This window comes from Eublepharis macularius, chromosome 7, assembly GCF_028583425.1.
Source record: "Eublepharis macularius isolate TG4126 chromosome 7, MPM_Emac_v1.0, whole genome shotgun sequence".
In the NCBI taxonomy this organism is placed as follows: Eukaryota; Metazoa; Chordata; class Lepidosauria; order Squamata; family Eublepharidae; genus Eublepharis; species Eublepharis macularius.
This window is the reverse complement of record NC_072796.1, coordinates 34,397,433-34,541,611: the sequence shown is the minus strand read 5'-3', so window position 1 is coordinate 34,541,611 and position 144,179 is coordinate 34,397,433. Positions and strand designations below refer to the sequence as shown.

At 41.6% G+C, this 144,179-nt stretch overlaps 3 protein-coding genes across 3 annotated transcripts; all 3 read left to right on the top strand.

Annotated features, from left to right (window-relative positions):
• Positions 1 to 23,356: 23,356 nt before the first annotated feature.
• On the top strand, positions 23,357 to 52,153 carry VPS4B (vacuolar protein sorting 4 homolog B). Its single transcript, XM_054984880.1, has 11 exons — positions 23,357 to 23,587; positions 30,150 to 30,261; positions 31,147 to 31,297; positions 32,170 to 32,237; positions 33,870 to 33,989; positions 38,791 to 38,947; positions 40,586 to 40,734; positions 40,925 to 41,006; positions 41,756 to 41,975; positions 44,898 to 45,035; positions 49,989 to 52,153. The coding sequence occupies exons 1-11, from the start codon at positions 23,564 to 23,566 to the stop codon at positions 50,088 to 50,090; spliced, it is 1,323 nt and encodes a 440-aa protein (XP_054840855.1). The 5' UTR covers positions 23,357 to 23,563; the 3' UTR covers positions 50,091 to 52,153.
• A 7,600-nt stretch (positions 52,154 to 59,753) lies between these two features.
• Positions 59,754 to 102,787, top strand: KDSR (3-ketodihydrosphingosine reductase). The gene is made up of 10 exons (XM_054985962.1): positions 59,754 to 59,983; positions 80,766 to 80,855; positions 84,168 to 84,224; positions 85,437 to 85,502; positions 85,708 to 85,803; positions 88,918 to 89,109; positions 92,563 to 92,646; positions 96,732 to 96,818; positions 98,960 to 99,061; positions 100,076 to 102,787. The coding sequence occupies exons 1-10, from the start codon at positions 59,855 to 59,857 to the stop codon at positions 100,184 to 100,186; spliced, it is 1,014 nt and encodes a 337-aa protein (XP_054841937.1). The 5' UTR covers positions 59,754 to 59,854; the 3' UTR covers positions 100,187 to 102,787.
• A 29,897-nt stretch (positions 102,788 to 132,684) lies between these two features.
• BCL2 (BCL2 apoptosis regulator) lies at positions 132,685 to 134,113 on the top strand. Its single transcript, XM_054985842.1, has 2 exons — positions 132,685 to 132,894; positions 133,162 to 134,113. The coding sequence occupies exon 2, from the start codon at positions 133,511 to 133,513 to the stop codon at positions 134,111 to 134,113; it is 603 nt and encodes a 200-aa protein (XP_054841817.1). The 5' UTR covers positions 132,685 to 132,894; positions 133,162 to 133,510.
• The last annotated feature ends 10,066 nt before the right edge of the window (positions 134,114 to 144,179 follow it).

Sequence of the window (144,179 nt, the reverse complement as noted above, 5' to 3'; positions counted from 1 at the left end):
TGATGTTGAGGTCACTGTGTCCTACATAGGTAAAGTAAAACTGTTACCACTGTAGTGATTTCAGGCAGTGGTCCCAAATTTCTAGGGAGGAGATGGTTGGCTGATTTGAGTTTAAAGTCTGATTAACAGTTTCAGGTTTTCAACCTGAAGAAAGGATTTTTCTTGGAAGGAGCTTTATCTATGGACCAAGAGGTTTTCCAGGAAGAATTAGGGACTATAATAGTTATGGTGGTAAGAATATATATAAAACCAAACAATACACCTCGTTATTTGAAACCTAGATCTGTTCCTTTTGCAATGAGACAAAAAGTAGAAATGGAATTGGAAAGATTATTAACTGCAGATATTACAAAGCCGGTAAAATTTTCAGAATGGGCAGCTCCAGTTGTACCTGTTTTAAAACCAGATGGCTCAGTGTGCATATGTGGAGATTAGAAATTGACTGTTAACAGGGTAGCACAGCTGGAACAATACCCTATCCCCCAAACAGATCTTTTTACAGCATTAACAAAAGGTTGGTTGTTTACAAAATTAGACATGAGCCATGCCTATCAACGTGTTCTAGATGAAAACTAGAAAGAATGTGATACAATCAATATGCACAAAGGTATTTTCAGGTATCATTGCTTACCTTTTGGAGTCTCTTCTGCACCAATGATCTTTCAAAGGACCATGGAAGGATTACTTCAAAGGATTCCTTATGTAGTCAATTACTTGGATGACATATTAATCATGAGGACCACAACATGTGAACATTTACAAAATTTAGGGTAAGTTTTAAACAGACTGAAGGGGACAAAATTACTCCTTAAGAGAAACACGTGTTCCTTTTTAAAGCCGGAAATTATCTTTTTAGGATATAAAGTGGAGGCTCAGGGGCTACACCCTGTGATGGACAAAATCCAAGCAATTCAGAATGCACCCAAACTGAAGAATGTTTCTAAGCTAAAAACTTACTTAGGATTGCTTAATTATTATAGTCACATTTTGCATAACTTGTCAACACTTCTCTGGCCTCTTTACACATTGCTTAAGAAAAGGGTCACATGGCACTGGGGAGTGTCTTAAGAACAGGTGTTTGGCAAATCAAAACCCCTCTTGCAAACTTCAGATGTACTGGTCTATTATCAACCGGATACTTAGTTTTGACATGTGATGCTTCACCCAGGGCCGGATTGAGGGGGGCAGGGGGGTAGCCTGCCCCCAGTGCCACCAAAGAGGGGGAGCCAGGCGCGGCTGCCAGCCACCCAGGAGGCTGAGCAGAGGGTTGGGAGACCCTCGCCAGCCCCGCCGATGGGGTGGCTGGCTTGCTGCATGCGCAGGACCTCCCAGCCCTGCGCTCAGCCACCAGCATGGCAAGCGAGCTGCCCAAGCGCATGCCCTCACCGCTGCCAGCTCCGTGGCTCACCATGTGCTGGGGCAGCCGGCTTGCTGCGTGGGCGGCACAGAGCAGTGGGGCATGCAAACTGCATGGAGGACCTCCTAGCCCTGCACTCAGCTGGCTGCGCGGCAAGCTGGCCACCCCAGCACCTGGTGAGCCGTGGAACTGGCGGCAGCGAGGGCGTGTGCTGGGGTGGCTGAGCGCAGGGCTGAGAGGTCCTGCGCGCGTGGCAAGCCAGCCAGCCGCCCCAGCGCATGCCCACACTGCTGCCAGTTCCACAGCTCACCGGAAGCTGGAGCAGCCAGCTTGCCGCGCAGGCGGGCATGCCTCCCGCCCCTGTGTGATGTCATGAAAGTGACATCATCACACAGTGCCAGGAGCGTACGCACACTGTGCACGCGCACGGAGCACCCAGGCAAGGTTTGCCCCGGGCACCCGCATGCCTAGATCCGGTGCTGGCTTCACCTTATGGAATTGGGGCAGTTCTGGCTCATCAGATGGAGGATGGGTCTGAGAAACACACAGGATTTGTGTCACAAACTTTGTCCCTGGCTGAGCACAATTATTCACTGCTAGATCTGGAAGGATTAGCTGTTACGTTTGGAGTTCAAAAATTCCATAAATATATTTATGGACGAAATTTTACAATTTGCACGAATAACAAACCTTTGATTTCCTTATTTAATGAGATGAAGGCAGTACTACAGATGGCTTCGTCATCCAGACATGGACTGTTACTTTGAGAACCTATGAGTATAATATTGTACATAGAGCTCGAAAAGAACTGGGCCATGCAGATGCTTTAGGCTGCCTACCATTACCTGAACTGCCTGAAACTGTAAACGATGATGATCGTTTCTTACTCATAGACTGCTTTGCCTCTTCGCCAGCGACAGCTAGACAGATAAAGGGCATGGACTGATACAGATCATGTATTAGCCAGGGAATCTGATTTGAGGAGATGGCCACATACTTTGGAAGACAAACTTGTATTATTCTCCCAACATTGATGTGAATCAAGTGTCTATGAGAGATGTATATTGTGGGGTGCCCATGTGGTAATTCCAAAACAGGGACAGGAGACCATATTACGAGATTGTGCCAGGCTCACCCTGGAATCACAAAGATGAAATGTTCAGTTAGATGTTACTTGTGGTGGCCAGGAACAGATCGAGAAATTGAGCATATAATACAGGTGTGTGAATTATGCCAAGAATGCTGTAAAATGCCTACAGTGGCTTTCCTCCATCCTTGGGAGTGGCCAGATCAACCTTGGAGGCAATTACATACAGACTATGCTGGTCCCATTCATGTTAAGAAGTTCCTTGTATTAGTGGATGCTCATTCTAAACAGGTGGAGATTTATCCTATGTCTACATCAACTAGCAAAGCTACCATTGAGCAATTAATCATGTGTTTCAGTATATATGGACTGCTTGAAACACTTGTGATGGATAATGCAAGTTCCTTTACTAGTCAACAATTCAAATGAGATTTATGGAACAAAACGACATTCAGCATGTTACACCTGCACCATATCACCCAGCATCAAATGGACTAGAGGAACATGCAATGCAGTCCTTTAAGGAAGGCATTTCCAGAATATCGTGTGAAAGTTTCAATACAACGCTTGCGTGTTATTTGTTCAGTTACAGAATTATGCCGCATTCTACCACAAACCTTATCTCCACCTGAAATGTTGATGGGATACACCCATACCAAACAGGATGTATGCATCATAAACAACAACAACAGAAATGGCAACGTAACAGGCAAGCGAAGGGACATTTTTTCCTGATAGGAGATGCAGTTTACACTAAAATTTTTGGCTCAGATCCATTGTGGATACTGCTACAGTACAGACAGTGACAGACACGGTGTCCTATTCTGTCAGCTTACAGGATGGGTGGATGGAGTGAAGACATGTGGATGAGTTGAGGCAAGTTGTGTTGACCTCAACTGTCCCTAACATTGCATCCAAGCAGCAAGCCATGAGCCCAAACTATCCAGTCTCTCTTTTGGACTTAGGAGGTCCAACTATACATCTCTCTGGGATCCTGGTAACTAACACTGAAAAGTTGGACAAAACTGGGTCTCTTGTTGTGCAGAACGAGGAGGACTCTGATCATTCTGTGTCTCCCACTATTGCAAACCCACTGGGGACACCATCACCTGGTCAGAGGCTAATGCAATGTTCTACATGTCAGAGAGTTCTTAGTATGGTTGTTAAGGTATTCTGGTTTGGAGGTTCAGTAAAAACTTATGGGGAGGAATGCTGTAATGTATACAAGCAGCCTCTAGGGGACAGCTTTCTGCTTTGCATGTCCTTCAGTCTTGGCCTTGCAGGGCTCTGGTAGCAAATTGGTGGCTGCTGGCAGGGAACTGAGAGGCTTACTGAAATGCAGGCTGAGACAGAGTACTAAATAAATATTTATTTTATACAAAGTTGACACGTCCTGGTGTTCAAGACAGAGCATGTGCGACTGGCCAAGGTCACCCAGCAAGCTTCTATAACAGAGTGGGGATTTGAACCTCGATCTCCCAAATCCTGCCCTCACCTGGATAGCTCACACAAGCCCTAGCTTGTCAGATCTCAGAAGCTAAGCAGGGTCAGCCTCCATTAGTAATTGGATAGGAGCAGGGCTTTTTTTCAGCAGGAATGCAGTGGAACGGAGTTCTGACACCTCTTGAAAATGGTCACATGGCTGGTGGCCCCGCCCCCTGATCTCCGGACAGAGGGGAGTTTAGATTACCCTCAGTTAAATTAAATAGTCCACCCTTTGAGGCTGCCATTTTCTCCAGGGGAACTCATCTCTAAAGTCTAGAGGGCTCCAGGCTTCATCTGGAGATTGGTATCCCTAGCAAATACCTGCACTTGGGCCTTCTCAGTCTCCCCTCCTCCATATTTGTTTAACAGCTTCCTAGAAGAAGTAAGGAGAGCTTCTAGCCTGCTGATTTGTTGACTGTTTCAAAGAACTTGCGGAGAATTTGAAATCCTGGCAAAATAAATGTGGTCTGGCTGTTAAATAGGATGTTCCTATATTGCTATTCTATTTTAACATTGTTTTATTGTTGTTGATATTGGTTGTTACTCATCTTGGGTCCTGATGTGAGCCTTATAAATATTTTAAATACGTAAATCATTCCACTACAATCCTTCTTGACTCCTTTAACTGAGCAGGATGTGGACTGATAGGAATCCCGTTTTTGTACAGTTGTGCTCTAGAAAAGGAGAGGGACAACCAGGCCCTTGCAGAGGTCCAGAGAGGTCTGGACAACTTCCAGCTTCTAAGGCCCCTAGCCAGAATAAAAACAAGATGACACATGAAAATAAAATAAGGCACCCCCAAAAGCATGAGGCATAATTTGGATACTTTTGGTCCTGGGCACAAATGATGCATCCCTGTCAGAGGGTTATGACTGGATTGCCTGCGTTCAGCCTTTTACCTCAGAAAACTCTCATGGATTTCTCATCCTATGTGCTGTCCTAAACTGAGGAAGCCAGGACCATTAAACATACATTATTTGAATCATGACAGTTGTTACCTAAAACAGCTGTGTTGAAATGGCCCTCTAGACCTTTAATCTGCGTATCAAGGCAGCTCATCGTATATTTTTATAACTTACTTAGAAGTAAGGGGGAAATGAAATAGGTAGGAATTTAGAGACAGGAGTCTTCTACAGAAGGCCATAATAGTTGAGGCAAGTCCTGCTTGTCAAGTATCAAGTGAGGAGTACAAGAGGAAGCAAGATGACACCATTATATCCGCACTGAGGTGATAGTCATACAAAATGAAATGTTGCAAGGATCAGTGATTTAATCCAGGTTTCTAGTTACGAGAAAGAAAGAAGTGCATGGGATGTTAACCAAGGAAGGAAGATGTTATGGCAAGCCTTTTCTTCCAACTGTGGGACTCCACAGCCTCCTGTAATTTGGGGGAACTAGCTTTGTTTTAAAATGGGAACCTTCCCCTCAGTTACCAGACGTTCTTATGGTAGTGTCAGGATGTCAGCCAGAGCAACGCCATGTTAACTCTTGTTATAATCAGTAGTTTTCCAGTTTTCCTCCCTCTAGGCCCAGATGTCGTCCAGGCTGTTCATACTTATGGGAGCGAAGAGCCCAGGATAAGAAAACATGTCTCCTGATATGTGGCTTCCTGCCCTACCTGAATAATGGCAAGACCGAGAAGGGGGAAACCCCCGGGACTATTGCAGCCACTGGAAACCCCCTCCCGACCCTGGGATGTCATTTCGATGGACTTTATTACCGATCTACCTCCCTCTAAAGGTTGTACATGTATTCTAGTGGTGGTAGACTTGTTCTCCAAACAAGCCCATTTCATCCCCTGTACAACCGTGCCTATGGCAAAGAAACTCGCCAGTCTGTTTATGAAACACATTGTAAGAATGCACTCTTTTCCTTCCAAGGAGATATCGGATCGGGGAGTACAATTTGTTGCCAACTTCTGGCGGGAGCTCCTACAAGTAGCGGGAATTGAACAAGGAATAAGCTCCGCCTATCACCCCGAGAGCGACGGACAATCGGAAGGAACTAATCAAATATTAGAACAATTTCTCAGATGTTATATTAATTTCCAACAGGACAATTGGATGCAATTTCTTTATTTTGCCGAATACGCTTATAACAACTCGGTCCACAGCTTTCAAAATTGTGCATGGTTACGAGGGTTTAGCCTTCCCCTTTGAAACCAGCCCAGAGTCCAAGAAATCCGGGGATCTAGGAGAGTGGTGGACCTCTCTCACTGAACAATGGACGGTAATCCAAAAAACTTTACACAAAGCCAAAGCGGACTATAAAAAGTATGCCGATCGCCATCGTGTGGAGAAATGGGAATTGCACCCAGGAGACAAAGTATATGTTTCCACCAAGGGACTTCCTGTTTGGGATCCATGGAGGTCTAACACAGCTCTGGGAGCAGAGCTGACCGGGCTGCCGTTTTTAGTGACCAGCGGGGGCAAACAAGCCCGTGGTCCCCTGTTCTCAGGTGGAGAACAGGCTTTGAATGCTCAAGTACCTCAGGGCGCGTCGATCTTGGGCGAGAGGGGGTTCTGCGCAACGGATTCTCCCCCGTCCCTTGAGGTCCCACCCTAAGACAGGTCGGCCTATATCTCTGCGGCAGTTCTGGGGCCAGTGACGGCTGGCATAAGATCTACATGCCCAAGCATCAACAGGAGGAAAGAAGGTGAAAGAGAACCTGAGTTTGAAGCAGTGATTACAACCCAGAAAGACGTTTGAAAAGGTAAAGATCACTATCTCTTGAAACGGGATGAATTACTTAAAGTAAAGAAGCATTAAAGGGGACTTTTAAACTGCAACAGTTTGATTAAAAGTAGAGGAAGACTCGGCAAGAAACAGATTAGTAAAAGGACTAAGCTAAAAGAAGTAATTAGAGAAATTGGAGGATTGTTGTTCATACCTGTGGTTGTGAGGAGATAATAGACTGTGAGAAAGCTTCTACCATCGCGAGAGCTGCTGTGAGGAGACGGGAAACAGGAAGTACGTAATTGTGATAGAGCTGCTGGAGAGAGACGGCCCTAAGGCAGACAGGAAGAGGGCAATCGCCATCTTTGAAGAGGGAAGGGCACTGGCTTCAGCAGAAGAGGAAGTATGCCATATTGGATTACAAAAATATAGAAAAACCATAGAGAAAAGACGCCCGGCATTTTGGATTTTGTAAGTGCTTTTTTTTTCGTTTTGAAACTGGGACATTTGAATTAAATTAAATTAAAGGGACACTTAGCCAAGCGCCACGGAGTTAAGGAAACGAGCAGATTCGTGGGAGCGAGGCAAGTCAAGCCCCACGATGTCGAAAAAAGAGTGGCAGACGGCTATGGAAAATTTAGACAAAAGATTTTCGGAAATGTTAAAGGTCCAGCAGGAGCTGGTGAAAGAGATCAAAGAAGTTAAAGAGACAGTTAAAAGTGAATTGGCAGAAATGAAAAAGGGAATGGAAGCAACACAGCAAAAAGTTAACGTGGTGGAGAAGGCGATGGAGAATCTCTCAGACACGCAACAGACAGGTATGAGGACGATGAGGGGCAGAATGGCTATTGCGGAGAGCAAGTATATGGAAAAGCAGCTAAGGTTTCGCGGTTTGCCGGAGATGGAGGGAAAGACAGCTCAAGAGCAAGTTGCTGAAGTGTTAGCTGGATACCTGGGGAAGGAAGAAGAAGAAATCGTGGCTATCTTATTTTTTTTTTTGTAAAAATTTTTATTGGATTAGAAATATATCGTATCATATCATTTACACTCACATTCCTTTAAATTTCCAATTCTAACCCCCTCCCATTCCCCCCCTTTTGTTGACTTCCAACAGTTTTCCAACCCCCCATCTATTTTCCCTTTACTCATATGAATTTTACTATATTTATTATAATATACTTTCAAATTCTTCTAAGCTTATCTATCATATTTGTGCTATTTCTGATTCCTTTCAATAATATTCATTCTGATCACCTATACTCTATTTTACTCTTTCTACTCTCTTCAATATGGGACAAGCAATTTGCCCCACCTTATACATATTTTCTAGTGCTTCTATAAACTTTGCAGATATTCATAATAAATCAATCAATTTGACTTATATTCTATATATGTTGCTTCTTACTTCCTTTTACATATCATATCCAATATAATTATCTAATTTCTCCATTATAGAGCTATTTAACTAGAGTAATCCATTCATATATTCGTTTAACATAAGTCAATCTATTATTTCCACATTTCACCTGCTGATATGTATCCATTCACCCTTTTGCAACTATTATTTACGTCAGAAAGATATTTAGTTTAGCTTTTATCCTTACATTTCTTATAATAATAGCACTACTAATACTCTATATAATAATCCAATATGGTATTTGCTTAGAATTATTCAGTCAACTCTCCCCCCCTCGGTATAGTCACTTCCCACTTCTTCCATTGTATTTCAGTAATTTTCAAACTGCCACAGTTCTCCACCCACCTCCCATTTTTTCACCAGATATTGTTTCAGCTTCTCCCAGTCCTTGTTAAACTGCCCTGGGTCAAGGTCTCTCAATTTTCTTGTCATTTTATCCATCACCGCCATGTACAGCAATTTGTAGATCCAATCCTCAATGGTTGTACTTTCCACTTCTGCGCGTACAAAAGTCTAGCTGCTGCTGTCATATAGAATAACAATGTCCTGTATTGTGCTGGCATGTCTTGCATTCCCAAGTTCAGTAGCAGGAGTTCTGGGTTCTTATTCACTTGAAATTGTAAAATCTCACTCATTACTTTTATTATTTCCCCCCAGTACTGCCTAGCTACCTCACAAGTCCACCACATATGATACAAAGAACCCTCATGTTTTCTACATTTCCAACATTTGTTAGACATGTTCAAATTCCCTAGCGCTATCTTCTTTGGTGTCAGATACCAACGATACATCATTTTATAAACATTCTCTTTAATATTAGTGCATGTCGTAATCTTCAACGTATTTTTCCACAAGTATTCCCACGCCTCCATTGTTATTTCTTTATTAAAGTTTATAGCCCACTTCACCATTTGCACTTTAACTACCTCATCCTCAGTATACCATTTTAACAACACTTTGTAGACCTTTGAAATTTCTTTTTTATCTCCTTGTAGAATTGCTTTCTCTAATTCTGAATTCTCCATTCTTATTCCTCCCTTCGCACAGTCCGAATAATAAAGATCTCTGATTTGTCTATATTGAAACCAATCATAGTTTGGGGACAACTCTTGTTGTGTCTTTATTCTAGCTTTAGAAAGTTCTGTTTGAGTTATCTCCTTATACGTTAAACACTGTTGCTTATTATCGACCGTTCTTGGATCAATTACTTCATATGGAACCACCCAGGAGGGAGTTCCTTCCTGTAGGTAATCTTTATATTTCTTCCAAACTGTGAAGAGGCTTCTCCGAATATAATGGTGTAGAAACATAGAATCTGCTTTCACTTTGTCATACCATAAATATGCATGCCATCCAAACAGTTTTTTATATCCCTCTAAGGCCAGCAATTTGCGATTTTCCAGTGTCATCCAATCTTTCAGCCATACCAGACAGATTGCATCATAGTAAAGTCTCAGGTTGGGCAGTTGCATTCCACCCCTTTCTTTTGCATCCTGCAACACTTTCATTTTCACCCTAGGTTTCCTGCCTGCCCACACAAAGTCCGATATTTTCCTTTGCCATTTTTCAAATTGTTTAGAGTCCCGAATAATTGGTATTGTCTGTAACAAAAACGTCACTCTTGGCAAAACATTCATCTTAACTGCTGCAATTCTTCCCAACCATGACAACTTCAATCTATTCCACTTAATCAAGTCCTGCTCTATTTGAGTCCATAATTTCTCATAATTATTCTTAAATAGATCTATGTTTTTTGCAGTCAGTTCGATTCCCAAATATTTTACCTTACTTGTTACTTCACAGTCTGTTATTTCCATAAGTTGCTGTTGTTTTTGTTTAGTCATATTTTTACACAATATCTTTGACTTCTTTTTGTTTACAAAAAAACCTGCCAAGTCTCCAAACTCTTTGATTTTATCTATTACCTTAGGCATGTTTTCAATTGGATCTTCCACAATTAACATTATGTCATCTTCAAATGCTCTGACCTTATAGGAAAAGTCCTTTATCTTTATTCCACGGATTGCATCATCTTCTCGGATCTGTGTCATCAGTATTTCCAATACCAAAATAAACAACAGTGGAGACAACGGACAACCTTGTCTTGTACCTTTCCCTATAGTCAGTTTCTTAGTCACCTCATCATTCACCACAATTGCTGCACTTTGGTCTCTGTAGATTTCTTTGACTGCTCTTATGAATCTTTCTCCCATTTGTAGCTGTTCCATAGTTGCAAACATAAAGTCCCAGTTCAAATTGTCAAACGCTTTTTCAGCATCTACAAAGAAGAACCCAACCTCTTAATCACAACGCCTGTCATAGTATTCAATAGCATTTATAACTGCCTTAAATTGTCTCTAATTTGTCTGTTTGGAAGAAAACCTGCTTGTTCTTCCCCAATAGCCTCAGCTAGCCATCCCTTTAGCCTCTCTGCCAAGATCTTCGCAAAGATCTTGTAATCATTATTAAGTAAAGAAATAGGTCTGTAATTTTTAACATTTGTCAAGTCCTGTCCCTCTTTAGGGATCAATGATATATTAGCTTCACTCCAAGTATCTGGAGTTTTTTGGTCTCTCAAAACCCCATTGATCACCTCTTTTAGAAATGGCGCCAGCTCATTGGCCATTACCTTATAAAATTTTGCTGTAAGTCCATCAGGCCCTGGAGCTTTCCCCAAGTTTGTTGACTGTATTGCTTTCTTTATTTCTTCCTCTGTTATTTCACTATTTAATTTAACTCTCCAATCTTCCGAGATTATTGGGAGTTTTACTTTTCCCAAATATGTCGCTATTGAGTCTTTTTTCACTTCTTTTTTCCCATACAATTTGGCGTAAAATTTGTAAAAGGCTCTACTAATGGCAGTCTGTTCCAGATGCACTTTATTGTCCTCACATATTTTATTTATTATCTTTTTTTCTTTTCTCTTCTTCAGTTGCCATGCCAAATATTTCCCAGGTTTATTTGCACCTTCAAACGACTTTTGATTCATTCTTTTCAAATTCCATTCCAATTCTCTATTGTTCATTGCCGTCAACTGCTCTTGTAAGATTTTAATATCCTGATAAATTTTCTTCTTACCTGGTCTTTTCTTTAGTTGTATTTCTTTGGCTTTTATTTTCTCCATAATCTCCTGTCTCTTCTCCTCTCGTTTCTTTCGTGCTCTTCCATTTAAATCCATTAGTATGCCTCTAATCACTGCTTTATATGCATCCCAAACCTTATTGGTTGGTACTTCTCGATTCATATTATGTTGTATGAAGAACTTAGTTTCCCTTCTCAGCATCTCCATATTTTCTCCCTCCTGTAGCAAATCCTCATTTATTCTCCATCCTTTCCTCTTATTTCTTTTCCCGAACTTCCACATAATTGGATTATGATCTGAGCCTACCATGGGCATTATTTCAACATCCTTAGTCCAAAGCACTAAATCCTTTGAGGCCCAGATCATATCAATACGTGATAGAGTAGAGTGTCTTGCGGAGAAAAATGTATACTGTCTACTTGTGGGATTCCGCGTTCTCCATACATCTTCCAAAGTTTCCTGCTGCACTAATGCAAAGAACGTCTTTGGCAAAAGTCCTCTTTTCTTTTGTGCAGTTACTGATTTTTTGTCCTGTTCCAAATTTGTAATTCCATTGAAGTCTCCTGCAAGGATTATCTGATCGTATGTAAGTTCATCTAGTTGCTTCCTTAAATCCTCAAAGAAGCTTTCTTTGGCACCGTTTGGTGCATAAATTCCGATAACCAACACTTTTTTAAAATTCCATGTACATTCCACTGCTATAAATCTGGCTTCCACATCTCTTATCATTAATTTTGGCTGTAGCTCCTCTTTAATATATAGTACCACTCCCTTTTTTTTCTTTTTTGAGGCCGCTACAAAATCAATGCCCAACTTACTCACTTTAAGATATTTTACATCCTGATTTCTGATATGGGTCTCTTGCAAACATACAATGTCACATTTTTGTTTTACTAGCCAGTGGAAAGTACTTTTTCTCTTTTTGGGTGAATTAAGTCCATTTACATTCCAAGATAAAACTTTACACTCCATATTCATAGCCTTGTTGTTGGTAAGTCCTTTTCATTGTCCCTCATAAACTTTTCCATCTCAAATTCAGATCTGATGCGCTTTTTCATTCCTCCAAATTCAAAAGATATCCCTTCCGGTAATTCCCATCTATATCTTATTTTCATATCCTTCAGATTCTGCACAAGCACTTTATATTTTTTCCAATCAAGCAACACTGATCTGGGTAGCTCCTTCATGATGATAATCGTCTTGCCATCGACTACCAATGGATCTTGAAACTGTTTACTCACTATCATTTCTCTTATATTCCTTGTCGTGAATTGCACAATCACGTCCCTTGGTAATTTCCTCTGGGCCGCGAATTTGGAGTTTATTCGGTACACAACATCCAGGATAGCCACAACTTCCTCCTCCTCCTTTCCCAGGTATTCAGCTAACACTTCAGTCACCTGTTCTTGTGCTGTCTTTGTCTCTATTTCCGGCAGACCTCGAAACCTCAGCTGTTTCTCCATATATTTACTCTCCGCAACCGCCATTCTCCCCCTTATCACTCTCATATCTGTTCGTTGCGTCTCTGTAAGATTCTCCATCGCTTTTCCCACAACATTAACTTTCTGCTGCGCTGCCTGTAAATCGGTTTGTATTGTTTCCATTCCCTTCTTCACCTCTGCCAATTCGTTTTTTACTGTCTCTTTAACATCTTTAACTTCTCTCACCAACTCCTGTTTTGTCTCCTTCAGTTCCTTTAACATTTCCAGGAATTTTTTGTCCAAATTCTCAATAGCTGTTTGCCATTCTTTCTTTGACATCGTGAGGCTTGATTTACCTCGCTCCCACGAGTCTGCACGTTTCCTTAGCTCCGTGGCGTCTAAATTAATGTCCCTTTGAAATAATTTAAATGTCCCGATTCTTAAAATAAACAAGAGACACTTACAAAATCCAAAATGTCGGGCGTCATTTCTCTATGGTTTTTCTATAGTCTTTTTATAATCCAAGATGTCCTACTTCCGCTCCTGTTGAAGTCAATGCCCTTCCCTTTTCAAAAATGGCAATTCCCTTCTTCCTGTTCTTCAATGGGGACCTTCTCTCACAGGCACCTCTATCGCTGTTACGCACTTCCTGTTTGCCGACTCTCCACTGCAGCTCTCGCGATGGTAGAAGTTTTCTCACAGCTTGCTATCACTTTATAACCACAGGTATGGTAAACAATTATCTATTTTCTTCAATAACTTTCTTTAACTTAGTCCTTTTTCTAATCAGATTCTTGCCGGATCTTTTTCTCAATATAGTCCAACTGTTGCAGTTTAAAACTTCACTTTAAAGCCTCATTACTTTAAACAGTCTGTCCCGGTTTGAGAGATAGTGATCTTTACCTTTTCACACGTCTTTCTGGGTTGTAATCACTGCTTTGATTCCAAATTTTCTTCCGAAATTAATTTCCCCTGCTGAAGCTTGGGCATGAAGATCTTATGCCAGTCGCACTGGCCCCGGATCTGCCGCAGAGATTTATGCCGACCTGTCTTAGGGTGGGACCTCAAGGGATGAGAGAGAATCCTTAGCGGAGAACCCCCCCTCGCCCGAGATCGACGCGCCCTGAGGTACTTGAGCGTTCTTTGCCTGTTCCCCGCCTGGGAGCAGGTGGCCGCGGGAAGAATTTGCCCCACTGGCCGCTGGAAACGGCAGCCCGGTCAGCTCCACTATTGGAGCTGCGTTAGACCTCCATGGATCCCAAACCGGAAGTCGAAATCGTGGCTATCTTAGATGTGGTGTATCGTATAAACTCAAGACTTGTGACCCAGAGGAAGTTACCAAGAGACGTGATTGTGCAATTTACAACCAGAAATATGAAAGAAATGATTGTGAGCAAGCAATTCCAAGACCCACTGGAGGTTGATGGCAAGACGGTGATTATTATGAAGGAGTTACCTAGATCGGTGTTGCTTGATCGGAAAAAATATAAAGCCTTAGTCCAAATTTTGAAGGACATGAAAATAAGGTATAGATGGGAATTACCGGAAGGACTGGCATTTGAGTTTGAGGGGGGGGAAAAAGCGCATCAGATCTGAATCTGAAATGGAAAAGTTTATGAGGGACAATGAAAAGGACTTACCAGCAACAAGGCTATGAATATGGAATGTAAGGTTATATCTTGGAATGTAAATGGACTTAATTCACCCAATAAGAGAAAAAGTACTTTTCACTGGCTATTAAAACAGAAATGTGACATTGTTTGTTTACAAGAGACTCATATTAGAAAACAGGATGTAAAATATCTAAAACTGAGCAAATTGGGCACTCATTTTGCAGCGGCCACAAAAAAGAAAAAAAGGGGAGTGGTCTTGTATATTAGAGAGGAGCTGCAGCCAAAGTTAGTGGTTAAGGATCCAGAAGCCAGATTTTTAGCGGTGGAATGTACATGGAATTTAAAGAAAGTGCTGGTGATTGGAATCTATGCACCTAATGGAGCAAAAGAAAGCTTCTTTGAGGATTTGAGGAAGCAATTAGATGAACTTTCTTACGACCAGATAATTCTTGCAGGAGACTTCAATGGAGTTACAAATTTGGAGCAGGACAAGAAATCAGCAACGGCACAAAAGAAAAGAGGACTACTACCAAAAACTTTTTTTGCATTAATGCAGCAGGAAACTTTGGAAGATGTATGAAGAATACAGAATCCCAAGGGCAGACAATTCACATTTTTCTCCGCAAGACACTCTACTTTATCACGAATCGACATGATCTGGGCCTCAAAGGACTTAGTGTTATGGACTAAAGAGGTGGAAATGATGCCTATGGTAGGCTCAGATCACAATCCAATTATGTGGAAGTTTGGGAAAAGAACTAAGAGGAAAGGATGGAGAATAAATGAGGACTTGTTGCAAGAGGGAGAAAACTTGGAGATGTTGAGAAGGGAAACTAAGTTCTTCATACAATACAACATGAATCGAGAAGTACCAACCAACAAGGTATGGGATACCTATAAGGCAGTAATTAGAGGCATACTAATGGACTTAAACGGAAGAGCCAGGAAAAAACAAGAGGAGAAGAGACAGGAGATTACAGAGAAAATAAAAGCCAAAGAAATACTACTAAAGAAAAGACCAGGGAAGAAGAAAGTTTACCAAGACATTAAAATTTTACAAGAACAGTTGACAGCAATGAATAATAAAGAACTGGAATGGAATCTGAAGAGAATGAATCAAAAGTCGTTTGAAGGAGCAAATAAACCTGGGAAATATTTGGCATGGCAATTGAAGAAGAGAAAGGAGAAGACAATAAATAAAATATGTGAGGATAATAAAGTATATCTGGAACAGACTGCCATTAATAGAGCCTTCTACAAATTTTACGCTAAATTGTATAATAAAAAAGAGGTGAATAAAGATTCAATAGCGACATATCTGGGGAAAATGAGGCTCCCAGTGATCTCGGAAGATTGGAGAAATAAATTGAATAGTGAAGTGACAGAGGAAGAGATAAGGAAGGCAATACAGTCAACAAATCTGGGTAAGGCGCCAGGGCCTGATGGACTCACAGCTAAATTTTATAAGGTAATGGTCAATGAACTGGTGTCATTCCTAAAAGAAGTGATCAATGGTGTTATGAGAGACCAAAGAATTCCAGATACTTGGAGTGAAGCTAATATATCATTGATCCCTAAAGAAGGACAGGACTTGACTAACGTCAAAAATTACAGACCTATTTCCTTACTTAACAATGACTATAAGATCTTTGCGAAGATCTTAGCGGAAAGAGTAAAGGGATGGCTATCCGAAGTTATTGGGGAAGAACAAGCTGGTTTTTTACCGAATAGACAAATGAGAGACAATTTAAGGACAGTTATAAATGCTATTGAATATTATGATAGGCGTTGTGATAAGGAGGTTGGGTTCTTCTTTGTGGACGCTGAAAAAACATTTGACAATTTGAACTGGGATTTTATGTTCGCCACTACGGAACAGCTACAGTTGGGAGAAAGATTTATCAGAGCAGTAAAAGAAATCTACAGAGACCAGAGTGCAGCAATTGTGGTGAATGACGAGGTGACTAAGAAACTGACTATAGGCAAAGGTACAAGACAAGGTTGCCCGTTGTCTCCACTGTTGTTTATAATGGTTTTGGAAATTTTGATGATACAGATCCGAGAAGATAATGCAATCCGTGGAATAAAGATAAAAGACTTTTCCTATAAGGTCAGAGCATTTGCAGACGATATAATGCTAATTGTGGAAGATCCAATTGAAAACATGCCAAGGGTAATAGAAAAAATCACAGAATTTGGAGATTTGGCAGGTTTTTTTGTAAACAAAAAGAAGTCAAAGATACTGTGTAAAAATACGACTAAACAAAAACAACAGCAACTTATGGAAATAACAGACTGTGAAGTAACAAATAAGGTGAAATATTTGGGAATTGAACTGACTGCAAAGAATATAGATCTATTCAAGAACAATTATGAGAAATTGTGGACTCAAATAGAGCGAGACTTGATTAAATGGAATAGATTGAATTTGTCATGGTTGGGAAGAATTGCAGCAGTCAAGATGAATGTGCTGCCAAGAGTGATGTTTTTGTTACAGACAATACCAGTTATTCGGGATCCCAAGCAGTTTGAGAAATGGCAGAGGAAGATATCGGACTTTGTTTGGGCAGGCAAAAAGCCTCGAGTGAAAATGAAAGTGTTACAGGACGCGAAAGAGAGAGGCGGAATGCAACTGCCCAACCTAAGACTTTACTATGAGGCAATCTGCTTGGTTTGGCTGAAGGACTGGATGATGCTTAAAAATCGCAAATTGCTGGCCTTAGAGGGATACAAAAAAATATTTGGATGGCATGCATACTTATGGTATGATAAAGTAAAAGCGGACTCTATGTTTTTACACCATTACATTCGGAGAAGCCTCTTCACAATATGGAAAAAGTACAGAGATTACCTACAAGAAGGAATTCCCTCCTGGGTGGTTCCTTATGAAGCGATAGATCCGAGAACTGTTGATAATGAACAACAGTGTTTAACGTATAAGGAGATAACACGAATAGAATTTTCTAAATTAAGAATAAAGACGCAAGAAGAGTTGTCTCCAAACTATGACTGGTTTCAATATAGACAGCTCAGAGACCTTTATAAATCGGATTGTGCCAAGGGAGGGATAAGAATGGAGAACTCGGACTTGGAGGAAGTAATTTTACAAGAAGACAAAAAGGAAATTTCAAAGGTCTATAAAGTGTTGTTAAAATGGTATACTGAAGAAGAGGTAGTTAAGGTGCAAATGGTGAAGTAGGCTATACATTTTAATAAAGAAATAACAATGGAGGCGTGGGAATATTTGTGAAAAATACTTTGAAGATTACGACATGCACTAACATTAAAGAGAATGTCTATAAAATGATGTATCGTTGGTACCTGACACCAAAGAAAATTGCGCTAGGGAATGTGAACACGTCTAATAAATGCTGGAAATGTAAAAAGCATGAAGGATCTTTGTACCATATGTGGTGGACTTGTGAGGTAGTCAGGCAGTACTGGGGGGAAATAATAAGAGTAATAAGTGAGATTTTACAGTTTCAAGTTAATAAGAACCCAGAACTCCTGCTACTGAACTTGGGAATGGAAGATATTCCAGCACAACATAGGACATTGCTTTTTTACATGACAGCAGCGGCTAGACTTTTGTATGCGCAAAAGTGGAAAGTACAAGAAGTGCCAACTATCGAGGACTGGATTCACAAATTGCTGTACATGGCGGAGATGGATAAACTGACAAGAAAACTAAGAGACCTTGATCCAGGACAGTTTAACACAGATTGGGAGAAGCTGAAACAATATTTGGTGAAAAAATGGGGAGGTGGGAGGAGAACTGTGGCAGTTTGAAAACTATTGAAGAAAAACAAAAGAAGAGAGAAGTGACTATACCGGGGGGAGGAGAGTTAAAGAAGAATTACTAAGCAATTATTCTATTTGATTATTCTATACAGTATTAAGTAATAGTTATTATGTGATATATAAGAATAGAAATTAATTAATTAATTATGTTGCTGGCAGATAGGGGTGTAATTGAGAATTAACAGAATTAAAATTCATGAATACAAGAAGGGGGGGAATGAGAAGTAGCATATAGAATATAGGTTAAATTGATTGACTTATGCTGAAGGTATTTTTGGTTATAGCGATATTTAGAAATGTGCAGAACATGGGTCAAATTGATTGACTTATGTCGAACGTATATTGTGTTTATAGGTATATTTAGAAATGTGTAGAATATGAGTCAAATTGATTGACTTTATGTTATAAAGATAAGAGATATAAGAGATATAAGAGGAAGTAAAGAGTAACATATAGAGTATAAGTTAAATTGGTTGACTTATAAATGTATTCATCACTTATGAGTACTCAAGTTATGTATAGGGAGGGATAAATTGTTTGTCCCATATTGATGACATTAGAATGAATAAGTTAGAGTACAGGATATTGAGAATATTACCAGTATTATTACTATTGAATAACATGCCAGGAATGTATTAGTTAGTTGATAAGTGAAGGGAAATTGAATTAGTACTGTGTTATAATAGACTAGCTTAGAAGAGTGTGAAAGTATATGTTTAATTGACAAAATAAGTTGAAATGAGTAGGGGAAGAATAGACAAAGGGTTGGAAAACTGTTGGAAGTCAACAAACGGGGGGGGGAAGGGAGGGGGTTAGAACTGGAATATTAAAGTAATTTGATTGTTATAAATGACAAAATATTTCTAATTCCAATAAAAAATTAATAATATATATATATATATGTTTCCACCAAGAACTTCAAAACAGAACAACACAGTAAAAAATTAGGACTGAAGTATCTGGGACCCTTTCCAAAAAAAAGAGTAATCAATGACATGACTGTGGAATTAGAATTGCCCAAAAACCTTCGTCAGGTCCATTCCACCTTTCATGTCAGTCTCCTCAAGAAGGCACCCCCCCACCAGATGACTGGCATCCTGAAAAAGCGGTGCCCCACCCTACCCTCGTGGATGGCCAAATACATTATGAAATAGAAGAGATTTTGGACTCAAAGCGGAAGCACAAGAAGATCTTTTACCTAGTCAGGTGGAAAGACTTTGAGGAGGGGTTCAGAGAGTGGGTAGAAGCCTCCAATGTGAACGCCCCAAAACTGATTGCTAAGTTTCACAGAAAGTGCCCTGAGAAACCAGGGCTTACAGGGTGAGGGTCTTGGGGGGCAGAATGTCAGGATGTCAGTTCTCTAGCCAGAGCAACGCCATGTTAACTCTTGTTATAACCAGTAGTTTTCCAGTTTTCCTCCCTCTAGGCCCAGATGTCGTCCAGGCCGTTCATACTCATGGAAGCGAAGAGTCTTATCTGTCCAGCCCAGCCAACGACCTTGATGTCCTCGTCTTCTCAGGCCTTTGCAGACAGGACTAGGGGGGAGGCTAGGAATGGGTGTTTGAAGTGTTGTAGCTTTCATTTTACATGCCATTCTCAACAAAGCTTTCGTTCAGCCAGGGGCCTCTCCAGCCCTTGGATTATGGACACCTGTATCCTGAGCATAGTCTTTCAATAAACCTTTTGAACCAAGAGACCTTGTGTTTCTTGAAGAAGGGGTGGGAGACGAACTCGAGATAACTGGGATTCCATAGTCTGACAGGTAGCAAGTGTAAAGGTGTTGGGTTTGCTGTTGTGAGGTAATTTTTATATTGTGCCTGAAGAGTACAGAGATCACTGAACCCAAACTGAGTTTGAAGTAACTGAGATATCCCTGAGCACATTACTGAAGAACTGAAACCCAAACTGAGTTTGAAGTAACTGAGATATCCCTGAGCACATTACTGAAGAACTGAAACCCAAACTGAGTTTGAAATAACTGACAGTGCAATCCTAAGCAGAGATACAGCAGTCTAAAACCCATTGATTTCAATGGGCTTAGACTAGTGTAACTCTACTTAGGATTGCACTTGAGATACCCTTAAAGATTCCTTCTGGCCTCTAATTTTAAAAACACGACCAATGGAACAATTTATATTTGTCCAACATATATTTATTGGACTGCGTGTTTTACTTGGTTATAATCTGACATGTGCTCTCTGAGTCATTTCCTTCTATATTCTTGACAACAGAAACATAGTATTAGTTGGAATGGCTTTTAAACACGGAAGCAGGGTGACTGCTTATGTGGGAGGTACACCAAAAGCCTTTCTATTGCATTGTGATTCAAAGGGAGGGGCTGTAGTTCACAAGGAGGGGAGGGCAATGTCCATGCCTACAGGTTATCCCTACTAAGAAAAGTATTGAGGTTCAGAGAAGAGTTTGGGTGCAGAGTGGGGAGCGGGATGGTGATAGAAACACCACCTTTTGGTTTCCAGTTTGATTTGGGAAAACACTCAATTTCTGCTTGAACTGCCTTCTTTGTGGAGCTGGTGTTTAAAAGGAGTGGGGTGACACAATGTGGGGTTCGCTATGATCGGTGGTGTACCCTGTAAACTTGATAGTTCAAGGATAGCGCTGTTCATGTTGAAGCTACACTTATGTGTTTAGAAGTTTATAAATGGTATGCACTGGGGACAGTTGCCTTTTGGCTGTAACTTTCCAAAGCCCAGGCATCAATATAATTCAGAGGTGATACAAGATTTTTTACATTTTAAGTCAGATACAAAGGATTAGATTCTGCCAGCTTTCCCACTCATTCTCATCCAATCTCCCTCCTTGCTATAACACCATCCCACGTGGCTTTTGTACACACAGATACAGTTATCTCTAGGATAGCCTTTTTTTGATGGTCAAAGTGGAGATTTCCTTCCTTTTCCTCCAGAAGAAAAACTGGTTGGATCCAACCCAAATTTACTGGAAGATAAAATATGAGGCTGTTTAGAAAAAGGTCTATATATTTATTAATCTTCTAAAAACATTGCAAACTCACTTTGAATATCAAAAAGAGTCCAGTAGCACCTTTAAGACTAACCAATTTTATTTTAGCATAAGCTTTCGAGAATCAAGTTCTCTTCTTCAGATGCCTGATACAGAGACTCTGTATCAGGCATCTGAAGAAGAGAACTTGATTCTCGAAAGCTTATGCTAAAATAAAATTGGTTAGTCTTAAAGGTGCTACTGGACTCTTTTTGATTTTGCTACCACAGACTAACACGGCTAACTTCTCTGCATCTATCACTTTGAATAGTGCTTTTTTAGTTGGGAGGGGGGACCCCAGCAAATCCAAAGTTAGTCTTGTGTTAGGAACCCAAAAGCTTGCAGGCAGGTCCAGAATGGAGGCTGCCCCTAGAAACTTCAGAGGTAAGCATTTTCTAGTTGGATTCAGGTTTTGAGTCTATTGATGAGGTAAATACAAAGTGCCAGGTGCAGAAGTAAACATCACAAGTTTCCTATTTATGTAACCAAGTGCCTGTGCCTGAAGCTGACAATAATACTGTCTAACAAGTAATCATAAACGTACAAGGACAATCAAGTTATTGACGGTGTGGATAAATCCAATAATTTAAATCTTCTGTATAATAATCCAATGTGTCAATTATGAGTGATGATGACTTTGAATAATAACTGCGACAGGAAGCCAGCAAATAGACCCGTTTCAAATCTTCATCCTGGCAGTTATTATAATAAGTGACATGCTTAAAATGGAGGACGGCTGCTGATGGCATTTGAGAGAAATGAAATGCTTGATTGTACTTGTATCTGATCAATCCTTATTATAATAACTGCCAGGATGAAGATTTGAAACGGGTCTATTTGCTGGCTTCCCGTCACAGTTATTATTCAGAATTATCATCACCGTCAATAACTTGATTCTTCTTGTACGTTCATGGTTACTTGTTAGACAGTATTATTGTCAGCTTCAGGCACAGGCACTTTGTTACATAAATAAGAAAATTGTGATGTTTACTTCTGCACCTGGCACTTTGTATTTGCCATTGTCAAAGTAACTTTGAATGTTTATAAGATGCTTTGCCTTCTTTTTGTAACCATATTCTAATAAATGCACCATATCTGAGACCCTTGAAAAAACGTTATATCAACCTTTAACTGATACACAAAAAATATTTTTCTAGTAAGTTTATCACAGCTTAGTTTTCTTTGTTGGATATATTTCAGTCACAATGTGACAATGTCGTTCTCTTGCTACTATTTCATTTGCAGTTCTCATTCAGCTCCTGCTAGAGTTTCTATTGTTATTATGATTCATTCTGTTTTATAGTAATTTAGATTTTAGAGGTTTGGTTTCGAAAGTCTGTTTAGTCAAAAGGTAACATAAAATTTTAAAAAACAGATTGGCAGGGATGTGATTGTTAAAACAAATAACTGAAATGTCTTCTTTCTAAAAAGGGAAGAAATTGTTAGATGATGATGATAATACTGCCTACTCAGATAATTCTGTCTACTCAGAATCCTACCTCAGGTCTCTTCTGTGAGGCGTACCCCGGGAAAGTGTTCCTAGGATTCTCCCCTATTGAACTATGAAGTTTGGTGCAAAGGTTAAATTTTAACAATCATTGTATCTCTGTCAATCTAATTTTCACGCTATTTATTCTTTTAACTAAACACTTACAAAACCAAAACCCTACAATCCAAATCACCATAAAATCCAACAAATAATAACTACCAAAACCGTAGCAATTAAAATAATGCTTAATAAAAGCACCAGTAGAATTTATGTTGGAAAAAGACAATCTACCGGCTAATGATAAAAATAAACCAATAACAATAGTGGTAAAATTATTTAACATATTAATAATACAACATAACAATAATTGTAAAATCATTTACTGATAAAAAATAAAATAACACTAGTCAGTAATTGATTACAGTTATTTTATAATGTTATTATATATGATAATATAATTATATAATAATTAGCTAACTTGCAGTGCCATCCTAGCAGGTCTACTTGGAAGTAAGTCTCCTTTTGTTCAACGGGGCTTACTCCCAGGAAAGTGTTTTTAGGATTGCAGCCATAATCTCTTCCCCAGTTACAAGTGAAACAGTAATACTGATCAAACCTGCACCGCCTTTATTTTGTTACGTCAGATAAGCAAGGAAGGAACTCCCAAGCTTTCCGCCTATCACACGGCGCGTGGGCACTAGCTGGTAAACATCCCTCTTCCGCCATCACCGCGCCCACAGACTTCTGTGACCAAAGCACGATGGGATGAGTGCGCGTGGTAGAATTAACAGGGCAGATGTTACGCATGCGCACAGGTCGAGCGAACAACATCCGTTTCCTTCTTCCTGGTTTCTCGCCCAGCGCTTTGCGTCACGGCGTATGACGCCATCAGGGCCTGGCGGAAGCGGAAGAAAGCGTCGGTATCGTTCCCACCGGCAGTTGGAATTCTCTTGCGGAAGTCGCTCCGGGTCTGGTCCTTTCCCCCCTTCCCTTGAACCCTTCCTGGCCCACTCGTACCACGGAGGGGTTTTTTTAAAAAAAAAATTGCACGTGACCGGGGAGTCGAGCCAGAGGCGGCTCTTTCCAGTTGCCCTGTCCCACGTCAGCCCCGCCCATCATGGCGGCCTCGTCGAACCTGCAGGTAGGTACCTTGGCCTGGTTGGAGGGATACAGACTAGAGGGAGGGGGGAATAGGGGAAGGGTGGTTGGTGCAGACGCCTGAGAGGTGTGGAAAACGACGGGAAGGGGTGGGTGGGTGGTGCTAGGAGGGAGAGGCTCTGTCAGAAGGTCAAAGCAAGCCTTCGGCCTACTCAGCCGGTAATTAGCTGTGGAATTCGTTGCCACGGGATGTGGGACTTAAGTAGTTTTAAGAAAGGGGAGGGGGGAAGCTAGGCAACTCCAGCGTAGGCCTATCAGTAGTCAGGGTAGCTAAATAGAACCTCCACATTAAGACGAATAGTATACATTTTTATCCTGTCGTTTTCAGAAGAACAGCAGAATTTGAGTACAGTGACATCTTAGAAACCAACAAGGTTTTCAGGGTGTAAGCTTTACAGAGTCACAGCTCCCTTCTAAAGAATAATTCAAGGCAGTATGCACCTATCTAGCCTGTCCTTCCTCCATGGTGCTGAGAGCAGGTTCTCTTGTTTAATCCTCGTAGCAACCTTGTGAGTAGGGTTGTCAGCTCCGGGTTGGGAAATTCTTGGAGATTTTGAGGGTAGAGCCTGGTAAGAGTGAAGTTTGAGGAGGGGAAGGACCTCAGTGGTGTATAATGCCAAAGAGTCCACCCTGCAAGGCAGCCTTTTTCCCAAGGGAACTGACCTCTGAGGCCGGGAGATCAGTTGTAATTCCTGGAGATTGCAAGCCCCCGCCTGGAGACTGGCAATCCTACTTATGAGGTTGGCTAGGCTGAGAGGGTAGGGTGATTGCTCCAGCATAAGCCACTCTTAGCCCAGCACTCTATCTACCACACCCAGAAAGTTATATAATACCTTTTTAGGACTATCCAAAATAATGTGCACACATTTTTTGACTTGTACAGCATTTTTCACCAGAATAGATCTTTGATACCAAAAAAAGGGGGGCTGGGGAGGAAATATTTAAGGCATAGTGGAATGCTAGGTGATAGGGATAAGTAGTAACTTAATACCCTCTTTGTGATTTTCTTAACTTAAATAATTAAATTTAATTTATTTCTAGCCCACCCTTGCAATGTGCGGGCTCAGGGTGAATGATCACTCTTAGAGGGCTCCATGTTTTATGTGTGGAACATCCCAGGTTTAATGTCTAGCATCTCCAGTCAAAGAGATTAGGTTGTCGGTGATATGAAAGCATTCTGCCTGCAACTCTGGAGACCTGTTGCCAGTTATAGTAGACTCTGATAGACCTGAGGTTCTGATTCAACAGGCTTCATGTGTGTTCACTGCTGAATTGATTGACCTTTGATCTGATCCAGTTAATTAGTGCATGCATTCTGCTGCACTTGTTTAAACTATCAATAACAACTTCCAATATTAGTATGTGAGACTACTATGCAGGTCTGAGTCTGCCCACTTTAAAAGTTAATGTCTTTGTAAAGATGTAACTTGATGTGGGGACAATAGGCTTATATACCTATCCAAAAGGAGGTAAGTGGGAAGATGCATATTAGTACATAGGGGCTTTCTCTCCCACCCATTTGGGTAGTCTGCATTCAGCTGTTGTTTGGCTGTAGGGGGTCAATAGTTGCTTTTTTCTCAAGGTTCTGGGGAAGTAGCATTTTCCTAGCAATCCTTGTAATAGTCGAAGGCTTTCACGGCCGGAGAACGATGGTTGTTGGGGGTTTTCCGGGCTGTATTGCCGTGGTCTTGGCATTGTAGTTCCTGACGTTTCGCCAGCAGCTGTGGCTGGCATCTTCAGAGGTGTAGCACCAAAAGACAGAGATCTCTCAGTGTCTCAGACACTGAGAGATCTCTGTCTTTTGGTGCTACACCTCTGAAGATGCCAGCCACAGCTGCTGGCGAAACGTCAGGAACTACAATGCCAAGACCACGGCAATACAGCCCGGAAAACCCCCAACAACCATAATCCTTGTAATATTTTCTCAGAGAGAAAAGGTCTTGTTTAATTAAACTTTAGGTGCGTTGATTATCTTTTCATTATGCCATGAAAGCATACAGATGTTGAAGAAAACTTTTTAAAGCATTTAATGGCTGCAACCCACTGTGAAGGCTACAGCCCTTCACAGTGTTGTCCTGCCATTCCTTGGACTTCTTCCCTTTTTTAAAAGTTCTTCTCTTTACCTGCGAGGTAATGGAACAAAAGAGAATGTGTAATACTGTGGCTCACCTCCTAAACCTTTTTGTAAAAGCACTGGGCCTTTATATTCATTTAGCTGAATTAGGTATTGCCAGTGGCTTTCAAACTTGGTAACTTCAAGAAATGTTTCCTGTCTTAACATATTTGGCAGCGAACCCCATTGTCAGCTACAGAACCTGCATGTTGCAAAAGATTCTTCAAGGTGTTCTAGTATATAGATTTAATTTAAGCAAGATGCTTATGCCCGCTGTCATTCTCTGAATGTCTAGAACACTCAGTATTGCCTTAGCTACGCACCATAGGGGAATATTAGCACTGTGGTCAAGCTAGCGTTAGTGAAGTCAGCCATAGTGGATCTTCTCATAGAGGAAGGCTTTCTGAAATCTACTGCTGTACAGTTTTTGGCTCAGACTGTTGGGTATTTGATACTTAACTAATGCCTGCATTCTTGCAGTCTCAGCATAAAGAGTTCCCCATTTCTTAAAGCTAATTTTGCATGGACTGTTGATTCTAATTGTATTGGTAAATAGGAGGATAGGACAGTGAGCTGGTGAAGAAAAAATTGTTATCATTCTAGAATGCATTCCACCAAATTAACCAAGCGGGTAGTTTTGTGGGGGTGGTGGAAGCACAGTACAGGAGAAAAGCAAACCAGTCCTTGTGCTGTGCGGTTAATTACCTTGTTAGGTGCTTTTAGGTTATTTTAATGTATATGTTTTGCTGTTAGTCTGGTGTTCTAAGCCTAAATGCAGCCATGGAATTTGTACATCTTTCCCCATTGGGCAAGTAGGCAATTGCCCTCGCCGATCAGCAAATTCCATTTCTTTGTATCAGTCTGTGACAGTAAATTCCAGATGGTGTGCTACAAGAGTCTCACGCAGCGCCAGGACACTGCAGCCCTGAAGTGGCTGTGTGCATAGCCTTCACTTGATAAGTTTTAAGACAAGGAAGAGAACTTAGATTAAGTGATTTGGAAACTCCACTTAAAAATCTAAAGTGATTCAAATCTCTGCAATTCCACTTTCTCTTTAGCTGTTCAGGAGGTAGAGCTCATGTGTGTAAATCATGAGTGAGTGCTGAATTATGTAAACGTGTGATCTTCTGAATACCTCTTTAGAGAGATGATAGTGATGGGATAGGATTACACTGTTCAAGCACTTGTGATGAATACTGAGTATGGTGAAGGAGGAATTTGTGTACTGTTGTGTTTACCTGAAATAGTGTTAAGGCTGCAAGTGTCTGAAGGAGGTGGTGCCCCAGTGGTTTATGGGGTGCCCTTTGTGAGGCACTCCAAAGGAATCTGTCGAGGCTGGGCAAGTGGGCATCAACACGGCCAAGTGCAAAGTAATGCACATTGGGGCCAAAAATCCCCAATATAAATACACAATGATGGGGTCCAAACTGGCGGAGACTGACCAAGGGAGAGATCTTGGAGTCGTGGTGGATAACTCACTGAAAATGTTGATACAGTGTGCGACGGAAATAAAAAAGGCCAACGCTGTGCTGGGGATTATTAGGAAGGGAATTGAAATGCCCCTGTATAAATCAATGGGCCTCATTTGGAATGCTGTGTACAATTCTGGTCACCACACCTCAAAAAGGATACTATAGCACTGGAAAAAGTGCAGAAAAGGGCAACTAGAATGATTAAAGGGATGGAACACTTCCCCTATGAAGAAAGATTAAAGCACTTGGGGCTCTTTAGCTTGGAGAAACGATGACTGAGGGGTGACATGATAGAGGTTTACAAGATTATGCATGGGATAGAGAAGGTAGAGAAAGAAATATTTTTCTTCCTTTCTCACAATACAAGAACTCGTGGGCACTCAATGAAGTTGCTGAGCAGTCAGGTTAGAACAGATGAAAGGAAGTACTTCTTCATCCAAAGGGCGATTAACACATGGAATTCACTGCCTCAGGAGGTGGTGGCAGCTTCAAGCATGGACAGCTTCAAGAGGGGATTGGATAAACATATGGAGCAGAGGTCCTTCAGTGGCTATTAGCCACAAGGTATAGATAGAACTCTCTGTCTAGGGCAGTGATGCTCTGTATTCTTGCTGTTTGGGAGGGCAATCAGTGGGAAGGCTTCTAGTCTCCCTTCCCCACTGGCAGACCTCCTGCGGACACCTGGTTTTTTGGCCACTGTGTGACACTGTGTTGGACTGGATGGGCCATTGGCCTGATCCAACATGGCTTCTCTTATGTTCTTACATTCCCAGAATGCAGGAGAAAGCCGCAGTGTGAGCTTGAGTTTCCTATTCCATCAAGCTATAGTTCTTTTTAGTTTCCGTACAGGACACATGACTAGAAAAAACAGTTTTGTAACTTTGTTCTAACCTAGTTTACCAGCAAATTATCATCTGTCAGCTGTATTGATTTTATTTTCATGTTAATTTACTTTGTAAGATGCCATTAGCATAATTTATTGTCACTCTTCTAGTACCTGAATTTTTATATCTGGAAGAAAAAAATTATTTTGTAATTTGTCCTATTCTTCTGGGTCATCAATGCTCTGACTTCTGAAGCTTCCTATACCTCATTTTTTAAAAACAATTTTAGAGGCTATTATTCATTAGAAATATCTGGTATACTTATTTTACATACATGCAGCCATTGAAACAAACACTGACGCTTAGAAGCCATTGGAGAAAGATGTCAGATAGCTTTGCTCAAGCACCTCCACAGTAGCATGGGATGCATTTCATAAAATGGACTATGGGTTGGATCCAGACTAAATTATCCAGCGGCAGAATGGAACTCCTACCCCCTCCCAAGCCCACTGATCTCCATGAAGTGCTGCTCCTCCTTGGGTGTAAGGGAATGTCATGAGGAGATTCCAGCAGGAAGTGGGATTCGGCAACAGTTACCAGTTCAGTCTGGATCCAGCCCTATGGATGCAATCCTAGAACATGTTCCTGGGAGTAAACACTGTTGAATAAAATGGGACTTCTGAGTAGACCCGCTTAGATTGCTGTCAGTGTCACTTATATGGTTGTAGATTAGGACTACAGCTGAGCCATTGGTTTTGGTAGCCTTGGGTTCAAGTTTCCTCCCTCAGCCACTATTCTTAAAGATCTGCACTCCTTTCAAACTGCAGTTGTTGCAGGTGCCAGAAGTCCTTTCACTAGCAAGCTGCTTTTCTGAACCTTGTACAGACATATCAGGTTTGTGTCAAAAAACAAATTATTAATTGCTTAAAACCATCAATTACAGCCATCAATTAAAGCCTAACTTGCCAGGTCTGATAATTGTTAGATTAGTACTGTTTTAATTGGGCTGTTTGTTTTAATTTTCTGTTTTGTAAACTGCCTTGGGTTTGCTTGAGGAAAGACAGTTGGTATAAAAAATACTCTTATTACATATATTTCCAAAGCTGCCTGGGTTGGATCTAGGATTACCAGCTCCAGGTTGGGAAATTCCTGAAAATTTTGAGGGTGGAGCCTGGGAGGATGGGGATTGGGGAAGGGGAAGGACCTCAGCTGGGTATAATGCCATAGAGTCCACCCTCCAAAGCAGTCATTTTCTCCAGGGGAACTGCTCTCTGTGGCCTGGAGATCAGTTGTAATTTTAGGAGATCTCCAGCCACCATCTGGAGGCTGGCAATCCTAGTTGGATCCTAACCTGCAAATGTGAAGTGGATCTTCACTACCATTCCAGTCACCTAGCATTTCTCTGCATGCCCTGAAAAGCCTATGCTGAGGTTTCAGGGATTCTCTTGAGAAGAATGGTATGCAACATGGCAGAGTGCAGGAAGGAGAGGGAATCGAGCAAAGTGACTACCTCCTTCCTGCAGCCCCACCACCCATGCCATATGGCACCTGTTCAGGAGTTTCATCCAACACGCAGCTGCATCATCATCATCATGTTTTGTGAGATGCACATGGTTGCTGCTGCAGCAAGAAGGCCAGAAAGATCTTTTTCTGTACACTACTTCTGTTTGTGGAAGTTAGGATCCAGTTCAATATTTTTGGTATAATACCCACACACGCCAGTAGAAAAGTGCCTTTATTAAAATCCTAAAGAAATACCAGTCTCATTTTTTTTGTCTAATCTGTATTTCTTGGAACCCAGCAGTGTTTAAAAGCTGTACTTCCTTGCCATTTTCAGGAATTTGGTAAAAGTACTAGGTTTGGTCTTACATAGATTTCCGGGAGGGAGGGCAAATTTAACTGATTTTGGGAGAAAATTCTACTGAACTGAAAAACATCATGCAGAGTTTGACAGTTCTCTTGATAGTCAAGGCACTGGAATTACTGCAAGAGTTCTTCTGTCACTATTTGTAATATAGAAGGGGGTTGTACTGAATATAGGCCATGATCTAAATAATATAGCTTTATTTTGTTTTTAGAATTGAAATGTTTAGGTTCCACTCCAATCTTTGTTGTGTTTTGTTTTGTTTTTTACAGAAAGCAATAGACCTTGCTAGCAAAGCAGCACAAGAGGACAAAGCAGGAAACTTTGAGGAAGCCCTCCGCTTGTATCAGCATGCTGTGCAGTATTTCCTCCATGTTGTCAAATGTACGGTTTACTATACTAAATATAAGATGCTATATTTGGTTGAGTAAAATGATCTTAAAGTTCCTGGTCATTAATGCCACTTCATGTCTCAAGGAGACAAGGCAGTATAGACGTGTTTTAAATAAATGAATAAAATATTGGTTGTTCCTTTTTATCTGTCCTCCTTCATGGAACTTGAAGCACCTATAGAGAATTCCCATGCAGTTCCCCAGATAGGCACTGTAATTAAAGCCTGAAGGTTCCTGCTAGGAGCAAGTACTGCTACCCATCCTGATTTCCAGACTATTGAAATTCTCAGAATTATTAGTTGTAGCAAACATGTAGAATTTAAGAACTGCCATAATGGTGGGAGCGTTGGAGGACTAGGATAAGGAAGGCCCAGATTTTAATCCCTGCTCAGGGATGAAGCTCGCTGGGTGAGGGCAAAATGTTGCCCTAAGCTCACTAGGGGAAGGGTAAGATAAAAATTTGATAGAATCAAAATTGAGTTTATAAGTGGGCCTTACCTTAAAATTAAATTGCCTGGCACGACATTTGATGGGAAGCTGTATAGATTCCTCATCTTTGCTCCAAGCTGTCAGAACAGCTCAGGCTTTTTCATTTTCTTTATGCACAATCTTTTACCTGCTACTTTCGCACTCGGTCCAAAAATCTTTGATTTTTGTTTTGTTTTGCAGCTTGCTTCTTTTTCTTCTCTTGAATGACTGTTTAGTCTTACCCCCAAATGATTTCTAGTTAATTATTTAAACCAAGCTACATCACTTGTTTGATTGCTTTTGAATTATCTATCCATCGATGCACTAGATGATTTTGACAACAGGTACAATTTTGGAAAGTTTTTTAAAAAAAAAGAAAATACATGAGTCGTGATTTTCTCTTTCTAAGATGAAGCACAGGGTGACAAAGCAAAACAAAGCATTAGAGCAAAGTGTACTGAGTATCTGGACAGAGCAGAAAAGCTGAAGGAGTATTTGAAGAAGAAAGAAAAAGCTCCTCCAAAGCCAGTGAAAGAATCTGGTTCAACTGATGAAAAGGGGTATGTTAACTTAATGTATTCCAGCATATCTCCTATCTGTTTACCTGTTTTGGAGTCTTCAGTGGTATTAGAACATTGCATGAAATTGGCATCTTTGGATAAGGCATAGTTTTCCCGTGTTCTGGTTTTAACTTACATTCTTTGTTGCATTCATGATGTTGAATGTGGTTATGGTGTGTACCGATACTGGATTCCAGCTATGTTGCCATTTTGTTATCACTTTTCTTTACATTGCTCAGGGGCCTGTTCAAACATTATGTTCAAGGGGCAACCTGGTATGATTCTTAGGTGTACCCCGTGGAAAGAAAATATTAAATTAACTGGTTGTATCACATTTGTTCGGAGATAGTATCTGCCAGTCATCCTGTGGACAGATTAGATTTCAAATGATGCACAGCCCCCCCTCTGTTGCTTTTCCTTATACAGGGGGTCCACTCAAGTCCAAGGTTCATACAGGGTGGGGAAACCTTCTCTTCCTTTTTCCCAGATGTCTCCAATGTATCAAATTAAGATAGTTTTCCCTGTAGCAGCGGCTTTCTTACTGGAATACTTAGAAGCAAGTAACATCTGTAAGATGCTGAAGGCAGGGGTTCCAAGGATTTCTGTTTTATTGTGTGTTGGCATCTGCCCTGTATCTCATGACAATCAAAGTGGGGATGGATGAAACTAGCATTGATTAGGCTCAGTATCAGCTCTTATGTGCACCTTCCGATTGGGCTAACGGTAGATTTTGAGGTTTGTGAGTTGGATCCTATGATTTAAATCTGCTTCCTGCAGTGGAGAATGCCTGACTGATGGACACTTATCTACCTGTATTGTCTGTATCTGAGATGTTAAGGTGTATGTATTTTTTATCCTTGATCCCAAATTAGGAATGACAGTGAGGGGGAAGGAGAGTCAGATGACCCTGAGAAAAAGAAGCTACAGAATCAACTGCAAGGTAATTTTGCATCAAGTTCTTCATGTCCTTACCGAAGTCATTCTGTCAAGCTATCAGGCTGAAGATCACTTGGGGTCTAGAAAATAACTATTAACCTGAACTCTATACCTGCTATACTACAGCTATGAATAAAGCATGTATCAAAATAATGTCTTGGCCAAATTTAGTCCTTTAAAACCTTTGAGATGAAAAGGTAGTTTTCAGAGAGTGTGGTGACCTGTACGAAACAAAAGCCAAAAAAAAATACCATGGGGCAGGCTGTTCAGTCACTTTTGTTTTGCTGCTGCATTTTTCTCTATAACCATATGGCCCCAGTCAGGGATCACACAGTTGTGCAGTGCTGCATAGCTGATCAGATACGTCTGGGTGTGTCACTGAGGATAAATGAAGCTGTACTGCCATAGGTGGAGGGGACGGATTGGAGATATGTATCCACTGCAAAGACAATAATGCAGTCCCATCATAAGGACATCTTCATTGCTTCTTGATAATGAAGTTACCAAGAAGGTTGGAAGCACATTGTCCAGTTGCCTCAGCAGTGCAGGAATGCATTCCCTGTCTTGCCATTTGGAGCAGTAAAATTGCTTGCATGGAAAGGCAGGGAAGATCACCTAATTGCCTTGGCAATGTGGATGCGCATTTCACCCTTGATCATGCACTGCCCTGGAAGATCATCTTTTGCTGGGTCCAAAAGATCCTTCACAAAAAAAAACCCCATTTCAGCTCACCCCTAATCAAAATCTTAGTCAGGTTTAAAGAAAATGATAACAAAAAGAAATACATTAAATGAAATACTGTGGTACAGGTCTGTGTTTGGTTAATGTTAGTAAAAGTTTAGCAGTGCTAGCTAGCTTCATCGGTTTACACAAACTTTTTACACAGAAGTCAGAGATCTTATAGAGGCTCTTCATTTGTTAACAAAAATGGTTAACCATCTAGACTATAACATTGATAAGTCTTAAGTGAATTGAAACTATTTTTTCTTTCTTTCAACAATTTTTATACTATCTCTCCAGGGAGCCTGCCTGGGGCAGCTTACAAAATAAAACATATTAATAACATAAAGCATTAAAAGATGTTATTCAAAATGCAGCATTAAAAACCCAGCCTGGGTATAAAAACATAGAGCACTGAAAGGCTTAAAATGAATATAACAATTTTCAGACTGAAAGCACGCTATCAAATGGCATTAAAAGAACAGCCTCTTAATTATCATGCCAATAAAGGAGTGTGTCTTGGTCATGTTAGACAGGACCAAGCCTAGGCCACACAGGAGCATTTGAACGGGTCTCTTCCCATCACAGCTAGAAAGCTTTGTCTTCGAGATCCTTTGTTGTCTCAGATGTTTCCTATGCAGTCAGGGCTGGATGCCAGACATGCAACAAAGGTTTCTTGTCACTGCCTTCCTCATGTTGAAAGTTCAGCTCCTGAAGCTTTTAAGGATGGTTTTATATTTATCTAGGATAGTTTTTTTTTAAATAAAAGATGACAATGGCAGTATAAAATATGGAGTTTGGGAAAACGCTAGAAGCCCTGGCTATGCACAGCCTGTCTATCCTATCCCACAAACGTTCTCTCTTTTAACCTGAAAAAGGAATGGACTTTTCTCAACGTTAGTGTCTTGTCTCACAGGTGCCATCGTCATGGAGCGGCCAGATGTCAAGTGGAGCGATGTTGCTGGTTTAGAGGGAGCAAAGGAAGCTCTTAAAGAGGCAGTTATATTACCTATTAAATTTCCACATCTTTTCACAGGTAAAACTAATTATGGTATATTTGGCTTGTTCATGGTCTTGCTTTTGCATGCTGTCTTCTGAGTGAACGTCTCAAAAGTGTTTGGGTTGAACAGGGTCACTCATCTAAACAAGATCTCCTGCAGATGCCAGCCTGCACCTGGGCGAAATCAACAGCAGCCTATACATGGGCTTTCTCTGTGGTGGCCCCTGCCCTGTGGAATTCTTTGTTTATGGAAATATCCTTGATACTGATTGTACTAATCCCACACTGTGTAATCTGCCTTGAGACAGACAGACAAATAAATAGATGGTGACTTTGAGGATATCAATAGTTCCCAAGTTACCTCAATGGAGAAATCTGTATTTGGATGTTCTGAACTGCTGTTAATTTGAGATGTAAGACAGAATTTGGAAAGGAAGTTGAATGAGAAGCTGGCATGAATAAAGCAAAAGAGTGGTAATTCAGTTGTGGAAGTCTTTCTGACATGTGCCTGTCTGTTGTCATGAAAAAGGTGATGATTACTACAGTAATTCTGTAAGAATGCAGGAGTTGTGCTTACAGCCAACCTTGCTGTTGGCTTCTGGGCTTCTTTTGATATTAAAGCTTGTCTGTATAGAAGTGCTTTTGGAGTGGTTCCTGTGGCAACGTGCAGGAGTATCAATCAAAATCTACAGCCAGAAGTGTCTTTCTTGTCTGTTGTATAGGCATATGAGGTTGTGAAAGTTTTTGACAAACATGCTGTTATAATTAAATTTAATGTAAGCTGGCAGTTGTATCAAGATCTTAAGAGAAATTATTATGTAGCTATTCTCGCATATTATAAAGATGGTGAAACAACTGCTTGAGAAAATAGGACACACAGGTAGGCTGAATTAGGAGTACTGGGAAAGATGTTCTCTTCAGCTCTTGAACTGTGTGTATTGATCATTAAGGATTCTGTAACCACTCGAGATGATTTGCTTGAGTTTATTGTTTCATGCATGTAGTTTTTATATATATTACCCAAGCAGACTCCTAAATGTACTTTGGTACTCCGTGCTCATGTCAGAGACAGGGGAAAGTTGTCTCCGCAGTCAAGTCTGAATGTGGCTGACAGAAGCTTTGGGTTGGATCCAGCCAGCTTTTTCAGTGAATGGTACCTGATTCACCGCTCTCTCCTGAATAATCACAAGTGATGATTGGAGCAGGATTTTCCTTTGTAGCCTGCTCTGCAACAAGTTTTTTTTTTATGAATTAGAAATAAAAATACATTGGGGTTAGACTTAACCGGGGATTAGACTTAATCAGATTTTCTGCTGATGAACAAGGAAGGAGGTGCTGTTTGGCAACCAACAAAGGCTTTTCCAGGAATCATGGGACCTGTGTGGACAAAAGGCTGTAGTAAGGAGGGGAACTGGTTGAGAAAAGCTGAGTGGATCCAGCCCATTATTCAGATATCATGACCAATAATCAGTCTTAACATCAATCATATAATGAGATAAAATCTAAATAGCTATATAGGTTGGATCATGTGATAAACTAATGGCGCATAAATATGACCTAATGTCATGCTCAAGGGGAGAGCCGGTGTCTTCACTCTTATCCGGGAGACACAAAAGTACTCACAGCAGGCAAGTCAGGAGCAGAATCCACAAACCAGTCCAGAGTCAAGGTGCCGAGGTTCTGTTGGAGGGGTAGGAGGGGGCCGGAAGGCCAGAGGTCAAGGTCCATGGCTGGGGAGCCTGCCAGGAGGCGGGTCCTGGCTCCACAGCCAGGAAGTAAGCGCAGAGTAGCAGGGTGCAAGGCAGCAAGCAAGGAAAGTCCTCTGTTTGCCGAGCAAGTCAGCTCCAGAAGGGAGTGGTGAGAATTGGCAGCTCCTCTCTGAGGCCCAGGTGTTGCTTCTCACTCTGATTCCTGCAGCACCTCTGCTTTGGAAGCTAATGCTTACAGCCGCTGAGCGATTAACTGAGCACTTCTGTGTCACTCTTGGGCTGTCGCGCACACTCTCGGCACCTCCTCCACTCAGCTGGCTCAGGAGATGCCAGTGGTGAAGCATCTCTTCATTCTGTTTCTTCCCAGAACGAGCAGCCCTCACCTCTGGAAGCCCCTTTTGCTGATTCTGCCTCTGATTCCCAGCTGCTCTGGTGGGGACTCTTATGGCACAGGGGCCAGTTCCTCCCTCCCTTCATCCTTGGAGGATGAGGCAGCGAGCTGGCTCATGACAGCTCTGTTTTTTGGCCACAAAACACAATTAAACTGCATTGGGGTATAAAACAAGATTGTTTTGGTGCTTCCTCCTCACCTTAACTGTACAAGTTGTTTTAAAAATTGTCCTCGTTTGATTAGGCTTCCCTTTGCTGCATCATCTGAATATGATCAAGCATGATCAAACAATAGTTTTTAAATCAAGCTCCATGAATGAGGATAGGCGCCAAACCCTAAAGCTTCAGTCGGATCTGTAGTGCCGTTAACTGCAGCTTGTCCTGATGTCTGCTTTGCAGCCTCTGGTCCTATCAGAAAACTCAGTTTGGATCCACTGAAATTTTCTCACTGCAAGACTTTTCTGTGTTATAATGACTGTGATATAATGACTGTGATATAATGACTGGTCTTCCACTGACTGTATAGCTATTGTACCAATGGAAGGCATGTGTCACTTCCCATATTCATAAACTTAATGAACAATTCCAAACATGACCAAAAGATTCTCAGATGAATACATTCAGTAAGTTGAGCTATTTGGGTTACTTTCCCTGACTTGTCCATTCAGAAATAGAAGGTCCATAGTTCAGAGTTTATTGTGTATAGCCATAGGCCATCACAAAGTTACAAAGATCCCATTAAATAAGATAAAAATTAGGTAAAATACAACTGTATACAATACAGATTTACCAAAATTGCATTAAAAGACGTCAATTAAAACCATCAATTGAAGTTAACAGCGAGTTCAAGTAACACCCTCTTTCTTTGCTGCAGTAGACCTTATCTTCAGAGCAGCAAAGGCAAAAAGTGAAACTCTATATGAAACGTACGTGTCAACATCAGAAAGCAAACATGAGATTTTCTCTGCATCTGTATGAGTTTAGACCAGATAAAATCCCACCAGAAACTTTGATCTGGGGTCAGAATTATAAAGGACAAAAAAGGATAAAATGAGGTAAATCCTCTACTGTATTCGATCCACAGATACAGACCCTTTGGGTTACAGGAGTTTGAGAATAACATCCAGACAGTATTGCTGAGGGCATGGATTGAAATCACTATAGGGCAAAGGATGCTCTAAGATTATGATTAGAGATGTTAGCAAGATAAGGAGAGCAGACGTGGTCACATTTAATAAATTTGAACCTCGGTGCTGCTTTTGAATTTAGAATTTGGGAGTGGTCGATCAATGCTTTGGAGTTAAAGATCTAGTCCCTAAGTTGGGAGTAAGTAGACAGAGACCCTATAAGATCATCAGGAATAGAGTACCTTAAGAATATCTCATCAAGGTAAACAGAGCTGCAAGTTATTGACCATCAAAAAATTAAAAGATGGTTGACTAAGTGAAACTTGGCTAGGATTTTTATTCTTTACTCAATATTTTATAATGGCCAGATGCACTCGGGCTCTAAGGGAGAGGAGACCTCATTCCGCTCTCATCAAAGCAGCTGGCGACCCCCTGGGGAGGGCTAGGATACACTTTAAGAAATGGTTCTGGACTACTTCTATACTAGCTGGTTTCCCTTTCTCTGTCCCCAAACTTCAGCTCCATAGAGGAGATGAGGAATGACCTTGCTCTGAAATAATTTCAGAACTGGATCTACAAGACGTCCTCCCTCCGAGTAGTAGAAACACAGGATAGACCCTACCATTCTTAGTGCTGAAGATTTTACTGTTTCTAGATAAGCGTTCCAGTTTAAGTTCTCTCTAAAAGTAATGCCAAGGTATTTAAAAGAACTGCATTGACTGATAGGGTTACCAAGGATGTTCCAGGAGGACTGTTTTGCCCTTTTCCTAAAGACCATTACTCTTGTCTTTTCAAAATTGATATTAAGAACTTCCTCCTTGTAATAATGCCCAAGTTGATGTAGTAATCTATGCAGACCGATTTTGGTCTGGGAAATTAAAACCATATTGTCTGCATAAAGCAAAATAGATTTTTTTTGTTGGCCCAAAGAAGGGGGCCAAATAACTTCTCAACTATTTTGTTAATATACAAGTTAGGACACATCCCTGCTTTACCCCTTTACCAATAACAACTCTGTCTGTTAACGAGCCAGAGGTTCCCACTCTAATTTGGGAAGAAGTGCCACTGTGTAACTCCTGTAACAAGAAAAGTAGTCTCTTTTCTATGTTCAAGCCCGCCAACTTTGCTCACAGGCAGGATCTATCAATAGAGTCAAATGCTGCGGCCAAATCAACAAATGCTACATATAAAGACTTCAGGTGACCATGAATACCCGAATATGCCAAATGATAAAGATAATTTGGCACTGGACAGTAGTTCCTAGGCCCTTTCTAAAACCTGCTTGGAATGGGTAAATAATTTGCTTCTCATCCACCCAGTCCTCTAGTCTAGAAAACAAGTGTTTGCTTATATAGTTTTGCCGCAATATCAAGCAAGCTTATGGTTCTGTAATTTTGTGGAACTGATCTGTCCCCTTTTTTATGAATGGGAACTATAATACTTAATTTCCAACGGGTGGGATTAAGAAGGTTGAAAAGCCTGGTACAAGTTTTTGGCAACTATATTCTTTGCAGCAGTTGGAAGATTCTAGATCATGTTTTTTTAACCTGCTCTGCTCTAAACTGAACAGGGCAATTCCTTAAGCAATTTTCTCTCACATTTCTCTTTTAGGGAAGAGAACCCCTTGGAGGGGGATTCTTTTGTTTGGACCCCCGGGAACAGGAAAATCATACTTGGCGAAAGCTGTTGCAACAGAAGCTAACAATTCTACTTTTTTCTCTGTGTCGTCTTCTGACCTTGTCTCAAAATGGTTGGGGGAGAGTGAAAAGTAAGTATTTCATTTTTAAAAAATTTTCAGATGGCGGAAGCTTTAGCATCTGAGCCTACATGTATATCTTATTTATAGATCGATATAATATTTAAAACAATTAAAACACAACCAAGGAGGATGGCTGATAAGTGTTAGTGAGGGAATGGCAAATGAATCACAAAAGCCTTCACCCACTGGCAAAATGCAACAAGAGAGGGAGACAGGTAAATTTCCTTGAGGTGAGAGTTCCAAAGTTTTGGTGCCACAACCAAGAAGGCCCATTCTTGGGTACTCCCATCTACCCTCAGATAGCAGGGGCACCCAAAACAAAGCCTCCAAAGATGAAAAGAGAGGTTGGGTTGTTTCACATGGGAGTAATGGCCTGCATCAACCCATTACAAAAAGCTCCAGGGTGTTGCCCCACAAATCTGGACCTAAGGGGTAACATATCTGTTGTCTGGATGTAATGGAAGTTGCGCTTCTGGCATCTGATGAAGTAACAGACTCTTGATCACAAGTGACGAAACTACTGGAAATGCCTCTAAGCTTGATCTCTGTTTGTGATAATAAACTAACATGGACACTCATCAGGGATCAGACAGATGCTGAATTCATAGATTTTCTGTTGTCAGGTTAAATTACGCATCTCTAATGTTTCTTTCTCAATTACTTAGTGTTAATTAGCATAGTTGTTTAGACCAGCTCTGCTCTGGAATTGCAGTGCTGTTCAAGTGTAGCCCATGTGTGAAATCTGAATGAGAGAGCTGAATAACAAGGGCTGTGGTGGGAACGGAAGGAAAAGATGAAAGAGTGGGTAAAAGGGTTTTAGCAAGGCTGAGAGAAGTTGCAGTAGCTGTACGTGGATAAATCTAGATTCCTGGCTGCTTTATAATAATGTCACTCATGCATTTAAGATTCTCCTTAATGCAGCTACCAAGCATTTTATTCCTCAGTTACATATTTGAATTGCAAAGGGTATAAACTTCTGAAAGTCAGCCTTTCGTCAGATACAAAGTATCTGATACAGGAGCTTGACTCTTGAGATTTTATACCCTGGAAACTCTGGTTGGTCTTCAAGCTGCTACTGGACTTTAACATTGCTAATCTACTGCAGACGAACATAACTATCCACCTGAAATTATCTTGAATTGCAAAGGTTCTTGAAATTTGTAGTTAATGAGTGATATGTGAGTGATTAACTAAAAGCTTGACCAAGAATGAATAAACACTTCATCCAGGTTCTGACAAATGAAATGGTAGGCCAAAAGGCATTTCTTATATGGAATGAAGTAAAAATCACAAGTCTGGCCACTGAGGGTGGGGGCTTACCAGTATTGTGCTGATACCTCTTCCTGTGCAAGTGGAAGTGACATCAACACATCAATGCTCTAGCATTTGGTCAAACTTTATTGGTTTAACCATAGAGCTTTACCTTGATATTAGAACATCACCAGCAACACTTCTTGTCGTACAGAAAGTGATGTCGGCACATTGGGACACTGGCTTTCAGTAACATTTTTCTCTCCCGTCGCAACTCAGGTGAGATTTCCCCGTGCCCCACCAGAGAATTTTAGTGGTGAACCATGTTGGGGAAGGCATAATGTACTGTATTACTTTAAATTCTCTCCTCATGTAAGAATTGCAACTATTTCACAGGTTAGTGAAGAATCTGTTCCAGCTTGCCCGAGATAACAAGCCTTCCATTATCTTCATTGATGAAATTGACTCTTTATGTGGTTCCAGAAGTGAAAATGAAAGTGAGGCTGCTAGACGGATTAAAACGGAGTTTCTGGTTCAGATGCAAGGTAAGGTTTATTGGTTTTCCAGGCCTGGGTAAAAAAATGGCTTGGCTACAAGAATCAGCAGTAGATCATCTCAGGGCTACCTGGATTTAGAAGAATATTGGTATTAAAATGATTTATGGAGTTCTGAGATGTGGCTTCTTTAAAAGTCATAGTTACAGATGCTGATTTAAATAAACTCTTCCCAATTTAGGAGTTGGAGTAGACAATGATGGAATTTTAGTGCTGGGAGCTACAAATATACCTTGGGTTCTAGATTCTGCCATCAGAAGAAGGTAATGTATAACAGTATTTATCCTATACAGCCCAATCCCAAATACTGGCACTTTGCTTTTAGAGCAATCAGGTTAGGAGCTTCAGTACCAAGAGATGGTGGTGGGAGGCACAATGCTCTTTTTTATAGTTAGGACTTGGACAGTTTTGTTCCACTTTGCAGGCCTAAAATACCACTGTTGACCTGTGATGGCACAAGTTGCTTACGTTGCTGCAGTTACACAGTTCTGTAGGAATGGGCTACCAAACGCTGTGATTTATAAATGAAGTGTTTCCCTGGTAGAATTAATGGCAAGATATGTGAGTACTCAATTGCCTAATTTTTACTGGGGAGGAAAAAGAAAGTCAGGCCAAAACAAAATGCTTCTAAGATGCATAATGGATGTTACTTGATTGGACACATTATTATTGTATGAGTCTCTTGTCATATACATCTTAATAACATGTTTTCCATATGTTGGTGGAACAGACAGTCTCGCTGAGATATTTATTTTTATGTAGAATATTGTTCTCAGCAAGCCAGATGATTTGATGATTGATATATGGTATGAATCCTTCCAAAAACCTTACCAAATTTAGTTGCTTAATCTTTAAAATTAGATAATGTTTCACATTTTTCTTTTCACAGCTAAATTTTTAAAGTTGCAGATGGCTTCCTTTTCTGCCTAACCTGAGCTTGCATGCAGTGCTTCATGTTGGGCGTTACCACCGTCATCCATATTTAATGTTTTGGCGTTTCTTCCCCAATTAGGTTTGAGAAGCGCATTTACATTCCCTTGCCTGAGGATCATGCCAGAACAGCCATGTTTAAGCTTCATCTTGGGACTACTTTGAACAGTTTGAGTGAATCAGATTATCGAGAGCTTGGAAAGCGAACAGATGGCTATTCTGGTGCCGATATAAGCATAATCGTACGAGATGCCCTAATGCAGCCAGTTAGGAAAGTTCAGTCAGCTACACACTTTAAAAAAGTGAGTAAATGACCCCTCCTTCCCTGAATTGTTATCTTTTTTTTAAAGTGGTTTATACCAATTTTATTTAAACTATCAACAATAAACATAAAAAATAAAAACATAACATGCTAAAAAAACCACACTAACAGTACATATAAACATGAAATAACAAACAAGAGAAGCAGCTAATAGAAAAATAAGAAAAAGACAAAAACTAAACTACAAATTGTTCTGATTTTCTCCGCAACAACTGTATATCGTTTTCAAGTCTCACTTATTCTGTTAAACCTAAGAGCCTTCTTTTTTCTATTGTTCATGATTCTTAATCCATAAATCCAGATATCAAATCATTTATTATCTGTTTCAAGTAAAAAGTCTATAAATGGTTTTCAATCAGCCAAAAATGTAGATATTGTCTTTTCTCTAATCAGTGAAGTAAGTTTTGTCATTTACACAAATTCCAAAACTTTTACCTACTATTCCTCCATTGTAGACAATGTTGGAGTTTTCCATTTTTGTGCATACAATACTCCAAAATATCCAATACTATTCTTACATTGTCCTTCAGCTGCCTCTTAGGTAGAAATCCACTTTGATCTCCATGAATAATATCCTGGAGAATACTTTTAAGTCTTCCAGCCAATATCATAGCAAATAGTTTATAGCCATTATTTAATAATGATATTGGCCTATAATTTCTTGTCATCTTGAATTGTTACCTTGATCACTTTTGTGCTGTTCCTTGGAATACATTGCATGAGTTATACCACTTCTTCCATAAGAAATGATGACAAAATTGACAACAGAAGTATAACTGATGGTTACGTTTTATTAAAAATTACAAATTCATTGTAAAAAACCAATCTCGCGCTAAATGGAATTAACCTGCATCTGCAGTGACAGACACAAATGTGGCTGGTTCATCATCAGGCACATAGCCAGAAATCTTATGCAGGGGCGGGGGGCGGCATGAGCATGCTAAGGGGAGGTAGGGTTGCCAGGTACACATCACTGGGCGAGGCTTGGTTACATCTTGGGTGGAAACTGGTAATGTCATGTTGAATTGGTGATACTAGGGCTTTGTACCAAATGATAATCTTACAAGAGATGTTGTTGCTTGTAAGGCTGAGGAGGTAAGTAGGAGACTTCTGAGTTACAGCAGCTTGCAAATCATTTCTCCGACATTATCCCTTGCCAGGTAAATTGGTAGATGTGTGGTTGCTGTATAATGAGGAAGTGTGGGCAGAGTGTTTCAATTCTCAATATTCAGAGACTCAATTATTCATGGTTCAGATTTATTTAGATAAGTGATACTCATTCTGTAGCTTTCAGAGAGCCACATTTTGCAATTACTGTCAACCCTAAGTCACTTGGTATGCCCTGTGAACCACCCCACCAAACACACACCTGCAATAAAAGAAAATAAAACTATTGCTATTAAATATATAACCATAACTGTAAAACTTTTTAATTACCAGGTTACCAATTTCAGTCTGGTTTTAGGCCAGGTTGTGGTACCGAAATGGCTTTAGCTGCACCTGTGGATGATCTTAATTCAAAGTTGGACAGAGGACTGTCTTCTCTGTTGATACTACTAGATCTTTCAGTGGCCATTGAGATAGTTGATCACTCCATTCACGTTTACCAGCTTGAATATGGAGTTGGTGTTAAGGGCATAGACAGTATGATTTAGTTTTTTTGATGTTTTTCAGATGTGTTCTAGAATGCTGATCAATATCAAGATTCTCAGATAAACCAGTATTACTGGTCCCGATTAATCTGCAAACTCTTGGAAATAATTGGAGCTGGCATTTTAAAAGTCACAGCAGCTTTTCTTTTACTGTTTGCATCTTTTCCGAGGCAAAAAAGGAAAGGGGGAGAATGGTGACTCTCATGGGTGAATGGAACAGCAAGTTAGGGAGAGCTCAACTCTCCCTAACTTGATTCTCTCATGTGGTCTTTGGACAGACAGTTGAACTCTCCATAATGAGTGATTCCATTCACCTGTGAGACTTGTCACTCCCCTTTCCCCTGAGAAAGCTTCAAATGGTAAAAGAGAAGCTGCTGTGACCAGCTGCCAACCCAGAGCATTTTGGGGGGACCGTGTGCCTTTTGCTGCCAGGTTGGTTCTACTAGGATTCTGTGGTTTGGCATTGGGTATGGTCGGCTTTGTTGGTTCTGTTTTCTTTGTGTGTTTGGCTAAGGCTTCTGTGCCTTGGGGAGAGCATTGGACCCCCCCCCCCACAAACACACACCATAGGAGATAACAAAGGGCAGCCGGGGGCACCTTGTTTAAGGGCCTGTAGAACTGAATCTCTTGATCCAATCTTCTTGAAACTTGGGGGCTCTTTAGAGGACAGGCAGCCCTCACTCCATTGTAACTTGCTGCAAAAACGGCACCTCCATCCTCATAAAAATATTTCCCCGTAGGGAATAATGGACCAGGTTAATTTTAGAATACCAAAAGCCCCAGTTCTGAATACAAAACTGGTATTTTGGGGGCCTAATATAAGTAATACTGATATTTATGACCTTCCTTATTCTTGAATCTGAAAAATACCTTATTTTTAGAGCACACCCCTAGCTGGTTGAAGCCTAAGGTCACCCAGCAAACTTTCCGTGGCAGAGTGGGGATTTAAACCTGGGTCTCACAGATCTTAATCTAACACATGAACCACTACCCTGTGCTGGCTGTCTCCTGTATAGCCTGTGGCCCAGTTGGCTTTGCATGTTCTGGAAACAGGCAATATGAATGCATTCGTCTAATGATGGCACTTCCAACAGAATCATGCTTCCACCTTCAATGGCTTATAGCATCCACATCCAGCCCAAAGTAAACAGTGCTGGCTTGTTTCCTAATATTAACAGAAACAACTTCTTGTTTGAATGAACTCTTAAATGTTTTCAGGCTTGTGAATCAGATCTTTTTTTTCCCCCAAGGTGAAAGGTCCATCAGTGTCTGATCCAAACATGTTAGTAGATCTGTTCACTCCGTGCTCTCCAGGGGAACCCAGTGCCATTGAAATGACATGGATGGACGTACCAGGGGATAAACTACTGGAGCCTGTTGTTTCCATGGTCAGTCTTTGTTTTGCTCTTAAACTCCAGGACTGTCAATATTTTTAGGTTGCTAATTAAATGGTGCCTTAATTTCCAGTAATATTAAGCTCCCATTAAATCTGGCTGGATCACATATTACTTTACCAAGTGTGGTTACTCAAGACAGCTGGATCCCTTCTGTTGTATAATGCCAATTTTCCACACTCAAACTGGGCTCCTCCCTACTGTTAATTATCTTCTTGGAGGACATAAGTCTCTTTCCTGCTTGCAGCTGAAGCATGTACAAGAATTCTGTGTTTCATAATAACATTTCATGAGTTGAAAAATGCAGGTGACAGTGGTCTGATAGTTTTCCTGATAGGCCTTTGGTTGTTAACCATGTTCACCACAGTTGAAAAACGGTTCCTTCCAGGCAAGTAGCTTGCACAATCTGTTGCTCAAGCTGCCCTGGGGCGAATTTATTATTGGTAGTTTGGTGAGCCAATAAAAATATTTATGCAGGGTAGTAAATGTATATTCTTGCATGCAGAAGTGCTCCAAGCTTTGCTATACCAACACACACAAATGCATTGTATGAAACCTTCTGGTTGTTCTACCAACACACAATGCTACTGATGTTATAGTAGCAAACAGTTAGGTTTTGGTTATTTGTCAGAAAGATGGTGGTAAAACAACAGTTATCACTTTGCTACCTTTCAAATATAGTATATACAATATGTTGCAATTTTTACTCAATATTGAGTATAACAATTGCACATGAAACGTTTGTTCCTTTGAAGTTTAACCACAACTACAAAATGCATTGCCTTATACATATGTTCTTCTCTTAAAACTACCAACATTGGAAGATTGGAAGATTGTTTATGAAAAATAGCAAATACTGTACATTGATTGAGGAAGACATGAGCATCAACATGAGGAGATGAATCATAATGTTCCCTCTATTGCAAAAACTTTAATTACAATAGTAATTTTATATCCATTACATCTATATTCAAGGCTCTTTTCTCTCCCTCTGCTTCAAAAAGTCTCTGAACAGAAGTAATTCCCAGAGCAATCTAAATGCTGATTTCACAAATACCTCATTGTAGACCTTCCACAATTTTATCAAGAGTATCCTTTTAAAAAAAAAAAAAACAGTTTGCAAACAATACCATTGTCTCTAGGCTGAGTCACAAAACATTGTCAGGCATGTCTGGGGGAGGGGGCACATGGGGAGGTTGTCTCCCCCTGTTTCATACTGCTTTGGAAAAGCACCCTCCATTTCATAATGGCTTGCCACATGGCATAAGCAACTGCTGTATGAAATAGGTTTCAAGATCCCAATCTGAGACTACAGTCCCAGACTTGCTTGGGAGTAAAATGCACTAAACTCAATAGGACTTAACTGTGCCAGTAAATATGCATAGAATCAGACTGCAAAGCATTTAAATGAACTTCACAAAAAACATGCTGAATTGTGCCAACAAAAACGCTTCCATCAGTGTATCTTTTGAGATTAACACAATCAAATTTCCAAAAGTTACTCAGGGCTCTTAGCTGCAACAGTGTGCAAGTTATTCTTAATTGGTTCCATGGCAGTGGCATGGTAAAACTTGATGTCCTGGTTTAGAGAAGGGCAGGAAGTAATATGGTAACTCCACCTCAGGTCATTGTTTGCCATGGTCAATAATAAGAACCTGCCTATTATTACTAAGAAACATTTAAGTGTTGTGACATACATTATATGCCATTGCCACCTGTCATATGACTCTAGGTTTGCAAATGCAGCTTGTAAAACCAGCAGTTGGCTTTCTTGACCCAGAAACCATTTGGATCGCTATAGTGCCCTTAACTTTACTTTTTAACCTAACTTTTACTATTCTTTTTAAAGCTTAGTTACTTCACCTTTGGGCAAAAAAATTCTTCAGTTCTTCTTTAACCCCAACAGGAAACAGTGGCTGGAGGAGGAGGATAAACCTTGAGTAGGTGGCCCCAGTGTTTAAACACTGCCACCCCATGACTGGTTCCTCCTCCCATTTGTAAAAAGTTACGGTTTTGTGTCTTTGGCTACTTGTTCAGAAGGCAAAAATGAGCAAATCCAGATTTAGAAGATGAGACTTCAGATGAAAGGGAGGAATTTCACTCTGAAATTTCACTACTGGTTTTTGCAGTGTTAGATGCTTGCTCTTTATACTTGAAATTGAAGAGTTTCTACAGTTTACTATAGAGTGGATGAAAATCAATGTGTGTTTAATACATTTTATTCAAATTCTGATAGTCCTTTTTGAAGGGGGAAATACCCTATGTAAAAATGAATTGACACATAGCTTGAAGATATGATGGAACTGAGAGTATAAGACAATATATTCATAATAATCTAAAGGAACATTCTAAGTAAATGTTTAGGCAAAGTTTGCAAATGAGTTCCAGTAGTTCATGGATTAGCGGCCCAATCTTACGAGCTTCCACAGGCTTCTGTATATGTTATGTAGGTTACCCAGTGAGATGCAATGCTCAGTCTAGAAGATGCTCAGTTTTGTAGTTCTGAAACTGGATTTGCATCTCCATGCTTGTTAGCTACATGAAGGTTTTTAAATGAATAATATACAGGGGTGAGAAATACCAGACCTCAATCCTATTGTTCCTCTGCAAATTTGTATATTAAGATTATAACAGCCAACAAGATTTAAGCATGTAGAAATCATGCTTACATCGGGTCCTCCTGACTAGTCATTTTAAATCAAATCCACTCTGGTTGGATTGAACCAGGGTTTGAAAACATGGTCACTAACTTGGTTAGAGAGTGACCACAATGGTGGAATGCTTAGACAACTGCTACAGTTTGTTTCTTCCCCCCTCCCCTGCTTTCCTGCTTGCTAAGGCTTGAAGCACTCCTGAATTCCCAAACTTCTACATACAAAGGCTCCAAAACAGCTGTAAGGTGTTTTTAATTTTGGGATAAAACCTTAAAACTAAACCGATTAGTGACAGTGAAAGTGACCAAGAAACTTTTTATTTGCGCCTGATACTTGCTCCACTGGTCAGGATTACTTCCATGAACATTACATAGTTTCAGTGTTTATGTAATTCAGGTCACTCTCTTGAAACTAGTTGCAAGCTTGCAAGTCCATGAAACCTATCACTTCTACTCCCACTTGATTTCTTAAATGTTCATGCTCATCTTGCTGAATTGGAAAGTACGTACTAGGTATTGCTTCTGCATATATGCTTGTGTGTAAATTTGCACTTATCAAATCATAATAAACCTAAAGAATTGTTATTGAAAGCATTGGTTTTTTAATTGCATAGTTTGGGCAGAGTTCTCATATCTGGAAAAGAAAACTTTCCTGTGGTTTAGAAATCCATGTATTTTTGTGCTTGCAGACACAACTTAGTGTTTTTTGCTTTTTTGTTATGCAGTGGGACAGGCTATACATCCAAATCACTTGGGAATTAAAAATGGTTACTCTACTTTGACTGTTAATAAAGATTTCCCATAAGTGGCAGGCTCTGAATAGGCAAATGTACATAAATGCCACAGCATAATGGGTGTTACAAGTGATAGGTTTCATGGAATTGCGTGCCTGCAACTAGCTTCAAGATAGTGACCTGAATTATATAAACATTGAAAGGTGCTACTGAGAATTACTCTACCAAATAGTAGAGTTAATGTAGCAGTTGAGAAGCTGGACTGTGATGCAAGAGGCCGCCTGTTCTCTTTCCTATAGTGATCTTGCTATGTAAATTACTACCATCTCTCAGCCTCGAGTGCCATAGCAGGATAATTACACTGGCATGTCTTTCAGAGTAGTAAGGATGATGGGTTCAGAAGGTAATAAATGCCTCTAGTTCCAACCACCTTGAAAGAGCTGGTCATGTGACCTCTACTGAGGAAGGCATCCCTGGATCTCACTGACCTGAACCACTGCTGTCTGTGACCAGCGTTCCATTTGTGGGCAAGATGTTCAGCTTCCAAAACCAAGTCTCTTATATATTAATTATTTGGTCTGCAGGTGAAGGATAACTAGAGATGTTCTCCAAGTGTATGTAGAAAGCAGGGAGACAGATACTCACTTTCCTTATTTGAAAAGCCATGCTTGAGTCCTTTGCACCTTTCCCTTCATTTAAATTTATTTGTTATAGGGAAGCGCTTTCTTGTTTGCAGGAAATATTGAATGTTGTCATGGATAAACCATTTTTTTAAAAAACTGGTCAGCAGAGGGTTATCCAGATGTTGTTCTCTCCTCCCTCTTTATAGTGAAATTGGGAACAGGCCTAGGATTTTTGTACTCCCCCTCTCCCGTGCGAGTCACAGTCTGTTGAGCTTTCTGCCATGGGGTGGGCTATCCCATGACAATTTGAATCTCTTCTCACCTTGGATATTGACCCTTTTCTCCTGATGTTCAACATACAGGATTAGAGGAAATCCTGCATTCAAGTAACAGCAGAATCTTTGTTTTGCTGTGAAGTGAGCAGGGAGGAAATGAACTAACATAAACAGCCCCATAATTTTTCTAGTGATGCCTTTATAATGCATGAGTCACTGTACCTAAGTAGTAATTGACAGAACAGTCATATAAGTAACCATAGTTCAAAGTGAGGTGACTGCATCTAAGCTTCATGGCTCCAAGTGACAATTTTAAATGGTTCTCCACCAGGAGATTCCTCACTTACTGGAAGGGAACGTTCTGCTGGCAGAAGTCCTCCATCAAAAGATTTGTCTTGATGGAAGGGAGCCATTGCATACAACCCAGTCTTTAAAACTTATTTCTCTGTATACACTTGCATACTTTCCACACACTTGTTAAAATACATGTAAAATCATTTAGACTTATCTGTTTCACATTCATGGGTTCTCCTTTACTGTTCCCAGTCCCCACCCTCCTTTGTGGTATAGATCAAATGAAGTTGTGGAATACTGCGTCTTTGCTATCAAGTTCATGTCTGTGTGTGAAGAATTGTAAATATGTTTCTTTTTCTATATAACAGGCTGATATGCTGAGATCATTAGCCAACACAAAACCTACTGTTAATGAACAAGACCTGGAAAAACTAAAGAAATTCACAGAAGACTTTGGACAAGAAGGCTAATCCAAAGACCATTTTGTCCCTAAATTTTTTCTTTGGATTTCTTGCCTCTCTATTGCCAATAAATGAATCGCTCCTTCTTTTCTTTCTACATGGAAATGAAGAGCTGTTTGCAAGGACCCTTGAGCTTTTTGTATATCACTTTCCAGAAATCTCTTAATGTTGTTTTCTGAGAGCATGATACTAGGATCTTACGGCAAAAAAGGTAAACATGTTATAAATATATTTAAAAAATTGGCAGCCCTTCCTGGTTTAATTGGGTTTTTATGAGTTTAGATTTTAGGTAATGATCTCGCCCTAGTTATAATAACTATTTATAAACTTCTGCAGGCCTAAAAAGAACATGACTTGGAAAGGAGGCATAAGATCTGTTTGCCAAATGTTTTCAATTTCTTTCAATTTGCCAGGAAAATAATTGATTTTGAATCATGCAGCAGATAATATATACTCATAGTTACAGAGGATTATTCACCATAGAGTTGAGAAAAAGAGATGGGGGTGGTGATCAGGAAGGACAGCAACTTAATGGCCAGTTCTTGTATCAAAACATTGATCTGGAGCAACATTTGTTTTCCCTTGCTATGTTGTGGTTGGAGATTGCCTTAAGCATCTGCAAACATTGATTTCAGTTACTCGTGAATAGACACCTGTCACTGTGCAGTCTACCAGGGAAGATGCTTGATGTACTACAGATAAAAGTTCTTTCTCTTTTTCTCTAGTTTCATTTAGCTTTGCTCTCTATAGGAGTTTAAACCAAACATAAGAACATATGGCAGAGTGGTAGCCATGCATTGATAGAAGGGAAGATAATTCTGAATTAATTTCAAAAGAACTTTGGACCAAGTACAGAAGGGCCTCATCAGTACCTCTGATTTACCAAGGGAAGATGCTCTTACTCCAGGTTGTTTTGTAAACACCTGGCTTGAATGTCTGTCTTTGAAGTGGGTTGACATTTCTTTAAGAACAGTGTAATAGTAGTGCAGACTGTTTTCCAGAGGCCTTCACTAGAGTTATGCAGCTTAAAAAATATCTGAATGTCTCTTACAAGACTACAATGTTAGCATTGAGAATGTGCCTTGTAAGTTTACCTGGTTATAGACAACAGACCACTGTGGAACCAGTAATGTGGCACACAGCTTTATTGCTTAGAACTGTATCCCACAGATGCTTTGTGTATTACCAATTTCAATGTTTAATAAGAACTGTAAGGCCACTCACTCTCTCATGGGCTTGGGTTTCCTTTTTATGTACATATTTTGTCTACTTCCTAAAATAGGACAGGTGAAAATTTGTTTTGGAATGAAGTAAAAAGTTACGATACAACATGAGCTTTTGTTTCTATATTTTTTCCTTCAGATGAGTTTTCTGTATTGTCAAAACATTTTGTTTTTGTCATTTTTTGACACGTAGAATATTCTGCTCAAAATGACACACTGTTATGGGCATGGATCCTGCCTAGAATTTTTCTGTGCGGGGTGTGGGTGGAAGTGGGACTGATTTCTAAGTCCTGAGGTAGCTCTGACCTTTTCCAGCTATTCTTGGGTGTCCCTCTATCCTCCAGGGAGTACCAGTGGGGGACATTTTTAGTACCTGCAGGAAGATTAATTGACAAAAACTGTCTCTTGCCTCAAAGATATTCTAGGCAGGACACAAGCCATGGTATTCTAAGATTTGGTGAAAGAATTTTCATATACATCCTTGAACTGCACTTTACTTAGAATTCTTCACTACACTGTGTCATTTTCATAGCACTTTAGTATTTATACCATATACTTTTCAGAACAGTTTTTTCTGTCCTATTAATGCATTGTATGCTCCCAGCATTTGTCCACCTAATTCCATACAACTACTTCTGGTGCCTGTTGTTTTGTTACCTGTTTTCAAAATGTACACAATTAGAAGAACTAAGGATTGATACTTGATTGCAACACAAGTTGAGTTTCATCTTGCATTATTTCTGTCATGTGCACACTGATGTTTGGCCCTTGGATCACATAGGCTGTGAGCCGCAATCAGAGCTGTAATGGCTTAAATTCCAGAATAAAATAAATTTGGTGTTTATAATTCCTTTGGCTTGAATAACTACTTGTGAAGATTTTGTACTAATTAAGTTTTTGTGCAGCATTGTAGTCCTCTGATTTATTATATGAACAGTATCCAAAATTTTCTGACTTCATTCCAATGAAAGCACTCTCTTCACTCTAATTATTGCTAGCAAAAACCTTAGTGGTCAAGATTAGTTACAATTCAAGAATTGTGCGAGAATTTCAGTTACAATACTATCATTATAACCGTGTACAGAGATAAAAATGCCAAGAAAACATTTGACTAAAGTTATAACATGTGGTGATGAGAGCTTTGACTCTTGAACGCTCATACCCTGGAAACCTAGTTGGTCTCTGGACCTGAATATTAGAAAGTGTATTTATCTAGTATTTTCAGTAACTGCATATAAATCAGATATTATTCCATCTGGCCTCTGGTTTGGTCAGTCATCCACAGAGAAACCGCAAGGATTCAAAGGCGAGACATACAACATAAAAGGTGTGGCTTCCCTTAATTGAAATATAAGTAAATTGTCCTTTTATCTCACCAGTATCTGAGCTGTTGATCTGATGGGTTGATTCCACCCCACCCTGTATCTGTATTGAACTGTTTGATCTTTTCCCAAGAGACTGTGCACATTTCATTCTTGTGCCCTATACATGCCATAAAATTACCCAACAAGAGAGAATCTGCTTCATAAGAATGATCTCTCAAACCTTTACTAATTCTTCCTAAGTATAGGGCTGTATGTCCTGACCTGGATGGCCAGGCTAGCCCAATCTTGTCAGCTCCTGGAAGCTAAGTAGAGTTGGCACTGGTTAGTACTTGAATGGGAGACCACCAAGGAAGACCAGGGTTGCTATGCAGAGGCAGGCAATGGCAAGCTACCTCTATTGGTATCTTGCCTGAAAACCTCAGCAGAGGTTGCCATAAGTCAGCTGCATGATGCCATATACACACTCATGGTGTGTATAATTCTTTGGATGAGTTATATATATTTAATGCAGTAAAATTGTCTCCCCCATTTAGAAAAAAACACCAGACTAGAGAGGCCATCCTTCATAGTCACCCTTTCTTTTGAAGCTGCCCGGACCTTCTTTTGAGGGAAATTGAGCAGAGTCAATCCCAAGTATTTAAGGATATAATTTTAAAGCCCTGTAGAGATAGATCTGTATCAGTTCTTTTGTGTCCAACTGCGAAACTGCAAGGGAGAAGACTGAGTGCCTGAATTTGGGCCCTTGCTAATGAGTTTATTAATCATCTCCAGAGAACAAGTTTATAACTAATCCTACCTGGTGTAAAGCAGTCTCTTCAGTCATACATTTGGCAAGTACAGATGTTAAGAGTTCAGGAGAAAGAAACACCTTGGTTTACCATTCTTTCAATTTATTTTGCCTATTGGAACCTGCATTATAAAATTTGGGGGCCTGCAAGAAGCAAGGAGGGAGAGGAGACAAACTTCAGATATCCTGTCCCATTTCCTCCTCCAGAATTCGTATCTGCCTCTCTTAAGTGATTCTCAATCTCAACTGCGCCCTCAGCCCTATAAGTACATTTTCAACATACCTGGGAAATACCCTGAGTATTATCACTCTTCTCTGGAATGTTGTTGGAGCATCCTGCCTTGCTGGATAGGTTTGCGGGGTGGGGGATGCAGCTTTCCCTGGAGCAACCCAGACTTTATTCTTTTTGATGGGGTTTGTAGTAAATTTCCTCCCACGTCCCCTTCAATCTCATCCAGTACAGTAGCAGCAGCCTCCACGGTCTGAAGCTTCTTATCCCTCAGGAACCATCTTAACTGGGAATGGACTCAAGTTCTTCAGTTCCTGGAAAGTCTTCACTTTACTCCCCTCAATCCATCTATTGAGAGCTCTGTCTAACCGACATCCCAGTTGGTAATAGGTCTCACCTGGTTTCCTCCAGATCTCTCTAAAGGCCTTTCTGCTTTGCTTTGCTGACAGGCCAAAATGGATTCTGACCCTTTCTTTAAACAGAAAGTAATCTGCAGTTTTCTCATCTCTCAGCATATATTTCACTTAGCCCTCCACAGGTTTGTGGGCATAAATACAGCATTCTGGCTTCATCAGGGACTAGTAAATCTTGCAAGTTCTTTCAAAACTGAACAAGAATGACTCCACGTCATCTCCCTTCTGATAACGGGGAAATTTCTTTTGTTCTACTTTGGAGATTCCATGGCTTCTCTGTGGAATTGGCAGTTCTGCCCTCAACTATATTTCTTGCATCTTCAAAGCAAACATCTTTCTCATGTTCTCTGTTAACCTCAGCCTTTCTCTCTTGCTGTGCCCTTTCAGCCCCCCACCTCTTTTCCTTGTGCCCTTTCAGACATTTCTTTTTCTGCCTGTATTTTGGATAACTCTATTTGCTGCTCTTTCTCTGCCTCAATGCTAGCATTTTCTGTTTCCATTGAGGCTTTCTCTCTCTGCTTCACTCCTGGCTTTTTCTTTTTCTCTATTCTTGCCAGTTCAATCTTCGTTCTCATTATTTCCAACTCCTGACTAGGGTTCTCTTCACCAGCCAGTTCTGGTGTCTGTGTATCTCCCTGTGCCTCTTTATTCTTCCATCTAGTGGCTATTTCTGACAGGATTTTTTTCTGAATTTCTTTACAAACTACTAGAGTAAGATATTGATGTTGTTTTGTGGTGGGAACAACTTGTAGGTGGACTATTCATACTGTGAAGCTGCCACCAATTTATATGTCGCAAACCTTTTGCTGACTCAAGCTCGTGTTGTCCTTCTACTCTGAGGTAAGGTTTTCCTTCCAAAGCACATTAAGCTGTTTACTGAGCTGCGAAGCCTTCAGTAGCGTGGTAGTATTGGTAGAAGTTTAACTTTATTGTTCCACCCTTAAGGAACATTTACCAAGCCATGTTTAAGTAGAGGGAAAAACAGGGGTTTATGTGTCCCTTGGAAATGAAACTAGCACACAAGGCTTGTTGAAGTTTAAAAGATAACACCTGTTTATTCACAGGTAGGATGGATAGTTAGATAAGTAGGCAGATATTTAAAAGCTGAAGTAGGTGGTTTTTGCAGATTACTTCACTGGCATGAGGCACAAAACATTTAGTATGGTTTATTAGGCTGCTGACTTAGATGAGAGAGGTTGGTGTTATCAGACTTGAACTTTTTGTTGGACGTCCCTTCACAGATTAAGTGCTTCAATTTATGCAGACACACAGCATGCCTCAGGGTTCTCTACTGAATTAAAACCTCTCAAGATACTGGGCAGGCGTTAGTTATACCAAAGCTATAAACCTTTTCCATTGGCCAAAGGGGAGACTGCTTTCTACCCACTTCCTTGGCCCACTACAAGTTCCCAGATCTTGTATCTCAGTAAAATTTAGTGCTGCCTGTCCCACTTTAGTATAAGGACTAAAAAAGTTTCATAATGTTTTTACTGTAAGGGTACATTTTTCTCTTCTTCACACAGAGGACTCTCTAGCTGACCCTCTCTGGTCAGATGCCAGGCTCCAATTCTGCTAACTCTTCAGTTAACTCTCAACCCCTCATTCTCTTAGCACTGTTAGCTCATCATTCTAATGCTGCCATTCTCTCTCTCTGGGGAAAGGGACCTGTCAATCATCCTCCTGCTGTTTCAAGCCTTTACCTGCCTCTTGCTGGATGCAGCATTTGGTAATCCTGACATAGCATCATAGGGTGGAAGGGACTTCCAGGGACATCTACTTCAACCCCCAATCTGTCACAGGAACATTAACAGTTTTTAAGATATACAGATGACACCACATTACTGGCAGAAAATAGTAAAGACTTGAAGAAACTGATGATGAATGTTAAGGGACAAAGTGCCAAAGTAGAATTACAGCTGAACATCAAGACAAAAGTATGACTCTTGAGTAACTACACAATACTAAGGTTGACAATAAACTGAAATTTTTTAAGATCTTCAGTTCTTCAAAACTGACTCAAACATCAACCAAAAGGAAGACTGCAACCAAGACATCAGAAGAAGATCAAGACTTGGAAGAGCAGCCATGAAGGAACTAGAAAAGATCTTTAAGGATAAGGAAGTGGCACTGTGAACCAAGATCATTTGTACTATGGTTTCCCCCATTACTGTGTATGGATGTATAAAAGTTGGACAATGAGGAAACTTGACAGGAAGAAAATAGATTAATTTGAAATGTGGTGGAGAGTTTTACAGGTGCCGTAAACTGCAAAGACGAGTGGATTCCAGATCAAATCAAGCTTGAATTCTCCCCAGAAACTAAAATGACTAAACTAAGGCTATCACATCATCAGAGCCAGTTTGGTGTAGTGGTTAAGAGCACGGGACTCTAATCTGGAGAGCCGGGTTTGATTCCCCACTCCTCCACGAAGCCAGCTGGGTGACCTTGGGCGAGTCACAGTTCTCTTGAGCTCTCTTAGCCCCACCCACCTCACAGGGTGATTGTTGTGGGGTAATAATAACACTTTGTAAACCGCTCTGAGTGGGCATTAAGTTGTCCTGAAGGGCGGTATATAAATCGAATGTTATTATTATTATTATTATTATTATAAGACGAGACGCCAGAAAAAATAATGCTAGCAGAAGTTGAAGGCAATAGGAAAAGAGGAAGACCCAACATGGGATGGATTGACTTAATAAAGGAAGCCATGGCCTACAGGTTGCAAGCCCTGAACAAGGCTATCAAAAATAGGACATTTTGGAGGTCATTATTCATAAAGTCACCATAAGTTGGAAGCGACTTGATGGAACATCACACATACATGTTGTTTATAGGTAAAGGTTTTCTGCTTTCATGATTGGCCAACCAACTTTTATCATTAAACATACCATGAAGGGAGCCCACAAGGTTTCATGGGAAGGAGAACATAATTTAGAAATTTTACCCAACTGAGCAAAAACTCCCAGGATTCGTCGAAATCTCAAGGCTAGAGCATACGAATTTCTTTTTTCTTTAACTGCATTCAACATCCTATGGAACATATTTGATCCTCACCAGGCGATTTTTTTCCTATTTTTGATTAATTTACAGTCATATTTTTACGCCTGCTTGGGGAGCCCCTACCTGTCAGTGGATAGCCCAAGTTTACAATCAGAGTGAAAGCCAGAGTTAGATTTCTCACGGTACTCTGAGCTGTTTTTTGCAGCCAGCTTAATCATGGAGGTGTGCCAACTTGAGTGTTACGAGTTTGAATTTTAGAAATATTACTGCTTCTGCTAATGTAGTTTTCGCTTGTCAAACAGAAGTAGCCAACTTAGATCGTACATGCCTGAATTAAATTCTCCCTTTCAGACTCCTATATGAAAAGGTGTTAAGATGCCTTTCTAAAGGAACGTGTATCCATATCAACTTGAAGTCTAAAATGCATGACTTCAGATAAGTTAATGTCTCCACTGGGCTATCTTAACTAGAATGTTACAAAACATACATAATGGAAGAAACTCAAAAAGGATTCCTCAGGAGGCCCACTTAGCTGGAAAAGCAAGGCCTAGCTTTAGTGATTTAAAAAAATGTGTAACGTGTTTGTTTTGGGATTATCCAAAACATTTTAAATGGACTTCATTGTCTGCTGGGCAGAACTATGTTGCCTTTGAATGAAACTAACACAAACCTCTGAACCACGTTTGTTTACATGTTTCCCCCATTTAGATAATTTCTATGCTGCCTCTCGAACCTTCCTGAAACGGCTCAAAATAAAACATAATAAACATAAAAGACCATGTTACCAATTAAAATCTAGCCAGAGCATAAAAATATAAAACACCAGACAGCTTAAAAGGAGTCTCACACAGTTCTCAGGCTAAAAAGGTGTTAAAAATGTTCGCTCATACCATAATTAAAAACCTGAATAAAAAGGAACATGTCAGCCTGGTTCCTAAAAGAGGTCAGTATAGGTGCCAGGCGCATTTCAAAGGGAAGAGCCTTTCACAGGCAATGTGCCACTGCTAAAAAACATTATTTCTGAACATTACTCACCTTGTTCCTGAAAGGGGAGGGGGCATTGAGAGCAAGACTTTGTGAGGAAGATCTTAACTGATGGGTTGAGAAATATGGAGGAAGCGGTCCAAGAACCCTGGCTCCAAGCCACGTACGGCTTTAAAGATAAGAACAAGCACTTTAATTGTGACTGGAAACAGATGGGCAGTCAGTGCAAATCTTTTAAAAATAAAAATAACTGCCTAGGATTTGGAGGAGGAGTATTCGTCTTCCACTATTTTAAATATGAATATTGAACAGATATGAAAAGTTCCCACATTAGCAAGGCCTCAGAAGTTTAGCATTGTAGCCCTGTTGCACTGCATTTCCCCATAGCATGATGTCTGAGCAGGACAATTGTCTAGCCAAAATCTGTGTGGTACAGTGATGCAGGGGCTAAGTCTCCCAATACTGTTCTGGGAACTGTCTTTGAGGAATGTGTGTTATAAGGCCCCAATCCTAACTTTCTCTTGCAAAGTACAATTGGGGACTCATTCTTCTCCTGCTGGCCCCCCCTTTGTCCCATCTTGCTCTGCCTTTCGATCACATGACTTCTGTACCCCTTGCCACATTTTTTCTTCCTCTTCTCTCTTGTGTGAATGTGCCCTTTCCCTTTGGTTGAGTCATACTTTTTTGCACCAGGGGTACTATGTATGTACAGATAGCACATTTTATTTGGGGGGGGGTCTCCCCCCACTCTCTGCACACACACACACTTTTTTCCTGCAAACTGGTGACTTCCAGATCTTCCCTGTCCCTAGGTGAATAAATCACAACAAAACATTCAGGTGGGTGGCACAACCCACTAATGAACTTTGGAAACAAAGAGCAAAGCTTCACACAGGAATCAAGTCTGGTTTAGGTGCGTGGCTGTGTTAGCCTGCGGTAGATTCGAGTCCAGTGGCACCTTGGAGACCAGCAAGATTCTCAAGAGTGTCATTTTCGAGACTCGCAGCTCCCTTCGTCATTCTGAAGAAGGGAGTTCCGACTCTTGAAAGCTTACATCCGGAAAATCTTGTTGGTCCCTACGGTACCACTGGACACAAACCCTGCTGTTACGTTTAAAGATGTCTCTATTTTGTGCCTATCCTGCCGTTCCTCCAAGGAACTCAGGGCTGCATATATTGGTCTTTCCTTCTCATCACAACACCGCCCTTAAGGTAGAAGAGGCAGAGAGAGCCCGGCCAATGACCGGCTGAGCGGAATTTCAACCGGAGACTCCTCAGTTCCAGTCCGCAACCTTAAACCACGACGCCGCGCTAGCTGCAGCGCGGGCCTGACGAAGATATACGACGGGTGCTCGCCCGAGTAACCCACCGAGGGAGTCCGCCAGAGCCCTTCAAGACTTCCCCTTCCTTTGCTAGCTACGCGAGAAGACCAGAAAGCAACCCGCAGGCGAGTTCTTCTCACGACTCCGCCCACGGCTAATGCGCCGCTCAACGGTCCAGTTCGGCCCACCCCTCCTCCAGCTCTCCTCCCGCCTATCTTCTAGCCGCTGCAGGGGACCAATCGGCGTGCAAAGACGTCATTGTCTCCCCAATCCTATTCCTGCAAGAGCCAATCACTTCCCTCATTCGTCAAGCACCGGCCAATGGTGCGGCAGAGCCTGTTTTGCCTCGCCCTCCTCTCTTCCCTTTTTGGGTAGCTGGCTGCCGGTTGACCTGGTCAGTCAGGGACGTGGCGAGGCCGCTGTAGTGGTTTGCTCGCCTCATCGGCTGTTTTCGGCTGAGCTTCTGCGCCTGTCGGCGGCGGTTTCCAGGGATGTCCTGGGTGGTTCTCGTGGCGGCGGCCGGCGGGGTTGCCCTCATCTCGGCCTTCCTCATGTTGCTCTACATCGCGTCGCTAATGGCCAGCCCGAAGCCTTTCTCGTTATCTGGCGCGCACGTTGTGGTGAGAATGGTTGCGGTTTGGGGAGGAAGGAAGAGGAAGGAAGGCTGAGGACAAGAAGCCAGAGCTGCTCCCTTAAAAACCTCTTTGCCTTCCTCTGTTTAAGTTACTGTCTTCCGTTCGTTCATCTAATTTTTTAAAATAAAGCTCATTTTGTGACCTTCAAAATATGCACAAAATTGGGAGGAGGCTACCCGTGTCTCCCCTCCCCTAAAAGAGGTGAAGTTAACTAAGAATTTAAGTTGAGTGTAAAAAGCAGAATTAGGCTTAGCCTAAAGTAAAATACATGTCCTTGATTAATTATTTTTTTTCCTTTCTTTTTGAGGAAGGGGGCAGCTGAGACTAGAAAAAGGGTATATTTGTGAGTGTGTGTTGTTTTGCATTTCTAAATCTGTGCCTCCCACCCGTGTTGTGTTTGCTGTGAGCCAATTTTGAAATCTAAACTGTCTATTTAGCTTTTAAAAGTAGCCATAAAATAAATGTATGAAACTAATTAAGGTGTGCGTTATATTGCCTGTAGGTTTAAATAGCATCTTGAGTAGTCTACAAAAATGTGATAGCAAAAATAAACTGCTATCTGGAAAGTTGCTTGGAGCATCCTGCGTGAGTGTGACCAGTTAATCTCAATGGGACATGAGAGTGTATCTCAGTATAGAAAGAATGCTAATTTGTTTTTGCTGGTACTTACAAAATGCTAACCTGCTGGCTTCTAGCACCACTTGGTATGCAGATGAACTTTCTTTCCATGAAAAGAGAGGAAGACTTGTGGCATGTTGGTCAAGCCCTGCCAAGGTCAGATGTAGGCTCCCTGTTGTTCTGGTTTGAAATAAATACCTAGGCCTATTCAAGTACTTTCTTTTCTTAGGTTCTCTTTCCTTCCATCTTTAATCCATTGATGCCCAAGGCAATTTATAACTATTTCTTGGGTGGGAAAGGTGTGGTGTAGTTAGTAGTTTTCCCCCTCATGATTCCTTCCCCACCTAAAGTAATGGGGTTGGTTTCTTCACACCACCACTGCTGCCTTGGTGGTGGTGGAGAGTGCCACCAAGTCATAGCTGATTTATAGCAATTCCTGGTGGGGTTTTCATGGCAAGCGATTAACAGAGGTGGTTTGCCATTGCCTGCCTCTGCAACCCTGGTCTTGTTTGAGGGTCTCCCATCCAATTACTAGGGTTGGCCCTGCTTAGCTTCCAATATCTGATGAGATCAGGCATTGCTCCCTAAAAGTTTGGGGATCTGCATGTCACACCTTCGTTACATTATCTATGGGATAAAGAGGTGTGTGTGTTTGTTTCTCTACCATGTGTAGATTACTGCTTCTGAGATAAGTGTTCGTCCTTATTTTTAGCCCCAATTTCCTACTTGTAATATGCACGCCCCAGAGTACTTGGAAGAAGATAGCATGAAGCATTTTTGTACTTTCCATAGTATATAAATGTTTTAAATGCTTATAATCAAGGCCTAAGCACTTTATTCTGACTTTTAAGTTTAGTTGCAGCTCAGAATTAGAGTCTGAACATTGTGTTTCCTGTCTCACATGCTTATTTCTTCTTTAGTATAGATTTTTGTTTATGTAAGACTGCAGTGGAAGAATCAATGTCTCAAGGAAGATTTTTTTTAAAAAATTATTTTGTATTGAAGACTAGGGTTTCTGGACAAACATATGATAGTAAAGGTTGTTTGTACATATGCAGAAACTTAATTTGGAGGAATCTTTTTTAGTCTGAGCAAAGTATAAAGATTTTTTAGTTGCACTCTGTTCTGTGTACAATATCTTATGAATAATTACAGTCAGATGAGTTACCTAATGGGAATGTTTTCAGACACAATACTCACGATATACTCAACGAAAAATAATAATACCAACATATCACCTGTCCTTTTCTGTTTGGAGACAGTTGGCCATGTAAGCTAAAGGCCTGCCTCCAAAGAGATCCCATACTAGGTCACATATCTATGTCTACTCCCATTCCTTTGCTCTTATTCTCTGTTATAGCTCACTCTACTCCTGTGTTCTGTAAAATGATAAAACTGTCCTTGTAACTAACAGGGTAGTCGTGTGCAAAGTTATGTCAGTCAAAGCCTGTTGAAACCTGGAGTAGAGTACTTCACAGAATTGCACTGTTGGTAACCTTTCTATATGAGCATACTCCAACGTTCTCCTCTTTTCAGCAACGCCCACAATATCATTGCCGCTAGTAAGAGCCATGTGACTGAAGCAACCTAGTATTTCTTGTTTATATCGACTGGTATTATAATCTCATGATAAAGAAACCCAAGACGTTGTCTGCATTTTGACTGTGCATATGAGATCATAGTTATGCTCTGTTAATAGTTCCCCCAGGGGAGAAAAAGGAAAAGATTACCATGGCACTCTGAGAATTCAGATCCTGGGATTTCTAAAAGGGCATACTGGGTCATAGCAGCTGCTGTGTTGGGGAAGAGGGGAATGCACTACAGGAGGCTAAGATGGAAGAATGTTCTTCTATCTACTAGTATACACAACGTTCTTTTTCCTAGAACTATCTAATTTGGTCTTAACAATTTTTAACAAGGATATGTTTGATTAAGGTGTGAGTGGAAATGAGGAAAAAGGAATTTCCAAAAATGCGTAACATCAATCCTGACTGATTTTTTCCCCCCACTCTCTCATCACGGCTTCCAGGAGTTCATGAAACTTGGAAGTACTTTAGAAGATCTTTTATGACTTGGTATTGCCATCATGTGCCATCCACCTAAAATGTGTCTTCAGTTTTTAAAAAAATTGTTTCTGCCCTTCTCCTACAGACTGGTGGGCAGTCTTAATACTTTGTAAATCTTAGGTGCTGCATTCTATCTTGTTTTCATGTTTGGGCCAGATTTTATGTTTTTATTCCTGCAGCTTCTGTTTCACAGACCAATCCACTGCCTTTCATGACTAGTTCACTATTTGTCTGCATCTCAGTCAAAACTGGTAAAGGCTCTCTAACAGTGTCTGCAGAGACTGGAAGTGAAACAACATTCCCTAAACCATCATCTCTTTTCAGTTTTGAAATGGGAATCATTATCAAGGGGATGCTCTGCTATAGTTGATAGGGGGTGGGTAGCATGATCTCATACTCTTCACTTGACCCATCTTCATGTAACTATTAACTATATAAATACTACCCCCCCCCATAACAAAATTAAACCACTGTCCTAAAAATCCCTGTAACACCCTTTCATCAATCTCAGGAACAACAGTTTCTTATACATCTGTGCAGAGGCATGGGGCAAGGCAAGTGAAAAGGACAGGGAGGAATTGTGGACTATTCTACTGTGTACTGACTGTTGCTGTAACTTATCACATTGTTTATGGGATGTTCCAGTCATAATTCACATTACATAAATCAATCTACCTTGAGTCTCACTGAGAAAGGCAAACTATAAATAAATAAAAATAAAAGCAATCCACCTTCAGCAACTGCCTCAAGTATGCAGTAAAATGTTTAATGTTCAGATTGAGATTTTTTAGTTAATTTTATTGAGTTTACTGTTTTTAGCTTACATAGTTTTATATGTTGTCTCAAGCTGTTTTTCTGGGAGGTGGCATATATACTTTCTAAACAGATAATACTCTAACCTACTGGCACTTACTGTGATTTTAGGTCCACGTGGTTGTACTTCAGCAGTGTTTCAGTCATCAGCCTGCTATCTCTTTTACCGGCTGTATCTTCCATGTGCCCAGCCTGCAACTGCTTCAAGTCTAGAAGGGTTATCATCCATGCCTCAGGCATTGGCAATATAGCCTATTTATTTATTTATGTCATTTATAGTTTGCCTCACTGAGATTCAAGGCGGATTGCACAGTATGAGATTAGTACAAGGCGGATTGCACAGTATGAGATTAGTACAATCAGTATCAAGTACATTTCCATAAACAATCCCATAGGGTAAATAGATAAGTTTAGAAGACATAGTATTAGCAAGAATCCAATACAAAGTAGAAAAAATACTGAAGCAGAACATAATCAATTCTAGGACTAACATTAGTACATAGGAGTACATATTTAAAGCAACAGATAATAGGTAAGGCAATATAGTCCCTAACTCATTAATGAAGCATCTGAGATCCCATCCCTACAATACAGCCCTCCCATTTGAGTAGAAAACCTTTTTGAATAGTTCATTTTTGCATCATTTATGAAAAGCCAGGAGAGAGGGCTCTTCTGACTTCCTCAGGCAGGTTATTCCACAGGATAGGGGCCACCAAAGAGAGAGCCTGTGTACGGGCTGCTGCTGACTTCACCCATGTGCAGCCTGGTACCTGCAGGAGACCCTGTTCAGATGAGCAAAGCAGCTATGGAGGAACATAGGGAGGGAGGCGGTCCCATAGGTATGCCGGACCAAAGCCATGAAGAACTTTGTATGTAATAACCAATACCTTGAACTGAGCACGGTAACTGATGGGTTTAGCAATAGAAAGAAACATTCCATGTCATGTTCATAAATGCTTCATTATTTTAAATTTGTCAAGTGTTTCCCACACCCCCAACAAAAGCAAGATACATTGTTAAGGCTGTTCAGTTCTTGAGCCCAAAGGACAGAAGAAAATTTAACATTGGGACTGATTGCCCAGCCCTCTAAAAATTAGATGCTGGAGCCTAGGGAACTGATGTCTGTCCTGTTGCCCTGTAGAGGATTGGTGGTGATTGGCAGGGCTTTTTTTCAGGGGAAATACAGGGGAATGAGTTCCAGAACCTCTTGAAAATGGTCACATGGCTGGTGGCCCTGCCCCCTGATCTCCAGACAGAGGGGAGTTTAGATTGACGTGACTCGGAAAGCAATCTAAACTCCCCTCTGTCTGGAGATCAGGGGGTGGGGCCACCAGCCATGTGACCATTTTCGCCGAGGGCAACCCACTGAGTTCCACCACCTCTTTTCCCAGGAAAAAAAGCCCTGGTGATTGGAAAGGTAGCCCAGTGCCTTGGATGTTAGTCCTAGCATTTCAAAGGTTGGACATGTAACTTAAAACTTTTCTGGGCAGCTAAAAGTGAGCTATGGTGTTCGAATACAGCGAAAGTCAGTCATGCCATCAAGCTGCATATTGAAGTTCTCCACTTGGGTAGTATTTCTTGCCTAACTTGAACCCAAGAGAGGAGTTTTAACTGAGAAGAGCCGATCTCTGTAGTGACAGTCTTGTACAAAACTACCATGCAGCCTATAACAAATAATTCTCTTAGGTGAGATCACATTTCTCACCATCTCATCAGGAACTGATCACATGGAGAATATATATATGAAGTGATTTGAAAACTTGTAATACTCTAAATTAAGGCAATGATTCTTTGTAGCTCTTTACAGGTAACTTCACATTGGGGTTCATGTGTACTGTTGGAAGTGTCAGGAGGATGATTTAATATCTAACATACTTCCACTGTAATATCTATATTGGAGGAAATGCTGCCACCTTTGTATTTGTTCTTAGTTAATTGTTGCTAATCTCTGTTTTGTTAGAGCAAGTATCTGAGTCATCAGAAAATCCTTCTATTTCTCACTGTCCTAGTGCTGTTAAACATGTTTTAGTACTCTGTCAAGGCTTTTTAGAGTCAAAACGCAGGATATTTTCTAATAGGTTTCAAACGTCCTTATAAAGGCTTAACACATACAATGACTTATTTGGATAAAGGCACAATGGAAAAACTTTTCATAAGCATCAGGAAGGTGCCTTACATGTGTGAGAAATGGATTTTGGAGAGAAAGATAAACCAAAAGATTATAAGTCTTGATGATCATCTTTAGTCATTGCTGTGTGAGTTGCATAGATAATAAAGGGGTGTATAAAACCTTCCCTGTGAAGGCTGTCCACCATCTTGTTTTAAATGTGTTCTTTTTAATGAATATGAATTTTTAATTGTTTTTTTAATATGCTGGTATCCGCCCTGAGCCCGCTTGCGGGGAGGGCGTAATACAAATTTGAAATAAATAAATAAATAAAATTCTCACCCCCGTAACAGCTACTAAAAGATTGTTTCTGTGGCTACCTTAAACCTGGAAATTTCTGGAAATTTTGAAGCCATGAGAAGGGGAAAGTGTTTCCCTTTAATAAAAAATGTTGGGGTTTCCTCTCAAACCAGAACTACATTTACTGATTTAATAATATGAAATGCATTTTTATAACGTAGCATGTAAAATTGTATTATTTGGCATATTTTGGGAGTTTAAAAGTATAAATATTTTTTCTACAAGAAAAATTGCAACTATGCCTAATAACTTGAGAAATAGTTACAAACTGCAGTATTGTATGCTACCATGGCACATGTATCTTTAATATTTGCCATTTGAGAAGCAGGGAAAAATAAAAATTGAAGGTAGAAAACAAGTTCTGTAGCTTAAAAAAAAACCTCTTTAATAGAATCACAATTGGTCTGACTGACAGCATATTTAGATATTACGCTAAATTTTGTAACTTTGAGAATACTGACCTCTTTAGTAACACATTATTTAACAGATTATAGCATATTAATTGTTGATAACATTATTTACATTTAAACAAAAAAGTTTTGAAGATATTTTATATCTGTAGTATGAGACGGGTTTTTTCTGTGTTTCCAAAAACTGCCCAGTTTTTCAATTGGAAAATTTCAAAAAGACCCCAGACTTTTGAATGTGGAAAAACCTTATCTTAAGAAGCATTTACTGATTCTAATAGAGAAAATGCTACATAGTTTGTTTTCCGATTTTTAGAATTAGAAAAATTGGGGAGAAAACCCATGGGGGGGAAAGCCGATTTATTTCTCAGGCTCTCACATCTCTAGGTTGCCTTTAGAGTAAACAGATCAAAAGAGACAGGGGTGGTGGGGATGGATCTACAGTAAAATCCCTGGAGGGGGGAAGATAAACAGTTGTCCTTGATTTTTCGTATTTCCTTATGCCTGAAAGACGGTCCCCAAAGAAACAGTGTTGTGAAAGTGTTGCCTAATAACCAGAGGTTGGATGCTACAGCTAGCAGTTTTGGTTTGAGAGAGGAGGACTATTTGAGGTTGTGTGTGTTCTGCTTCCCAAATATGGTGCTGGATCAAAAGATGCCTTTTCATTCATTGAAGGAATCCAGCTGCTGCTACCTGAAGGCCCACTCCATGGCCTAAAGGGATGAAGAGTATGCTTGTACTATCCCAACAGCTATCTGCATCACTTAAGGGAAACTTGTCTGACCTGTTCAAGAAGACCATCACATTTGTACCATACTTAGGAAAGTATTCAAAGCATTTCATGTAATTACCTCTTTTAATCCGTACAACGGCACCAAAAGTGTGAGAGAGGTCAGTATTATGTCCATACAAGCTCAGGGTTTGTGGGATCACTGGAGATGAGGAATAACTTTAAAATCAACCACCGCCCAGAATGCCCTAAGCTCTCAAAGGCTTGAAATTGCATATTTCTCCTCCCTCCTCTTTATGCTTCCAACATATTCTGTACTCCTGAAGCATATTTAATTCTCATCCAACCAGTTTGGTTTTTTTCTTCTGTTTTTTCCTCCATACATAAGCCTCTGCTGAGTGGGTAACACCAACTTCCTTGTTTGTGAATGCCAGCCAGTTTTCTATTAGATACAGTGGTTGCAAGATGGGGTGGATTAGTAAAACTGTCTAATGTTCATGCCTGAGGGGAGAGATCTGTGTGGTGACTGCATTGCTGCACACCTTTCAGCCCTTGCCAAAATGAAAAGCTGTTAACACCTGTACTTAATGTTCCTTAAAATGATGTGACAGCTATACAAAGTGCTAAGGAAAATTTCCTTCAGGTGAATGGAAACTAGATTGGATACCATAAATTCACAAACAGAATCCTTTCTAAATACAGTTGTAAGTTGTAAATATGCAGAGTTCCAACTAGGGATGTGCACCCAGAAGTTTCTCTTTCAGTTTCGGTTCCAGGGGATCTGGAATCCTTCTGTCCCATTACTTACTAGCTTCTTCTGGCTGGGCCAGTGTGGCTCAGAACTAATTTTTTTCTTTCATTTTGGTCCATTGCATGCACGTTGGCTGCACATGTGCAAATGCACACTGTTCTTTTCAAAGGGGTGGGGAAACAATGCTCTGTGGCAGCTGCTTGCATGTTTAACCAAAACCAGCATAAATTATTTGTTCCCCTTGTAGTCTAAATCACTGATCCACTGAGTTTTTCCTTAAGCACAATAACACAGACACACAAAACAATGGACCCGTAGAATGCAAGTGTTGGTGGGTGGAGTAGCGAGGCATTCCTAAATAGGACAGTACTCCACCCAGTTCAGTCCAGCAACTTTAAAAACAAGCCTGCTTCATGTTCCCTTTTTTCTTTTTCTGTAGTGCCAGTAACTTAGTACCTTTGCATTCCGCTGTTGCCTGTTGGTTTCATGTTTCCTTGTGCTTTGTTCCCACAATGAGTGGTGAATCCAAATCCCTCTTTTTGATGCTCAGCATTCTGCCGCAAAATAGGGCGTTTTCACTGCCAGTCGTCTCCGTCACCCAAGTGCAGGCAGGCAGGCAGAATGATTGGCTGAATTCCTCCCCTCCCCTCCCCCAAACAGATCGAAGTTTTCCTTAGGATTGATTTTGAAAGGGAGGAGTTACATGTTTGCCAATTAATTCAGAAAAAAAGAGAGCCCTGAAAAATTTCAATCAGAGGCTGCAATTTGAAAGACACTTCCCTGGGAGTATGCACTATTGAATAACATGGGGCTTGCATCTAAGCAGACCTGCTGGGCTGCATCTTGGTTCAGCAATCCTGAACAGGTTTACTCAACTATAAGTCCCATGTTATTCAATAGTCCTTATTCCCAGGGAGTCTCTTTAAAATAGGAGCATATGATTGAAGTCTTCCAGGGCTTTTATCAAATTTGATTGATAGAACATACCGCCACTAGCCTTTCGGCACTTCTTCACAGCAATCCCAAGTGCGATGCAAAACCAAGATGCACCCCAGCAGGTCTGCTTAGATGTAAGTCCCATGTTATTCAATACTGTTTTCTCTCAGGGAAGTGTCTTTCAAATTGCAGCCTCTGATTGAAGTCTCTCTTCCAAGCATTTTGAAAGCTGATAGGGAAGGGGTCTCCCCTTGCAAGGAGTGGATTGGCAGGGAGGGAGACCCCTTATCCAGGTAACTGTGGGGTGGAGGCTGGGGAGTTGCACTAATGCCATGCTCCTGAATCTCATTCCCCTTCCAGCCAACAGTTAATTAATAACGGAGATCTGATTGCTGCTGTGCGAGTTCAGTGCCTCCCTGCTACTGGAAGATACAAACCAAAATGAAACACACAAACTTTGGTGGGAGAGACTTATTATAATTTAGTTTCCCAAATTTGGTTCACCGTTCCAAATGCTGCTTTAATGAGCCAAACCAGCTTCTTCTGTGTGTCATTTCGGCTCATTTTTTCTGTTATGCACACCTCTAGTTCCAGCTTCTTTACTTCATGGTGTTAATTGCTTGATTACATTTCAAAACAACAATAGAATAGGCACCAGCAGGAATTCTGTAGCTATATCTCTTAGTGTTAAGTATTATGATGCACTCTTCGTTTTGTAAGGAGAAAGATGTACAGAGATTTTGCTTTATATATAAACATTGAACTTAGTCATGTGTTTCTTCTCAAAACTATTACATTGGAGGAAAAGATGTTTTCTATAAATACTAGAAGTGATGGACAGAAACCTGCTTTCTAAACTGAGATCTGCTCATGTGATATTTCAGCTGTCATAGTGGTGAGATTTTATCTACTTTGTTAATTTAGGAGATAGTAAGGATCTCATTGTCCTGTAGAACTCAAATTATCACAGGTCAGTAAAATCAGTCAGTAAAATGATCAGTAAAACCAGTAAAAGTCAGTTTTTTCATCTTGGTCAGTAATTTGTCAGTTTTTTTTAAACATTGGTCAGTACAGTCAGTATTTCTTTGTTTTTGTGATTGCAGTTTGGTTTTTTTTTTGTTTTCATTACTGCATTTTGAGAGAAACATGATGACTTCCGAGTGAGAAGACATTTTTTTTTCAGTTCAACTGATGCTCAAGGAACACTTTCATCTTTGCACCACTTTGTCAGTACAATAATAATTATGAGTAGGTTAGGAAAAATGAGAAAAAGAATGTCTTACCTTGAGTTGAACTCGTGAATGATTATATTATTTTGACAGAGAGACAGCCTAGGGTAGATATTGGCACTTATACCGTTCATATAGTCCATAATGCGTTCTGTAGGCGCATGGCAGAACTGGGAGATAATGCATCAAATTTAATTTTCCTTCTTCATGATTTTTTTGATGGGTAGCCATCACGATGGGAGGATTTCACAAAAATTCAAAGATCTCAGCATCCCATATCATTGTTTCTTGAAACATGTTTCTTCTAGATGGTTATCACTAGAAAGTGCTACCGCAAGACTGAACAGTGGCAAGTACTTTAAGGACTTTGTTCCTAAGAGTAAAATGAGTAAAAGAGTAAAAATGATTTGGTGAAATCTTCCACAAAGTATAGAAACATAATTAATCTCTTAAAACATGAGACAATGAAAGCAGAGGTGATGTTCTGTTGCACTAGTGCGCACTTATTTACAGAGTTCACTGGAGTATTCCAGAAAGAAGAGCCTTTGGTGCATGTGACACACAGTGAAGTAAAAACACTCACAAGAACCATAATGAATCGTGTTTGTAAGAGTTCAGCACCATTGTCTCTTGAAGCCTTTAGTGATGAGCAGTACATACCTGTGAAAGAAGTAATCTGTACAATTAAAATACAAATATTTATGGGTTGAAAAATACCATATCTTGGTGTTAATATCCCATTGAATCTGGGCCGTCTTATAAAATTTAATCATCTGTTAAAAATTAAAGACATAAAAAAGACTTAGTTGACTGGAACAAACAATCATTCTCCTGGTTTGACAGATCATTTAATTAAGGCCTTTATTTCCAAAATTAATTTTTCTGTTTCTCACATTGTTAATAACAATTCCTCGCAGCTTAGTGAAACAATGGCAATCAATTTTCAACAACTTTCTTTGGAACTATAAGAAACCTAGAATAGCTTTTAATGTATTATGACAACACAGCCAAAATGGGGAATTTAACTACCCAGATGTTTTTGCATACTTAAAAGCCTCTCAGTTAATAAAAATAGTTCAAATTTTAGGTAACAAAGAAGACTCTGCTTGGACAAGTTTCAATTCCTCATATAAACCATTAACTTTACAGGAAACAATATGGTGTACTCGTAAAAATTGCCCTTCATATAAAACTGAAAACATCTTATTAGAGAACTTTTTAGCTACCTTGGATAAATATCGATTGAAATTGGTACCAACTATATCAAGATTTTCTACTATATAGGAACTTCCTGTTTGGGATCCATGGAGGTCTAACACAGCTCTGGGAGCAGAGCTGACCGGGCTGCCGTTTTTAGTGACCAGCGGGGGAAACAAGCCCGTGGTCCCCTGTTCTCAGGCGGAGAACAGGCTTTGAACGCTCAAGTACCTCAGGGCGCGTTGATCTCGGGCGAGGGGGGGTTCTGCGCAACGGATTCTCCCCCGTCCCTTGAGGTCCCACCCTAAGACAGGTCGGCCTATATCTCTGCGGCAGTTCTGGGGCCAGTGACGGCTGGCATAAGATCTACATGCCCAAGCATCAACAGGAAGAAAGAAGGTGAAAGAGAACCTGAGTTTGAAGCAGTGATTACAACCCAGAAAGACGTTTGAAAAGGTAAAGATCACTATCTCTTGAAACGGGATGAATTACTTAAAGTAAAGAAGCATTAAAGGGGACTTTTAAACTGCAACAGTTTGATTAAAAGTAGAGGAAGACTCGGCAAGAAACAGATTAGTAAAAGGACTAAGCTAAAAGAAGTAATTAGAGAAATTGGAGGATTGTTGTTCATACCTGTGGTTGTGAGGAGATAATAGACTGTGAAAGCTTCTACCATCGCGAGAGCTGCTGTGAGGAGACGGGAAACAGGAAGTACGTAATTGTGATAGAGCTGCTGGAGAGAGACGGCCCTAAGGCAGACAGGAAGAGGGCAATCGCCATCTTTGAAGAGGGAAGGGCACGGGCTTCAGCAGAAGAGGAAGTATGCCATATTGGATTACAAAAATATAGAAAAACCATAGAGAAAAGACGCCCGGCATTTTGGATTTTGTAAGTGCTTTTTTTTCCTTTTGAAACCGGGACATTTGAATTAAATTAAATTGAAGGGACACTTAGCCAAGCGCCACGGAGTTAAGGAAACGAGCAGATTCGTGGGAGCGAGGCAAGTCAAGCCCCACGATGTCGAAAAAAGAGTGGCAGACGGCTATGGAAAATTTAGACAAAAGATTTTCGGAAATGTTAAAGGTCCAGCAGGAGCTGGTGAAAGAGATCAAAGAAGTTAAAGAGACAGTTAAAAGTGAATTGGCAGAAATGAAAAAGGGAATGGAAGCAACACAGCAAAAAGTTAACGTGGTGGAGAAGGCGATGGAGAATCTCTCAGACACGCAACAGACAGATATGAGGACGATGAGGGGCAGAATGGCTATTGCGGAGAGCAAGTATATGGAAAAGCAGCGAAGGTTTCGCGGTTTGCCGGAGATGGAGGGAAAGACAGCTCAAGAGCAAGTTGCTGAAGTGTTAGCTGGATACCTGGGGAAGGAAGAAGAAGAAATTGTGGCTATCCTAGATGTGGTGTATCGTATAAACTCAAGACTTGCGACCCAGAGGAAGTTACCAAGAGACGTGATTGTGCAATTTACAACCAGAAATATGAAAGAAATGATTGTGAGCAAGCAATTCCAAGACCCATTGGAGGTTGATGGCAAGACGGTGATTATTATGAAGGAGTTACCTAGATCGGTGTTGCTTGATCGGAAAAATATAAAGCCTTAGTCCAAATTTTGAAGGATATGAAAATAAGGTATAGATGGGAATTACCGGAAGGACTGGCATTTGAGTTTGGAGGAGTGAAAAAGCGCATCAGATCTGAATCTGAAATGGAAAAGTTTATGAGGGACAATGAAAAGGACTTACCAGCAACAAGGCTATGAATATGGAATGTAAGGTTATATCTTGGAATGTAAATGGACTTAATTCACCCAATAAGAGAAAAAGTACTTTTCACTGGCTATTAAAACAGAAATGTGACATTGTTTGTTTACAAGAGACTCATATTAGAAAACAGGATGTAAAATATCTAAAACTGAGCAAATTGGGCACTCATTTTGCAGCGGCCACAAAAAAGAAAAAAAGGGGAGTGGTCTTGTATATTAGAGAGGAGCTGCAGCCAAAGTTAGTGGTTAAGGATCCAGAAGCCAGATTTTTAGCGGTGGAATGTACATGGAATTTAAAGAAAGTGCTGGTGATTGGAATCTATGCACCTAATGGAGCAAAAGAAAGCTTCTTTGAGGATTTGAGGAAGCAATTAGATGAACTTTCTTACGACCAGATAATTCTTGCAGGAGACTTCAATGGAGTTACAAATTTGGAGCAGGACAAGAAATCAGCAACTGCACAAAAGAAAAGAGGACTACTACCAAAAACTTTTTTTGCATTAATGCAGCAGGAAACTTTGGAAGATGTATGGAGAATACAGAATCCCAAGGGCAGACAATTCACATTTTTCTCCGCAAGACACTACTTTATCACGAATCGACATGATCTGGGCCTCAAAGGACTTAGTGTTATGGACTAAAGAGGTGGAAATAATGCCTATGGTAGGCTCAGATCACAATCCAATTATGTGGAAGTTTGGGAAAAGAACTAAGAGGAAAGGATGGAGAATAAATGAGGACTTGTTGCAAGAGGGAGAAAACTTGGAGATGTTGAGAAGGGAAACTAAGTTCTTCATACAATACAACATGAATCGAGAAGTACCAACCAACAAGGTATGGGATACCTATAAGGCAGTAATTAGAGGCATACTAATGGACTTAAACGGAAGAGCCAGGAAAAAACAAGAGGAGAAGAGACAGGAGATTACAGAGAAAATAAAAGCCAAAGAAATACTACTAAAGAAAAGACCAGGGAAGAAGAAAGTTTACCAAGACATTAAAATTTTACAAGAACAGTTGACAGCAATGAATAATAAAGAACTGGAATGGAATCTGAAGAGAATGAATCAAAAGTCGTTTGAAGGAGCAAATAAACCTGGGAAATATTTGGCATGGCAATTGAAGAAGAGAAAGGAGAAGAAGACAATAAATAAAATATGTGAGGATAATAAAGTATATCTGGAACAGACTGCCATTAGTAGAGCCTTCTACAAATTTTACGCTAAATTGTATAATAAAAAAGAGGTGAATAAAGATTCAATAGCGACATATCTGGGGAAAATGAGGCTCCCAGTGATCTCGGAAGATTGGAGAAATAAATTGAATAGTGAAGTGACAGAGGAAGAGATAAGGAAGGCAATACAGTCAACAAATCTGGGTAAGGCGCCAGGGCCTGATGGACTCACAGCTAAATTTTATAAGGTAATGGTCAATGAACTGGTGTCATTCCTAAAAGAAGTGATCAATGGTGTTATGAGAGACCAAAGAATTCCAGATACTTGGAGTGAAGCTAATATATCATTGATCCCTAAAGAAGGACAGGACTTGACTAACGTCAAAAATTACAGACCTATTTCCTTACTTAACAATGACTATAAGATCTTTGCGAAGATCTTAGCGGAAAGAGTAAAGGGATGGCTATCCGAAGTTATTGGGGAAGAACAAGCTGGTTTTTTACCGAATAGACAAATCAGAGACAATTTAAGGACAGTTATAAATGCTATTGAATATTATGATAGGGGTTGTGATAAGGAGGTTGGGTTCTTCTTTGTGGACGCTGAAAAAGCATTTGACAATTTGAACTGGGATTTTATGTTCGCCACTACGGAACAGCTACAGTTGGGAGAAAGATTTATCAGAGCAGTAAAAGAAATCTACAGAGACCAGAGTGCAGCAATTGTGGTGAATGACGAGGTGACTAAGAAATTGACTATAGGCAAAGGTACAAGACAAGGTTGCCCGTTGTCTCCACTGTTGTTTATAATGGTTTTGGAAATTTTGATGATACAGATCCGAGAAGATAATGCAATCCGTGGAATAAAGATAAAAGACTTTTCCTATAAGGTCAGAGCATTTGCAGACGATATAATGCTAATTGTGGAAGATCCAATTGAAAACATGCCAAGGGTAAAAATCACAGAATTTGGAGATTTGGCAGGTTTTTTTGTAAACAAAAAGAAGTCAAAGATACTGTGTAAAAATATGACTAAACAAAAACAACAGCAACTTATGGAAATAACAGACTGTGAAGTAACAAATAAGGTGAAATATTTGGGAATTGAACTGACTGCAAAGAATATAGATCTATTCAAGAACAATTATGAGAAATTGTGGACTCAAATAGAGCGAGACTTGATTAAATGGAATAGATTGAATTTGTCATGGTTGGGAAGAATTGCAGCAGTCAAGATGAATGTGCTGCCAAGAGTGATGTTTTTGTTACAGACAATACCAGTTATTCGGGATTCCAAGCAGTTTGAGAAATGGCAGAGAAAGATATCGGACTTTGTTTAGGCAGGCAAAAAGCCTCGAGTGAAAATGAAAGTGTTACAGGACGCGAAAGAGAGAGGCGGAATGCAACTGCCCAACCTAAGACTTTACTATGAGGCAATCTGCTTGGTTTGGCTGAAGGACTGGATGATGCTTAAAAATCGCAAATTGCTGGCCTTAGAGGGATACAAAAAAATATTTGGATGGCATGCATACTTATGGTATGATAAAGTAAAAGCGGACTCTATGTTTTTACACCATTACATTCGGAGAAGCCTCTTCACAATATGGAAAAAGTACAGAGATTACCTACAAGAAGGAATTCCCTCCTGGGTGGTTCCTTATGAAGCGATAGATCCGAGAACTGTTGATAATGAACAACAGTGTTTAACGTATAAGGAGATAACACGAATAGAATTTTCTAAATTAAGAATAAAGACGCAAGAAGAGTTGTCTCCAAACTATGACTGGTTTCAATATAGACAGCTCAGAGACCTTTATAAATCGGATTGTGCCAAGGGAGGGATAAGAATGGAGAACTCGGACTTGGAGGAAGTAATTTTACAAGAAGACAAAAAGGAAATTTCAAAGGTCTATAAAGTGTTGTTAAAATGGTACACTGAAGAAGAGGTAGTTAAGGTGCAAATGGTGAAGTGGGCTATAAATTTTAATAAAGAAATAACAATGGAGGCGTGGGAATATTTGTGGAAAAATACTTTGAAGATTACGACATGCACTAACATTAAAGAGAATGTCTATAAAATGATCTATCGTTGGTACCTGACACCAAAGAAAATTGCGCTAGGGAATGTGAACACGTCTAATAAATGCTGGAAATGTAAAAAGCATGAAGGATCTTTGTACCATATGTGGTGGTAGCCAGACAGTACTGGGGGGAAATAATAAGAGTAATAAGTGAGATTTTACAGTTTCAAGTTAATAAGAACCCAGAACTCCTGCTACTGAACTTGGGAATGGAAGATATTCCAGCACAACATAGGACATTGCTTTTTTACATGACAGCAGCGGCTAGACTTTTGTATGCGCAAAAGTGGAAAGTACAAGAAGTGCCAACTATCGAGGACTGGATTCACAAATTGCTGTACATGGCGGAGATGGATAAACTGACAAGAAAACTAAGAGACCTTGATCCAGGACAGTTTAACACAGATTGGGAGAAGCTGAAACAATATTTGGTGAAAAAATGGGAGGTGGGAGGAGAACTGTGGCAGTTTGAAAATTATTGAAGAAAAACAAAAGAAGAGAGAAGTGACTATACCGGGGGGAGGAGAGTTAAAGAAGAATTACTAAGCAATTATTCTATTTGATTATTCTATACAGTATTAAGTAATAGTTATTATGTGATATATAAGAATAGAAATTAATTAATTATGTTGCTGGCAGATAGGGGTGTAATTGAGAATTAACAGAATTAAAATTCATGAATACAAGAAGGGGGGGAATGAGAAGTAGCATATAGAATATAGGTTAAATTGATTGACTTATGCTGAAGGTATTTTTGGTTAGAGCGATATTTAGAAATGTTCAGAACATGGGTCAAATTGATTGACTTATGTCGAATGTATATTGTGTTTATAGGTATATTTAGAAATGTGTAGAATATGAGTCAAATTGATTGACTTTATGTTATAAAGATAAGAGATATAAGAGGAAGTAAAGAGTAACATATAGAGTATAAGTTAAATTGGTTGACTTATAAATGTACTACAATACTAAATGAGATGGATTCCAAAACACCAAGATACAAAGGGAAAACTCCCAGGAACCCCTCAACTGTATACTATATATATCAAAATTTAATTTCACTATCATGATCCAAATACAAAGATATACACAATTTCATACAATGTTACAATATTACAAAGACTCATTCCATAAATACAGTCACATATTATACATTTCCAAGGTGCTGTAATAGACAGAAGCCAATTCTGTTGCACAGTTAAATCCTTTCCTATGCCAATGGCTTGAAAGGAAACAAATCACTATAGTCAAAAGAGGTGTGAATTCCAAATAGCTGCAAATTTCATAGTAGAAAATCTAGATGGCAAATTCCGGAGTACACCATCCGGGTCCCTCCCCAGTTCTCCTGGTTGTTGGCAACGAGCCCGCCAGCTAAAACTGCTCGTTTCGGATTCCCTTCTTCTCAGCCTCCTTTATATACATAACGTCCGAAGTCACAGTCTCCAACTTAATGTGCTCACAGCAAGGCTTTCTCCTTCCAATCAGTGATAATACACAGCAGGTCGTGTATTATGCTGTGTATTATCACTGATTGGAAGGAGAAAGCCTTGCTGTGAGCACATTAAGTTGGAGACTGTGACTTCGGACGTTATGTATATAAAGGAGGCTGAGAAGAAGGGAATCCGAAACGAGCAGTTTTAGTTGGCGGGCTCGTTGCCAACAACCAGGAGAACCGGGGAGGGACCCGGATGGTGTACTCCGGAATTTGCCATCTAGATTTTCTACTATGAAATTTGCAGTTATTTGGAATTCACACCTCTTTTGACTATAGTGATTTGTTTCCTTTCAAGCCATTGGCATAGGAAAGGATTTAACTGTGCAACAGAATTGGCTTCTGTCTATTACAGCACCTTGGAAATGTATAATATGTGACTGTATTTATGGAATGAGTCTTTGTAATATTGTAACATTGTATGAAATTGTGTATATCTTTGTATTTGGATCATGATAGTGTAATTAAATTTTGATATATATAGTATACAGTTGAGGGGTTCCTGGGAGTTTTCCCTTTGTATCTTGACTTATAAATGTATTCATCACTTATGAGTACTCAAGTTATGTATAGGGAGGGATAAATTGTTTGTCCCATATTGATGACATTAGAATGAATAAGTTAGAGTACAGGATATTGAGAATATTACCAGTATTATTACTATTGAATAACATGCCAGGAATGTATTAGTTAGTTGATAAGTGAAGGGAAATTGACTTAGTACTGTGTTATAATAGACTAGCTTAGAAGAGTGTGAAAGTATATGTTTAATTGACAAAATAAGTTGAAATGAGTAGGGGAAGAATAGACAAAGGGTTGGAAAACTGTTGGAAGTCAACAAACGGGGGGGGGGAAGGGAGGGGGTTAGAACTGGAATATTAAAGTAATTTGATTGTTATAAATGACAAAATATTTCTAATTCCAATAAAAATTTAATAATAAAAAAAAAAGATTTTCTACTATGTATATAGGCAATCATGGTCTCCTATGAAGGCCCAAACGTTATTTTATAAACAAAAATCGACTCTTGACAACATAAGACTTGTAGATATTGCTACACAAAAAAGGGCTGTTACAGAAAAAAGATTTGGAACTTCGTGTACAATGTCCAATCCCATGGTTCTCTTACTTGCAACTATAACATATGGCAAATCAAATAAAATTGAAAGATATCATGCAAACTCAGAAAACCAATTTTGAGGAAATCCTAAACTGAAAATAAAAGAAAAGGTTCTGTATCAAAAATATATAAAATCACTATTAACCTAACCAAACCTCCTAAATATGTTTATCAGAATAAATGGCAGCAGGATTGTAACATATCTATTAATCCAAATCAATGGAAACAAATATGGTCTTCCAAAAACTTAAGCTCTCAATTAGTTAATACAAAACTTCAAACTTTAAAGATCTTGAATCGCTGGTACCTAACTTCCGAAGAGTATCTAAAATATTTCCATCTAACTCATCCTACTGCTGGAAAAAATGTGGTGCATGTGGTTCGTACGCACATTGCTGGTGGCAGTGCCCAAAGATTATGAGATTTTGGAAAGAAGTTCTCCATCAAATAGAAGAAATTGGAGGCTATAAAATACAGTTTAACCCACAAATGGTCTTCTTAGATCTCTGGCAGGATTCCACTATCCCTTTAATATGATGTGAATTAATCAATAGCCTTTTGGTTGTGGCCAAAACACTGATTGCAGCGAGATGGGAATCAACAAACAACTCCAACTATAGACCATTGGTTTATAAAAGTGTGGGATCAATTTATCTTAGAGAAAACAACATTTAATTTGCAAAAAGACACTTCACATCTACTTACCTCATCCTTTCATGAGAAATAGTGGCCTTTTTTTGAATTTATAGCTAGCAAAGACCTCTCTCCTCCAAACATTTTATATCAAATGTTATTTGATAGTTAACTTTTCTTGTTTTGATAAGCAATGCTTAATAACGATTTAACTGTATTCTAATCCTATATTCAGTTTTTGTGAATTTATTGTTATTGTACTGTTTTTTCTAGTTGTTTCTTACTTGTTATGATGGTAGAACATTTTCCTAAGCTTAGCTTCAAACAGTTACGGTGCTTAGATGTGAGAGGTTGGTATTTACAGACTTAAATTACTTGTAGCAAAGTTCCTTAATTGACTTAGTTCCTTATTTGACTTCACAGCTTAGGTGTACAGACTTTTATGCAGCACACTTTTCCTTTTACTGCAAACCCAGGGTACTCCATAGAGTCTAAACCCTCTTTCCAGACACTGGGCAGCAATTCTTCTTCTACTGAAGACATAATCCTATTCTTTTGGCTGAAGTCTCCTTCTAGTACCCACTTCCAACCACGCACTCCCAGTTCTAGCTTGTCTGAGTAATATTAGTGCTGGCTTTCTCACTTTAGTTAATCCCAGTTAGGGCAAACTCTTTCCTTCTTTTCCTCACCCAGAGGAATCTCAGTCTGACTCTCCTGGTCAGATTCCAAGTGTAGACTCTCCCCTCTCCTGACCCTCCTGTTCATTCCAATTAGTTGCCTTCTTGCTGGCCAATCACAGAGAGGGGGGAGCAGCATGCTAGTCATCCTCCCTTCAGGCAGTTGTTTTAACTCTTCACCTGCCTCTCTCTGAATGCAGCCACAGGTAATCCTTGCATTTAACGCTCATTCCTTCACAACCCCCCTCCACAACAAGCACATACACACACTTTGGTCTTTGCAATCCTTATTGTGTAATGATTCTTTAGACAGACAGACTGATCGAGGTGACAGCTTGTTGTCATATTAGTGGATTGTGGCATCCACTACTATTATGGCAATGTCTGAATGTGGTTGCTGTGGAAAGTTTGATGACTGCAGAGGTCTTGTAATTATAATTCGCAGGGGGCATCCCCTTACCTGTGGAGGCAAAATGACAGGTTGGTTCATACGAACTGGCTGACTTCTTCTGAGCTTGACTAGTCTGACCCCCTAAGTAGGCTTTTAATGAAAGTTTAGTCAACAGTAATGAATTTAATTGGTTTTTGTTTTTTTCTTTTAAAGGTGACTGGAGGCTCCAGTGGCATTGGAAAAAGTATTGCTGTGGAATGCTTTAAGCAAGGTGCTTTTATAACACTACTTGCGAGAAATGAGGTAAATTTCTAGCATTCTTATTTAACAATTATTGTGCCCTCTAGCTATTAATGAGGTTCTAGAATATTCTTACCAATGAATAATAAGGAAGAATTGAGTTTTTCAATGAAGTAGTTAAAATTCCTCAGCTCTGATCCATAGTGACTCTCCATTGAAAGTAAGTGGAATTAAGGAAGTGCTAACCAACTTGTTCCGTTGGTTTCGGTGTAACTTAGCCATGACTAGCTTATAGCTAGTATCAGCCCTTCCAGACTATCATGTGTTAGCTAAGCTCTTGAATATATTGTGCCTATGTAAAAGAAAAACTTGTTTGCACTGATTATATTAATCCCTTTCCTTTTATGTAATTTCCATTTGGATGCAAACAGATTTCCCTATTTGATATGATTTCTAAAAACACTCCGATTTGCCAGTGACCTTGCATATTTGATTTGATATAGTATCCAGGTGATTCCTGCATCAGCTTTTTCCTCCCTTTGTAGCATAACTCTTGAAGGAGAATGTACTATTTTCCTCCGGATAGACTTGTATGAATTATACCTGCGTGGAATGCCCATAAGTCTCTCTGCAAGGGAGAGATGCGCATCTGCCTCTTCTGCACTTTATATGTTCCACGCTTTTCATTTTTAGCATGTCACTCTCACATCTGCATTCTCAGCTTTATAATACGCAGAAGTAATCCTCTGCTGTGTAGGGAAAAAATATTGAAGCACTAAATGTTGGAAGTTAGTCAAGATTGGTATTTCAGCATTACAGTTGTCTCTACAGCTAGGAGTAACAATTTCTCCAGAGAAACTAGTTGCCACTGCCATGCCAACCATTTAAGCCATGCTGTGACAATAGATACTTAAAGGCCAGTTAGTTTTTGGTGTGTAAGGGTAACACCAGTTTTGACTATTTGCATGGTTATCAAAACTTGGCATCTTACGCATTTGCAAAGCTCTGTGTAATGTTATTATAGTGTGCAATATAATCAATGATTACTATATTTTTCAATTGAATTTTTTTCATGTGTAAAAACATTGCGTCATGTACAAAACCTGTTAAATAGGATTGTAGAATTTGAAATGATTAAAAGTAGATCAGTGGCCAACCATGGTATATCAAGAACAGCTCTTTGGGCATGCCAAACTGGTAACTTGATGGTTTTGAGTGCCTTAACTTTTATCTCGAAGTGTAAACATTGTAGTTGATCTGCTATGAAATTGTCATATTACAAAAGTATTCAAAGCTTTATTTTGAAAAATGTATTGGAATATTTTTAATGTGATTCTGTATGGTGTTTATTTTCTAATTAAATATTCCAGTTCAAGCACTTCGGCTATTAAAAGAGAACTTGAGATATATACTGCATGTAAAATAGGCAGGCATACTTTTTATTTTATTATTCTTATTGCATATATTACATAATAAGCTTACTACAAAGAAAAGAAGGGTGTTTACAACGATTCATAAAAAGCACAAGGATATATTTTCTTTCTTTCATTGCAGTACATAATAAAAATTGTGCAGCATTCACAAAACTTATCAGAATATGTTGTAAAGTATTTCTTTGGTTTTATGCTAATTATGATTCAACCAATCTCTTATATAAGAGGGTTCTGGGGTTTTTTTGTTTATTTACAGAATGTATACCCTGTCTTTCTGCCTTCATCAGAGCCACAAAGGCAGCTAACAGATTAAAAACACAATAAAAACACATCTTAAAAACTATTAAACTCAGCAAACAAGTTGATACACACATGCAACAATTAAAACCAGAAGGAAAGATGGATGACTGAGGAAATGCCAGATGACACCGAAAGGTGTGGCACCAGAAGGGGACAGGCAAGTCTGTCTGGGGGGAGGGGGGGAGAATTCCAGAGTTTTGATGCCATGACCGAGAAGGCCCTGTCCTCGGTTTCCACCCACCTAATCTTAGAAGGCAGGGCCACCCAAAGCAAGGCTTTGGAAGATGACTGGAGTGGTCTGGTAGGTTCATAAGGGAATAGGTGGTCCTTCAGGTATGCTGGTCCCATGCTTTAAAGGTCAATATTAGCATCTTGAATTGTGCTTAGTTACAGATTGGGAACCAATTGAGGTAAGATCGGAATGATATGATCCCTACGGCCCACTCCAGTCATCATCCTGGCTGCAGCATTCTGCACCAGTTGAAATTTCCAAATGCTTTTTGAGAGCAGCCCCATGCATTACATTGCATTGCACTAAACTAATCTACAGTGGCCAGATCTTTTCCACCCAGGAAACGCCTCCGCTGAATAACCAACTGGTAAAAACCACTTCAAGGAGAATGCAGTCCCATCCAGAATGAGCAAACCTAATGCCCCAGTTCAGACTTTCCACTCACGTAGTACTTCCTTGTTGTCAGGATTAAACTTCAGTTTATTAGCCTGCATCCAAAATTGCCTCCAAGCACCAGTTCAGAGTTTCTTGGGATCAGCTGGGAACATGAGGTAGAGTTGAGTGTCATATACATACTGGTGAAAACTCAGCCCAAATCTGCAGATGACCTCACCTACCTATTTCATGTAGATGTTGAAAAGCATAGGTGAAGTCATCTGAGGATTTGCCTGTGGGGTCCATCAAACAGCTGAGCAGCAGTCCCCCAGCCCCATTTTCTGAAACTTGCCCTCCAAGGTAGGACTGGAAGCACCACAAAATGGTGCATCCCAGCCTGGAAAGGTGGTCCGGAAAGATACCATGATTGATGGTATCAAAATCTTCAGAGAGGTACAGGACAATCACACTCTCTGTCCATCTCCTGGCACAGGTCATCCACCAGGGTGACCAAGGCTGTTTCAGTACCATAACCAGGCCTGAAACGGGATTGGAAAGGCTCCAAACAATCTGCCTTATCCGTGAATGCTTAAAGTTGTCCAGCCACCACACGTTTTATAATCTTGCTCAAGAATGGAACACTGGAGGCTGGTCAATAGTTATTGAAATCTCTTGGGTTCAGGGTGGACTTCTTTAGTAGTGGATGCACCACTGCTTGCTTTGAGGCTGGAGCATCCACTCCTCTCTCAAGGAGCTGTTAACTACTTTTTGAATCCAGTCAGCCAACCTCTTCCTCTCGCAAATTTAAGATGCCAGGAAAGGCAAGGGCAAGCAGATAGTAGACCTTAAACCTCCAAGGACCCTGCCCCTATCCTCTGAATAAGCTGAAAATATCCTAGTGTTGAACAATATTATTAAAATACATCCTTGCAAATATACAATAAAGACATGTCTTCCTAAATTACTTCAAAAGAAGTTTAATTGCACTCACAATTATTTTTGTAGAATGTCCAAAGTATGCTTATTTAATTCCAGAACCGGCTATTGGAGGCCAAGAAAGAAATTGAAAAATATGCAGTTAATGATAAGCAGGTAAGATTGCCCTCTGGGACAGTAATAGTTGACCTGTTCTAGCTGTGAAATAGTATGTGCAGATAAAAGAAAATATGATGTTGCATCATAATAACATGGAGACTAAATACGAAATAGAATGGCGCATGAAACCAATTCACAGATACTTCAACAAAGATGTACAGTTTTGTAAATCGTGCTGGGCTTCAGTCATACATAGCTGTAGCAGGGCTGGTGTCAGCACCTGCTGAAGTGGGACAGATGCCAGGGCCCATGGCTTCTGGTAGGGTCCATTTCTGCTGACTCATACCTTCTGATGCCTGCACTTGCACCATTCCACTGCCTGTGAATTTTTTGTCACCTCTGCTCTGCTCCCAGCTGTATATGCTGCAGCCTAGTACTGCTGGAGAAGGGCATGTAGGTGGTGTACAAAGCATCAGCATCCCTGTTGACTGTGGCAGTGGCACTCTGAGCTACACCCACCATCGTTGGGAAAAGGGCATGCAGACTGTATAGGCAGTTGTGATTGCGGATGGAGGGAGAGCTTGCGATTGGGCAGAGGAAGGCCACGTAGGCAGGTGGAGGTACATGGGTGAGAGGGCAAGAAGGGGAGCCTAGTAGTGAGCATGAGGGGGGTGGGGGGCTGAGCACTTTCTGCCCAGGCTTCCCAAAACCTGAAATCAGCCCTGAGCTGTAGCACAGGTGGCCTAGAAATATGCACGTGTGGCCAGCAGTGCCTTGAAAGCTTTCACTACAACAGATCTCTTATTTGACTAGGAAGCCGTGCTTTTAAATGGTAGAATGCCTCTCTGTTAACTTCTCTGAATATTTAATATTTTGTTTTCATTTATAGCTCATTTTTCTCACTGGTACTCAAGATGGATTACAAGTACGATTTAAAAAAAAACCTTGGTCAATCAGTGAGCAGATTACAAGATATGATATTGGATTATAATAGCAAAGATTCTTAGTAAGACAAAGTATTGCAGTAACGAAAAAAAATGTTTGATCAAGTTGCTCATAATAGTTCAGTGCTGTTATACAAAGCAGAAGTTAAATATAAAATGGACCCATTTTGTCTACCTGTGTCCTGTTTTTCTTTATGAAGCTTAGGGCAGCTTGCTGGAGCCTCCAGTAGTCTCCTTGACATCAGATCTATTTCTGCTTAGGTTCAGCAATACCACACTATTACAAGTATTTCTTTTCTTCTCTCCTCCTGGCTGTTTTGTACAGGTTGTGCACTGCATCTCTGTAGATGTTTCCAAAGACTCTGCAGATGTGGAACGGGTCCTCAAACAAGTAAGGAAACGTTGGGTTTTTTAGTGAAATCCTAAGCGGAGTTACTCCTAAGCCCATTGAAATCAATCAGCTTAGACAGGTGTAACTCTGCTTAGGATTTCACTGTTTGTTTTTGCATGGTTTATGTTGTTGCAGAAGTACTGTGATGAAGTAGTGAAATGTAAGCAAAACACCCTTTTTGAACTTACTGGATTATCCTTTCTAGGCTCAAGAGAAGTTGGGTCCAATTGATATGCTTGTCAATAGTGCTGGGATGTCAGTTACTGGAAAATTTGAAGACCTTGATACTAGTAGTTTTGAGGTAAGTGATTATATTGAAGTATTCAGCAATGGTTAATCCAACCACAGCTAGTAAACTATATTCAGATGAGAAGCCAACCTGTTCAAAATATACTAGTTTGGGCAGTTTGAAATGTTGGCCATTAGTATTAGTCATTAAGAGTTGCAGATTAAAAGAATGCTCACTTTTCAGTGTGTGTTCACACAACTTTTAGAAAATTGACCTGTGTACAACATAAATTATTTCTTGTATGTAAAAAAATATATTCCTGCCTAAGGGGATTTAACTACTAAAGTTCTGTTGTAATACAGATTGCTAAGCATTGTTGATACATAAATTTCATTCATTTTGGGAACAGTTGTGTAAAATGAAAGAAGGCTGTGTGAGCACAGTACACTAGGGTGGCATAGTATCGTGTTATACTAGGATCTGGGATCAATCACACCTTCTCAGCCTAACCTACCTCACAGGGTTGTGAGAATAAAATGGAGGCGAGGACAAGTTTGTGAGCTGCATTGCGTCTCCATTGGGGAGAAAGGTGGGGCATAAATAAATAGATAATATTTTAATATTGATTTAGTATTTTTCCTTGTTGATGTTGTACAACTAGAAATGAATTATAAGTTCTAGTTTCATTCTTCCCAAAAATATGAGGACAGGTCCCCAAAAGTGTACATAATTAAACTCTGCTTCCTGATAGCATAAGTTGAGTACCCCACAAAGAATAGTATGATGTAGCTGCTGTAGTAGGGCTGTGCAACCTCATGTTTGGTGAGCCAGTTTGGTGTAGTGGTTAAGAGCGTGGGACTCTAATCTGGAGAGCCGGGTTTGATTCCCCACTCCGCTTGAAACTAGCTGGGTGACCTTGGGTCAGTCACAGCTTCTAGGAGCTCTCTCAACCCCACCCACCTCACAGGGTGTTTGTTGTGGGGATAATAATGGCATACTTTGTAAACCACTCTGAGTGGGGATTAAGTTGTCCTGAAGGGCAGTATATAAATCGAATGTTGTTATTATTATTATGTTAGATACAGACTTTTTAAAATTCCTATGTAGAAAAATATCTTGTCTTGAACTTTGAATAAGGGCATACTTAGGCAGTTGATTGGCCATAAATAGAATAAGTCTTGTTTAATGATAATGGACAAGAGCACTTGTACAGCATTAGTACTGTAATACGCCTGCTTCAGGTTAACTAGAGCCCAGGACAACAACATTTTCCCGCTAGGAGCTGGGTTGGCACTGCACAAATGGAGGACCTACAAGGACTTGTACATCTTGTACTTGTACTTGTACTTGTACTTGTACATCTCATTTTCTTCTCCCTCGCTATTTCCGCTTTCCCTTTTCTGAAATCCTCATACTGTCTTCCCTTTCCCTACTTCCTTTTCTGTTTCCCACCTGCCAGCCTATCTTTTCCTGTCCCGCTGTCTTCAGCTCCCCGCCCCCCCCCATAGCCTTTCCCCTGGAAAAGTCTGGTCCAGTTGTGCGGTGTCAGCTGCTGGGCTGGGCCCAGTTGTAGGCAGGGGAACTCACAAGTACTTGCAGACAGCACCTCACTTTCCCCTATATCTCCCCAAAGCTATTTCCTCCTCTTCTCTTATTGGCAGCTCCCCCAGCTTCCCATGTTTCCTTCTATCTTTCCCACCCACTGACCAACCTACCTTTTATCTGCCCTCTTTCTTCAGCTATATTTTATTTACTTCATTTATATACCATTTTTCTTTGTGATGGGAATCCAAAGCAGCTTACATCGTTCTCTTCTCCTTTATTTTATGCTCATAACAACCCTGTGAAGTGTATGGATGGCCTAAAGTCACCCAGTGAGCTTCCTATACAACAGTAGCTTTTGTTGCTAGTTGAACAGTAGCAAGCAGCCAAGCCAGGGTGAGTCATGCAAGCTGCATGGCAGCAATTCATCTAGTAGTTTCTGATAGGCCCCAGTGACTTCTCCCTCAAAGGCCAAAACAGCCCTCGAAAAGGTCCTTGCCCCTTCCCTGCCTTTTACTGATAAAAACCAAGACTCAGGTTGGCAGTACTGTTGTGGTTGCCTTGCAACAGCCACTGAGGACATTGATTTTGTTTAAACATTCATGCACTGCTCCTGTCATTTGGGGTTTTTTAACGCTCAATGTTTTTTGGGGGGGTGGGTTAGATTTTTGGTTTTTCTGCATACCTGAGACATGCAGAAAGGTCTCTTGTCTGTCCATCGACCCTGATCTCTGGATATAAGTATTCGCATATCAAGCCATGTTGAGAATCTTATAAATAGCCAAATGCCCCCTCCTATGTATCCTTAAATCCTCATATTTAGGCCATCATGACACAAGAGAGATTTTTCTCTAAACTTGTGGAACCCCCCCCCCCCCCCGGCTTGCAGAAAAATCTGTAAGTAGAAAAAGGGAAGTAGGGGTTTAGAAAACCCAGTTCAAGAAAGGTTTACTGTGGAAGCTCTGTGAACTGTGTGCGCGAGGGGAGGGGAGACCAAATGAGAAAGAAATTGACAATGGGGGGGGGTTGCAAAAGGGGACAGTGTTTGAAAGGGAGGTGCAAATGGGCAAGCTCTGTGCCATAGAGGGGGGACGGAAGCCTGGCATGACTCTGTGAAATCTCCTCCACCCTCACAATTTTTGCAGGCTCCTGCTTGTTAGATACATTAACTAAGCCTCACTAGTTTCTGACACTGTTGTTTTTCTCTCCTCATCCTACCCAGAGGATCCCAGGGGATGGAGAGAAGGGTAGCTGAACTTCCCTGCAAAGTACCTTGGCCCCTAACTTGTGTGTCTAATTAACACAGACTTTGTGTTGTGGTGGCAACCTTTTCTTGACATCATTCCCTTGCTTGTATTAATTATGTGCAAGAGGATATGCTTCAGCATACTAAGGGGGATGTTTACATTTGCAAGTTGTTTGGATGTTGCATTGGGCAACTCTTTTTATATATAGCAGGATTTTTTGCACTCCATTAGGCTTACTGGCAATGTGGATTAAAATTGCAGAAGCTGGGCTTGTCAAAGCTGTAGACTGCACCCATCTGAATGTACGATTGCATTAAGTGTACATGGATTACTGAGATGTGGACGATTATGACTGTGAAATCATTTGACTCTGTCTCCGACATGTTTGTTTCTTCAGAAATTGATGGCTGTCAACTACCTGGGAAGTGTTTACCCAACTCGTGCAGCCATTACCACAATGAAGGAACGAAGAATGGGAAGGATTGTGTTTGTGTCATCCCAGGCTGGGCAAGTTGGACTATTTGGTTACTCAGCTTATTCTGCAGCAAAGTTTGCACTTCGAGGATTAGCTGAAGCTTTGCAAATGGAGGTATGATTAATCTGTTCATCTGCTGGCATTGTGTTACTGCGGGGGATGGAGGGGGACACATTTGGTGAGAGTTTTCTTTGATTCAGAAGCTTCTATGTACAGCTGGCCCAGTTATAAAAAGGCAGATTTTTCCTAAATGTATTGTTTCTATTTTACCCACAACAACAAATACCAAACAAGAAAATAAAACAATCTTTTGGTAACCTCCTGTCCAACCAGTAGTTAATGCCATCATTTTAAAAAAGGAAAGGACAAAGAAGGGAGAAAGGGGGAGCTTCCATCCAGATTGGCTATAATTTAACATAAATGCATTAAATCCATTTCTGAATGATAGTATCCTCTAATATAGCTATTCAGTAACAGTCAAATTTTCAGGTAAGGGTCTCCATCCAATTAAAGAACATTTTTAAAAGAGCTATATTATGGAAATTCCATTAAATAAACTATAAAATTACTCCAAATTATCTTGAAATTGTATTTCCTTTTTCTCCCCTGAATTAATCTAATCTCTGTTAATTTTTCAAGTGCCGCTATATTTCTCAATTTAGCACACCACCTATCCAAGGAAATCGCTTTAGTATTTTTCCAGCAATAAGTATCCTAGCTGCAACTAAAAGAAAATTAATAAGTGTTTTTTGTTCACATTGAGAATTTTCATTGGCAAATAAATTAAGCAGAGCTAATTCAACAGTAGGTTTTATTTGTTCCCACTTCCCAGGTTATTTTAACAATCTCTGTAAATACTGATTTCCAAAAATTTGCTATAACTGGTCAGAACCACCACATATGTAAAAACATGCCTAATTCACCACCACTCCAGCAATTTTTACTCTCTGTTTTCATTAAGTGGGCTTCTAAAGGTAAAAGTAGTCCCCTGTGCAAGCACCGAGTCATTACTGACCCATAGGGGGACGTTGCATCATGACATTTTCTTGGCAGACTTTTTGGTATGGGGTGGTTTGCCATCGCCTTCCCCAGTCATCTACACTTTACCCCCAGGAAACTGGGTACTCATTTTACCGACCTTGGAAGGATGGAAGGCTTAGTCAACCTGGAGCTGGCTACCTGAACCTGGCTTCCACCCGGATCGAACTCAGGTCATGAGCTGAGCTTGGGCTGCAGTACTTCAGCTTACCATTCTGTGCCACGGGACTCCTAAGTGGGCATCTAACTGGGGTCAAATACCACCTTTGAGACAACTTTAACGCATGCTCTTGTAAATCTTTTGAAATTGATTTATAGGGAAATCCTTGAAATATTTGTTTCCAATTTTTTTCATTAAATTGAGTATTCAGTTCTGCTTCCCAATATTTTTTAATCATCTGCACCAAACAATTCCCTCAGTATTATAGCAGAATACTGATGACAGAGTCTCTCTCTGCAATACTTTTGACACTTGTTCTTCACATGTCAGGAGACGCAATGTTAGCTGGGAAGCGTAGTTTAAAATGATAGAGCTGGCAGAGATCACCCAGGAGGGGACGAATTCTCTCAAAGCCCTCCGCCACCTCTGGCGTCTCCTTTTCTGGAGCCTTTGCTCTGCCAAGGCTTGGTTAATTCAAGAGTTTTAAGCAGCGAGGGCAGCAGGGTAAAAGTTCTGGAGGGGAGTCAGTGTAAGGATCTTCCAAGTAACACTCAAAAGACTTCACTGCATGAGTTAAAGAACTTTATTGATAAGCTACCAGTTTCAGTATCTTACTCCATTTTTGACAGAAATGACGTTTTCTTACAAGCACAAGACATATGTAGGATGCTAAGTGCGGGTGAATTCTCAAATACCCACCTCTTTAAGGTAATGGTCAACTATGTTCAAAAGGAAACATCTAGGCGGGAAGAGCAAAGTTGATATATGAGAAGCCTCAAGGCCGTGAGTGTCTGTGTCCCAGGCTCAGGAGAGAGGAGGTTAAGAAAACACACAGGTAACAGTAGAGACAGCCCCTCCTTTACATACTTTCACATCACAATCAAGAAATGATCAGCTTGTCGAAATAATCAGCCTGTAGCTATACCCATAATATTAGAGGCACAAACAATACATAGAATCTTGTTGGGTATGACAGGTGACCGCTTGACAGTCAGTCCAGCATGCCAGAGGCAGTGGAGGGCTGTGAGAGAATTCTCCCCCCTTCAGAGCGATCTCTGCCAGCTCTGTCTTTCAAAACTACACTTCTCGGCTAACATTGCATCTCCCAGCACTTGGCAGACAAGTGCCCCAGGATCTTGTGTAGAGAGACTGGATGGAGCGGTCTATTAACTCTGGCTGTTCACATCCTCCTCCTCAAGTTCTGAAAACCTTTAACAAGGTAGTCTTATGAAGCAAATGGAAGAGTTTTTTGCCTATGCTGTCTCATGTGGTGTTGTTACTTCCTTATCACCTGTTGACTACAGTTTTACACTTCCAAAGATCTAGGGTGGCCTTTTTTTGTCTTCACGTGTACACCTGGCTGCCACTAACTTGAAGTTTCATTAATGTATAGACCTTTGAAATCCCTTCCCATGTCTAACTTCTTACCTTTAAAACTACATTCTTGATTATTAAATCAGCCAGACAGATCCCTGAATTATGTACCCTCAGGCATGACCTCGCCTTCAGATTTTGCCACCCAAACAGAATTGTTCTTTAGCTCTCACTCTTTTTTACATACAGTAGTTTGTTTGTTCTTTCCACAGTTTCCAGGAAGTCTTCCTTCCCATGTGCCTCCTTCAGCCCAAAGAAAGAGGCCTGGGGAGTTCTACAGTCTTTTAGCATATGAAGAGAGCCATTGTTCTGCATTAACAGAACCAAAGACTTAATAAAGACAATGATCTGTTCATTTGTTATAGTGGGCCTCAGACAAGAAAGTGTCTCAGTAGTTATCAGTGTTGCTGTTTATTAAACCAATCACTTTTGTTTCCTTTAAAGCCAAACTCTACAAGTAGCAGTCACTTCCTCTGCTTTACTCAAAGGGATTTCACTTTAAAAATCTGTAGAGCTGCTTCCTATTTTGTGATAAATTCTGGAAAGGGAATTCAAAGGAAGGCCAATTTTCAGCCTAACTCTCTATTGTGCCAGCTTTGCTTCAAGTGATATTGGCACTCATCTCCAGTAAGTCCAAGTTACAGGTCACATTCCACCTTGGCTGCTAGGCCCGAGCTTGACAGTCTTTCTAGTTATTTTATTTATTGAGTAACAGGCCACACATTGCACAATGAATGACACTGCTTATAGATACTCAATGGCATATGTAGTATAATGTAGTACTTGAATTACTTATATGTTGAGTTAGATGCTTCTACATTAGGTAGAAACAACAGTCCTGAAAATGTAAGTTTGTGTTTTCTACAACAGTCCTGAAAATGTGGGTTTGTGTATAGTTAAGTGCATTCTCTGGAGTACTTCATATTGGTGCCATTTTTTATAAGGAAACAGTATTTGTTGCGGTGTGAACTGAAATGTTTTTCTTGCCAAACTAGGTAAAGCCCTATAATGTCTATGTAACAGTTGCCTATCCTTCGGATACAGAAACACCTGGCTTCATAGAAGAAAATAAGACAAAGGTAACATGTTAATTCTTTTGCAACATTATGTACATATTACCAGTACCGCAACCCCCCTCCCTCCATTTTCCCCCTACTTACCTTATCAGGTAAAGGGGGCAGCTTTAAAACATTACGCTACAATGTCTTCCCATTAACTTTATGAAATAAGTTCGATAGAGAGCTACTAATTGCCAAAAGCTTCAATGGCTATGAGTTTTATGGATGAGTAGAAATTTGAGCCTGAATTTCCTTTGTCCCAAACTAGTACTTTGTTCAGCTGATTACGTTTGATATTGGTGAGGCTTTAGAATATTGTGGGATTGGGGGGGGGGGAGCAGTGTTTTAAAGCAGAATTACAGGCTTCTTAATTGAAAGCTCTAAATTCTGCAGTGGTAAGTGGTTCCACATTCACATTGTGTTGCACAAATCTGCCTCAGCCTTTCTGCAATTAATCTGTTATTGTGTTGCTTTGAACATTTTTGACAAATTTGATTCTGTTGCTAATTCTGCTGCAATAATAAAAGTTGAAACATGACTTCTAATTAAAATCCTCCTACACAGTCTTCAGATTGCTTTTAACACCTCATACGTTTGTTTTACTCATTTCTTTTATCTAGACGTGCCTTTTACATAACTCTGGTTAGTGGCAGGTAACCAGTGTATGTTTCCTCCCCCCCCCCCCCATCTGTTTTACTCTTCATGGTTGGAGTGATTTCATTCACTGTCGTCTTCCATGTTAATGTTTGGGCATCTAATTTTTCAAACTATAGTTAATCATAAAAAGTAAGTTGGCATAATTCCAGGTTTTATTTTACTCGGTGCCCTGCTGTACCAAAACAGGACTGCAATAAGCAGCTCATCTCTCCAGTTTTATTTGAACCCACCCCCAGAACATGCAGGATTTCTTTTCACAACCACCAGCAGTATGAGTTAAAGATACGCTTTAACCTGCAACCCAGACCATCTGTGTCGATTTTGTGACATCCATTTCTTCACATTGTGTTCACATACACAAACACACTCCAAACTCCCTCTTAATTTTTAAAATTTCATTTATTTTACATTATTTTGTAGTCCAGCTTTCTCATTGAGAGCCAAGGCAGATTACAGAGGGTGAGTCAGTACAGTCAGTTTCGAAGACATTTCAATAAACAAAATGCAAATTTGCAAAGATTTAAAATCAGCAGAAACCCAATAGAGAGTTGAAGAAATGTTGAAACACAGAATGAGGAATTCTAAGATTGACATATTAAACATAGAAACTACCCAGTAGGATTCTACTTACAGCAACAGCCAGTACACTCTAGCAGTCTGTAGTCTCTATCCCTTTACTGATGCATCTCTTACAGTATAGCCTTCCTATCTGAGTAAAAAGCCTCTTGAATAATTCAGTTTTGTACAGTTTATGGAAAGCCGGGAGAGTAGTAGGTTGTTCCATAAGGTGGGAGCCATTACAGAGAATGTATATGTAGAGGCAGCTGATGATTTTGCCCAAATGTAAGGTGGCATTTGCAGAAGGCCCTGTTCAGATGAGTGCAGCTGCTATGGGGGAACATAGGGAGAGAAGCTGTCCTGGACAAGGCCATGAAGCGCTTTGTATGTAATAACCAGTACGTTGAATTGAGCCTGGTAAATGATACGGAGTGGCTGCAGAATGCGTGTAATGTTCAGGCTTCTCCTAATAACCAAGCTGCAGCATTCTGCACCAACCTCTGTACAGTGCATTACTGTACAGTCCATTCTTGATGTTACCATGGCAGGGATCCCGGAGTTATTTCCTAGGCTAGACTGAGCTTGTAGAAAGCACTTTTGTAGCTGCCTTAACTTGCTTTTCTAGCAGTTGCACTGGATCCAGTATAATCTCTAGGCTCTTAACTGAGTTAACAGGGATCATATAAACTCCTTCAAAAGTAAAGAGTATAATGTCCTTTAAGATCTCTGCCTTCCCAGCCACTATCACCTCTGTCTTGTCCGGGTTCAGTTTCAATTTATTTGCTCTGCCATTGGACTGTGCTTCTCTTACGCACACACCTTGGGTATGAAAATTACATTGTCATGCTTTGTGTACATGTGATGGTATAAAGTTTTTATTTCACCCAAGTGTGGTTCAGCCCTGAAGTAGGCTGCTAAAAAAAACCCTACTATACAATTCAGCTTCATCATAATTATCAGTTGTACTATTAACTTAACTGAACTGCATCCTACTTTTTTCTTTATAATGCTAAGCTATAGAATTAGAGAAACTGCTGAATTCACTTAAGAGTCTTCTTGGTTCACACTTAATAACTTCGTGCAGAGTTATCCAAAAAGATTATTTCCATGAATGTGCAGCTGAACCGCTTATGCTTTATAGTAGATGGTTTCATGAAACAAACTTCAGAAGCATTTTATGTTTATCTGCCCTTTTCTGAAGACGTTTTGTTGTAGATTCAAACATAAGTATTCAGATCGCTTGCCTCTTAACCACAGTTGTTGAGATCTTAAAATACGTATCTCTAAAAAATGTAAATGTGATAGCAGGTTTGGAGGGGAAGGGTGATTACATATTAAACTGTTCCATAATTATATGTCATTTGTGGCATAATCCAGCCATTGTAGGAAATTTATAGGAATTCTTTGTGGATAAATTCAGGGGAGCCCAGTTCTCCTTCTCACCCACTTCTCTTTGTGTACATGTTGGATCGTGCAGATTGCCTTAGGGGGGGAAATTCAAGTTCTGTACATGATTGCTGTATTCCCAGTGTTGCCACTTATGTGAATACATGTTATTTGTGATCAAGAATGCACTACATTTACCATTTTTAAGCTTAAGGGTTTGGGTCATAGAACTTTAATGGCAATTCATTGAATTGTATGAGCCTTTTGTGTGTATTGTGGATGAGGGGGTTAAATTCACTGCAGATCTAATATTTAGCATTTTATAATGTTGCATAACTTGTGTGAGGTACATGTTATGTTTCTTATTAATCCTTGCTTCAGCTCTGTAGGAGAAGCCATTTTTATTTTTACCCCTGAGGTTTAGCTAAAGGAAGTGCGCCAGGCACCCAGCAACTCTGCCCTGTAATCCATGATCCCCATTTTGTCTTTACGGGCTGAGACATGATGACTTAATGCTAGCCCAGCTTCAGGGATTTACATACAGATAATTGTCCTATTGCCAGTTTGCGAGTGTGGTAGAGAACACAATTGCATCCAGATAGGGAAGGCAGGTAGCACAGAGGAAGACTGTGCTGCGGTGCAGAAACTCATTTTGAAAACAATCTGGAATCTAGTAGTAAAATTACCAGCAATGTTAATCAGTGTGATTAATCAATGGTTTGGGTTGGTTAAAATTTTAGCCAAGTCCATTCTTTGTGGCAACCTGTGTTAAACAATAAACAGTCATAGGACACTTGAAGCTGGAGGTGTTCAGGGAAAATTTCCAGGCTGTATACCAGCTTGGGAGAGCTCTGAAATTGAGCTGCTTTCAAAGCTTTTCGGGTTCAGCAGGAGAGCAGCAAGTTCCCCTGCCTCATGAATCATCCACCCACACAGCTAACACTGACTGTGCTGCAGTTGCAGCAGCTTCCTCTGCTGTCCACCACTTCCATTGGCTAGCTGAGCAATGGCCATCTTAACTTGCCTGTGCTTTATTCCCCAGTGAGTGAAATTGAGGCTACAGTTTTGCAAAGGCAGGTGATCAGTGTTCATCAAAAAGCACACTCTACTTGGATTTTTTTGAACTAATTTTAGTTTCCAGAAAAGAGAGCTTTCAGGTAAATAATAATAATAATCAAGGAGATTCACCTTATGAAATCCTTGGCTTATAATTGGACCCATTACTTAAGGTTTAAGGAATATAATGTGTAAAGGTAAAACAGTGTAGTGGTTACGCCTTAGCATACTGAATGGCTGTTTAATATTTGGTCACAGGTGTAAGATGAATTTGAATCGCTCTTGAAGTGCAGATCTTGCTTAAGAGACATAAAAAAAATTCTGGTGATGGTTGTATGATAATGACTGGTATATTTAGCAGCCCTAGACTAAGTGAATTAATTGGATGATGAGGTCTCTCCTGGTCTTATATTTGTATAACTGTGTACTTGTTTTTGCTTTTATTCAAGCTTTTAGAGACTAGACTTATTTCAGAATCATCATCGCCTCTTTACCAGCCTGATTATGTTGCCAGAATCATTGTTAAAGATGCCATAGTAAGTATAATTAAGTAAAAATGTAGTAAAATAAAGATATAGCAGCCCTAACAGCCCAACCTCATCAGAGCGTGGAAGATAAGCAAAGTTGGTACTTCAATGAGAGACCACCAAGAAAGATACAGGCTGCTATGCAGAGAAAGGCAATGGCAACCCACCTCTGTTCATCTCTTGCCTTGAAACCTCCATGTGGTAGAACTTCATGGGGTTGCCATGCGTTGGTTGTGACTTGACAGCACACTTTAAGTACAGTGCTCTTTACAATGATTAATGTGGTGTGCTAGTTCGTAGCAGGAAACTGCTTAGATATAAAACACTGTTGCTTTTATCTCTTTTCTCTAATTAAGCACTGGAATCTTTCTACCAGGTGGTGGAGAGGGATGTGTTTTGCACATTAGCAGCATCAGTGTATAAAATGCCTTGCAGGATGTCCTAAGTACAAATGTGTCCTTGCCCCCATGATGAAGGGTAGGAAGGGCTGGAACATTTTTATTTTCTTTCTTGAAACAAAGCAGAGCCCATGCCAGTTAGTCAGAGTTGTTCTTCCCCTGAATAACTAACTACCTTGCTTTGCAGAATGGCTTGTTTTGGGGGTGGGAGAGTGGGACTAGGCTTTGTATTTTATTGACATTACTTCTTGTGTATAATTATTTAATAGGCTGTGTATACAATATTACGACTTGGTAAAGTGATACTCTGTGTCTGTGATGAAATAGCATAATTTGAGGTGAAAATATAAAATTCTGCTCCTGATAATTAACTTATCATTGGGGTTGACATAGCAGAAAGTTGGGGTGGTCCTTGGTGCAATACGGGTGCACTGGCTCAGAGATCTGGCAAAAGTTAGGTTAATGTTTGGCATCTTAATTGCAGAACGCCTGTTGAATGACAGAAATGGCTCAATTTATTCTCAACTCCAGGCTTTTTTCTTTTCATATTAGTAGAAAATCAAAAGATTTTTCCCTCTTTACTCTTTTGAGAATTCAATAAATTATTCAGGTTTAATTATAGTTTTTAACACTGGGTGCTAGACCAAAATTATTTCAGTGATTCACGCTTAATTTAAAATGATAGCTTTTAACACTGGTTACTAGACCAAAATTATTTTATTGGTTCACAGCCTAATTGTAACTCTTGCCATAGTTCACAGTCAGAATTCAGTCTGTCACTGCACTGGGCCAGCCAGTTCAGGAAGCAAATATATTGGACTAAAATAACTTGGTGCATCCACTTCTGGTGGACTTGCCAAATTTGCTGTTTCCTTTTCTTCCTTGGGTGTGCATGTTTTTCCTCTCATGCTAAGCACTTTTGGACTCCCTGAAAAACATTGGTCTTGCAGAAACGTCTAGTGCTAGAGAAGTGTACTCCACAGTGGCGGAGTGCATCAGCTACAGATGCAAAGAAGCACACACGAAACAAAGGACATAGGATCTAATCTTTTTACTTTTAACCAAAGCAAGAGAAATATACAGAGAACATTTCATAAGCAGGAATAGAGCTTCTGAATTACTCACCCCGTTTTTTCTGCCTGTCCTCTGTGGATCTCCTTTCTCTGCTTAGCTCACAGGGCTGCTGTAAGAGGAAGGGATTGTCCCCACAGAGTTTAATGGCTAAGTCAGACTCGGAATATTTATTTATTGCATGTGGCCAAAGGCTCACAATCAAGCGAATAAAACTAAGTAAAACACATAAGCAAAACAAACATCAAACAAGTGGTGTTTGAATCCAGTTCTCTCCTTAACCACTTAATCATACTGTCTCTCAAGAAAACAGTGTAGATCAAGGGTGGTTGAATAATAATTTGCTTTCAGTTTGCCAAATCTAAGCATGTCTAAATCCCATTGATTTTAAGCCTGGGGTAAGTTGAACATATGTTTAAAGTGTTTTATCTTTTACTGGGCTGGCATTGATCTTAATTGACCAGCTTGTGTTCTAAACTAGTATTCTATCAGTATTTCATTAAAACTCTTTTGCTTTGGATAGCAGCCATATTTTTATCTAGAAGAGCAGAAGTGGCAGTCTTGACTCAGTATTGTGCAAGGGCAACAGTGCTTCTGTTGATCAAGACTTCTTTGCATAGCCATACATGCTGTTTTGGTGGAGCCATTCAGTAACCACCTGGTTTAATTTATCCCACCCAGCAAGGAAAATTCAGCAGTTCCATTGGTACTGATGGCCACATGTTGAATATCTTAACTAGTGGAATGTCGCCAATGAATTCTCTTGGTGAAGCCCTAGAGACGGTAAGACAAGCATCAGATTTAACTTGAAGACTTTTTCTGATCGATTGGGTTTTTGTAGTACTGCTTAAGGATTGTGTTGGTAAAAATGGGCGGGGTGGGGTTGGGAAAGCAGTCAGTGATTTAATTTGTCAGATTTATTGTCTGCCAGTTTGATTTTTTTTTCCCATGAAAAAGTTCTTGCCTCACTTTGGAAGCCAGGGAAGCAGCCTACGTTTCAGAGGCTTTTTTATTTTATACAGTAGTATGTTTTAGCAAGGGGGTAAATCCATGCATTTATGTTTACTTGGATCTACGCATTCCTACAGAATCCCCCATACATCAGAGTAAAGGGAACACAGGCCATTATATATGGCTAAAATTTGTAATATAGTGGTTAGAGTGTCAAAATAGGATCTGGGAGACCCTAGTTTGGATCTGTACTCTGCTATAGAAGCTTGCTGGGTAACCTTGAAGCAGTCACACACTCTCAGCCTAACCTACCTCATAAGATTGTTGTGAGAAGAGAATGATGTAGCCATTTTGGGTCTCCATTGGGAATTGAGGTACATTATATATGAAATAATTAAGATTAACATCTTGCACTTTCACAACTAAGGACAGGGAATCTACAATCCTCTGTTCTTCCTAGTTTTAAGACTGTGGAGATGGGCTGCATATCTGAAACTGCCATCCTAATTTGAATATGCCAGACCTTGCCTTTGCAACCAAAAATGTGTATTGTCCACTCACAGAACTGTTTCATATTGATAACCGATAGAAAAAATTACAGTACAGTAAAAGGAAAAATGTCCCCTCTTTAAAAAAACAAGCAAAATCTATCCATTTTAATGTTAGAAATGAAAGAAAAGTAACCCTTAAGTAGTTCTGAGTACATTTGTAGTAGACTTATTTCTGCAATTGATAAAGTCATTGATTGATCTCATAGTGAATGTATTGAGAACAATATTTTAAATACTTAGTTGATAAAAACATGTTGAATAAGGTGGCTATTTTCTTCTCCCTGTCAACTTGCAGGTTATTTGCATGGGCTTATTCCGCCTCATTGGCCAGTACTATACAGCAAGCTTTGACAGCATAGTTCGCCGCTGCATGATACAAAAGGAAAAATCTGAAAAAACGGACTGAATGTGAGCATTATTTTAAAAGTTAGTTTGCTGCTAAATGAGACTCTCTCTCTCTCTCTGACATAAGCCTCATATGAATAGACGGTGTACATGAAAGAAGTAGTAATCCTCTATGGTGAAAGAAGGAAATAAATGTATAACACAAGAAAATGAGGTTATGCGGAAGCACTAATGAAGAAGCCTACATTTTCCCCTGTGATTTGAAGTAACAAGCAGATTGTTGCCTTAGAAACAAGCCTTTTGGAGGAGCAGAACTTCAGTGGCCTGTTTGCTATCAATTCCGGACCGACATTAATTACCCCTTTGTTAGCAGTGGTGAAAGATGGATTCAGTGATGTGTATCTTAATCTAAGGGCAGATTCGGATGTGTTCTGTGACTTCCCACACAACTGTGTCCCACCTCAGATTTCATAAGGAGGCTCAAGTTGTATATTATCCTGATAATGTGCTTGCCAGAGAAACGAATTGTGTGGGTGATGCTCTGCACGTAGGCTACTTACATGAGGTATAATTGGTCAGCTTATAGTGAAAGTAGCCAAGCTTGAGTCTTAGAGTTGGCAGGGGGAAAGTAAGCATTCCTCTCTCGAAATTTGAGGTGTTGCAAAATTTGAAAGTACAGTGCCATTTTAAAGAATAAACATTTGAACTGCCCTTAAAAATGCAATCTTGGAGGTTTACTTCAGTTTCCTTCTATCAAGGTTTTAGGGTCTTCTCTAACACTGGATATTTTGGCTAACCTTTCCCACTCCTGATGGTATACTGTAACTTTTGTGAAGTATTTTCCTTATTGTATTAATCAAGCACTATAATATGTAATATATGGAAATCCTTGATAGCAGACCTGTATGATCCTAAGTTCTCAGTGTCGGAGTAATGAAGTATGCTTTTAGCAATTGTGTATCTTTAAGGGAAATGAAGGACCTTTTCTTCACTGAGCTACCCTAGGTGAGTATTTCTGTCCATGATAAAGGAAATCCAATTTAAGCAAAGCTTTCACAACTAGAAATGTTTTGTAAATGTCTTCATTAAATGTAACTTCATGTTTGTCTCTGTCAGCTGTGTACAAGAGGAGGCTTTTATGCTGCTGTAATTCAGGCTAGAAATACAAATGAGCCAGTCAAATGCTAGATTTCACTAGAATTAAATTTAGCTCAAGGAAGTGCTGGGGTCCTTCTATGGCGGCAGCGTAACTTTCAATACTCTCTGTGTTAATCCCCCCCCCCCCCCAGATAACAATTTTATTAAATGCGTACTATCTGGATTTAAAAAACACCAGTGATACTAGCGTTTACTTGCCCTCTGTCAAAGACTGGTTCCTATTTGGATACAAATATCATGCCCCTTCCCCCCCTCCCCCAGTGCTCAGTTCCTAAAGACAATTCCTGCTATACCCTGACATTATTTAAGTGCCTAAGATGAATCTTGCTTGCAACAGCCTCAGCTTTTATGTTTGGTTAGCAGGGATACACCTTTAAGAACTGGAGGCCTTCCTTTGGCATTTTCTTCCAAAAATAAAAGTGGTTGACTTGTAAAATTTATTTTTTTAAAAGAGGTCCTCTGGAGAGCATCCTTTGAGGCTAGATCATTCCCACGAATTTCAGATCAATTAGCAAGTCTTCCAAATTTTAAGAGATTTTTAGATTCTTATAGCTGGTACAGTTTATATTGTTAATCAGAAAAATACTGAGTGGCCATGTTTACTTTGGGGTTCTTGTGCACAAGTATTGGTTTTCCAAGCATTGTGTAAGTGAACCTGCATGCTGCCAATCTTAATTGTATGCTTTTGAGCCATTCTGGCACTTTGAGGGACTCTTGTTAGAAGATTGTCCTTGGCAAGTTGTGCCCATGTTCATCTTAAGGGCACAGACATTGAAAGTTCTTAGTTCACTTGCAGTAAGCAGCTGCATGATTCAAAAGCATTTGGACATTAATAGTGGAACATCACATTGGAATCAGCAGCTTTGCATGTACTCCTTAGAACATTTTTATGGCAAGTGTTGAAGTAGAGTTTGCTGACCGTGTCTGCAACATTGAACTCAGTTTCTGCTTATACTTGGAATGATTCTCTACAGCTCTAGACTATTCTGACTGGCTAACAAGTTAGCTAGGTCAAATTTTGAAATAATTTAAAGCAATTCAGAAATGCCAAATACTTTAAGGAGCCACTCAAACATCTGTTTTTCACCACCATTTTACGGCTAGCTGTCTTGCATGTTTAATTTTAATGGGAGAAAGCTAAGGATTCTCCTGTGAAGTCAACAGGACTTAAGCATGCCTGTCTTAAGGGATCATACCCTTGGTTGTTTCTTTGTTTGTCACATTTCCAGGTTTGCTTCAGCTCTAAATGCTAAACTTAATCTAATGATATTTAGCATTTTGGATCATATTCAAAATTACTAGTGTACTAAAGAAAAAGAAGGAAATGAGTAATTATCCTAAAATCGTTACCTGTGAAACATTAGGCACTTTTTAATGTTAATATTGGACATGGCTAAAACCCATAGCCCATTTATGGTTGTTGCTTAACAAAGTTCTGTGCCAGAATTGTAAAATGTCAATATTTTGTATTTCACAAAATAAACTGGAAGAAGTTATATTTAAATTCTTCTCAATATTCTTTCAAAACTGATTCAAATTACCATTTTGTGGTGCTGATGAGTGAATTTCTGTTAAATTATCACAGTATGCTCAAACACTTTGAAAATGTTGGCGTTCTTCACAAGTTAAAGACTTATCGCAACAGTAACAAACCTAAGAGAAGAGAACTGCTTTCTAGAAACTCACCACAAAATTAATGATCTGTGAAATAGATGTATGGTGCAAGATAAAATGAAAAGGTATTGGAGTTTGAGGATAGCACAGATAAATAATTTCTGTGTCTCATGGCAGTAGACATTTGGAACAAGTCTCATTGATCTCAGAGGTACAAAGTTTCAAGTGGTTGAATGATTAAGGAAACAATTTCACATGGATTACATTGCATCCTTTTGTAAATGCTGAGTATAGGTTTTGACTCGAGAGGCAAAGCAGCAGCATGAGAAAGATGCAAAAAAGGGATGGAGAAACTGAAAGAAGAGGACTTCCAATGCAGTACAAATAGCTATCAAGGTTGCCAGGTCCCGCCGCCTCACCCTGGAGCAGAGAGCATACACAGAGCCCAGCTTTCTTTTTAGACAGAACTAAACAAAACTGGCAATGAGAGACTGTTCGCACATTAGCCTCGGTAGCTGCCACCAGTCTGTATTGTCGAAGGCTTTCACGGCCGGAGAACGATGGTTGTTGTGGGTTTTCCGGGCTGTATTGCCGTGGTCTTGGCATTGTAGTTCCTGACGTTTCGCCAGCAGCTGTGGCTGGCATCTTCAGAGGTGTAGCACCAAAAGACAGAGATCTCTCAGTGTCACAGTGTGGAAAAGATGTAGGTCATTTGTATCTACTCAGGAGGGGTGGGGTTGAGCTGAGTCATCCTGTAAGAGTTTCCCAGGGTGTGGAATGCTAATGGCGGGAGGCTTCACTGTGTCCTGAGGAGGTTCTTTTGCATATGGATTGGTACTTGATGTGCTAATCTTCTCTGCAGGGCTATTGTCGGGGATAGAATGTTTTGTTAGCCTGGTGTTTTTCAGAACTGGAAACCATGCTCTGTTCATTCTTAAGGTTTCTTCTTTCCTGTTGAAGTTTTGCTTATGCTTGTGAATTTCAATGGCTTCCCTGTGCAGTCTGACAAAGTAGTTGGAAGTGTTGTCCAGTATTTTGGTGTCCTGGAATAAGATACTGTGCCCTGTTTGCGTTAGGCTATGTTCAGCCACTGCTGATTTTTCAGGTTGTCCAAGTCTGCAGTGTCTTTCATGTTCTTTTATTCTTGTCTGGATGCTACGCTTTGTGGTCCCGATGTAAACTTGTCCACAGCTGCAGGGTATACGGTATACTCCTGCAAAGGTGAGGGGGTCTCTACTGTCTTTTGCTGATCGTAGCATCTGTTGTATTTTTCGGGTGGGTCTGAATACTGCTTGAAGGTTATGCTTTTTCATAAGCTTTCCCATCTGATCAGTAATTCCTTTGATATATGGCAAAAACACTTTTCCTGTAGGAGACTGTTTATCCTTGGTTGTTTGATTCATCCTGGGTTTGATTGCTCTTCGGATTTCATTTCTGGAGTAGCCATTTGCCTGAAGTGCGTGGTTTAGATGATTAATTTCCTCATTGAGAAAGTGCGGCTCACATATCCGTCTTGCACGATCCACTAATGTTTTCATTATGCCTCTTTTCTGTCGGGGGTGGTGATTGGAGTTTTTGTGTAAGTACTTATTAATCAGATAAGTAAGCACTAATAAGTAAGCACTTATTAATCAGATTTTCCCAGAGGATGTAACAGCCTTATTCCACCATTGTCTGACAACCAGTTACTTCCAATGGGACAATGAATTCTATGAACAGATGGATGGGGTGGCCATGGGGAGCCCACTCAGCCCAGTTATAGCAAACTTCTACATGGAACATTTTGAAAAAACAGCTCTAGAATCAGCACCCCACAAACCTAGTGTATGGTTCCGGTTTGTGGATGATACATATATCATTTGGAGCCATGGGGAGGAAGAATTGATGGGGTTTTTGAATCATCTCAACAGCATCCACCTGAACATATAATTCACAATGGAGAAAGAAATCGAGGGAAAACTCCCATTCCTGGATACCTTGGTCATCCGCAAAGCAAACTTTCAGTTAGGTCACAAGGTCTACAGGAAACCAACTCACACTGATCGGTACTTACACAAAAACTCCAATCACCACCCCCGACAGAAAAGAGGCATAATGAAAACATTAGTGGATCGTGCAAGACGGATATGTGAGCCTCACATTCTCAATGAGGAAATTAATCATCTAAACCACGCACTTCAGGCAAATGGCTACTCCAGAAATGAAATCCGAAGAGCAATCAAACCCAGGATGAATCAAACAACCAAGGAAAAACAGTCTCCTACAGGAAAAGTGTTTTTGCCATATATCAAAGGAATTACTGATCAGATGGGAAAGCTTATGAAAAAGCATAACCTTCAAGCAGTATTCAGACCCACCCGAAAAATACAACAGATGCTACGATCAGCAAAAGACAGTAGAGACCCCCTCACCTCTGCAGGAATATACCGTATACCCTGCAGCTGTGGACAAGTTTACATCGGGACCACAAAGCGTAGCATCCAGACAAGAATAAAAGAACATGAAAGACACTGCAGACTTGGACAACCTGAAAAATCAGCAGTGGCTGAACATAGCCTAACGCAAACAGGGAACAGTATCTTATTCCAGGACACCAAAATACTGGACAACACTTCCAACTACTTTGTCAGACTGCACAGGGAAGCCATTGTAATTCACAAGCATAAGCAAAACTTCAACAGGAAAGAAGAAACCTTAAGAATGAACAGAGCATGGTTTCCAGTTCTGAAAAACACCAGGCTAACAAAACATTCTATCCCCGACAATAGCCCTGCAGAGAAGATTAGCACATCAAGTACCAATCCATATGCAAAAGAACCTCCTCAGGACACAGTGAAGCCTCCCTCCATTAGCATTCCACACCCTGGGAAACTCTTACAGGATGACTCAGCTCAACCCCACCCCTCCTGAGTAGATACAAATGACCTACATCTTTTCCACACTGTGACACTGAGAGATCTCTGTCTTTTGGTGCTACACCTCTGAAGATGCCAGCCACAGCTGCTGGCGAAACGTCAGGAACTACAATGCCAAGACCACGGCAATACAGCCCGGAAAACCCACAACAACCATTGCCACCAGTCTCTTTGTTTATCCCCAGGCACTAGAGCAAAGAGACAAATCTTCAAGCCTATCAGGGAACTAAAACAGAAGGTCTACCTTGCAAGGGTGTCTTGCAAGCAGAGTTCTTAGAACAAAGTTTTACTTAGTCCAAGGGTCAAAACAAAGTGGGTTCAGCAGAGGAATTGAGACTTTGAGGTTTCAGAATGAAGAACCGCACAAGATAAAAAATACAATTATTTAAGTTGCAAAGATACTCAAAATAGACAAGACAGACTGCAGGGATAAAACAACAAAACCTTTAGCATGTAAGCTCTAGCTATACATACCACAGCAATTCCAGAAGGCAAAACCGAAGTTAGGCACAGGTGCAAAATATCAGTGTCTCTTGCAAAGAGGCACACAGGACTTCAGTTATTCATCACAGCAAACAGAAAGATGGTTGCATCAGAACGTCCCTCTTACAGGTTCAGAGCCAGAAGTGAAGCCATAGCAAAGTTGAAGCTTGAGTTGCTAGAACTTGACTAAAGCCTAAAGCTCCGTGTTGTTAAGCTATTTGGGGGGGTTTGGTAACCTAAGTGGCTCAGGCCTGTTAGCCAATCAGGGCCCCAAAAGCTGATGTCACCATTGCTAGGGTGAGTACATGAGAGGGCAGGAGCAGCTTTGGTGTCACCCCTTTTTCACGGGTGCAAAATGCTGAGTGTTCAGGACTGTTAATTGGCTCCAGCTGTATCATGGAGGTGCTAACGAGCTAACTGAGCTAGTATGCAACCTTATCTACAAGGTCAGTGTGTTCCAAGAACTTCTGTAAGCTCTAACTTTCTCAGGCAGGCCTCTTAGCCTGAACCAAAGATTTGAAACATGGCTGCGGTTTGAATCAGAAAAAGCCATTTTCTTCACAATAGCATAAACTGATCTCAATTAGCAGCTGCAGGTCAAGGGAAAAAACATTGCTGGAAATGCAAGATAAACATTCTGATGCAACAAGTTTATAGATGCTTACTAAGCACCTCAGAAGAGGCTGTAATTTTCAAAGGCAGTCTCTCACCGTCTGTAAACATACACAAGGGATTGGAAGGCAGTGGGTATTCTGGGGGGGGGCGCGGGGGGGAAGTCTGAGTAAAAATGTTTAAATCTATTTGTAGTGATAATGAGGCAAGGAGGACGAGGAAGGGCATTAAAAGGGAAACACTAGAGTAGAATGAAAATCTTGGGTTTAAAGATGGTTGGCAGATACAAACGGAAGAACAGAAAGCAAAAAGAGAGAAGGCCCACCTTTTTAATGGTTCAGCTTGAACTGAACACAGAGTAGTCAAGAAAGCCCATGAAAGGAGTGATAAGTACAAGGGGCATATAAGGCTATCATACAAGAAGGGAGGTGTAGTATCCAGGCACTTCTCTGTAATGCCTGGCTCCAACTGCGAATGTTCCTCCTGTTTTCCACTGCCATTCCGTACACCATCATGGGATGTAGCCACTTATACCTTCATTCTACCTCGGCCCAGCTCAGCCAGAAATTCCATTTTTAAGAAACTATACTTCAATTATAGCGGAATGGAGATACACAACTGATAAAAGATTACATAAGGTTAACTATTAGAAGCATTCCATAGAAGCTTTATCAAGATTTCAGGTCTGTTATAGATAAAATGCTTACAATTTTTTTTCCATCTGGGAACTGGTTAGAGTAGGCATACTTTCTGTCTATTCATATTCATTGTAGACCAAGGACAACATTTTTCCTCTTTAAAAAAAGTATAAAATAAATGCCATTTGCAAGATCACAATTTCCCAGTTTTGAGGCAAAAATAGATTGTGTGCATTTGATGTTCAGATATGTTGCAAGCTGATTTTACATGAAAGAAGTGTTTCTTGGAAGCTTGTAGCAGAAATAAAACAAAGGCATTTCCAGATACAGGCTTTGTCCAGCACTTGTCTGTCTTTGCAAGTGACTAGCAAGTGGTGTACTGTATGGTATTGTGCCGATCCCTCATCCTGATAATTCAGTGCTAATTACCAATTTGGCAGACATGAGGACTAATATACTAAATCTGATCCCTGTAATAAGAAGTACTTCCTGAAAAATGTTATAGGTTGCAATTACTATTTCTAGGGCAAAGGGTATTAAAACAGAGCAAAGTCTTATATGTGTAAGTTCAGCTGTTGGTCTCCTGAAGCACCTTGAAAGACCTGAGGGGTTGGTTGGATTACAGTTAATTTACTTCTGCCTAGAGAGAATGGTGCAGTCTGTCAAACTTTATGGCTTTGACTTGGGTGTGTATGCATTCCTTGTTCTATTTAGCTCAGTCACTTGAAAGACAGAGGATAAGGCTTTTTCATAAGTGGTACCTTGCCTTTTGAGTGCCCTTTCCCTTAGGGCTCACCTGGTACCTACCTTGTTTTGCTATGGGTGCCAAGCCAAAGCATTTATTTTTATCCAAGCTTTTAATTAAGGGGTTTTATCTTTTTTTTAAAAAAACTGTTTTATTGTCTGCTTTTAACCTGAGAACTATTTAATGATGTGATGGAGTGCACTTAACAGCAGGTTTCCAAAGTGCAGCAAAATCAGAGAGCTGGGATGGGAAGGGTTAACTATTCCCTAGAATGGAGAGTTTGAGTGACAGGTTGCTCTCTCTTCTCTGACTGGTCAGTTAGAACCAGTCTGAAGGCAGTCAGTTGGTTTCTGTCAGGATTTGGAGCCTGTGAGTCTGACAAGAAAAGTCAGACCTTTAGAGAGAAGGAAGAAGACTCCTTTGCCTTAACTGTAGTATTACTGTCCGTAGGAAAAATTCTAAGAATTCAAAGTCAGCATAAGCTGAAGTATGCTTTACACAGACACCAGAGAACTGGGAGTGTGTTTTGGCGAGAGTGATTGAGTACTGGATTAAGACTCCCTTTCAAGACAAAAAGAGGGGGGGGGTAAATCTTCTGAGGAGATTAATTCTGGCCCAGTTTCGAAGGGAGTTTGGCTCTGAGGACCCCAGGTGTGCTGTGAAGGGAAAATGGTTTTAGTCTACTCAGGAGATAGAAATACCCTCTAGTTTCATGAAAGAGGCTAGTTAGGTGCACAAAGGAAGTTACTAATTCCAGAAAACCTGAACTGTCATCAGAAACTTCCTGAAGAAACGTTGCTGTATCTAAATTACTAAGTAAAACACCTCTCACTGTTAAGAACCAAGAATGTATGAAAATAAGCTTCAAGGATACTGTTTTGCCTGTTACACAAAGTAATACCAACAAATTTTTACCTCTGCGTTTCCATCCCCTGACTACACTTACTCAATACCTACCTGTTAAAGGTGTTGTTTCTTTTTGAATCTTATGTAGTCTCTAGTGTCATTTCCAACAAAAAGGAAGAGCTCCTGCTTTTCCCTCCCAAGTTCCTGATCTGTGTGTCTGGGTGGGACAAACAGACTTTCAAAACCACAAGTATTTGCACGCTGCTTGGGATTGCTCTGTCAAAACAGAGAAACAGAATTTTGGTGGGAAGTTCTGCCTCACAGTGGGGAAAGTGAAGGGAGGGTCTGTTATATATGGACACCGCTCAATAACTGATTTATGCTTTTTTATGCCCTGGCTTGTTTTTAATATTGTCAACTCATGTTTATGATACGTTGTTTTTACCTATAAGCCGTCTAGAGCAGGTATTGGAAACACAGCCAACTTGCTCTTCTCTAGGCAGTTTAGCAATCTTACTTTTTCACCTAACATGCTGTGCCTCATGCTGAAGAGAGAGGCGGGGGAGGGGGGATGCAGAGAGGGAAACCGTTCCCCTTGCTCCAGATGCACAAGAGCTAGCTAAGGTTCAATGGTGCTGAGGGGAAGGCAACCCTACATGTGCTGAGGTATTCTGGTCATTAAAAAGGTCAGGGCTTTTTTTCAGCTGGAACACAGTGGAATGGAGTTCCGGAACCTCTTGAAAATGGTCACATGGCTGGTGGCCCCGCCCCCTGATCTCCATATAGAGGGGAGTTTAGATTGCCCCCCGTGCTGCTCAGCGGCACGGAGGGCAATCTAAACACCCCTCTGTCTGGAGATCAGGGGGCAGGGCCACCGGCCATGTGACCATTTTCTCTGAGGGCAACCTACTGAGTTCCACCACCTCTTTTCCCAGAAAAAAGCCCTGAAAAAGGTTATGGTTATATATTTAATATATAGCTGTGTATGTCCAGGGTGGTGCACAAGACATACAGTAGTCATGTGGTTCTTTGGGCGAGCATGCGGCTCTCCACAAGCCCCAGAGTGAGTACCACTGCTCTAAATAAACCGTTCTATGCCTGTCCTGTGCTCCTGCATAGCTCATTAAACTTTTCCAACCTATTCCCCTTTGTTCCCATCTAATTTGCCTTCTCTGTTTCTGCAGTATTTTCTCTCCTGCCGCCTCCTCTTAAAGGTCAGAGAAATAATTTGAAAGCAAAACACCCACATAGACTTGCAAAATTTGAGCTTGCTCCATTGCCATGGCCCGCTCAATGTCGTGGGTAAAATATTGGGAATGCCACTCCCTTGCATTACATTGATGAAAGGATTACAGTTCCACAGTATCCATCTTTGTCTTTGCAAAAAAATCAACATCATAATAAGCAGGCTATGAACTTCAACAAAGACGCTCGTTAGTTATCCAAGTGTGAACAGTTCTATCTTCTGTGGCTCATGTTTTTCTATTTTAAAAAATTCTTACTGGCATTACCTGTACCATCTCTGAGCAAGTCCCACTGAGTGTTTGCAGAAATGTATCTTTAGATGTGTCCAAATCTGGAACTTCCTAGAATTCTGATGGGCCTTAATTTCTGAGGTGTTTAGACCTGCTACCATGCAACGCTCTGCTGCAGCCTCATAAATTATATATATATGGTTTAAAAGCTTTCATACAGTGTTCGCAGTTCCCATTTGTTGTTATATGGGTATTTGTGTCCTTGATGCTTATGAGATTGCATTTGGTTAGAAACTGAAAGTTGGAAATGAAATTGTATCTGCAGTTTTTGAGTTTAATAAAATATGGGTTTAAAAATAGAATCCTGGAAGAAGGAGAGTGAATAAGCTGGGATGCCTTGGCCAACCTACCGGATTCCAAAGCCGTACAAGCAGGATCTAACTGTAATGTGGAAGGCTCACATGGGCCAGGTTTTATTAATAGAGTGAGAGGAAGAAAATGAATGTATTATTATTTACCACAACATTCTACCCTCGGCTAACAAATTTAAAACATAAATTAAAACATCAGCTTAAAAGCCATTAAAAACCAACACACATTTTTTTTTATTTTACCTATTTACGTTATTTATAGGATGCCCTTCTCACTGAGAACTGAGGCAGATTGCACAGTGTAAATGTGATCACCAGCTGGGATGTTCAATAAACAATATAGTAGGGTAAGGATTGCAGAAATAAGCAATTTGACATGACATAAATGACAGTAACAGCCTTTATCAAAGCATCTCTTTACAGTACAGCCCTGTTAACTGTATGAAAACCCTCCTGATCCATTTGGTTTTGCAGAGTTTGCAGAAAGCCAGAAGAGTGGGAGCTTTCCTGACCTCACCAGTCAGGCCATTCTATAAGGTGGGGGCCACCATAGAAAATGTGCATGCATGGGAAGTCACTGATTTTGCTCATGTGCTGGGTGGCACCTGCAGGACTTATTCAGATAAGTGAAGCTGCCGTGTTGGACCATAGGGAGAGAGGCATTCCCACAGATATGAGCAACCAAGGTCATGAAGGGCTTTGTACATGGAACCAAAACCGTGAATTGAGCCTGGTAACTGATGACTAGCCAGTGGAGTGACTGCAGAATGGGACTGATAGGCATGCTCTGCCTAACTCCTGTTAATAACTGAGCTGTGGTGTTCTGCGTCAGCTGGAGTCTCCGAGTTGGCTTTGAGGGGAGACCTATGTGGAGTCCATAACAGTAGTCTAGACTTGATAAATCATTTAAAAGTTTAAAACCAGAATTTTTTAAAAAATTACAAAACAGTTTTAAAAATAGGGGAGATAGAAGGGATCACTGAGGGAATGCCAAGAAAAACAAAGAATTTGAGTGTCTAGAGTAGGCTTAGCTTACAGCATAAGTTTTATACAGAAGCTGTATAACTGTACATAAATTAATGTTAAAACAGTCTGTGGCCAAGTCCATGCAAGTTTACTTATGCATCTTTCCGTGCACCACCTTAGGAAATGCTTCTATGTGAGCCAGTTCAAGCACATGACATCTTTTTCCTCATGACTGTTCCCAAGATTTTGTATTACAAATAAATGTTTGAAGAACATAGTAAGACAACAGGAAGTACATAAGAACTTTATTACATGGTTTCCTGTTCTTTCAATTAAGACTTGGCATGAGGCATATAAAAGATTCCTGAAATAATGTATGTATCAGTTCTATAAAAAAGCAAGCATCACACTTCGCAATGCATTGAACTATAAAGAAATGTAAAATTTTCAGTGCTTTTTACAGTACAGTGATTGATTTTTATCTTACATGTTGATTAGAACTGAGGGAAATCTTATCCTTCCACACTGGCCCCCACCCTCTCTCTCCAGCGCTTCCGTATAATTTCCCTCTCCCTCCACTGCAGGTCATCTCTTCTTTCTGTTTGCAGGTATTTCTCCAAATCCTTCACGCTCCCTTTCTTGCTCATTGAGGTGTTTCTACCCACTCACCCACCCCTGTTTTTTGCACTCTTATCCTAGACTTTTTTCTGCTTTGCCCGGCTTTCTGCTTTTGCAGTCTTGCCTCTGCCCCTGCTGCTGAAATTCTAGATCCTTGATTGTAGATAATTCCAGAGTGGTGACAACTGATGTGAGATTTCACAAGGATCTGCATCAGTATTCTGTTTTGGGGGAACTCCAAACACTTACCCTCTTTTAAGCTTTTTGTATTTTTCCATAAAACTGGTCGAAATATTCCCCTTCTATGTACATGGCCTCATTATGTAGATTTGTTGATCCACATTTTATGCCCATATTCAGAACTGGATATTAGTAGCACAGAATGCTACTAAGACAATTGCTGCTTCAGAAAACGTTGGCTTGAATCCTATGAATTGTGAACAAAGCAGAACTCAGAGAAGGCATCTGCGGCAAAATGACACTATTCTGGTATTTGTATTAAAAAATACAACTCTGAAAGGCAAGTTTCAAAATTTGTACTCTGAACATTGAGATTCCAGCACAAAACCACATTCTCAGGAAATCACAAGGTTGACCAGCCAGTTTCCTTTAATTATAAATTCCAGCCAAATTCCAGGTTGAAAAGGGTTAGCAGGATGCCTATTCATATATTTTTTATTTATTTGATTTATTTTCAGATTTTTATACCACCTCTCCCTCAAAGAGGCCTGAAGTGGTTTGCCTCACTACTATTAAAGGATCCCACAAATACAACTAACAGTTAAAAAAAAAAAAAACCAAAACAACCAGGTGGCAAAGATTCCATGATATATCGTGGCTGCTTAAAAGCCTACTAAAACAATTCTGCCTTGCATGACCTGCAGAAGATAATTGTTTTGCTGCAAAAAAAGTCAAGCCTCCAAGTTTGGCTACTAGATTCCCGCATATTACTTTGCCATGAGTTAGCTTTAATTTTCTCATAAGCCAAAGTTAAGAAACCTGAACTTGGACCAACAAGAATTTTCACCTCAAAGTTAACAGGTTTATGGATTGAGGACAATATTGGAAACAAAGCCAGCTCAGATTTAACTGTAACTGCTGATGTTAAGAACTGCTGATAGCATGCAAGCAAATTTATTTTGAATAATTTCTAGTGGTCGTAAATTTCCATCCCCCTAAATTGGGACTCCAATATAACATCTGTGGTAATATCTTTGTTCATCTACGGTCTTCCTGTGCAGTCCCACATGGGACTGCGCACGCGCAGGCCTGCCGATACCGGAGATTTTCATAGCTCAAAACCACTAGGGGGCGCTCCCGCCTCTCAGCGCGCATGCGCGGCCGCTTTCCCGCCGAAACGGCTCCTAAGAGGCGGAGCGCCCCACACATACCCTCAGTTTCTCTTTCGCCGCCGATCGTTGAGGTTTATAGCTTTCTTCGTTCGCGATGTCTGAGACGGCCTTGTTCAAACGTTGTGAGACCTGCAATCGCAAGATGACAAGGTCGGATGGTCACTCTGTGTGTTTATACTGCCTTGGGGAAACGCACAACACTCAAGCGTGCAAACATTGCCGCGCGTTTACCTCTAAGGCCAGGGCGGAGCGGGCGGATCGATTGCATGCCTCCCTCTGGCAGCGCGCGATGTCTGTCGAAGATCCCCCGCCGAAATCTTCATCTGCTCCGTCTGCACCGTCTCGTCCTCCTTCGGAGGCTCCGGGTTCCAGGACTCCTCGTTCTCAACCGTCCCCCAGCCGGTCGGATTCGAGATCCGGGAGGGTCGCCCCGGTTCGGAGTTCGTCGGAACTGATCATCTCGGTTCCGAGACCTTCTGGAAGTCGACCTCCTTCGACCTCTTCGGCTGCTCGGGCTTCCCCGGTTCATGGAGTCCGTAGAAGTTCGACCCCTTCGGTTCTGAGGTCTACCCCTCCGGCTCCTTCGGCCCCTTCGGATCCGACTACTTCGGACCCGATTGTAAGATCGAAGGCGGGCTCCGGTCCTGAGAAGAAAAAGAAAAAGCATAAGCGCTCCGACAAACACGATAAGGCAGTTTTAGAGAGCCTGATTACTACTACCGCGTCGGTTCCGATCGACCCCACCACTGCCCAGATGGAGAAGGGTGCTGCAGCGGCTGATCGTCCGTTATCTAAGCCTCCTCCAGACCGGGAGACTCAGGAGGAGGATGTCATACTTCTTGAGAAACCCCCTACACCATCTGGTCGGCCTCGATCGGCTTCTTATGAATCGGGCTCGGTTCATTCGGTTAGGAGTCGGCGGAGTCGGTCTACTCGTCACTCTGACCATCGGGGCTCGCCTCGGTCCTATCAGAGCCGATCTAGGGAGAGTCGGCGTCGGGACGAACCTGTTCCTCACTATTTTAGTAGAGAGAGCTCGTACTGTTCTGACCGGCTTTACAGAGGTGCCTCCTTGTCTCCTTCATTTTGTGCCGGTTCCGATACTGGCTATGATCCGTCCCGTCACCCATCGGAGGTGATGTCTCCTCGGATCCGTGCCCGCTATACTGATTCCCCTTTGTCGGAGTCACCTGAAAGAGAGATTGGACCATCTGATGAGGCTTCGCCTACCGATGATTTTCGGGCCTATAATGAACTGCTCCAGAGAATGGCTAAAGCCTTGGACCTTGAAGTGACTTCCACTGAGTCTAAGTTCACCGATAAGATATTACAACATATCTATTCTGGATCAACACCTTCAATTGCCTTTCCCCTTATTGAAGGTTTTGCTGACCTTTGGAAGAAGCTGCAGTCTCGTCCTGCATCTGCTACGGCCACCAATCGTAAAGTTGAGAGCCTTTATAGGACCAAGGACGATGCTCATCCATTCCTGGCGGTCCATCCTCCTCCGTCTTCACTTGTCACGGAGGAGATGCAAGCTCGGCCTCGCCAAGGTTCTATGTCAACTCCGTCTGATAAGGACAGCAGAAAGATTGATGCCATCGGCAGGAAGTTGTACACTTCGGCGACGTTTGGCATCAAGGTGGCGAATTATACCGCGATGATGGCGGCATACCAACTCTTCTTATGGAAGAAAGTGGCATCTTTTCTTCCAAAGGTTCCCGAAGATCAACGCACCTTACTTCGGGTTATACAAGAGGAAGCTGTCCGCTTATCCCGCCACCAGATTAATGCTGGTAGGAGTATGGCGGATACTTCAGCCAGGTCGCTTCTGTCGTCCGTTGTTTTGCGCAGATATGCCTGGCTTCGCACGACTGCCCTTCCTGTGGAGACGAGAAACAGGGTTGAGGACTTACCTTTCGAGGGCACCACCCTGTTTTCGGAAAAGACTGACGAATTCCTCTCTAAGAAGAGGACCGACCGTCTGACAGCCCGCTCGTATGGGGTTCTGCACCAAACTTCGCAGCAGTCTTCTCGTCCCTACTGTCGTTCCTTTCAGCGTGGCAGACAACACCGCTACCAGCCCTATCAAGGGTATGCTTATCAGCCTCGCAGGAGCTACCAGAGCCCGCAAACCGCCTTCCCTAGACGGAGGCAGGGCCAACGTCCCAAGCCTGGCTCTCAACAGCATCAGGCTAAGGACCAGGACCAATTGCATAAGCAATTCTGATTATCACAGGGACCTGACCCCACGTTTGGGGACAGGCTTAGTGCTTTCTTGAATGCATGGTCTTCAATTTGTTCTGACGTTTGGGTTTTGTCTATTATCCAGTTTGGTTATAAAGTTGAATTTATTGGTTTACCATATTTACGTCTCCCTGTGTTTTCTTCTGACTCTCCTCGTTCTGAGATTTTGGGGGAGCTTACAGCCCTCCTGCAGAAAGGAGCTATAGAGGAGGTTCCAGTTGCCTCTGCTGGTTTGGGATTCTATTCCAACCTGTTCCTGGTAGAAAAGAAGGATGGTGGGCTACGACCTATCCTGGATCTCAGGGGCTTGAACGAATTTATACGAGTCCGTAAATTTAAGATGGTTACTTTACAACTGGTGTTGACCTTATTGCCCCCGCAATCTTGGTTTGCGGTCCTGGATTTGAAGGACGCATACTTTCATATTTCTATTTTCCCTGAACACAGAAAATTTTTACGTTTTGTCTATGGCCACCGGGTCTTTCAGTACAATGTCTTGCCCTTTGGACTGGCCACTGCTCCTAGGGTATTTACTAAATGCATGGCAGTGGTGGTGGCCCACTTACGCCTCCAGGGCTGCCAAATTTTTCCGTATTTGGATGATTGGCTATTGGTTGGTGACTCTGCACAGGCCGTGTCTGACCAAGTGTCTCTCACGTTGGACTTATGTCTGCGTTTGGGGCTTTTTGTTAATCAGAAGAAATCGAAATTGACCCCTGTGCGCTCCATCCAGTTTATAGGTGTGGTTTTGGATGGTGTTAAGAACGCAGGTTTTTTGCCTGTGGATCGTGCGTCTAAGATCAAAAGGCTTATTTTGACCCTTAAGAGGTGTCGTTTTCAATCTGTTCGTTTTATTCAGACGCTGCTAGGTTGTATGGCCTCTACAACCGCGGTGGTTCCATTGGCTAGATTATTTATGAGGCCTCTTCAGTTATGGTTCACTTCGGTGTTTTCACCAGGCCGTGATTCTCAGAACATGAGACTATCAGTTCCCAGGGGGGTGGTGTCCTCTCTGGAATGGTGGTTGGATGATACTAATCTCTTTAAAGGGGTGGAGTTTGGTTTTCATCAAACTCATGTGTCGGTTACTTCGGATGCTTCCTTGTTCGGTTGGGGAGCACACTGTGCAGGATCTTATGCCCATGGGTTATGGTCTGAGTCTGAATGTAATGAACATATTAATGTTCTTGAATTGAGGGCAGTTTTGTATGCGCTAATCTCCTTTTCAGATGTCGTGCGGAACAGGTCCGTCCAAGTCCTGACAGACAACACGACGGCGATGTTTTATATCAACAAGCAAGGTGGCACGGCGTCTGTAGCCCTCTGCACAGAGGCGGTGAGGCTCTGGAAGTGGGCCATAGATCACGCAGTGTGGCTGCACGCAGTTCACATCCCGGGGGTGGAGAACACCATGGCGGACCACCTAAGCAGACTCCACAGAGAGAACCACGAATGGTCCCTCCGAGACGAATATCTTGCCCCTATCTTTTCGGAGTGGGGGAATCCGGAACTGGACCTGTTTGCGACAGTACAAAATCGCAAGTCTCTAGCTTACTGTTCCAGAGGAGGAGTAGGCCCAGGATCAAGTGGGGACGCGTTTCAGTTAAACTGGTCGGGTCCCCTGTGTTATGCCTTTCCTCCGTTCCCGCTTCTGGTACGGGTCCTCAGCAAGATCCGGAGGGACGGGGCGTCAGTCATCCTGGTGGCCCCTTACTGGCCGAGACAGCCCTGGTTCCACTCCCTCCTGAGTCTTCAGACTCAGTCAATTTGTCTCCCGGGGGTTCCCGACCTCCTGACCTGCGGGGGGGGGGGTTCTTCACCACGACATCGGGAGACTCAAACTGACTGCTTGGTTGATCAAACCGGAAGTGCCTTCTCCGAGGCTGTGACTAATGTTCTGTTAAATGCTAGACGCTTGTCTACCAGGCAGTCTTATGCCCTTAAGTGGGATAAATTCTCTGTGTGGTGTAGGCATAGGGAGTTGGACCCTTTTCAGTCATCCCTTTCTGACGTTTTGGAATTTTTGTGGGAGGTTAAACAGAAGGGTTTGGCCAACTCTTCGGTTAAGGTTTATCTGGCAGCTATTTCTGCCTTTCACCCTCCAATTGACAGGAAATCTGTTTTTTCCCACTATTCTGCTAAATTGTTTTTGCGTGGGTTGAATAATTTGTTTCCCCCTGTTCGGGCCCTGGTTCCACAGTGGTCGTTGCCCTTGGTCCTGACTCGTTTAATGTCCAAGCCGTTTGAACCCTTGGCTTCCTGTCCACTCCGCTTTTTGTCCATGAAGGTGGCCTTTCTTGTTGCGGCTACTTCGGCCAGGAGGGTGGGGGAGTTGGCTGCGTTATCTTGCGAGCCCCCTTACTTAAAATTTCATCCTGAGAAGGTTGTTCTTCGTACGAAGGTTGAGTTTTTACCTAAAGTGGTGTCACGTTTTCATTTGTCTCAAGAGCTAGTTCTGCCAGTTTTCTTTCCAGCCCCAGTTTCAGAGGCGGAGAAGGCCCTTCATTCCCTGGATATCCGCAGGGCTATTCTATTCTATTTAGATAGGGTGAAGCCGTTTAGACTTGATTCTAATTTATTTGTTTGCTTTGCGGGACAGAAAAAGGGTAGACGGGCCTCGTCTCAGTCTATTTCTAGATGGGTGGTCCAGACTATAATGACGTGTTATACTGTTGCTAACTTACCTTGTCCTTTGGAAGTGCATGCCCATTCCACCAGGTCCCAGGCGTCGGCGGCGGCTCTCCTCAGGGGTGTTCCACTCCACGACATCTGCAGAGCGGCGACGTGGGCCTCGGCGGATACTTTTGTGAAGCATTACGCGCTGGACATCCTAGATAGGAAAGAGACAACAGTGGACACAGCAGTTCTGCACTCCATTTTTGAGTGATGCTTTGGCGTCACCTCCACCCAGGTATTTAGCTTTGTAATCTTCCCATGTGGGACTGCACAGGAAGACCGTAGATGAAAAACAGGTTTTACTTACCATAACTGTTGTTCATGTAGGTCTTCCGTGCAGGTACACATGCCCTCCCTCCTTCCCCGCTGACTCTCTTGGTATTACCTTGCAGGGGGCGGCGAAAGAGGAACTGAGGGTATGTGTGGGGCGCTCCGCCTCTTAGGAGCCGTTTCGGCGGGAAAGCGGCCGCGCATGCGTGCTGAGAGGCGGGAGCGCCCCCTAGTGGTTTTGAGCTATAAAAATCTCCGGTATCGGCAGGCCTGCGCATGCGCAGTCCCATGTGTGCCTGCACGGAAGACCTAGATGAACAACAGTTATGGTAAGTAAAACCTGTTTTTCTATAGATTTCTAGTATTGGGGGGCACCAAACAGCCTCCCCTTGATCTGTAAAATCTAAGAATGCCAAACACAACCTTTTCAAAATTCTGTTTTGCATGTTCAATACGTGCTGACCAGGAACCAGAATTATGAAAGACTACCCCAAGATATTTAAAAGCGGCCACTTGTTCTAATGAATTCCCATTCACTTGTCCACTTGTGAGGGTGGGTCCATTTACTAAAAACAGAAATCTTCATTTTATCAGAGTTAATATTTAGTACATTATTTTTACAATGAAAACTAAACTGTTTTAAAAACCTTCTAAGGCCAATTTGTGTATGGGATACAAGTAATAAATCATCATCATCATCACAATCGATTTACATACCACCCTTCAGGACAACTTAATGCCCACTCAAAGCAGTTTACAAAGTATGCTATTATTATCCCCACAACAAAACACCCTGTGAGGTGGTTGGGGCTGAGAGAGCTCCAGAGAGCCACGACTAGCCCAAGGTCACCCAGCTGGCTTCAGGTGGAGGAGTGGGGAATCAAACCCGGCTCTCCAGATGAGAGTCCCGTACTCTTAATCACTATACCAAACTGGCTCTCTCAGTGTTAAGAAGTATTGAGATAACCTTTCCTCCAAGCCTAACGGGAAAAAAATTGTGCTCCTGACAAATATTCAGTCATATAATTTATATGTAGGTTAAAAAACTTTTCCACCTTTTTTGCTACACCACACTCAAGACAGCTACTCCACTGGCAATTCAGAATTATGGCAAATATTCACTCTCTAATAATAATGTAAAGTACCTCTGAATTTAGACATTCATTTTCTCAGAATCCAAATGATGGATTGTTTTAACTCAAAAAGATTTAAATAAAAGTGGAATACAAGAATTAGAAAATAATGTTAAGAAGGGTTTAACTATTTTCACTAAGTATCAAGAGTATTGGTATTGGAAAGTCATGCTGGGAAAAGTTTCTATTTTAATTAATACTAGAAAAATATTAAAGAGCAGATATGCTTCCTACAGAACAACAGAAAGGCCCTCCAACCCAATTCAGGTTATTTCTAATATCTGCAGTAGAAAAAAATTGAATCAAGAAATATTGAGAGTGCCTTTTTGTGGTGTCAAATATTTCTGATCTGATACTGGAAATATCAAGCATCAAATCAGCAACATCTGATTGTACACCCCTACGCTACATATCTAGATTGGCCAGGTCAAAGTAGGGAGCCATCCCCTGGGTAAAACGAAGAGAAGCGCATTCATTTTTTTTGCCGCTGAATCAACTTGCTTTCCAAGCAATAGCCCTCGGTTGAATTTAACTCCTAGATTCTTAACTGAGCCATTGAGTCAGCCATACCACATGAATAGTGAACTGTGTGAAGCACAATGTCCTCCATAACCTCATCTTTCCCAACCAGTATCACTTCTATCTTGTTGAAATTCAGTTTCAACTTGTTCACCCTCAGCCAATTAACCACAATAACCAGGTACAAGGTACCTACTGCAGCTTTACAACAACATTCAATTTATATACCGCCCTTCAGGACAACTTAATGCCCACTCAGAATGGTTTATAAAGTATGTCATTATCCCCACAACAAACACCCTGTGAGGTGGGTGGGGCTGAGAGAGCTCCAGAGAGCCGTAACTAGCCCAAGGTCACCCAGCTGGCTTCAAGTGGAGGAGTGGGGAATCAAACCCGGCTCTCCAGATGAGAGTCCTGCCACTCTTAAGTACTACACCAAACTAATCTATATTGTTTGCTACAGAATTTGAGTTTGTATATTGTTCATTTTGTTGTTTTGAGCTGCCTTGTGGACTATTTCAGCAAACGTTTTTCACTTAAACGATTGTGCAGGGGTTGGACTAGATGACCCTGGAGATCTCTTCCAACTCTGATTCTATGATTGAAAAATAAAAATGATTCTGCTCATCAGAGCTTGCGAATAACTTTCTTTTGCTGTGTCTCGGAGGGATGCTGTGGACTCACAAACTGCTTTAGAAATGGCGCTTGGCTACTCCCACACTCTTTTTTGCAGCCCTTAGGCTGTCTCAAAATTCTATCAACCTGTCAGTGGAAGTTTTTTCCATGAATACAAAGGGTTGGGTTCTTGCCCTCTATAGATAAAGCCACACTCAGTCAATCATGTTAAATGTGCAAGTACTATATCAGATGCTTAAATACGAACAGTCTAGAGGAGCTTGGTGTGCATTTAGCTGAATTATGCAACTGTGTGTTGACCGCAACTTGTAAGAGCATATTACAAAATAAAAGCATGGGTAAATTGTTAGTTTAACAAGAGCAAGACCTGAGATTACTTACAGAGAACATCCCATCTCCCCAGGTAGCCCACCCTCTTGCTCTGTCCCAGTTAACCTCCCCCTATGCCCAACTCTGCTGTAATAAAGACCAGAGCCATGTTTTGTGTCCCCTTAAAGCTAAGCATATGAACTTTTGAGCCTAGTCACTGCAGTTCACTTTAAAAAGTAGTGTGTGTACTACAAACTGTTTCCAGTCTTAGTTATGCTGTACAACCATGGGTCCAAAGAAATGTGCAAGTAGTTTTGAATGCCAGAGGAATTTTGCCTTGTGTTGCTTAACCAGCTGTCTCCTATGCCCCTTAACTAACTCTTGTACAAGCAAGAGTTGGTCAAGAATGTTTGCCAGCCATTCAAAAGCAAAGCAAAAAAAGGGGACTATTCCAATGCACATTTCTGAATTCTTTGGCAGAACTGTGGCATGGGGAGGGGAGGGAAACTTGTTCTCTTGGTTGGTTGGGTGCCAGGAGCTACAAATTATTGTTATAATATAGTCTGATTATGATATTTTAGAAATTGGCTCCCCCATCCCCTGCAACGCTTGAGATTTTACAAGATGGGATCATGCATATGCAAGTTTGTGCTAGGCTGGGGAAATGCTTCAGCTGTATTCTTCGCACCCAAGCGAGATAACCTTTTCCTTCCTCCCACAAGTGTGCATTGGATTGGACACAGGCTGCTTTGCCCAAGTTTGCACTGATGAAACTAGTCTGTGGCACCAGTACCACCCTTCTAAAGTGTTAGGTGGCAAAAATGGGCATGAAATACTTTTCATGGGTCTGTTTAGCAAGATGATCTGCTTGATGCAAAGGCAAGTACACACCTCCCACACGATATAAAATCTAGCAAAGTGCAAAATTAAGGAACCACCACTAGGTGGTAACATGCAGTAAGAAATTTCTAAACCAACATCAGAAATTCACCATCTTCAGGACCTCATTCCCAAAAGAAAGGACCTTATAACAAGCCTAACAGCTGCAAAGAGCGTTATTGCAACTTATTGGGAAAGTAATAGTGTTCCAACATTATCTGTCTGGTATAACAAGATCTGGGATCATTTCATTACGGAAAAATTGAGTGACAAAATTTATCAAGCCGAACACTTTCCCAACAGCACTAATTTTCAGGAGAAATTGTCTCCATTCTTTGACCATCTGGAAAACAATATCTGGGCTGTATCAAAGTTTCACAAATCTGTTTTTGAATTGCTGTAATGTAGTTCTTAGAATTTAAGCCTTATCACTGTTACTTTACATTGTATATAGTATTGTTATTTGGTTATTGGTTGTTTTAGTTACCAATTGTTACTTGTTAATCTATGCTATCTTGTAGTTTATTGTATGCTTTTTATTAATAAATTTTGTTTAATTAAAAAAAATTCACCTTCTTCCATTATTTCTGCATAGTTATAGAAAACTTATGGAGTAGATTGCACCCAGGTGACCTGTGTCAACAATTCAGCATCTATCATATTTAAACTCTTTTAAATGTTTCTCAAGAGACAAAGCAAGAGATTAGAAGAATGTGTAACATTTGCCCATTAGATGTAGCAGTACCTTAATTCTATTCTCACCTTTTAAAGATGTTCACACATAAGCATAATTAGAACTCACACAACTGTTTTAAAAGTTTTACTGAGGCCGAATATTTTAATTAACTGTTCAAGTCACCTTTCCGATTTCTTAGAGGGTTCTAATAGATTTCCTTGCAATCAATAGATTTACTCCTTAATCCTAAACATTTGTAATTAGATCCCGTTGTTTTAATGCTATATATCTGAATAGCTAGCTTAGGATCAGTGTGTATGGGATAAAAAAAACTTTTTAAAAAACACTTCCATGTTTTCTTAATGATGGAAGAAAAAATCCATCAAAAAGACTTCAATTTTTTTTTGAGCCATTGGAAGTTCACACAGGGGATGGATGGGAGGAGAAAGAATGATGGTGGAAGTGAATGGTAATATAAAAATGCGTTTCCTATAGAGATAAGTTCCAGAGGTGGAACTTGGAGTTCATCTTCGTTCTTCTGTGCCTCCACACATGGGGACTGCGCAGGCGCAGGCCAGCCGCCGGAGAATTTTCTAGAGCTTCCATGGCTCCGAAGGGGCCGTTTGTCGCGCGCCTCAGCGACCGTTTTCCCGCCCAAACGGTCACGTGATCCTCCAGCGACCAACGGCCCCTTCCCTCAGTTCTCTTCTTGCCGCCGCTTGGAGAGAACGTGAGCTTCGTTGCTCTGTGCTTTGTGCTTCGTGCTTTATTCTGACTGATTGCTTGGCTTTTGACTTCGGACTTCGTGACCTCGACTATTCTTCGGATCTCGTTTGGACTTTGTTGTGGACTCGGTAATTTGACTCGGACTGTTTGTTGACCTTCCTTTTGCGTGCCCCTGAAGATGGCCTCAAAGGCTCTCTTCAAGCATTGCCTCCAATGCCACACTAAAATGGCCAAGACCGATGGCCATGAACTGTGCCTGTTCTGTTTGGGGGAGACCCATAATGTAACGGCCTGTAAGATTTGCCAGGGCTTCACCAGCAAGGCCCGACAGGAGCGCAAGGCCCGTCTTAACTCCTCCCTGTGGCAGAAGGTCATGTCCGGAGGCGCCCCGTTGCCCTCCTCCAAGGCCGGCCCTAGCCCCTCTGCCGAACGGCATTCCGGAGCTGGCTCAGTGGCCTCCGCGAGGTCGGGGTTCGAAACCGCGTCCCCCGAGTGCCTCGGCGTCGAGAGCGGCCTCTCCAGCGCAGGGACCGGTGCGGCCGCCCCGTAGCGCATCTTCCACCAGGTCGGATCCGAGACCGACATCGGAACCGAGGATCCGTCTACCGAGTCCCCGATCGGAACCGACGACCGGGTCGATTCCGGTAAAACCTAAGAGATCGAGGCCGAGGTCCCCTTCGAAGGCGAGGAGCGCGTCGGTTCCGAGGTCTTCTTCGGAACCGGCGAAGAAGAAGAAGAAGACCAAACATCACCGGTCGCCGCATCCCGCTCCCCAGGAAGAGGTCATCGTGCTTCCTCACACGCCTTCCCCTCATCTGGATTCCCCGGAGCCAGAGGACATCTCCGTGCCGGTGCCGGATCCGATGGCCTTCGAGACGGTGCCCGCAGAATTCTCTTCGGGACCGGAGCCGAGCCCGCGCCGTCGGATCTGAACATCGCCTGCTCTTCGGTCGCCGAGGCTGGAACCGAGCCCGTCTCCTCGTCGGAGCCGTCCGTCGCCTGCCCGTCCGTCTCCACCAGCTGCCGGTCGTGAGCGACGTCGGTCTGGGGACAGTGTCCGATCGGTCCGGTCCACTGCGTCCCGACATCGACAGGCCTCCTACCTCCCCTCGCCATACCATTGCCAGTGGGAAGGGGCACCTGCAGGTTTCTCCGTGTCGGAACCGAGGCCTTCGACATCGAGGTCGACGTGGGCTCCCCCTCCGCACCAGGTTCCGGAATCCCAGCTCGGTTCCGATGAGGAGGATGTGGAGAGCTTTGGCGGCTACCAGTCGGAGTCCTGGTCCGAACCATCGCCAGCTGAAGAGCTTGTACCATCTGCGGACTCGCCATTCGAGGACCTCCGCATCTACGCCGACCAGATGGCGAGGATGGCCAAGGCTCTCGAGATGGACATCTCCTCGGCGGTTCCCCAGACCAAGGACAAGCTCCTCAAGCGCATTTACGGAGACAACCCGGCATATGTTGGCTTCCCCATGCTCGAGGGTCTTGAGGAAATCGTGGAGAAGGTGTGGCAGGTGCCCTGCGATCAACCTCCAACATCCAAGAGGATTGAGCAGCTCTACAAGATCAAGCAGGGTACCTGGCCGGCGCTGGTGAAACACCCTCCACCTTCCTCCTTGGTCACAGAGGAGTTCAACCCCAGGCGATCGGGTCACTCCTCGGTACCTGCCGATAAGGAGGGCAAGAAACTGGATGCCATGGGCAGGCGCCAATACATTGTTTCTTCCCTAGGTCTGAGGATTGCCAACTATCAGACCATCATGGCAGGGTACCAGCTGTACCTCTGGGAGAAGTTGGCATCCTATACACGAGACCTCCCTCCTGAGCAGAAGGCTGTGGTGTCCCTGCTGCAGACAGAGGCTGTGAGGCTGTCTAAGCAGCAGATGAACGCTGGAAGCCACGCTGCTGACACTGCTGCTAGAGGAATGGCTTCGGCGGTGGTCCTCAGGCGCCACTCCTGGTTGCGGTCTACGGCCCTGTCCCAAGAGGTGCGTTCCAGAGTGGAGAGCATGCCATTTGAGGGGGACTCGCTCTTTTCCAAAGCGACCGACGAGACCCTGAAGAAAAAGAAAGAGGACCGGCAGACGGCGCGGTCTTTGGGTCTGGCTCCAGCGGACAAGCCCTCCTCCAGGTCACGGTACGCTCCCCGATCTGGTCCTTACCATTACCAGGGCAGATACCATCAACAGCGGCCAGGCTACCAGCAGTATCCTGCCTACCAACAGCGGCCTTACCCTCCCGCACAACAGCAGAGGAGGCGTCGGCCCTTCAAGCCTCGTCCGGCACAACAACCGGCCCAGCAGAAGGATCAGCAGGGCACCGGGAGGCAGTACTGACGGGTCACGCCAGCCGTATCCCCGAACTTTTCGGACAGACTTAGTCCACTCCTCTCTGAGTGGGAGTCAATAACATCTGACTCATGGGTCTTAACTATTGTTGAACTGGGATACGGGCTGGAGTTCGTTGAGCTGCCTAGATGCAGTTCACCCCTGACAGCTGTCAATAACACTATGGCCGAGCTGGATGCGGAGATCGTGTCGCTCTTGGCCAAAGGTGCTGTGGAAGAATTGCCCTATGAGGACTCTGTAAAGGGATTCTTCTCTAGGTTCTTCCTGGTCCCTAAGAAGGATGGGGGCTTACGTCCCATCTTGGATCTGAGGGGCCTTAATGCCTTCCTCAAGGTGACCAAATTCAAAATGGTAACGTTGGCGGCTGTGATCGCCTTGCTGGAACAGGGGGATTGGTTTGCGGTTCTTGACTTAAAAGACGCATACTTTCACGTGGGCATACGGAAGGAGCACAGGAAGTACCTGAGCTTTGTTTACCGGCAACGGGTTTTCCGGTATAAGGTGCTCCCCTTTGGCCTGTCCACTGCCCCACGAGTGTTCACTAAATGTGTGGCCCCTGTGGTTTCCTTCCTACGGGAAGAAGGCTGTACCATCTTTCCGTACCTCGATGACTGGCTCATCGTGGCTGAATCAGAGTCTAGGCTGGTGCAGGACATTGGCTTGGTACTTAGCACTTGCCAACGCCTGGGGCTCCTGGTGAACTTGGAGAAATCCAAACTGGTGCCCAACTGCAAGGTGTCCTACATTGGTGCACTGTTAGACTCTGTGGAGAGTAAGGCCCTGCTCCCCTTGGAGAGGGCTCGGTCCCTAAGGGGTCTAGTGTCCATGTTTAAAAGGAACCGGTTCCAGTCTGTGCGCACTATCCAGTGCTTACTAGGGCATATGGCAGCGGCCACCTCTGTGGTGCCTTTCGCTAGGCTGCGTATGCGCCCTCTACAGAACTGGTTTGTGCGGAGGTATGATGCTCTACTGCACCCTCCGTCCCTCAAATTCTCTATCCCGAGGGTCATCCTCTCCTCCTTGGACTGGTGGCTGTCTGATGACAACTTGTTTAGAGGGACCCCTTTCGGGTATCAACACCATGACATCACGGTTACCACTGATGCCTCTCTGTTGGGATGGGGGGCTTACTGTGGTGATGTGTCGGTGCAAGATGTCTGGTCTGACAGGGAAAAGACCCTCCATATCAATGTGCTTGAACTAAGGGCCATTCGTTTCGCACTTGTGTCTCTTACAGCACTGCTGAGAAATCGTCATGTCTTGGTGCAGACGGACAACACGACTGCCATGTACTACGTGAATCAGCAGGGGGGCACAGTGTCCATGGCCCTGTGCCGGGAAGCCACACTCACTTGGCAGTGGGCTATCAAGAACGGCGTGTCGCTCCGTGCTATACACGTGGCTGGGTCGGACAATGCCCGGGCAGATGCCCTCAGCAGGGTCCCTTTACTGGAACACGAGTGGGAACTGAACGTAGAGTGCGTTGGGCCGATCTTCCAGATGTGGGGTCATCCAGTGATAGATGTGTTCGCCACTGCGGCGACCACCAAGGCCCACACGTTCTGTTCCAGGGCAGGGAGCGACCCCCTCTCTATTGGGGATGCCTTCCAGTTTACGTGGACGCAGGGCTTGCACTACATGTTTCCTCCGTTCCCCTTGATTCCCAGGGTCCTGTGCAAGATAGAGGAGGACGGGACGGACTGCATCCTAGTGGCCCCCTTCTGGCCACGGCAGGTTTGGTTCCCGAAGCTCCTGCGGATGTCCCAACGGACGTATGTGAGTCTGCCCTCTCGGCAAGACCTTCTCCTAAACGGGAGCCTGGTCCACCACGATCCAAGGAAGCTGCATCTAACGGCTTGGCGGATCGTTCCTCCCCGATAGGCTTTACTGACGAGGTACAGAGGGTCCTCCTGAATGCTCGTCGGCCATCCACTAGGCGCGCTTATGCAGCCAAGTGGCGCAGGTTTGAGCTCTGGGCACTTGCCAGAGGAGTGGTGCCTGACAACAGTCCCTTGGGGGTGGTGTTCGAGTATTTGTGCCACTTGCGTGGCCTGGGCTTGAAGGTGTCCTCCCTCAAGGTCCACCTGGCAGCGATATCAGCTGCTCACACCCGAGTTGAGGGTGCTACGGTGTTTTTCTCACCCACAATCCCGCCAGTTCCTTAAGGGCATGTACAATCTTTACCCACCTGTGTCAGCGCTAGTGCCTCAGTGGTCGCTGTCCTTGGTGCTCTCACGTCTCATGTTGCCTCCATTTGAACCGATGGCTACATGCCCCTTGGATATGCTATCCTATAAGGTAGCATTCTTGGTGGCCGTCACATCGGCCAGAAGGGTCAGTGAGCTGTCTGCACTGAGGTCTGACCCTCCCTTTCTTGTGTTTCACCCCAACAAGGTGGTCCTGCGTCCCTGCCTTGGGTTCCTGCCTAAGGTGGTGTCCGCCTTCCACCTCTCGCAGGATATCTCACTGCCTGCATTCTTTCCTCAACCCTCCTCTAAGGGGGAAAAGGCCCTCCATACCCTAGACTTGAAGAGGGCCCTAGCCTATTACCTGGATAGGACGAAGGGATTCCGCTCCAGTCCTCACCTGTTTGTATGTTTTGGGGCCAAGGACAAGGGTAACAGGGCTTCCTCACAGACCCTGTCTAGGTGGATTGTGACGGCCATTAGCAAGGCCTATTCCCTAGCAGGGGTGGCTTGCCCGCTTCATGTCAGAGCCCACTCCACGCGGTCCCAAGCATCCTCTTCGGCACTCCTCAGGGGGGTGCCCCTGGTTAACATTTGTAAAGCAGCCACATGGTCCTCTGCAGACACCTTTGTCAGGCATTACGCCGTTGATGTCAATGCGGAGCAGGATGTATCTGTGGCCAAGGCTGTCTTACACTCCCTTTTTTCCTGAGGGAGTTTTGGAATGACTTTCTTGGCGTACCTGTTGGGTACCCTTGAGTGAAAGTGTGTATATATGTACCTGGGGGTGTGTATATATGTAAATATTGAATATTTATGTGTCCTTACACAGTATTTTTACATAGATGTATATATGCATATCTATTTATTGTTGATCTTGTTTGCTTAATAAAATTGTGTTGGACTTCACCCCCGCCTTCCTTATTGTGTGAAGCTTGGTACACTCCCATGTGTGGAGGCACAGAAGAACGAAGATGAAAACAGGGTTAACATACCTGTAACTTATGTTCATCGAGTTCTTCTGTGCTGACACACAACCCTCCCTCCTACCCCGCTGTGAACTCCAATGCACAATACTGTGATGGCTGTAACGGAAATTGGTGTTTTTAAGGTGTTACGGCTGAAGTGTGTTGGTCAAGCGGCGGCAAGGGAGAACTGAGGGAAGGGGCCGTTGGTCGCTGGAGGATCACGTGACCGTTTGGGCGGGAAAACGGTCGCTGAGGCGCGCGACAAACGGCCCCTTCGGAGCCATGGAAGCTCTAGAAAATTCTCCGGCGGCTGGCCTGCGCCTGCGCAGTCCCCATGTGTGTCAGCACAGAAGAACTCGATGAACATAAGTTACAGGTATGTTAACCCTGTTTTACCCCCAAAACCTATTTCCAGGGCCAGAGTGCAGCCAGAAAGCATATTAAAAGGCATCCTTGAGCACCTTCTCACAATCAGAATTTTCCACATAGAAGTACCAGTCACAGCAGAAACTGAATTTCAGTGCAAAATAAATAGGTCTGTGTGTGTCTATGGTTGGAAGCCACAACTGGCAGCGGCTTCCTATGGTGTGTTACATATGGCAACAGATGTATCAGATGTATATAACTATATGTCTATACACCAGCCTATAGAGCATATGGTGGTACAATTGTGAGCAGCAGACTGTTAACATTTCAGACCAGTGTGCTGGATACCATTTTTAAAAGGTTCCCATGTAATATAGTAAAGTATTGAGATACCATTGCAGTTTAGTTTGCCACCTTTTTCTTCCCCACCACCTGAAATCACTGCAAGTTATGCAAGAGGCTCATATCTGAAATGAAAATTGTTGGATGTGTGTACCAGCACATGGTACTGCATTTTATTTTATCTCTTACCTTTCTCCTTCAAAGAGATGCCTTGCATCCTGAACATGTGTGCCCATTTTGTACTTTATTGCTTAATGGAGCTTTAAAGCTCCCCCAAGATGCTCCTCATAGGCCACATGTTTCTATATATGAAAACTTTATTTACAAACAAACCTTCAGCCAGGTCTCTGGAGAGGCAGCATATATATTTTCTGAATAAAATACTCTATGGAACAAGTGAATTAAACAATGGTGCCCTTTGGTGTAGCTTAGCTAAAATTCCTTCCTTGCTGGTCTCTAAGGTGACCGCTGGGCTCAAACCCTGATATTTTAGCTACGTGCTTTCTTACGGCTAATGATAGCCACGGTTAGCCCTCATTTCTCCCTCCCATAGGCTGCTTCCATGTAGCACAAAATGTAGCTATGGCAGCGGCCAGCGCGCTGAAGAGAAACCGGCCCAAGCAAGAGGATGCAGGCTGGACCTGGCCGCCGGATGAGGAAGGGGACCGGGCCGAAGCTGCCGCTCTCCCCCTCTCCCGCGCGTCGAGAAAAGGAAACGAGGAGGCGCCTTGAAAAGAAGGCGGGAATAATTTCTCCTCAGAATGAGGAACGGGGAAGTGAGGCTGCAGGCCCGGAGAAGCCACCCTGTGGATAGCCCCGGGCAGAACCACCGGGGCAGGAAACAGCGATCTCCGCAGCGCGGCCCCCCTATCCCCCCCTCCGCTGGCCACCCCGTCGTCATGTCCTCTGCGGTTATGCAATTTTCCTTCAGCGTCTCTTCAGCGTTAGCAGCGTCAGGGAAAGAAAACCCGCCAGGCTGTGCAGGCAGCCGGATAGGGGACGCTCTTGCAAACGTTAAAACTAATGTGAAAGAAAACCCATTCCTAAAGGCGGCTTGCAAAATACACTTCACGCATTTCTACATATTAATAAAAATAAAATAGGCTTCCACGGGCGATCGGGTGTAAAGTTCAGAGTTGCCTCGGGGCCCGCTGCGTGCGGGCTTCCCTTCAGGCGTTAATAGCAGGTTGTTTTGAATACTACCAAGGTTTCCACGGGGGCTTGTGGACAGGTACCAAGTTTTTACGCACGCCGGTTTTGAGTCAAAACTTCTCTTCGGCAGGGACTGCACAGGGCGAAAGGTTTTCTAACACAAGCCAGGATGTAAATCTCACAACCCACAAGCACACACAACACAATCCCCGCTCCCCGGGAAACCCCCATGCCTCACAGGGGAAAGCCTGAACCGGCCAGCCGTTTGCCAAACGCGCCTCAGTCCGAGCGCTCCGCGGGCTAAGGCGAGGCTACTCGGGTCGGAGGCGCAGCGCAGAGCCACCGACTGGGTGGTCCGGCTCTAGAAGCATTCCCTCTCGGCCTCTCGGACCAGCTGGGGCGAAGTCGGGCAGTAGCAGGGCTATTGCAATGCAGACAAATGACGATTTACAAAACGCCCCCCCCCCCCCGATTAATCATTTCTCCCAACGGCTCGATTCGCGCCGCCCCTCCACCCCAAAATCAGGTGGCCAAAATGAATGAAAAGCAGGTTGGGGCGAGCGCCGGGTGGCAACTCCCCTGCCCTGCCCACGCTCGCACCGTGGACCACCCACCCTGGCCTTGGATGCCCCGCGAGCCCTGACGAGATGCCAGCAGGAGCGTCTCCCGCTTCTGCAGAGGCGAGAAGGGAAACGTTCCCGCTCCCCCCTTTTCTTGAATGAACGGCGAGGTGTGGCTAGAAGGCGAGCTGCCCCATTTGCCGAGCCGGGAGTATCGGCGCTCCCCTCCGCTGTCTCCTCCCCCTTCTGCCGCGGCGTTGAATGTGCCTCCCCTGCCCCCGGGACCTCCCCAGCAGCAGCAGCAGCAGTCGGAGACGCTGCGCAGGACGCCGCAGATCCAATCTGCAGCCCCCGCTGGCGAAGGAGGAGGTGCCTCGGGGCTGGGGAGCTCCACAGGGCTACCCGGGGGGGGGGTCTGGGGAGGGGGTTGGGGGTTGGACAGGATCTATTAATTCTGTAGGCACGCCCCATTTTCCCTCCTTTTGCCTGATGGGATTTCTTTTTTAGCTTTCTTGTGGGGGGGGGAGGTAATTGCGGGGAGGGCGTCCAGCTTTTTGTATCAGTGTTGTGGACGCTGAATTGAACATCAGTCTCTGAATGAAACTACGTTCCTTTTGAAATACATTGCATTGGAGCATAGCCCTTACTTAAAGAGCCTGGATTAAAATATGTTTTTTTCTGTTCCTTTTTAGAATCCCCCCCCACTCCTCTTTCCCTCTCTCTGATTTGGATTGTTCTCTTCCTTGAAGTTCCAGGCGGGATTCTGAGTTTTGACATATTCTTTGGAAATGTCATTCAAACAGGAGACTAAGAAATATTTTTAGAATTATAGTAATTTCACAGGACTTTGGATATTGGTGTTTTTTTCACCCCCAAAAAATTGGCAGAAGGGAGGAACTGCCAAAGAAACCAGCATTCAGTCATTTGGAAAAACTGATGTTTTGGAGGCAACGTGACCGAATAGCAAATTTTAAATTCAAGTAAGTATTTTCCACAGGAAATTTACTTTGTGTAACTTTTTATTTGTTTGGAGGGTTCATCTTAGAAAAGAAATGCTGTTGAGATTTTTAGCTGAACCTGCTTTGCATGAATTTCCATTGGAGGCAGCTCTGCTTAGTAAATTATGTTGAGGGGGGGCGGGGTTGAGCATGTGTACATAGCAGTTTCTTCATTCATATTCCTAGTTCAGTATGTATGAGGGGGAATGCACCTGATTTTGTGTAAGTATCTTGGTTTTCTTCTTTTAGATGTATTTCAACACAGATGAGGGAAGATTTCTGAAAATAAGGCTTGTAATATTAGATGTGCATCTAGGAATACAGTACTTGCTGCATTTTAAATCTTATTTCCATCCTGTATCACAAACGGAGGAGGAAGCACAGAGAAGACGGAAATACCTTTGAGACCCCGAGGACTCCCCCAAACCTCAACCAATGGAACTGCATAGAATAAAGCAACTGGATTATATATAAATACTGGCACTCATTATTACTGGCTGCTATATTAGTGGTGGTGGTGGCGGCGGTGGCAGCAGGGGGAACGTTGCATTTGCTTCTGTTCTTCCTTTTTCTCCCTCTCCGTAGCCCGTTATAAAGGATGGCTCATCCTGGAATAAGAGATTACAATAACAGGGAGATAGTGCTGAGGTACATCCATTACAAGCTGTCACAGAGAGGATATGACTGGATTGCCGGTGGAGATGGAGTGAGCCTTCCTCCTCCTGCTGCTGGTGGGACCTTCCCTGCCCTCGCTCGGCTGGCATCTTTGCCTTCTGAATCACCTGGTTCAGCTGCTGCTAGTGATATTGGCCTGGATGATGAGTTACACCCTGTGCCACAGGTTGTCCACTTGACTTTATGCCAAGCCGGCGATGAGTTTTCACGACGTTATCAGAGGGACTTTGCTCAGATGTCTGACCAGCTGCACTTGACCCAGGTCACTGCCAGAAGTAGTTTTGTGGCCGTCGTAGAGGAGCTGTTCCGAGACGAGGTTAATTGGGGGAGGATTGTTGCCTTCTTTGAATTTGGTGGCATGATGTGTGTGGAGAGTGTCAGTCAAGAGATGTATACTCTTGTTGACAATATCGCTGTGTGGATGACGGAGTACCTGAACAGACACCTGTACAATTGGATCCAGGACAATGGAGGTTGGGTAGGTAGCCAGTTGATTCATCTGTGTTTGTTTTTCCATGTGCGGTAACTTTGCTGTCACAGAATCACACTTTGCAGTGCAGTTGTATGTGGCTTGCGTGACTCGAGTTTTCCCAGGGTGGGAGTCATTGGTACGGTTCAGCTCACTGTGCTTATTCTGTGCATGCTTATTTTAAATAATGTGCTTTTTTTGGACAAAATGTGATGAATTCCTGCCATAAATGATGATTATTAAGGCTGCTTTACTGTTAACCTCTTGTAGTAGAACGCAGTAACAGGACACCTAAAGTGTCTCTGGCAGACCTGTGCTCTGTCCTCCTGTCGATTTCCCAATCTTTGAAGAACTGTCAATTGCCATGTCGAGATGTTCAGTGGTGATGTTATCTCCAGTCCTTCTGATCTGCTGCTAGCTGTGTTGAATGATTCTCTCTCAGGAGGTTCTTGCTGTAACTTGAGACTAAATCAAGCTTTAATCACTGATGTCATTAATAGGTTGTGTGAAGCTTGGTGGTAAAAATGAGGTCACAGTTAAAACAGGAGATTCAAAAAGTATCAACACAATATTTCATTCATGTCACGTGTGGCCTGTTGCTTGAATAAGCCTGAAGAAGCAAAAGAGGAAAGACAACTGCAAGTGGATTGTGAGTGTAACACCCTAGAACTCTTAATATGTGAATGGTGGTGATTTCAAAGCTTTACATGTGCAAATGGTATGTGTGTGTGTGTGTCCAAGAAGGTTGACAGATGTTCTCTACATTATTTCTGTTGTTTCTGAAATTGTTTAACTGTCCCTTATACCATTTGGATAACCGTGTGTGCCTGCATGTGGATCACAATAATTTTAAACATGCAAAGACAGAGAACAGTCTTGATCAGTTATCTGTGTAACTGATTTTTAATTTCATTTAAAGTTTCTCTAGCTTTATTTGGAAGGCAAGTAAGAAATAAGCCCCCTTTAATCTGCAGAATCTTTCTGTAATGGTTCTTAAAAATGCCTGATGCTTGTTGTAATCCTGTATATTTCAAAGAAAAACTGGGTTCTACAGACTGGCCTCCTATGGCAGGAAGGATGAACTCTCTCTCCTGTAAGCAGAGGAAGTTCCCTTTCCCCTGTCTTTAATAATGTAACCTCGTCTCTTTTTTTTTCAGTCTTGGATAAACATCTCTGTACTCAGGATTATAGATTTACTAAGTGGAACTTTTCATTATCTTGTTTCATTGATCCTGAAGCAGTGTGCTCCCAGTGGGTAAAGTTGCAGGAATTTTGGGAGGTCTCCAAGATAACAACTATGATGTATCAGGCAGACCAGAGCTAGAGAAAGAGTAAGATGAGGTTGACTTTATATAGACATAGTGAGAATTCAGAATATGGGTTTACTTAGACAATGAGCTCCCATTCCATACAAAGCTGGGGAATCTTCTTTAAAAGAGTCCTGTTAAAACTCAGTATTATTTTCCTAGTTTCTCTTGTTGAGAGACAAATATAATGCTCTGTGGATGCCAGTCATTAGGCAAATTTGTGGGGGGTGGGAGGGGACCTGGGCACATCCTTTTAAAGCAGGTAAAATTGTCCTGGCAATATCTTTTATTGGGCCAAAGGTGGAATGTTCAGATGTAATTCCAGCCATGATAGCCTTCTGAGAACAAGCAGTGGGGCTTTTCTGCCTCTTCAGTGTCAACTAGTAACTTCTGATTTTGATATAATGTCCAACTGGGAGTCGCGCCTATTTCAAACTGTGCTCAGTACCAATTGTAGTTTGCATCCAAATGTCAGATATAACAGCAAACTGATCTATCATATATAATTGCAAGCTATGCCTTGCACTAAATCATAAGTCACTAGTTGAGTGTATGAGGAGAGGAAGCATGCAAAAACAGGGCTTGGATATATAACTCTAAACTGTAGTTTGGTATCATGTCTGGGCTGTTTCTGCATATAGGGAGCAGCACACTTTCATATTGCTCAAACCAACCTTACATTTCCCTCAAAGAGCTGGTTTCATAAATGGGGTTGTATCTCAGTGCCAGAGAACCTGCAGAAGGTCCAGATTCGTTCCCAAGCATCTCTTGTTAATATCTCTCAGGTGTTGAGAAAGTTTCTCAAATGCTGAGAAAGACCTTTCTGTGACCAAGAACCTGGAGAGATGCTGCCAGTCAGAAGAACAGAGAACACTGAGCTAGATGGACCAAGGGTCTGACTCAAGACAGAGACTGCAATTTCATTCTTTCGTAGACGTTTATATAAAAGATTTAATCAGAACCATTTTGGTTCCTATCAATTTTGTTTTGGTCCAGCATGGCATTTGCTCTTTGAACTTCAGCTGACATTGTACGTATTAACCTAGGATCCACTTACCTGAAGGTAAAACTTACCTGAAGGTCCATCTTCTCCTCTCCCATACATTTCTTGCCAGGAGTTAAGATCACAGGGAGAGGCCTCTGTTGACTGTCCCATTGACCATAGAAGCTCATCTGGTGGGTCCAGGAGAGAGGGCCTTTTCAGTGGCAGCCCCATGATTATGGAACAACCTCCCCAGGGAGGCGCATCTAGCCCCCTCACTTTCAATATTTAGGAGGCTGAAGACAGTTTTATTTAGAACTGCATTTGATTGATAGTTTGATTGAGTTTTTTGAACGTATTTTTATGTCTGTTGTAGGCCACCTTGAGTGCCGTATGGTAGAAAAGCAGCTCATAAATGTTATAAATAAATAAGTCCTAAATATTACTTCTCAACAGAGCTTAGTACAATACTTATTACAGTACAAATGAGACACATCTGTTTTGCGTGGTACTTTCAGATATAAACTTCCAATGAAATTGATTAAAATACTGACATGCTTATCAGAGATTTGAGAGAACTGCATTGCATTGGGAATTAAAACCGTGGCCATGTTTTAGAAGATCTCTGGGCTAGTTTATGCATTCATTACTTGACGGTGCAGTATCAAGTGATGACTTGTACATCTGGACAGGTCAGTAAAAATATAACAATGCAGAGTTTTCTCCCATTACCTTAAACCTTTTCAGTGAGGAGAGTTCACACTTTCAGTCATCCAGGGATTTACATGCTTGTGTGAACCAGAAATAAAGTTGTCCATTGTGTGGTATAAAGCAGAGGTATTTTGGAATAAGGAGAATCCCTTAAATTAAAGATACTCAGAATTGCTGTATTCCTTATGCCTTTTCTCCTAGACAGCAGTTGCTCTCTTAATTCTTCCTACTGTCTCAAATAAACTGTTACTCGCTGGAGGAAAGAGAAGCATATCTGTTACTTTCTGAGTGGCATTTGAAAACACAAATGATTTTTATGCAAATAAGAATACCACAGTATTGCTCTTGTAAACAAGACATTAATCATAATGAGGACCAGGTTGCCTTTGCAAGGTGATATAATAGTAGGCTTCTTTGTACTCAATACATGTTTTCCATTCAGACTGTTTGGTTTTAATTTCCAATACCTGCCACATTTTTCCTCCTACAGAGAACAGTTTCTTTGTAAGTGATGAAGGTGGACCTGCCATTTACGACTTAGGAATCTAACTTTGGGAGATATGAAGTGTGATTACCTCTGGGCAGGGCTTTTTTCTGGGGAAAGAGGAGGTGGAACTCAGTGGGTTGCCCTCGGAGAAAACGGTCACATGGCTGGTGGCCCCACCCCCTGATCTCCAGGCAGAGGGGAGTTGAGATTGCCCTCCGCACCGCTGAGCGGTGCGGAGGGCAATCTCAACTCCCCTCTGCCTGGAGATCAGGGGGTGGGGCCACCAGCCATGTGACCATTTTCAAGAGGTTCCGGAACTCCGTTCTCCCATGTTCCCCCTGAAAAAAAGCCCTGCCTCTGGGCAAAAGCCATATTTTTCTTGGAGATGCGTTCTTCTGCAACCCAAGTTCTGAGGTGCTGAGCGTGTTGCAAATCAGCAGTGCGCAGAGCGTGGCTCTTTGTAGCCCAGCATGTGGTCCTTTTTGAGTGTTTGTGGTGTTCAAAAGAGAAATTAAAATTTAAAAGCCAACACCAGAGGGATGCAAAAATGCATTTAGGTATATACTGACCCATCTGTGATTGCATTATAGTAACCAACCAGAGGAAGAAAACTTGTTTTTGCTTGCATGATAAAAATGTGTAAAGAATTCAGACGAAATGTGTAAAGAATTCAGACGATTGTGCACGTATGTCCACTGAGCGATTATTCACTTGGCTAGTCTTGTTGGGTTCACTTATGATTATGTTATTCTTTCTGTAGCACTGTTACTGGTTTACACTGCAGTGCTTTCTAGTTCTTAATACTTCCAACAATTTTGTGATATAGATTAGAACCACCCCTGTGGTTATTCATGTTTCTTGGTCATGGCTTCCTTGAAATAATCCTAGTTTGTTGTGAGTCCTGAGAATTCTTTACTAGTGTCCCCTAGGTCTTCTCACAGAGTTCCTTATGTTCCCAAGGAAGAGAGAATTACTTCTTAAGCACTTTAATTAATTAATGTTTTCCCCACTTCTGAACTTCTTCTCTACTTTGTGTAGAGCTACTTTAGACAGTCCCCAAGCGTTTGTTCATGGTCTCATGGGAGGCATTTGAAAAGAACAAATTCAAAGCACTGCTTTGTATAGAAACAGCTAGTTGTGGCCTATTACTTGTGGAAGTTGGCAAACCTCCTTGGAAAGCTGTGTGTACTGGATTTATATCTGATGGATCCTTACTAAGGTCTGTTTTACAAATGTGAATGTCACCTGGTTTCTCTGGCAGGTTGATGTGTGCACTGATTCTATTGACCAGTATTGTACTTGAGCCAATACAAGATGAACACTTATATCCATGATGGTCCATTCAGATACGTTTATGATTATGAATATGTCTATGTGAACTAATCTGAAGCCTGAGGCTTTTGACTTTTCCCTTCCTCTTTACATATGTGGAAGATATGAGTAAAAGAAAGGAGGCCAAGGGTGGTGCAATGGCTCTACAGCAGTGTTTGGACATAGGATACTTGTGCTCAAGTTCCTAGGAGTTGGCAGCTTTTTGTATTTTATTTTGACTTTGAATCCAGAGGAGTTAGCCGTGTTAGTCTGTAGTAGCAAAATAGTAAAGAGTCCAGTAGCACCTTTAAGACTAACCAACTCTATTGTAGCATAAGCTTTCGAGAGCATCTGACAAAGAGAGCTGTGGCTCTCGAATGCTTATGCTACAATAAAGTTGGTTAGTCTTAAAGGTGCTACTGGACTTCTTACTATTATTGACTTTGAACACACTGCTCAAATGAGCGGGAAGAGATCATGTTCCCTTCTTCACCCATAAACCCTTTGGGTGACTAGTCTTGATTTGACTTAGTTTGTTTTTATTGGCTTGGTTCGTTTTTATTGTTGTTTTTATTTTAGATGTGAGCCGTCTTCACTAGGCCTAGAGAGGCAGCATACAGTATATCTAAACAAATACAAGGACTGAAGGAGATTGCCAGAGCTTTAGTTCCAAAAGTAGTTGTGCTCTCTTGCTGGCCCTAAGATCTTCATGCCAAGTCCGCTGTGTCCAGAAGGAGAGTGCTGATTTTCAGGACCTGGGAAAGAAGGGAAAATGTAAATACATAAAAATGTACTGTTATTGTTTGGATGTTAAGATTACCAGTCTTAATGCTATAGTTCGTGTCTGTTTTGCTAAATGATTTTTAATATTAAACGGGAGTTGTTTGAGAATTGAAATTATATGCCAGTGGGTGAATGTGTGATGGCTTCGAGCAAACCGATTCTTACAGCATCTCCAGCTTACCCTTGTTGTGACATAAATAAACTGATTCCGCACAAGGATCATAACGACTTGAGCATAAATGTGACAAAGCTACTCGGTGAACCCAAAGCATATTTCAGCAGCTTAATTTCAAGTGTCAGACATTCCAGTTTAGTGGACATGATTTGCATCAACTGGGGACCAAGCCTTATAAATGCCCCATGAAGAACGGTCATAGCATTTGCATAAACTCCTGTATGCATTGTGTTGTTGTCTTGAATAAGATAACAAGGAAAAAATAAATGTGGCTAGGGGGATGAGGTTAGCTTTGCTTAACGCTTTGATGATTTTGACTGTCGGAAAGATGTGGGCAAATCCAAAAGGTACCAAATTGCGTTCCAATAAAAAGATACTTCATGTCCAATGTTGGTCTGTAGGGCTGTGTTTTACAACATAATCTTAGGATGTTTAAGATAGCCTTGGGTTTGTTGTTAGTACACCACATTTTCAACTCTTCTTCACCTTGCACAGAAACCGTGCGTTCTGAATTGGTCTGGGAAGAGCTCTAATGAACTTGTGCCCTTATTTTTAAAGGAATAGACATTTTTTTTTGCTTCTTCCCAATTTGAAATCTGATTGGCACTTACAACCATGTAATCCGGTTAAGTCTGCCATTCCTCCTCATAATTATAGCTGTGCTTTTATACTGCTCTTCTAGACAGATTAGTGCCCCCCTCAGAGTGGTGAACAAAGTCAGTGATATTATTACCTCCACAATACAGCTGGGGAGCTGGAGCTGAGAGCAGTGGCTACCCAAGGCCACCTACTGAGCTCATAGCATTAGTGGGATTCTTACTAGCAGAGTGCTGATTCACAGCCCAACCACTTAACCACTGTGCTACAGCAGTCCCTGTCTTTAGAAAGTAGTATACTACAGTCAGCCGTTAAGCTTTTCCACCATGGCCTAAACATCTTTCCCCCTTCCCATATGTGTTTGTGTATGTTTTACATCCAACCTAATGAAAAACTGTAGGGAACTCAAAAACTTGCAGCTACTATTTTGTGATCTTTCGGATGGTCCTAAGAAAAAGGCATTGCGTTACAGTTGGTTTGGAGACATTTTTCCAAAGAATCAATATACCTACCTACAACTTTGCCCATTTTTTAGAGCTTCCATGAACAAAATTCCATACCTTTCCTTGTTTTGAAAGAAGCAGCAGTTCTAACTTGGTACACAGTAGTCCATCTTGCTTATAAGAAGCCACTGCTATTCTAGCTTCAATATACTTCCACCTGATGTAGAACTGAACATTTCTAGTGAAATTCTTCACATAGATATATGTCTGCAAGCCATCATGAGCCTCTTGGTATGTACTGGTTCATCATTATTTCTTCTGTTTGCTGAAGAATGTAAAAATTTAACCGAAGCATAGATATAGATATAGATATAGATATAGATATAGATATAGATATAGATATAGATATAGATATAGATATAATGGAGGAGGTAAGCAACAGTTTCAATGGCCCATTGTGTACAAAGCGCAGTATTAGATTATCAGGTTACACTTTCTGTCCTGGGACTTTGTGGATTCTATACAAGTCTTTAGTGTCGGTTTAATGGATATGAAGTTTTTAGTGTGCTGTATGTAGCACACTAAGTGATCTGCATGTCTTTTCCACCAGACAGTTCTGTAACTGAGCTGCAATGTATAATATGTGTAATAGCACAGTCTATGCTATGTAGGGTTGCCAACTCCAGGCTGGGAAACTCTTGGAGATTTGAGGATGTGCAACCTGAGAGGGCAGAGTTTGGGGAGGGGAAGGATCTTAGCAGGATATAATGCAATAGAGCCTACCCTCTAAAGCAGCCAGAGGAACTGATCCCTGGAATCTGGAGATCAGTTGTAATTCCTGAAATCTCCAGGCTCCACCTGGAGGTTGGTGACTCTAGTAATATCATATTTATCTGTAACCTGCAGCAGGTGATTTGCACATTTGGGCTCTTTTAATCAACAAGACTGTAAGAGTGCACATTTTGTTAAAAGCTTAATTCCTTTTGACTTCAGTGGGGTATCTGAGAAGGGCCAGGAGCTCTGTGATAAAGATGCCTTTTTTTAGAGTCAATATACTGATCCTGCTGCCTTTGGTTGGGCTGTTTTTACATGCTTTTATTCTGCTGTTGCTAAACTGTAGTTCTCTTTTGTTCCAGTTGACTGCCTGCCTAGTGTGTTCTCCAACTTTTTTTGTTGTTGTGCTTTCTAGTTACTGACGCAGTTCCAGTCTTCTAAATGTCAGTGGTCACAGAGTACTACAAGCTCGTCAGAAAATGCAGCCGCGACATAAATTTATTCCTCTCCTCTTTCTTGTTGTAAAACATAGCTAAATAATCATACATGTATGTGCACGCGCACACCCCCACATAGCACAGATACACACCAAATGTGTGGGTGAGCCTTGAGTTCAGAGGTTCCTGCCTTGCCAGAACATTCCTTGTCTTATTTCTGTACCTGAAGTACAGCAGCTCTGGGACACAGTTGAAAGCACTTCAGTGATTTAAAAAAAACAAAAACAGAGCTGTCTTTGTTACTTTAAAGGTTTGGAATTTGTTTCAGAGATGCATTGTATCTGAAGTTTAAAGGTTTAGCAAGGTTATCAAATGGCACCTTTTCCACAGGGACTGTGACAGAGTTTGTGAAGTTGGATGGCAATTTTTCAGCTTTGAGTGGTCATTGGATGACGTCCATGGAGTGTTAAACTTGTAAGCCTTACCTTCGGTTCCCATGCTGTGTTATATGTAAAGAATAATTCGGCATTGGGGGGTAACTAGAAGTGTAATTGTATAATGCTGGCACATAACACAGAAGGCTTAAGTCTTGCGGTCTTATTTCTGAAGGCATTAAAAAAAGAAAGCAGAAAAGGGGTTTTTTTTTTCTTGAGGGGGGAATTTGTGTTTGAATTCATCTCCGTCATCAAAAAAGCACAGTCTTTAACAGTAAGTTCAAACTGCCAATGTTTGACCAGGCAATAAACCTTTCTCACTGAAGAAGAAAGTGTTTTGTTTGCTGTGGAAACAGGGCATACTTGCTTCTACCAAACAATCACTGCTGGGTTGATGAAAGCCGTTTCCCTTATTCTTGGGAGCGGATTTTTAAGCTAACTAATACTTTGAGGGAAGAACAAGAATTGGTCAAAAGCATATGCAACCAGGCTTAAAATGTCTATTTCTTTCCAAGCCAAGTTTTCACTACCCACCCCCATTCACCAAAGATAAACATGGATGATAAATTCGTTTTGATTTTTGTGAGCTCTGAACTAAGCTGTTAACACATCTCTTTCTTTTCTCACACAAACTAAGCGGGGTGGTGGGGGTTATGCTTCACTTATTAGCTGGATGTAGCGTATGCTGGTTCTTGGGGTTGATGACCAAATAGTAATAAATACCATAACCATGAGAAGGGAGTTGAACTTACTGGCAACAAAACTACACAGTTTCTGGGACTGCGTTATTCGCTCCATGTATTAACAATACAATGGATGGAGGTGTTCAGTGTTATAAATCTTCTGCTCCTCAGCAGGAATAACTTTTAGGAATACTTGGCACATACAAATGTCAGTGATGGTTTGAGGCAGTGTTTCCAGCCTGTGGGTCGGGTCCCGAAAATGGGTTGTGAAGCCTAGGAAAGTAGGTAACAGGCCAGTCCTCCCTAATGGCCAGCCCTGCCCCTTCCATTGCTCTCTTTCTCTCTTCTTCCCCCATGCCAGCTTTTCACATTCCTGCTTCTCCCACCCTTTGTGACAATAATGAGGGGGGGGGGGAGCCATCAAGGAACTAGTAACTTTACAGGTATTCACATTTTCCTATGTAGAATCATGTTTCTGAAGGAAAATCATCATATATGAAGTGGCTCCTGTAAGAACAAACTTCGGTGCTTAATATGAGGCAAGGCTTTGTCCTGTATTTTGGTAGCTAAGACCTGACCCTGGAAACAGTATCTTCCATGTCATATATTAGTTGATTTTTTTTCTCACTGCATATCCATGTTGATTGATAAAGAATCAAGTAGTATGTGTCCTGATGGTTACTCAAGTGAGTTTCTTAGAATCTTAAAGGGGATTCGAAGGAGTAATGGAGAAGAGGGTGGTCAAAGGCTGGAGTGTAGCCGTCATATGCAAAGGATGTGTTTGGAATGGCATTTGCCTGGGGTTCATAGTAGGATGTGATGTCAGTTTCTCAAAAACATCTGGTTGGCCACTGTTGAAAATGGACTTGATGGGCACCAAGGTTATACTTCACCTAGGATACCAGAAGACTTTGAACCAAACCTCGATGGGTCACTGTACCAATTAAATGTGGACTTGTAAGTCAAAGTTGGGAGCCACTGGTTTGAGGAACGTTACTG

Coding starts and splice junctions, on each gene's coding strand:
- BCL2 (XM_054985842.1), top strand. CDS start 133,511: ATGGCTCATCCTGGAATAAGAGATTACAATAACAGGGAGATAGTGCTG.
- VPS4B (XM_054984880.1), top strand. CDS start 23,564: ATGGCGGCCTCGTCGAACCTGCAG. Junction 38,948..40,585: donor TGGTTGGGGGAGAGTGAAAA/GTAAGTATTTCA, acceptor ACTATTTCACAG/GTTAGTGAAGAATCTGTTCC. Junction 40,735..40,924: donor GTTTCTGGTTCAGATGCAAG/GTAAGGTTTATT, acceptor TTCCCAATTTAG/GAGTTGGAGTAGACAATGAT.
- KDSR (XM_054985962.1), top strand. CDS start 59,855: ATGTCCTGGGTGGTTCTCGTGGCGGCGGCCGGCGGGGTTGCCCTCATC. Junction 84,225..85,436: donor ATGCAGTTAATGATAAGCAG/GTAAGATTGCCC, acceptor TGTTTTGTACAG/GTTGTGCACTGCATCTCTGT. Junction 89,110..92,562: donor CTGAAGCTTTGCAAATGGAG/GTATGATTAATC, acceptor TTGCCAAACTAG/GTAAAGCCCTATAATGTCTA.